The sequence below is a fragment of the Ovis canadensis genome, chromosome 6 (genome assembly GCF_042477335.2).
Source record: "Ovis canadensis isolate MfBH-ARS-UI-01 breed Bighorn chromosome 6, ARS-UI_OviCan_v2, whole genome shotgun sequence".
NCBI lineage: Eukaryota > Metazoa > Chordata > Mammalia > Artiodactyla > Bovidae > Ovis > Ovis canadensis.
This window is the reverse complement of record NC_091250.1, coordinates 81875303-81997198: the sequence shown is the minus strand read 5'-3', so window position 1 is coordinate 81997198 and position 121896 is coordinate 81875303. Positions and strand designations below refer to the sequence as shown.

General features: G+C 37.7%; 1 protein-coding gene across 1 annotated transcript; it reads left to right on the top strand.

The window, feature by feature from the left end:
• Positions 1 to 11649: 11649 nt before the first annotated feature.
• GABRA4 (gamma-aminobutyric acid type A receptor subunit alpha4) lies at positions 11650 to 90172 on the top strand. The gene is made up of 9 exons (XM_069595026.1): positions 11650 to 11864; positions 12251 to 12369; positions 26929 to 26996; positions 27921 to 28141; positions 28301 to 28383; positions 30721 to 30864; positions 32298 to 32450; positions 44425 to 44684; positions 89513 to 90172. The coding sequence occupies exons 1-9, from the start codon at positions 11779 to 11781 to the stop codon at positions 90044 to 90046; spliced, it is 1668 nt and encodes a 555-aa protein (XP_069451127.1). The 5' UTR covers positions 11650 to 11778; the 3' UTR covers positions 90047 to 90172.
• Positions 90173 to 121896: the final 31724 nt, after the last annotated feature.

Here is a 121896-nt window from a genome sequence, read left to right as displayed (position 1 = left end):
TTCGGCACTCAGCCTTTTTTATAGTTCAACTCACAATACATGACTACTGGAAAAACCATAGTTTTGACTAGATGGACTTTGTCAGGAAAATAATGTCTCTGCTTTTTAATATGCTGTCTAGGTTTGTCATAGCAGGCATTTTTAAATTTTATGGCTGCAGTCATCATCTGCAGTGATTTTTGAGCCCCCCAAAATAAAGTCTTTCACTGTTTCCATTGTTTCCCCATCTATTTACCATGAAGTGATGGGACTGTCTGCCATGATATTAGTTTTTTGAATGTTGAGTTTTAAGCCAAATTTTTCACTCTTCTCTTTCATTTCATCAAGAGGCGCTTCAGTTCCTCTTTGCTTTCTGCCATAAGGGTGTTGTCACCTGCATATCTGAAGTTATTGATATTTCTCCCAGCAATCTTGATTCCAGCTTGTGCTTCATCCAGCCCAGCATTTCACATGATATACTCTGCATGTAAATTAAGTAAGCAAGGTGACAATATACAGCCTTGATGTACTCTTTTCCCAATTTGGAACCAGTCCGTTGTTCCATGTGCTTCTTGACCTGCATACATATTTCTCAGGAAGCAAGTAAGTGTTAGTCACTCAGTCCTGTCTGACTCTTTGCAGCCCCATGGACTATAGCCCTCTGGGTTCCTCTGTCCATGGAATTCTCTAGGCAAGAATACTACAGTGGGTTGCCATTCTCTTGTCCAGGGGATCTTCCTGACCCAAGGATTGAACCTGCACCTCCTGCATTGGTAGGCAGATTCTTTACCATCTGAGCTACCAGGGAAGCCCATCTCTTTAAGAATTTTCCAGTTTGTTGTGATACACACAGCTTCAGTGGGCTATAAAATAGGCATGGGATGGCCTGATCATACGTTATGATCATGTTCAACGTGTGTATGTGGATCACTAAGTGACTTCCCAAATTTGTTGCATTAATCCTGTGTTACTCTTGAAACAAGATAATTCAGACTGAGAAAGACAAATACTGTATAATCTCACTTATATGTAAAATTTAAAAATTGAACTCATAGGAGCAAAGTGGGTTAGTAACTGTCTGGGGCTGGGGGTGAGGGAAATGGGAAGGCATTGATCAAAGGGATTTCAAGCTTTCAATTAAAAATATAAGGTTTAAGGATCTAAAGTATAGTGTGATAACTGTAATTAATAATTCTGTATTGTATAAATGAAATATGCTGAGAGTAGATCTTATCACACACACACACACAAAAGGTAACTATGTGAGGTGATGGATGTGTTAACTAACATCATTGTGGTAATCATTTTACAAATATACACATATATCAAATAAAACTACAAAAATAAATTTTATTAAGTAGTTCCACAGACCTTCCCTGGTGGCTCAGAGGTTAAAGCCTGTGCCTGCAATGCGGGAGACCTGGGTTCCATCCCTGGGTCAGGAAGATCCCCTGGAGAAGGAAATGGCAACCCACTCCAGTATTCTTGCCTGGAGAATCCCATGCCTGGAGGGCTACAGTCCACACTGAGCGACTTCACTTCACAAGGAAATAGAATAAAATCTTGACCTTTCCATTTTCTGGTCATGTAACTACAAGCAAAATTTTTTAGCATTTTTAAGCTTTGGTTTCCTTACCTATAAGATGTGGGAAGTAATACCTAACCATAAAAATTTTTTTGAAGATTCAAATGAGGTTAGCTATTAATAACTAATTGATACTATCATGGGCTTCCCAGGTGGCCCCAGTGATAAAGAACTCACCTGCCAATGCAAGAGATATAAGAAACAAAAAAAACTTAGGTTTGATCTCCCTGGGTTGGGAAGATCCCCTGAAGGAGGGCACCTCAACCCACTCCATTCTTGCCAGGAGAATCCCATGGACAGAGAAGCCTGGCCAGCTCTAGTCCATAGGGTTGCAAAGAGTCGGACAGGTTTGAAGCAATTAGTATGCACGCATTCATGCATACTTTCTTCAATGTCCAACTTCATCATGGACAATCACAAAAATATTTAATCAATAGTTTTATAATTTTAATATAATAGCTGACTTTCCAAATTTCACGTATAGAAATTATTCAGATAAGATACACATACTGCTTAAATTATTTTCTCTTTCAAGTAATCACATTGAAACAACTAAATCTGCATTAACTATATGGCAAAGAAAAATAAATATTTTGGGAGAAATAATAAATTAATTTTATGATGTATTTGTTCAAATAGATTCCATTAAGATGCCCCAGATTATGCCATTTTAAAAGTAATAACCATTAAAACAATAGACACAGTTTTGAGATGCCTCAAGAGCAGAGATACAAATCTACAACCAGACAATAACAATAGGCCAGCATGCTGGTCAATTTTGTAAAATCATTGTTTTAATACAAATAAGGAAAGACATGACCAGAGAGCATCAAACAATTCCTCTCGCCTATCCTAAATATTTAGTGCAGAGAAATGCATTAATGTAAAAATAGTCAATAGCTTTTACGTTCTCAGAACTGAAATGTTTCAGCTAGGTGGATATCCATTCCTTCAGAATTTACAGTAATTCACACCATTACCCTCTTCAAATAGTTTAAATTGGTTCAATATTTTACCAGAAATAATTAACAGAAAGAAAGAGAAACAGATTGAAACTTTTCAAATCATTCATTTTATTATTGCTCAAAATTCTGTGTGCCAGTTAAGACCATTGAATAAACTGACAAAGATTAGGCCAAGCACTTTCAGTGTAGACTCAAAGTCTACATAACAGTCTATAGAAACTGGTTGTTGTTTATCAAATGAGGTAGAGATGTTTGTCACACATTACTTACAAATGGATATTCATTTCTTTGGTTGATTTTTCTATTATATATGTCATCTCTTATGTGAAAATATCAGTCCATACTCTAGTTGTTTACAGGCTTTCAGAATCTAATAAAAATTATGAAGAGCACACAGAAAAATGCACATATTTACATGAATACAAAATTTTGTATTAATTTTCTGGACATTTTTTAGGCATCGTAGACATAGGGTCCATCCTAAGACTTTAACAATAAGGTGATACGCATTGTTTGCATCTCTCCATACCAAATGTAAACCTTTATGACACATTTATAATATGTTGCTGGCTTAATGTCATGTTTGGGGGGTAGTGCATTTGAATATAGCAATCAGAGACAGGTTAACGTTAAAGAAGGAAATTATGGGTATAATTTTAATTTCTTCATATTTCTACACAGCTATTTATAGGAAAAATTTATTTAAAGCCTGGATCTTAATAGATAGGAACATTACATCATGTTCATAAAATAGCACATAATATCATGTGCTGTGATGTTTTTAGTTCCCCAGTCATGTCTGACTGAGCATGGACTGTAGCCCTCCAGGCTCCTCTGTCCGTGGGGATTCTCCAGGCAACCATACTGGAGTGGGTTGCCATGCCCCCTCCTCCAGCGGATCTTCTCAACTCAGGAATTAAACCCAGGTCTCATACATTGCAGGCAGATTCTTTACTGTTTGAGCCACCAGGAAAGCCCAAGAATACTGAAGTGGGTAGCGTATCCTTTCTCCAGATAAACTTCCTGACCCAGGAATCAAACCTGGATCTCCTGCATTGCAAGAGGTTTCTTTACCAGCTGAGCTAACAGTTCAGTTCAGTCGCTAAGTTGTGTCCGACTGTTTGCGACCCCATGAATCGCAGCACGCCAGGCCTCCCTGTATATCACCAACTCCCGGAATTCACTCAGACTCATGTCCATCGAGTCCGTGATACCATCCAGCCATCTCATCCTTTGTCGTCCCCTTCTCCTCCTGCACCCAATCCCTCCCAGCATCAGAGTCTTTTCCAAGGAGTTAACTCTTTACATGAGATGGCCAAACTACTGGAGTTTCAGCTTCAGCATCATTTCTTCCAAAGAAATCCCAGGGCTGATCTAACAGGAAAGCCCCAAATAATGGCATATTGAGTGATACTTGCAGGAGTAAATTGTAATTTTTGAATACTGGATTTATTTTAAAGTTCATAGTGACAAGATATATATGGGGACCCAAGGACGAAAGAACAGATAAAACCAAGGAGGGTCTTGGAATGCAGGAACGGAAAAAATAGACCCAATCATCCTTCCCTCCCCCATGTTGTCACTATTAACAGATTTCAGGTTCTCCTGAGCAGTATAACCTGTCTTCCCTCCTACCCCATAGGGAGAAGATATTTTCCTTACTCCTTCCCCATCCTCAACACAGGATATGTGCCTCATCCAATCAACAAGACCCCTATCCCACTTCTTGTACCCTGGGCATAAAAGTGGATTAAGGACCCCTGTTCAACATCGGTTCTTCCCTTGAGCTGGCCTGCTGTTCTAATAGTGTCTCCCACTGTAATAAACTTTATTTCCCTCTCATCCTGTCTATTGTCTAGAAATTCTTTTCCAACTTGCCCCTGGACCACGATAATATATATATATATCTAATGCCAGGCTGGATGAAGCACAAGTTGGAATCAAGATTGCTGGGAGAAGTATCAATAACCTCAGATATCAAATGACAACACCCTTATGGCAGAAGGCAAAGAACTAAAGAGCCTCCTGATGAAAGTGAAATAGGAGAGTGAAAAAGTTGGCATAAAATTCAACATTCAGATAACTAAGATCACGGCATCTGCTCCCATCACTTCATGGGAAATAGATGGGGAAACAGTGGAAACAACGTCAGACTTTATTTTTTGGGGCTCCAAAATCACTGCAGATGGTGACTGCAGCCATGAAATTAAAAGACACTTGCACCTTGGAAGAAAAGCTATGACCAACTTAGACAGCATATTAAAAAACAGAGACATTACCAACAAAACTCCATCTAGTCAAAGATATGGCTTTTCCAGTAGTCATGTATGGGTAGGATAGTTGGACTATAAAAAAAGCTGAGTGCCGAAGAATTGATGTTTTTGAGCTGTGGTGTTGGAGAAGACTCTTGAGAGTCCCTTGGACAGCAAGGAGATTCAACCAGTCCATCCTAAAGGAAATCAGTCCTGGGTATTCATTGGAAGGACTGATGCTGTAGCTGAAGTTTCAGTAATTTGGCCACCTGATGTGAAGAACTGACTCATTGGAAAAGACCCTGATGCTGCTAAAGATTGAAGGTGAGAGGAGAAGGGGATGACAGAGGATGAGATGGTTGGATCGCATCACCGACTCAATGGACATGAGTTTAAGCAGGCTCTGGGAGTTGGTGATGGACAGAGAAGCCTGGCATGCTGCAGTACATGGGGTCGCAGAGAGCCAGACCCAACTGAGCGACTGAATTGATGATACATGCAAGTGTATAGATATATATATATATATATTTCTTAAACATTTAGACTGTAAATCCAACATGTAACTTCTTTAATAATATATGAAAAAGGTGAAATTGAAAGTTGCTTGGTTGTGTCTGACTCCTGAGACTCCATGGACTGTAGCCTGCCAGGCTATTCTGTCCATCGAATTCTCCAGGCAAGAATACTTTAGTGGCTAATCTTCCCCTTCTCCAGGGGATTTCCCCAAATTTGGGATCCAGCTGAGGTCTCCTGCACTGCAGACAGATTCTTCACCATCTAAGCCAACAGGGAAGCCCTTCAGTTCAGCGGATGTTGGCAATTTGATCTCTGGTTCCTCTGCCTTTTCTAAAACCAGCTTGAACATCTGGAAGTTCACCCTTCACGTATTGCTGAAGACTGGCTTGGAGAATTTTGAGCATTACTTGACTAGCGTGTGAGATGAGTGCAATCGTGCAGTAGCTTGAGCATTTTTTGGCATTGCCTTTCTTTGGGATTGGAATGAAAACTGACCTTTTCCAGTCCTGTGGCCACTGCTGAGTTTTCCAAATTTGTTGGCATATTGAATGCAACACGTTCACAACGTCATCTTTCAGGATTTGAAATAGCTCAACTGAAATGCCATCACCTCCATTAGCTTTGTTCGTAGTGATGCTTTCTAAGGCCCACTTGACTTCACATTCCAGGATGTCTGGCTCTAGGTGAGTGATCACACTATCGTGATTATCTTGGTCGTGAAGATCTTTTTTGTACAGTTCTTCTGTGTATTCTTGCCATCTCTTTTTAATGTCTTCTGCTCCTGTTAGGTCCATACCATTTCTGTCCTTTATCGAGCCCATCTTTGCATGTAATGTTCCCTTGGTATCTCTAATTTTCTTGAAGAGATCTCTAGTCTTTCCCATTCTGTTGTTTTCCTCTATTTTTTTGCACTGATTGCTGAGGAAGGCTTTCTTATCTCTCCCTGCTATTCTTTGGAAATCTGCATTCAGATGCTTATATCTTTCCTTTTCTCCTTTGCTTTTCACTTTTCTCCTTTTCACAGCTTTTGTAAGGCCTCTCCAGACAGCCATTTTGCTTTTTTGCATTTCTTTTCCATGGGGATGGTCTTGATCCCTGTCTCCTGTACAATGTCACAAACCTCCGTCCACAGTTCATCAGGCACTCTGTCTGTCAGATCTAGTTCCTTAAATCTATTTCTCACTTCCACTGTATAATCATAAAGGATCTGATTTAGGTCGTACCTGAATGGTCTAGTGGTTTTCCCCACTTTCTTCAATTTAAGTCTGAATTTGGCAATAAGAAGTTCATGATCTGAGCCACAATCAGCTCCTGGTCTTGTTTTTGCTGACTGTATAGAGCTTCTCCATCTTTGGCTGCAAAGAATATAATCAATCTGATTTCTGTATTGACCATCTGGTGATGTCCATGTGTAGAGTCTTCTCTCGTGTTGTTGGAAGAGGGTGTTTGCTATGACCAGTGCATTCTCTTGGCAGATCTCTATTGGCCTTTGCCCTGCTTCATTGTGTTCTCCAAGGCCAAATTTACCTGTTACTCCAGGTGTTTCTTGACTTCCTTGTTTTGCATTCCACTCCCCAATAGTGAAAAGGACACCTTTGGGGAGTGTTAGTTCTAGAAGCTCTTGTAGGTCTTCATAGAACTGTTCAACTTCAGCTTCTTCAGTGTTACTGGTTGGGGCATAGACTTGGATTACTGTGATATTGAATGGTTTGCCTTGGAAATGAACAGAGATCATTCTGTCATTTTTGAGATTTCATCCAAGTACTGCATTTTGGATTCTTTTGTTGACCATGGTGGCTACTCCATTTCTTCTAAGGGATTCCTGCCTGCAGTAGTAGATATAATGGGCATCTGAGTTAAATTCACCCATTCCAGTCCATTTTAGTTTGCTGATTCCTAGAATGTCGACGTTCAGTCTTGCCATCTCCTGTTTGACCACTTCCAGTTTGCCTTGATTCATGGACCTGACATTCCAGGTTCCTATGCAATATTGCTCTTTACAGCATCACACCTTGCTTTTATCACCAGTCACGTCAGGGCGGTGGCCAAGAGGAGCAACCCCAAGTCTAAGGAGCGGTGGCTGCATGAGCTTAGGAGGGCTGAGAGGATCTACTCCACTTTCAAGGTCAGAAGGGGTGGCCATGAGGAGATACCTCTCATCCAAGGTAAGGAGCAGTGGCTGCGCTTTGCTGGAGCAGACTTGAAGAGATACCCCACGTCCAAGGTAAGAGAAACCCAAGTAAGATGGTAGGTGTTGCAAGAGGGCATCAGAGGGCAGACACACTGAAACCATAATCACAGAAAACTAGCCAATCTGATCACACGGACCACAGCCTTGTCTAACTCAATGAAACTAAGCCATGCCGTGTGAGGCCACCCAGGACAGGCGGGTCATGGGGGAGAGGTCTGACAGAATGTGGTCCACTAGAGAAGGGAATGGAAAACCACTTCAGTATTCTTGCCTTGAGAACCCCATGAACAGTATGAAAAGGCAAAATGGTAGGATACTGAAAGGGGAACTCCCCAGGTCGGTAGGTGCCCAATATGCTACTGGAGATCAGTGGAGAAATAACTCCAGAAAGAATGAAGAGATGAAGCCAAAACAAAAACAATACCCAGCTATGGGAAGCCCTTAGATAGCATAAATAAAAGTCTGTGATGTAAGTCTCTACTATTATCTTCAGTTGATTTTAAGTACTGGATGTCAGTTAGCAAAAATAAAATTGGAAATATCTATATGAAGGGAGAAATCTTCTTTTTATTCTTTGTGAGGTTTTAGTTTTACATACTTACTATTTTAAAGATAATTTGTTTTAACAATATGGAACTTCTTTTCCCCAAGGTTATAGTTTTCTATTCTTTATTTTATATATAAGTAAGTAAGTGTTAGTCACTCAGTCATGCCCGACTCTTTGCGACCCCATGGACTGCAGCCCACCAGGCTCCTCTGTCCATGAAATTTTCCAGGCAAGGATACTGGAGTGGGTTGCCATTTCCTTCTCCAGGGGATCTTCCCAACCCAGGGATGGACCCTGGTCTCCTGCACTGCAGGCAGATTCTTTCCCAAGTGAGCTACATGGCAAGGCCTGTAGTTTTGCGTATGCATGCATCTGCTGCTGCTGCTAAGTTGCTTCAGTCATGTCCGACTCTGTGCGACCCCATAGATGGCAGCCCACTAGGCTCCTCTGTCCCTGGGATTCTCCGGGGAGAATCCCTGCATATTTAATGGCAATTGTAAAGAAAAATAGAGAATATTGAATTAGATTTTAGAAAGTGTAAGAAAGCACAAAGATTGGAGAAATAATATAATTTGATATAATAATATAGTTTGATATAATACTAACATAATGTATTAGCATCTTTTATGTAGATAATCTGAGGAGACAAATGTTTTCATGGCTTATTTGGGAAATACACTAGTATTTCCATTTTTTTCCCCTAAGAGCTTGTTTGAACTTGAATTTCATCCAAGTTAATTAAGATGGACTTGGAAACAAGCTATTCATTAATTTAATTGTTCATTCAATAAATATTTCTTGTCCTTGTATTAGGTGTCATGCACTGTAATAAAAAAAAAAAAGTAAACTCAGATAAGAAAAGTTAACCAGCTCAGGACCTCCAGGAGATTACAATCTTTTTTTTTTTTTTTTCTTTAGGGAGATTACAATCTTTAAGAGAAAGATACAGACCGAATTAGAATAAGATATAATAAAAGCCAGTTAGGAAGTAGTACAGAATATAGTGAGAGTGCATACCTCTGGCTCTTGGGCATTTTTGGCAATCATGAAAGTCTTCCTCTTTGTAAGAAAAAATTGAACTAAGAGGCTGAAACAAACAAGCGTGGACTCAAAAATATAAACGCAACCTGAAACTACAGAGGTATTTTATTTGGTGGGAATGTTTAGGACTCTGAGCCTAGGAGACAGCATCTCAGTAGCCCTGAGAAAACTACTCCAAGGGGGCGGAGGGGAAGTCAGTCTACACACTAGTTTGTAACAAAAGGAGCAGTCAGTCTGAACATCAAAGACCAGGTATTAAGGAATTTAGCATTCTACATATAGGAAGATGCAACCCTCTAGGCTCCCTGAATTCATTCCTTTCATATGCATCTCAACTATCTGGAGCCAATCCTGTTTTCCTAGGTCACCTTGCTTCTAGCATTCCCCCAGCTCCTCAGCAATCACCCTGGGGGTGGCAGCATCCAAAGGCTTGAAGCTAGGGGAGCTTGCATTCACATTTGGAGGCCAGAAGTCGCTGATGGCTGTGACATTTCTTGTTGATTAATATGGCAGGAGAAATTTGCATTTTACACACACACAAAAAACCCCCAAACTCCCTTGCTTTGATCGTTTCCATATCAAATAAGTCTACCAGTCCTCAAATTTTGAACAAATCATCAAAGTTCTAAACAGGACATAATTATTGGTGGTTCTAGGGACCTATAAAGAAACTTACTTAGGTCATTGATTCAACATATAAGTATTTCCATAGGAATCACTATTAAGGTGAAAGACACCTTTCCTTCTTGGAATCAATAACTAAAGCTTTTAAAAGTTCTACTGAAAGTGTTTATCTCTGTTCAGTTCAGTTCAGTCGCTCAGTGGTGTCCAACTCTTTGCGACCCCATGAATCGCAGCACACCAGGCCTCCCTGTCCATCACCAACTCCCGGAGTTCACTCAGACTCACCTCCATCGAGCCCGTGATGCCATCCAGCCATCTCATCCTCTGTCGTCCCCGTCTCCTCCTGACCCCAATCCCTGCCAGCATCAGAGTCTTTTCCAATGAGTCAACTCTTCACATGAGGTAGCCAAAGTACTGGAGTTTCAGCTTTAGCATCATTCCTTCCAAAGAAATCCCAGGGCTGATCTCGTTTAGAATGGGCTGGTTGGATCTCCTTGCAGTCCAAAGGACTCTCAGGAGTCTTCTCCAATGCCACAGTTCAAAAGCATCAATTCTTCTGCACTCAGCTTTCTTCATAGTCCAACTCTCACATCCATACATGACCACTGGAAAAACCATAGCCTTGACCAGACGGATATTTGTTGGCAAAGTAATGTCTCTGCTTCTCAATATGCTATCTAGTTTGGTCATAACTTTTCTTCTAAGGAGTAAGCATCTTTAATTTCATGGCTGCAGTCACCATCTGCAGTGATTTTGGAGCCCTCAAAAATAAAGTCTGACACTGTTTCCACTGTTTCCCCATCTATTCCCCATGAAGTGATGGGACCTGATGCCATGATCTTCGTTTTCTGAATGTTGACCTTTAAGCCAACTTTTTCACTCTCCTCTTCACTTTCCTCAAGGATCTCTGTTCAATACAACACTAACGTTATACTGCCTAGTGTTTCCTTTCAAGTCATTAGTGAACTCTGAGGCGTCCCTTTCATTTTCGGCTCTCTCTCTCAGACACACACACACACACACACACACACACACACACACACACACACACACACACTTTTCCTGCTTTCTCCTCTCCCTTTCCCCAGACATTCTTTCCCTGCTCCCTGATGCCTTCTGGATGTGGAGTCAGCCCTGCTGTGAAAGAAAAAGTGTCAAGTGTCTCAAAAAGTCAAAGTGATTTTGACCTGCTGTCCCTTGTTTCCACTTCTCTTCCCTCCGGAGAAAGGATGGAGCAGCAAAGCAGGGGGCATGCGCGTGCCAGGCGGCGGCGGGTAGCATAAAGGAATTTGTTATCTTTGTAGCAACAGCTTGGCAAAGGAGTTGACAACACAATGAGGCTCAAGTCCACCTTCTAACAGTTTGGCGAGAGAGCACCAGTGAGTTGCAATCCCTTTTACTAGGAAGATTTTTCTTTCCTCCGCCGCCCCACAACACCTGAAGGGGAGAGTCCCAGAGGTTGTTTCTGTCCAGACTTGATTTCCTCCCCCTCATCAAGATCTCCCACCCCTTCGCCCAGAAAGCCCATCCATCTCGCCCTTTCTCCATCTCCAACCTTGAAAATGGGTACAGACAGGTCCTCGACAACCTAAAGAGACAAGAGCTTCAGGGGTTAAATCCAAATGCCACCGGAGGGAGAAGCGGAGGCTAAGCTTAGCCGTGGGCGGGGACACACTTGGCGCCGGGGCTCCAGAGCTCGAGAAGAGGCTGCAGCCCCTGTCTCAAGCCCAGGAGTTAAACGTCGGAAAGAACTCGGTTCAGCCTTTCGGTATCAGTACTCCAGGTGTTAACTCTGGCCGCTTCGGGGTGCGGGCAAGAAAGAGTGCGAGCGGTATACACAGCTCTCCATACACTGGAGAGCTCAGCGAGAAAAGGAGGGGGCGAGGAAAGGCAGGATCCGCCTACCCGGCCCGCGTGCACACACGCGCCCACCGCGGCTGGGGCTGGCTGAGCGCGGGCGAGTGTGAGCGCGAGTGTGCGCACGCCGCGGAGAGCCTCTGCCCTCGCCTCGCACCCTGCTCAGGGCATCTGGAGAGCCTGGAAACCTGAACAGGCTTAAAGTATGGCATGTTGCAAAGATGGTTTCTGCCAAGAAGGTACCCGCGATCGCGATGTCCTTCGGGGTCAGTTTCGCCCTCCTGCACTTCCTGTGCCTGGCGGCTTGGTGAGTCCCCCGAGGTGCTGCGGGTTAGGGGAAGATGAAGAAGGGGCCAGTTCTGGTTCTCCTCTGCCCCTCCCAAGGCGAACCAGACCCTCCGGTCTCCGCTGTAATGTCAGGGGCGCGGAGCCCGGCTTTGCTCTGACCGAGTAAACGCCAAGAGCAGCAGGGGCGCGGGGTCCGATAAGAGTGTGGATACTGGGGTCCGTGTGCGCGGGCTGCGCCTCCCCGGGCCATTTCTCTCTCCCTCATCCCTCAGCCCTGACTCCTTTAGTTTGGAGCGAGAGACTCTTTTCCTAGAACATAAACCTGTTTCCACCTGTTCGTTGATCAATTCTTAAAATAACCCCTCCGCCTGTTTTTATTTTTCGTTTGTGTGTGTGCGTTTGCAGTTTAAACGAATCCCCAGGACAGAACCAAAAGGAGGAGAAATTATGCCCAGAAAATTTTACCCGCATCCTGGACAGTTTACTCGATGGTTATGACAACAGGCTGCGTCCTGGATTTGGGGGTATGAACGATTTCAAACGCGCAAGTGTGTCCTGTGTATGTCTCTGCGTCTGCCTGTCTGTCTGTGGGAATATCATTAGGTATGCCTGGAATGCAAAAATGAAAAATCTGTTAGTCTCTCTCTTTCTCCCCCTCCGCCCCCCCCCCCCCCCCCCCCCCGCCGCCTTTCCCTCTCCGTCTCCCTTCTCTCTCTCTCCCGTCGTTTGACAAGACCTCTGACAAGAAGACCGCCCCCACCGGTACTTTCCCATCTCCCTGCCCCCTCAGCAGCTTTGCGTCTCCCCCGCACTAATTACCTCCTGGGACCTGACTGCTGGGCGGGGGAGGGTGAAGGGAAAGAGTCAAAAATGGGAACCTGGGGCTCAACTGGCCCGCTGCTCTGCGCCCTGAGAATGGACTTCTCCCAACTTGGCCACTTTGCTCAGAGCAGGTTGCACTTGGACAGCTGATTCTAAGTCCCCTGTCCTCCCACGTGGTGTTAGTTCCTCAGCCAAAACCTCGACCCTGTTCTACCTAGGACATGAATCTAGGGCACAAAGCTGTCTGCTCTCCTAGAGAACCCAGTCCTTGCGTATTGTTTTCTACCCTGGGATCAAATTTTACTTTATTTGGAGAGGGGGCTGTTTACTTTCCTCCTAAGACTTTGAAGTCAGGGATGTTTCTGCTTTATTTCTTCCTTAAGTAAATATGTATAAAGGGTCTGATAGAGGCACATCCATTCACAGCATCGTTGCTCTTTTTTTCGTATTCATAGTCCCTTTGCTTATGTAATGAGAATCTCAAGCATTGTGCTAGGCACCAGGTTCACAGAAATCTCAAGGTACTATTCTTAACCTCAAATACCCTCTCAGTCCAGTTCAGTGAGAACAGTCTTCACCTAAAGCCTCAGCCCATGTCTCCTGACCACCAAGTTCCTGTTCTTTCCACTACTCTGATCTAGTTACTTCTTGGGAAATGAGTCGAATAAGACTTAGGCTCTACCCTAAAGGATAAGGAACCTTACTGTTTAACCTTACAACAACCCCGAGAGAAAGATATTACCATCTCTGTTTTACAGATGCAGAGTTTGAGGCTTGGGAAGATAACCAACTGGTCCAACTTCACAGTTAATAAATGTCATGGGCAATATTGGAACCCAGATCAAGTTGTGTACTTAAAAGACAAACCCACAAAGATTGGGATGCTATCAGATACTCTGTGATGAATATCATAGTATTAGAAGCTCTGAGGCATTTGTGCTTCCTTTTGAGGGTTTTAGGAGATAAGAATGGGGAGTGTAGAAGGTAAATGGGAGCAGGATGTTCCTGGGAAAAAGAACAGAATTAGATATTATTCCAGAGGTGTTTGGTCCCAGCTTACAAAGAATTGTTGAAAATAAAAGAGAATTGTATGGGTTTTAGGAGTCTAACCAGTCTTGTCCTTCTCTTGTAACAAAGGAGAATGTTTGAAAGAGAAAGTGATTTATACTGAGAAACAGAGCATATAGGCTTCTCTGGTGGCTCAGGTGGTGAAGAATCTGCCTGAATGCAAAGGGCACAGGAGACTCAGATTCGATCCCTGGGTTGGGAAGATCCTCTGGAGAAAGGGAATGGCAACCCACTGCAGAATTCTTGCCTGGAGAATTCCATAGACAGAGGAGCCTGGCAGGCTATAGTCCTTGGGTTCCTTAAGAGTCAAACACGACTGAATGACTAACATAGCATGTTGATGATAGACTGGAATCCAGTCTTCTGGAACCAGGAGCCCACTTTATTCCTTATTCCTGGATTTTGTTGAGAAGGTTACTGGGAGCCATTGAGGGACTTAAATTTTTTTTTTTTTTTTTTTGCATTTTGACAGTGATAAAGATGGGTGAGAGGATGAAAGATCCTCCCAGTTCTTCTCATGTTGCTTCTCTAGGGGTAGGATGCTTAGCCCTGCATTTGCCTTCATGGAAATCTGAAAAAAAGGCTTCCTTACAGAAGTGAATCATTTGTCAATGCACGATCTTTCATAAGTGACTGGGAAATTATCACTTTAGATCAAAAATAACTGTGTGGAGAAGGTTTCGGATGATGTGATGCTATTTAAGGCTATATTATATCAATAAAAGAGGATTTATCTGCCCATAAAGTTTTTAAACTTGACATTTTAAGTAAAGGAAAAAAATAATAGAAGTATCAAATCACATGTAGTTTAAATATTCATTAGTGAATTGATGTCCCTGAACATAAATTAAAGCAAAAAATTATTGAAACTGTATGATTTTATTATTAAATGTGGAAAATTAAAACCACGTCTGCCCAGTTGGTTGTAGTGCAAGTTGTAGTTCAAAAGGAAGAAGGGATCCATTGTAGATGCATCATTTTTTTTACCAACTACCTTCTCCCATGATAGTATATAGACAATAAAATAAATGAAATCCACCTATAGAAGCCGTTGCTGGAGATTGGTTAGCTGCAGGGCTGCTAAAATGTTTCAGGGGCGTTAGTCATCTTGTTTGTCTCTGCCAAGTTATATTCATGGAGGTTATATCCACTTGGAGGTTCTCTTATAGCTTTATGGGAAGGGGTTGAATTCACATTATTTTAAGTGTTAGTAGTTGATTCATTATTAATAATTTACCATGTAGCACAATTTTATGGGTTGTTGCTCATAAATATTTGTGGTAAATGTGATTCATTATTTAGAATGGGTCATTCTCTGTAAATATGTAGTATTCCAGATGTAACAGAGGAACAGTAATTCTCACCTGCAGAAAAATGTGTAATCTGTTTACAGGATGTTATAAATGAACATCACAGAAAATAATAAGAAAATTCATTGTTAGCAGAAACTCTTGAATGCCACAGGTTTGATGCCTTCCTTGACATTTTATATCTTGTGGAAAATTTGGCATTTTTGAAATGAAATGAAAATAATTCAGATTTTGACCATTGTGCTATAAATACAGATTTACTTCCTGGTTCCCTTAATCCTGCATCTGCTCTTTGTAGATCGTTTACTTTATATCTGTTTATACAACTTAGCAGTGTTCCCTTTAAAATAAAGCTAAAAGCAAAGATCTGAATTGAAATGGGAGGGTTTGTGATTGCTCAGTAGGCCAGGCAAGGGTTGAAATAGACTTGGAAATGAAATTACATATTTTTAACTCAGCAGCACAGCTTGCAATGGGGAAGTAAAAGGGACTGAAATGGTTCTTTCTTTTCATCCCTTCAGGATTCCTTCTCCCCTGTCTCTGTTGGAAGAGGAAAGGGGAAAGGTGAGAAGGGAAGGATGGAGGCAGAGTGAGGGCAACTAGACTGGGACATCTGAAAAGGCAGAGTTCTTCCAGCCTGCTACCATCTGGAAGGAGCCTGCACCAGCCTAGAAGCAGCACACAGTAAACCATTCCACAAAGGAGCTAGAGAGCCATCCCCTGGGCTTCTAGCCACTTCACTACTGTTATACACCTTCTTAAAAATGCATAGCTAAGGTACTAACCACCTGGAGATAGCCTAGGAAGCCAGCCCTTATCCACTTCCATTGATACAACCTTTTTGTGCATCTCTACACAAAATCTGGAATAACTGAGGCACATGACCTGGAATCATCCAGAGACGTATAGATAGAGAAAATTGCCTCGGCTCATCTTCCACAATCTCTCTGAAATGGCAGTGGAGCACTAGGGTTTTGCAAGGTTGTTCACCAACACTGTAGGACTTCATGTAAGTAGGGTTTTCTGCAGTTTTGAAAACATTTTCACATACGATTTCTAATAAGATGATCAAAACAATGCAAAAAGATAAGCAGGGCATGCTTCTTTCTTCTCTTAGAGAGGAGGCTGGGAAAATTGCAATGAATTAGCCAAGAATCCTGCATCTTCTAATTGACGAGACAAGATCAGAACTCACACTTGACTCTAAAATCTTAGTCAGGCAGCTTGTCTTTTGCTTCAACCACTTCTAAGACATTTATTGCATCCTTCTGTTGACCAAGAGTCAAATTTTCATGAACATACCTTCTTGTTACTAAGTAGGTCATTACAGTTAGCAAAACGCCATTTCCCCCAGAGGAGTAAAATGAGAACTTTTATTTTAAAGACTTAATAACATTTTTAAATGGAAAAGCAAACATTGGGGGAATATATTGTTGTTGTTCAGTCACTCAGTCGTGTCCAACTCTTTGTGACCCCATGGACTGAAGCACTCCAGGGTTCCCTGTCCTTCACCATCTCCTGGAGCTTGCTCAAAGTCATGTCCATTGGTGATGCCATCCAACCATCTTGTCCTTTGTTTTCCCCTTCTCCTGCCTTCAATCATCCCCAGCATCAAGATCTTTTCTAATGAGTCGGCTCTTTACTTCAGGTGGCCAAAGTATTGGAGCTTCAGCTTCAGCATCAGTCCTTCCAATCAATATTCAGGATTGATATCCTTTAGGATTGATATACACTAGCTAAATTTGGAATAATTTTCCCATAGAAATGCAATATCCATGAAATGTTTTAAAGTGATCTATTGTTGGTCAGTCTCTAAGTCATGTCTGACTCTTTGCAACCCCATATCTCAAGCTAAACATTAAATTGATATATCATGCCAGCTTTATTGGAGAAGGCAATGGCAACCCACTCCAATACTCTTGCCTGGAAAATCCCATGGACGGAGTAGCCTGGTAGGTTGCAGTCCATGGTGTCACTCAGAGTCGGACACAACTGAGTGACTTCACTTTCTCTTTTCACTTTCATGCATTGGAGAAGGAAATGGCAACCCACTCCCCAGTGTTCTTGCCTGGAGAATCCCAGGGACAGGGGAGCCTGGTGGGCTGCCATCTCTGGGGTTGCACAGAGTCAGACACGACTGAAGCGACTTAGCAGCAGCAGCAGCCAGCTTTATTAACTGAATGTTGACAGAGAATATATATTTTAAACTCTATAAATGAACATTTGAAGTCCACAGGGCAACAGAAAAATAAAACTTCATTCTCTTCAAACTTGTCACTTTCATTCATTGGTTAAATCAATAGATAGTGAGAAATTGTTACATGCTAAGAACGATGTAAAGTTGTAAAGATATAATTCTGAATCAGACACAGGCTAAACAGTGTAGAGAGATAAAAATAACAGGGAAACAAATAATTAAAGATAGTGCTATGGAACAATCCAAATGCTAAGATAAAGAATAAATTGGGTGAGAGATCTATTTCAGATATGGTGGATAAGGTAGATGTTTAAGCTGAGAACTTAAAGGTGACAGACATGGGAAGAGTAAGTAAAATTTGTCTCAGGCAGAAAAAAAAAGAACCCAAAAAACAAATGCAAAGCTTCTAAGTTAGATAATAAATTAATGAGATTCAGACAGTGACGGGTGTCCAGTGTGCCTGGAGTCAGAAAGCAAGAGGAAGAATCTCAGAGGCCTAGCTTAGTGTTGTTAGAGGAGGTCAGATTATGCAAAGTCTTTCATAAAGGAATTTTCTTTTATGAACCTGGATGCTATTGGAGTTTTTTAGGTAGAGGGAGTGACATGGTATGACTTAGATTGTAATATGATATCTCTGGCTGCTGCATAATAAAAAGAAAAGCCTAGATACGAAGTTGGGACAATATTAGAAGCAAGGAGACCAATGGGGGAAAAAAAAAAAAAACCTTTTATTCCCTGGTTGTCTCCTTTTAGTTAATGATGGCTTGGAATAAGATGGTGGATGCAACAAAGATGAATATAAATAGATAAAGGTGAGATATATTTTGGAGGTATAATTCAACAAAAAATTGGTGATGGATTCCTATATTGGTGGTAAAGGAGAGGGAGAAATAAGAAATGAGTCCTGGATTTTTTATTTTGAGAAAATGGACAGGGAATAGTGTTATTTAAATTGGAGAGGATTGGAGGAGGAACAGTAAGGGGAGAAGGGTGAAATTTGGAGATCATGTGTGGATATTTGAACTATGCTCCTAAGTAGAAAAGAGCCTAAGTTGTCTTTAGATCCAGTCTTCTGGTGAGAAGGAACTACGGATGCAGACTTGCTGAGAACGGAAATGTCACTGCATGAAGACGACATGGCTGAGAAGTAAGAAGGGGTCAGTGTGATACAAGGATGAGGTTTATAAAGCTTCACAGACTGGTGAGAGCTTTGCTTTTACTCTGAATCATATCAGAAGTAATTGGAAGGATTCCACTAGGGGTGAGACCTGAACTGGCTAATTTTCAAATTCTCACCTTGGTTGCTGGATTGAGAAGAGTAAGTCAGGGTCAAGGGCAGAAATGTTTTTATGACCAAGCAGGCAAAAACTGATGGCCATTTTGACCACGTTGGTGGCAGAGAAGCCTGTAAAATTGTAAGAAATGGTTGGCTTTTGGCTATTTTTCAAAGTTCTGGTCTACTGGTGACACCTAGACTATGAGATGTGAAAAAAAAGGGAGACATCAGATCTGACTCAACAGATCTTAGACTTGAACAGCTAGAAAAATGGAGCTGCCAAAACTGGCTGAAGCAGCTTGGGGATGTAGTTGAACAGTTTGCATGTGGACATGTTACATTTGAGCTGCTCATTGGATGCAAAATGAAGATGGTCTTGGAATGCAGGGATACCAAGGAATTAATGGCAATAGAGAAGAAGTACAAATATTGAGCTCCAAAAATCCCCAGTGTTAAGAGGTAGGGGAAGAGGAGGAAGAATTTCTGTTTCAGGAAGACTGCAAAAGAATGGCCTTTGAGGTCGAAAGAAAATATCCAAAAGAGTGTTTAGATAGGATGTACAGGAAAAAAAAAAAAAAAAGGTATTTCAAAGTGGAGGCAAGATTGATCAATTATGTCTAATGCTTCTGACAGATAAAGAAATATAGGAACATCAAGTGGACCGCTAGATTTAGCAATATCTACATCTCCAGTGATTTTGACAAAGGCAGCTTCAGTGACATGATGAAGGTGAAGGTCTGATTGCATGTGTTCTGGAAAGAATGAGAGGAGTTTCTTTCTGGGCATCTGTACAGGGGAGCAGAGAAATGAGCTGGTAAACGCGAGAAGTAGCATCAAGAGATCTTTTTTTAAAAATGAGAGAAATAAGATTATTTTAAAACTTTGAGGGAACGATGCTGTAGATAGGGAAAAAAAAAACTGACGGTACTGACAAAAAGAATTTTAGTGGATCCTAAACATGAAAACTAGATTGTAATAGATGATGGAGTGAATAAAAAGAAAATTCCAGGCAGTCAGCATAGCCTTCTTTTCCCCTCAAAGTCTGCATATGAAAGAGAAGAGGAAGAGGGAAGGTTATCTTTTCCAAAGAATTAGAAATACCATAAGCTGTTTGTGTACCACTGGAAACAGACAAGGAGAGAATAATTTAATATTAGAGTGGAAGGAAGGGATAACTGAAAGAAAGATGCCCTTGAGACAGCAAGAGACTGTAGAATCCAAATCACAAACTTACTTTCTTATGCTCTTGATTTAACAAAAAAGATGTACTGGTGCTAATATATGCATAGCTTCCTTAGGACAAGAATATGCAAAATGTATTTTTTTGTTTCCTAAGATAGGCACTAAAAATCTGGTTATTACTTGGTGGACATTTAGATGATATTTCACTGAGATGTTCGTTTTCCCTTAGATGAAAAATTGCATCAACTTGCATTTTGTATATCATTAAGCAAATAGCTGCTTTATTGTCTAGGCCTTTTTATGTATTTGTTATAAAAAGCTTCTGCTACACATAATTAGATTCTGGATTAATAATCCTTGGTTCATGACACATTTCCATTATGGGACCACAGATAGCCTTCTTTATATCTATCCATCTATTCATTCATTTGCTCTAATAAAGTAAACACCCACTTAAACAATTAAACAGCACAACCTTGATAACTTACTCTGCTATATGGTCTCCCTCATCCTATTTGCCTGATTTACCCACCCAAAATAACCATGATTCCGAGACCTTTTTAAGTTATTGCATAGCTTTATTTGAATATTGTTTTAGCTCAAATTTACTCTTTTAATAAAGACATTGAAATTTAAAATTTTTCATTTGTTTTGAACATGCTATTATCTTTTGATGCTTTTTCACTTGTGTATTTCTAAAATCTATTCTTACTATCGTGTCTTGCTATAGATCATTCATTTTAACTGCTGTGTGATATTCCCATTGCTTAGGAACTAGCTGATTCATCTGCTGCTCTGTTGGCAGTAGGCATTTTGCTTGTTTCCAAGATTGTGTTTCTGTGAATATTCTGGCCCAAATTCCCTGCTGTAAATGTGCAAGAGTTGCTTTTGCATATATATCCAAGAGTGGATTTTTCTGGATCTTAGTGTAAGTGGGAGTTCAATTTGATGAGATAATGCCAAACTGTTTTCTGTGGTGGTTTTACAAATTCAAACCCATTTACAGTGAATATGAGATTCAGGATCCACAAACCTTTCAACACTTTAGAAAAGAAATGGTATTTTAATGTGAAATGACTTGTATTTTTCTGATTTCTACTCTGATTGAACATCTTTTCAAAATTTTATTGCTCACAAGAATTTTCCTTCTATGAATAGCATTTTCATCTTTTGCTCATATTTTTTGTTGTTTAGGTACTGTTCTTATTTGTTTATTTGATGGCTTTAATATTTAAAAAGTAGAGCTGGATTCATAGAAGATTCACAGCATAAATGAGGCACTAATCTTTAATGTTATCTAAGTAAAGCTCTATACTTGTTTGCTTTCTCAGCAGTATCAAGAGACATCTGTTCCTTCTTTAATATGCAGGAAGGCTAGTTTTTCTATATTTTGTAGGTGACAAGAGAGAATTAGAGATTTCTTTACATATTACACCAAGATTCATTGTTGTTATCATACATCTTAAATATTTTAAGTCTCTTGTTTTGGGGAGACATTAATAGTGTTTTATGAGATGTAGCTGTGTGCACGGATTTAGGTGACTGAAAACCCAGAAAACTTTCAAGTGCATAGCTCAGAAGGCAATATGGAAAACAGGAGTTGACTCTTTTCAGTATCTACAAAACAGCTTAAGTGTTTTTTCCTGGGTGTGACAGCAAGTTGGACACTTTTACTAGAGAAAAAATTAAAAAGTGATATTTTTGTCCAGGTCTCTAAAGCTATAGTAAAGAGTGGGAAATTGTCTAAGACCTTGTTAATTGCTTTCTCACTTTCCAAGCAAGTTAGATTCATTAGTAAGATGGGAGTATTCCTATGAATTTGATCCTGGTGGTCTTGGTTCCTTTCAAAACTGTTGAAGATCCCTTTGTCCTAGGAAATGTCCACTATGTTGGGGGAATTAAAAACTATTTCCTTATTATCAAGGAAGTAAGATTTTAAAATAAAAGATTCCTTTATGTTACACAAATGCATATAAAATTATGAGAAGTCCTTCCAAGATCAAAATTATCTGGTTTCTATGTAATTATACTCTTAGGAAAGTTGATTTGAACATCCTAAACTGCAGTGTTAGAGGAAGCGTCTCTAAGAATTATTTTTAATTGCATAGCGACCGTTGTTTATTGAGAACCGATTTATTGAAAATCTATTACATTTAAGGCCTAAAATTTGTTCAGGAAGAGGATACAAATATAAATAAAACATGAATTCTACTTTAATCAGGAAATATTTTTAGCTTAGCTAATGTAACAAATGAATCCCAAAATTGTTTTCCTTTGGGGAGATTTTAAAGCCACTACTAGGGTGATAACTGGGAACACAATCAAACACAGTTATTCACCACCTAGTATGTGAAAAACACTGTGCTTGTTTGGGATTTCCAAGAGAAGTAAGATTCACCTTTGCTGTTAAGGAGAGAAAAGACTCAGGCTGTAATAAGAAGAGCAAATGCATACAAAGAGCCGCAGGAATATAGTTTAGAAACTACTCATGAAAACAAAACAAGAAGAATAGGCATGTTATGTACTAGATAGAAAATTATATGTATGTTATTAATGGTGGATTTACTATTTAATGACATCATTAACATAGTAAATCTAGAATACGTCTAGTAGATCAACACAGGGAGGTTATAATTCTGGCTCTGGAATATAACATTTAACCTCTGTGAGCTCAGTTTCCATATCCATAAAATTCTCTTAAAATATCATTCCTGGAGAATATTATGAAGATTGAATGAAAGAGCATATGGGAAGAATTTAGTACCCTGCTTGGCACATGCAGGCATGCCTGCTTAGTCGCTCATTTGTGTCCGACTCTTTGTGACCTCATGAACTATAGCCCATTAGGCTCCTCTGTCCATGGGATTCTCCAGGTAACAAATCTGGAGTGGGTTGCCATGCCTTCTTCCAGGGGTATTCCCGACCTGGGGATCAAACCTGTATCTCTTGCATCTCTTGCATTGCAGGTGGATTCTTTACCATTGAGCCACCAGGGTAGCCCACTGGCACATAGTAGGCCTTAAATAAATACTAGTATCTTTGCTTATTGTTCTTCGGGAACAGCCCCATTGCTTGGGAGCCGTTCCACACATACATGCCCCTTGATTCGTCCACTCTCCATCCCCACTGCCAGTCTCCATCCCTACTGCCACATCCCTTGTCCAGGACACTGTCATCTGTCACCTGACTTAGTACAGCAGCCTCTTAGAAGAGATCTCTTCTGCTGGTTGTGTGTGTGTATGTTAGTCCCTCAGGTATGTCCAACTCTTTGTAATCCCATGGACTGTAGCCCTCCAGGCTCCTTTATCCATGAATTTCCCCGACAAGGTTATTAGAGTGGGTTGCCATTCCCTTCTCTAGGGGGATCTTCCCAACCCAAGGATTGAACATGGGTCTCCTGCATTGAAGGTAGATTCTTTACTGCCTGAGCCACCAGGGAAACCTTCTGCTCTTGCTTCCCTATAATTCAGTGTCCATACAAATGCCAGAGTGATTCAGAGCATATATTCTCCTTACATCAAACTTTTCAATGGTCTCTCAGTGATTAAGGAATACAAATCAAACTTCTTACTATAGCCTGTAAAAAGAGGCAGAACTGGACTGCCTATCAGAGGGAGAAATCTTGGGGGAAAAAAACAGGACAAATGATTAACCTCTGTATTCATTTGCTCCGGCTGCCATAACAGAGTGCCATGGACAGAGTGGCTTCAATAACAGCAAATTCATTTTTTTTCACAATTCCAGAAGCTAGAAACCCAAGATCAATGTATCAGCAGGTTGATTCCTTCTAAGCTCTTTCCCCTTGGCTTGTACATGGCTGTCTTCTCTTTGTATCTTCACATAGTTTTTCTTCTGTGTGGTTCTGTGTTCTACTTCCTCTTCTTACAAGGACACCAGTCATATTAAATTCAGGCCCAGCCTAATGACCTCATTTTAAGTTTATTCCCCTTGTAAAGACCCTATCTCAAAATATAATCACATTCTGAAGTTCTAGATGCTCAACATATGATTCTAAGAGAACATAATTCAGCTCATAACAATCTCTTTCCCTGGGATTTCTACAAGTTTAAGACAGTGAACTTAACATATAAATAAGTTGCTTAAAAGATACCACTTTCAGAATATGGATAGCGAAGGAGGTATTCTGTCCGAGTTTTTCCCCTTGAAGTTCTCTTACCTGAAATGCATTTTCTCAGTTTTTCCAGTGTCTTGGGATCATTCTTCAGCTCTGTTTGAAAGTCACTGCTTTGGAGATTGGGACGACATTGTAAATCAGCTATGTGCTGTGTGCTTAGTCGCTCAGTCATGTCTGACTCTTTGTGACTCCTCTGTCCATGGAGATTCTCGAGGGAAGAATACTGGAGTGGGTTGCCATGTCCTCCTCCAGGGGATCCTCCCAACATGGATCGAACTCAGGTCTCCTGCATTGCAGGTGGATTCTTTACCATCTGGGCCACCAGGGAAGCCCACTATACAGGAAATCAACTATACCTTAATAGAAAAATAGAATTTAGAAATTAAAAATAAGTCACTGCATTGAAAAGTGGCTAAAAAATCTACAGTGGCTTTCCCAGACTATTACCAGCCTGTTTTGTTTCTCTTATGAATGATAGCATTCTTTCATTTAATTTATTTCCTTATTATTTATTCTTTGACTCCCCCAGTAGCGTGTTAAGTACCCGAGGCAGGAAACTTCTGATTTACCACTGTAACACCAGAGCCTAGCATAGAATGGGGTACGTCAGGTGGTCACTCAATAAATGTTGAATGAATGGGTGTCCAAATGCAATTTTTTACCAATTATATATTTTTAGGTTCTCATTCAATCTCAAAGACCTTTTCTATCGTGTAAAGTAAATACTCAATAATGTCAAATAATCAAGGTTGTAATTCTGAACATAAAGCATTTTTCAAGAATCATTGAAAAAGTAACAATGTTATGTCAGAATTTGAAAAGATTCATTATCATGGAATCATTATAACTTTAAGAATTAGCATAAACCCACTCACCTTAAAATAAATGTATAAGGAAAAATATGATTGGCTTAATCCCTCCCTTTCCTACCTTTCCTGCATGTCAATAGAACACCTATAGTATTAATGTTTTACAGGACACAGTTAGCTAAATAAATACTGTTCTAGGAAACAGATAAATATTTTCTGTGAACTAAAGTGAATAGCGTCACCTAGGAACTTGTTAGCAATGTAAATTTTCAAGCCCTGCTTTAGACCTACTTTACAGCAAGTCTGAGGTAGGCTCCAGCCATGTGTGCTTTAATAAACCTTCTGGGTGGTTCTGATCCAGTTCAAGTTTGAGAACCAGTTTCCTAAGTTGATCTTCAAAGTAACTGAATTTCTCAAGATTCTCATCAAACAGTCTCATTGTCAAGATCTACTCAGCCTTAATTGTTCTGGGTAACTTACTCTTTGTCCTGACTTGCACTGAAGTAATGTTTTTAACACTTTAGCAATTGTCCTTAAGAAACTAGCGGAGTGATTTCTCTCACTTTTGAATTTTTTTGAATGAAATCTCCATCTACTAGGGTTTGACACACATTCTTTGCTTCCTGGATTACCTGTCTATTCCTGAAGCACTTTGGCTTTCATTAGCTTATTACTATCATATTTTTGTTGTTGCTGTTTTCAATTTCTCAGTCAACTTCTCACACTTATTCTGTTTTTTTTTGTTACTTTTTAAAAAATGAAAAAAATTTTAAACATTTTAGAAAATGTTATTTTTACAAAATGAAAACTCATGGCAGATCAGCGTGATTTATACATTTTCTCTCACTGTACTTCCAAAAGATATATTTTTCTTTGGATACTTATTCAAGAAAGAATTTTCTTTCTCCTTCAGACTACTTTTCTTTCTGTGGTTCAGTTTTCACCATGTAGAGGGAGAAATACTCTCACTTGTTTCATGAAGATAACTTTAGACCTAGAACATAAAGCTTTTCCAATTGCTCTGTGTCCTTTTTGGCATAAATCCAATTGCCTACCCAGTATTCAAGAGAAACAGTCCATCTTGATAACAGATGTTGTTCTTTCCAGTATGGAATAGGTAGCCCCTGGCCATCCAGTGTTATAAACTATCATATAAGAAATGATGTTCAAGAGTGCAGCAATTTAAAATTTTTATTAGTAATTAACATTGCTACTATGTACAATAATAATTACTATCATTATTGAGCATGTTATGTTCTGGAGACTGGAACAAGTGATTTACATGTATTATTTCAGCTAATACCCATTAAAACCCCCTCTGTATCTGATGATATATGACTTGACCAAGATCATGCAATTAGAAACTATTAGAGCCGAATCTGAGCTCCGGAATTTCTCATTTTAAGCAACATGCTAAACCTGGATTGCAGCAGTTTCCTCTGTCTATAATCTGTGTCAACCCTATTGTCATGATGCTCCCATATTTTGCTTCTGCCAAACACACCCATATACTTGTTCCTGAAACAGTCTTATTTAGATGTAGGAAAGAATCTCAATAGCAAAGAAAAGCTAATACTTGATAAATACTTTCATGAAAGTGTAACTGTGTTCAGGGTTTCATAGGAGAAATTTCCTCTGATTCCCATCAATAGTCTTGTCTGATAGGTAAGGTTGCTGTCATTGAGGAGTTAAGTAACATGCCCAAGATCACAGAACAAGTAGAAGCCAGAACATACATGGGTTTGACTTTTAGGAGAGCTTGTTTTTGATCCTAATTACCAGTGGATGATCTTCCTATTGTTAAAAGTCACCTCAATCATTTTTGTGTTTATTTACCAATATCCTCAACTCACTGAAAATGTGTTCCTTATAGCCATTATGGTTTTTCTCTACCTCACTCTTGTGGTTAAGTTCCCTCTTTTTAACAGCTCACTTCTTTACTAAAAGCCAATCAGATGATGGGCTATAAAAAAAATCACAAAGGCTAAAAGCTTTTGTTCCCTGCACTGCCTTGTTGTAACAGTGCCCAGGGGTGATGTATCTTTGAAGAACGAAGAATCGCAGTAAGTAATTGGGGTTTCTTTTTGTCCTGTAAGTAAATATTGCTTTCTAGTTTTGTTGTTCTTTTGTCTACATTTTTTTTGGAGAGATACATAATCTTACTGAAAATATAAGATGCTTGTAAAAACATGATTTATCTGTCTTTACTTTTTAATAATCAAATCCTCCTTACCTATAGGATTGGTAATTATCCTTTCACACTTGTTTAATTCATGCCTACTAGGTCCCGTTACAGAAGTGAAAACTGACATATATGTCACTAGCTTTGGACCTGTTTCTGATGTTGAAATGGTAGGTATTTGGAAAATTAAATGTACTTTTTGAGGTTTGGAGAAAATATGCAGAAAAGAGGGCAATTAACATTTATCTTATAATAGATTACAGAGCTAGAAAGTGAAAGAACAGCCTAAAAAGTTTTAAAATGTGAGACATTTAATTTGCATTTCAGCTGTAATATTTGAGATTTTTTTCTGGTTTGGAGTCATTCTCAACAAAGAAAAGAACGTTCTGTCCCCACAATACAATGTTGTATGTAATATTTTTTCCCTTAGAAAATTATTGCGGAGGAGAAAATTAGAGAGTGTAATTAGTTTTGGTATGAAACTATCTTATAGTCCTAATTGCATTTAGAATTCCTTGTTGGCCCACTTGCTCACCACCCCTCCTCCCACTTTCATAGAACATCAAGCCCTGGTCAGGATAAATTCAGTTTTGCTTTCTAATATTAAATATTTTCAGTTTTCAGGTCAAAGAAATGACCCTAGTGAACGTTAATAAATTCTGTGAATATAAGATTTCTCTTTTACATACTTTACATACTATACTTTGTCTTAAAGAGATGCCTACAATTTTATGATTAATTATGCAATGTTATTTGTTACATGTTAGCTAATTTTGTCACTTGATTTAAAACAAAGTACAACTGTAATTACTGGTGGCTGGCAGTTTTATTAAATTAGAGTAATTTTTCTTAAATGATTAACATGTATGATAATGTATTTATCTAACAAATGTAGAAGATTAACATATCAGATGGACATAACATGTTTTAATTGCTGACACTCCTTTTGCTCCATTGATTAAAAAAAAATTTGCTTCTATTTGTTTTTATCTGGGGTAGTCTTTTCTGAGGGCCAATCTAGAATTTAATGCATTTTTCTGCATATTTATGTGTAATCATCTGTGATTGAATATGTCACAAACTAACTTCCCTAGGAATACACAATGGATGTGTTCTTCAGACAGACATGGATTGACAAAAGACTAAAATATGATGGCCCGATTGAAATTTTGAGATTGAACAATATGATGGTAACAAAAGTATGGACTCCTGATACTTTCTTCAGGAATGGAAAGAAATCTGTCTCACATAATATGACAGCTCCAAATAAACTTTTTAGAATTATGAGAAATGGCACAATTTTATACACAATGAGGTAGTCATTTTTTAAATTTTTTAAACTGCTTTTTCTTTCTTCCCTTCCTTCCTTCCTATCTTTCTTTTTTCCTTTCTTTCTTCCTTCTTCCTCACTGAGGAATCTATAAAAATTTTTTTTAAGTTTTGATTTTATTTAATTGCCTTTTTTTGATCATAGACTCACCATAAGTGCAGAATGTCCCATGAGATTGGTGGACTTTCCCATGGATGGCCATGCCTGCCCTTTGAAATTTGGGAGTTGTAAGTTACAATCAGATTGTGGTTAGGATTTATGATTACCTTATGCAAGCTGATGTTTTTGTATGTTCGTGATTTTCCATAGTCTACCATTTAAATCATTGTCCATGACAATGATTTGTCCAAGGTTTGATTTTTAAGAGACAGTTTATTACCTAATATATTTAAATTAAGAGGTAAAAACAACCCCTTTTCCCTCACCAGAAGCAAACATTATTTCTATTTGCTACCTAGATAGCCTAGGTAGATTGAGTCACAGTTACTAGGTTGGTGATCAGTGGTGAAATTTAGGGACCACTGAACTCCTTGTGTCGGTAGTGTATCAGAGAAAGAGTAAATGATTTTTTTCATTTTTAAAATTGAACAGCTTCGGTTACAAGCAGAAACCTTAATGGCAGACTTGATAAAAGAAAAAGAAGGTTCAGGGCTTCCTGACATGACATGGGTTAGAATAACATAAGCAGCACTATTAGTATAAAAATGGCTGAAGCATGACCGACACAGATTAGGAGGGATGGTCTATATGTAGGCAGAACAAGATAGTATAGTACCTTATGGACTACACTAATTAGTTTGGATATTGTTCTAAGTGCTATTGGATGCCTTTGGAAGGTTTTATTAAGGGTGGTTGAGAAAGGACTTTACCTAGATTAGAGCTATCTTGAGTGAAATTTAAATTATGATAGTACAAATAGTTTTCAATTCTGGCCCCAGTAAGATCACGCTTTCTGTTCATTCTAGGGAGAATGGATTGTAGAAACACAGAAGAGCTGGAGGCTGTGTCTTAATAGATGGTTGGTGGTGACATAGACTAGATTATAGTATCAGAGGAGGTGTAAGACACGTGGATTTGGGATATTTTGTGGTGGTGAAGGCAAAAGGATGAAACGAATGGGTAGGAACAGAATAAGGAATCTCTTTTACCCAAGCTCCCCTCTCAGAGATGTCAGCAAAATGTGCTTGCCTCTTCTCACGTCTGCCTCAAATATTTGACTCAATCAGAATCTACCAAAAATAGATGCTGACTTTTACTATTGCTTCAGATTCTCAGTCACAATGATTGTGAAACTGTTGCCTGCTGTTATTATTGCTTATTGCTTAACTTAATGAGTCTTGGCAGTCACCATTCTTTTTATAACCCTCAGTAATCACAATATTCAAGTCGGGTTAACTTGAAACTAGAGTGAGTCCTTTGCTTTCCAACCAGTGATTTGATGAGAAAAGATAAAAACAGAAAAATACACGGACAGAAAGGATACCTGACTTAAAACATCAGGGACAGGGTCTTAGCATTCTGAGGCTTTAAATGTATGATTTAGTCATGAATATACTTCAGAAGATAAACCTTGAGACCTGATTGCACACCACTAAATGACAACACAAGCCTTATAGCTTGTTTTGCAAAGTCCTTTGTAGAGATAGTCTTCCTAGGTACTAACCTGTTTGCAGAATTAAACATTTTCACTGAGGGCCTACTGTGCTCTAGCCATTTTAGGAATCTTTGCAGAGGGCAGCACACAATTCATCTTGGTTCTTTTGAACTCATTTGTGTGTGAGCCAAGCTATCTGTTCTGGATAGGCTGGTAAGCAAGCAGCTGGTCTCCATGTGCACTGAACACCAAATAATAGAAAATGGGCTTGAATTGCCGCCGGGAGGGATTTGCTGAAGATGGAAGGGGAAATGTTCTGATTGTAAGAGTTTAAAGGTAGAGGAATTGGTTGTGTAAGTATGTTCCCTGGAGAGCTTTACAAACTGCATAGCCAGTTGTTACCCGCAGAATGGTTCCGGAACAGCATGGGTATTGCCCAGAGGCAGAGTCTGGAATAGGTGACCCATGGAGAGCACTTCCAAAGTAGGATTTGCTTTTTGTTTTTGTTGTTGTATTATTATAGGCAGCATCTGGTATGTTTCTAATTGAGAGAGCTGCATGAGGAAGGAAGATGTTCATAATAATCAAGTATTAGAAGTGAGCTAGAAGGGAAAGGAATAGCAGTTGGATAGTACTTTGGGTGGGGGATATTCTGCTTTTCACCTGTTTATCCTATTAGTATGGAAACATATCCAAGGGCACTGATGCATAGATCTCATTTTAGTTGCCTTAGTTTTAGTCTCTTGTCCTGTAAACCTTTGGCATAAAAATGAGAAATATGCCCAGTTGCAAGACTGCTTATTTAATCTCTACAGTTTTCTCAATCTTAAACATGTTTGAATAAATCATAATGATTCTTGTTTTCATTTATTCCATCTTTCTTGAACATGTGTAATATTCTTAATCACTGACTGTCAGTACAGATGGAAAAGGAGCCCTGACTCTGACCACCTTCTCTACTGTCCTCCAGATGCCTATCCGAAGAGTGAGATGATTTATACCTGGACGAAAGGTCCTGAGAAATCAGTAGAAGTTCCAAAGGAGTCTTCCAGCTTAGTTCAGTATGACTTGATTGGGCAAACCGTATCAAGTGAAACTATCAAATCCATCACGGGTGAGACATTCAGTAATTTAAACCAATGTGCAACTTGGTACTAGTTTCTTCATTGAAATATCTTGTGTTTTCAGGGTCCAGATAAAAGTTTCCAGAAATAGAGTTGATGCATAGCTCACAGCTGAGAATTCTCTTTCTTTATGTTTAAATCTTGTTTTAGTTTAAAATAAATTCTGAGTTGGTGAGATGCAAGAAATGAGCTGGTTTTCTTTTTCAGAAAAAAAGTCAATGATCAAATATATCAAAACTATTTTCAACAGAATTCTCAGGTAGGAAATCTGATCATTGATTTTTTGAACACTGAATTTTCTGTTTTTTAGTACTTTCCCCAAATCTATTTTTTTCATCAGAAAAAAAACAATTTTTGTGGTGCTACTTACTTTATCCTTTTTTCAAAAGTAAAGGCAAAATATAAAATTTAATTATAAAATATTATAAAGGCATATATTAAAGCTATCATGTGAGTAGATGGATGATTATTATTGAGGATTCTTAGTCTGTATTTGTTTTGGGGATGTGAATGGAAAGAATCATAGGACTTAGTTTTTGTTATATTCAGTGGAAGAAAAATAGCTGATTATTGCTTGTTCTTAAACTATTCCTTATGTATGTGTATCACCAGGAAAAATATTTTTTGAAAACATTTATTTTCCAGCCTGTAAGTGGTATTAAAAACAAGTTTTGGGAAGATTTGAGTCTTCAGTCTGAGGATAAGGCTACTGCTTCCTGAGTTACTTTCTTAACATGTTACTTTCAGATGTAATATTAAAAATTTTATCAAGAGCTACAAGAAATCTTATGATATATTTACTTACTATCTTTTTTAGGTTTTTGTCTAAATGCTAATAAAACATACCTGAACTCAGGGATGTTATGGATGGGTCTATATTTTATTTATTTTCACATATATCGCATTTAGAAAGAAAATTTTTTCCTGAAACTAAAACAGTAAGGAACCTTTCTCTAAGTGTATATGTATATACAATGTATAGCTGTGTATTACAATTCTTTCTAAAATGTGGCTTTATATTTTCATACAGGTGTGTGTATTTTCATGTTTTTTTCCTAGTGATTTTCCATAAAATTAACTCTAAATTCTGCTCTTAAAAATGTTGAAAATGAAGACTAATTGCTTTTGCAGTGTTAGATCTTTAAAATAGAAAGCACTGTAAGAATTTTTATAAAATTATAGCCCAACTTACTAAATTGCTTAATCACGATATAACAACAGAAATGTTTTTCTATGTAATGATGCTCAGTATTGTTTTCCCCTTGTTGGGAACTTCATATTTCTCAATGCTTGTACTGTCATGCAGAGCAAATACTTTCTTTGCCTAGAATACGGTTTGTTAGTTTGAAATATGATTATAAAACCATTGAATATTTGCTCACAGAACATTAATATAACCATTTTCCTCATGCTTCGTTCACAGGTGAATATATTGTTATGACGGTTTACTTTCACCTCAGACGGAAGATGGGTTATTTTATGATTCAAACATACATCCCATGTATTATGACAGTAATTCTTTCTCAAGTTTCATTCTGGATAAATAAGGAATCAGTTCCAGCTAGGACTGTATTTGGTAATTATAATTCATTTCTTGGTTATTTTTGTCCATATTACATTTTGATTGTGATTCATGGGACTAGCCTTTAGATATTATCTCTGAGAAAATATTAAACAGTAATATATCTGGCTGTGCTAAGTAAAGAATCACATAAGATTTCATTTTCATCAGCTAATACAAAGTAATAAAGCTTGAGAGGATAAGTGCATTCCATTCCTTCCTTTGGGTCCCCATCAGATTTCCTTTATTGTGAACTGGCAGGTGAAGACCAAGTGTAAATCTGGATACAATTTCACTGTGGGTGATATTCTTGGGTGCCTAGTTTAATGCTGTGTAATTGAATTAAAATCATGTCTAGGTGTTAAAATGAAATGCACTGGGAGCTTAAAATAAAAGTCATGGATGAATGAATATGAAAGCCTTAGAAATATTTGCCTTTTAATGAAGAGGAACAAAAGGTTCAAATGCATTGAATTGAAAGTATTATATGCTTAGTTTGTTAACTCGTTGTAGTCTATCTACACAGTATTTTCTGAATATGCCACATTTTTTCTTTTTGTTTATATACTAGCTTCCTATATATCATTCATCATTGTATCAAATCCAGAACACTTGAGTTTTAATTTTTTTTTTGTTAATAAGCCTTTGCATATCAGCCATGCTTTTGGCTGATTGTACAATATTACAATTAGTTATAATGATATTTAATTTAATATCTCTCTATTCTTTTTCTATTGATTGTGAGTGGAAAAGGCATTCAGTTGTAGGACAAAAAAGAAAATGATCAGAATTGCTCTGGAATGGAGATATAGTCCCCATGAGAGATGCCAACTTCCCATTGCTTTTTTCTCTTTGGTAGAAAGTCAGACTGAAGCCATGATATAATACCCCTCATCACACAAAAGCTGAAAGAATGCTGGTAAGGAGTAACTGAAGAGCATGGGAACTTCTTACCCGACCCCGATCCATTGAGATGCTGAGGGCCATCTTAGTGTTCTCAGGTGACCTGAATGTGGGGACATATTCCATGGACACCCCCACCGCTTTAAGCTTAGGTTCACTCAAGAAGGTTTTGGAATCCTACTGGGGAAACTCTTAGAGGAGGGTTAGTGCTCCGGGCAGAGTGTGAACCAAGAAGGCATTGAGCAGGGGTAGTGGGACTGTCTACTTCACAGAGTTGCGAGGGTTCAATTAAAGAATAACTGCACATTGCAAGTGTTGAAAAAGTTCAGCTATTGAAAACAGATGGGAAAATGAAAGAGAGAAAACAACGTAGTGAAGTTTATTTTCCAGTAGGTCAGGTTTTAAAACCCACTTCTGCCACTTATATTCTCCATCCATAAAATTGTGATAACACGTCTCTCCTTCCTAAACTAGTGAAGGTTTAGAATAATGTGTGGTACTCATTACAGGGTATACAGCACAGTAGGCACATATTGTTACTCCCAGATATTCTATTATACAGGGGAGAATAATTTTGCTTTGACTTTGTTGCCTTAATTATTAACTGTTTTTAAAAGAAAACATGCAACTTTCCATTATGTAATGCCAACACTCTGCTAAATTCTTTTTTTTTAATTGAAGTACAGTTGATTTGCAACATTGTGTTCAGTTCAGTTCAGTTGCTCAGTCGTGTCCGACTCTTTGTGACCCCATGAACCACAGCACGCTAGGACTCCCTGTCCATCACCAACTCCCAAAGTCTACCCAAACTCATGTCCATTGAGTCAGTGATGCCACCCAACCATCTCATCCTCTGTCGTCCCCTTCTCCTCTTGCCCTCAATCTTTCACAGCATCAGGGTCTTTTCAAATGAGTCAGCTCTTCGCATGAGGTAGCCAAAGTATAGGAGTTTCAGCTTCAACATCAGCCCTTCCAATGAACACTCAGGACTGATCTTCTTTAGGATGGACTAGTTGGATCTCCTTGCAGTCCAACACCACAGTTCAAAAGCATCAATTCTTTGGTTCTCAGCTTTCCTTATAGTTCAACTCTCACATACATACATGACTACTGGAAAAACCATAGCCTTGACTAAACAGACCTTGGTTGACAAAGTAATGTCTCTGCTTTTTAATATGCTATCTAGGTTGGTCATAACTTTCCTTCCAAGGAGTAAGCGTCTTAATTTCATGGCTGCATCACCATCTGCATCTGTGATTTTGGAGCCCAGAAAAATAAAGTCAGCCACTGTTTCCACTGTTTCCCCATCTATTTGCCATGAAGTGATGGGACCAGATGCCATGATCTTTGTTTTCTGAATGTTGAGATTGAAGCCAACTTTTTAACTCTCCTCTTTCACTTTCATCAAGAGGCTCTTTAGTTCTTCTTTGCTTTCTTCCATAAGGGTGGTGTCATCTGCATATCTGAGGTTATTGATATTTCTCCCAGCAATCTTGATTCCAGCTTGTGCTTCTTCCAGCCCAGCATTTCTTATGATGTACTCTGCATAGAAACTAAATAAGCAGGGTGACTATACAGCCTTGATGTACTCCTTTTCCTATTTGGAACCAGTCTATTGTTCCATGTCCAGTTCTAACTATTGCTTCCTGACCTGCATACAGGTTTCTCAAGAGGCAGGTCAGGTGCTCTGATATTCCCATCTCCTTCAGAATTTTCCGCAGTTTATCGTGATCCACACAGTCAAAAGCTTTGGCATAGTCAGTAAAGCAGAAATAGATGTTTTTCTGGAATGCTCTTGCTTTTTTGATGATCAAGCGGATGTTGGCAATTTGATCTCTGGTTCCTCTGGCATTCCTAAAACCAGCTTGAACATCTGGAATTTCACAGTTCACGTACTGCTGAAGCCTGGCTTGGAGAATTTTGAGCATTACTAGCGTGTGAGATGAGTGCTATTGTGTGGTAGTTTGAGCATTCTTTGGCATTGCCTTTCTTTGGGATTGGAATGAAAACTGACATTTTCCAGTCCTGTGGCCATTGCTGAGTTTTCCAAATTTGCTGACATATTGAGTGTAGCACTTTTTCAAATCTTTTAGAATTTGAAATAGCTCAACTTGAATTTCATCACCTCCACTACCTTTGTTCATAGAGATGCTTTCTAAGGCCCACTTGACTTCACATTCCAGGATGTCTGGCTCTAGGTGAGTGATTGTACCATCATGATTATCTGGGTCATGATCTTTTTGTACAGTTCTTTGTGTGTTCTTGCCACCTCTTCTTATCTTCTGCTTCTGTTAGGTCCATACCATTTCTGTCCTTTATTGAGCCCATCTTTGCATGAAATGTTCCCTTGGTATCTCTGATTTTCTTGGAGAGATCTCTAGTCTTTCCCATCTTGTTGTTTTCCTCTATTTCCTTGCATTGATCTCTGAGGAAGGCTTTCTTATCTCTCCTTGCTATTCTTTGGAAATCTGCATTCAAATGGGTATATCTTTCTTTTTCTCCTTTGCTTTTCTCTTTTCTTCTCTTCACAGCTATTTGTAAGGCCTCTCCAGACAGCCATTTTCCTTTTTTGGATTTCTTTTTCTTGGAGATGGTCTTGATTCCTGTCTCCTGTACAATGTCAAGAACTTCCGTCCATAATTCATCAGGCACTCTGTCAGATATAGTCCCTTAAATCTATTTCTTACTTCCACTGTATAGTCATAAGGGATTTGATTTAGGTCATACCTGAATAGTCTAGTGGTTTTCCCCACTTTCTTCAATTTAAGTCTGAATTTGGCAATAAGGAGTTCATGATCTGAGTCACAATCAGCTCCTGGTCTTGTTTTTGCTGACTGTATACAGCTTCTCCATCTTTGGCTGCAAAGAATATAATCAATCTGACTTCGGCCATCTGGTGATGTCCATGTGTAGAGTCTTCTCTTGTATTGTTGGAAGAGGGTGTTTGCTATGACCAGTACATTCTCTTGGCAGATCTCTATTAGCCTTTGCCCTGCTTCATTGTGTTCTCCAAGGCCAAATTTACCTGTTACTCCAGGTGTTTCTTGACTTCCTTTTTTGCATTCCACTCCCCAATAGTGAAAAGGACATCTTTTGGGAGTGTTAGTTCTAGAAGCTCTTGTAGGTCTTCATAGAACTGTTCAACTTCAGCTTCTTCAGCATTACTGGTTGGGGTATAGACTTGGACTACTATGATATTTAGTGGTTTGCCTTGGAAATGAACAGAGATCATTCTGTCATTTTTGAGATTTCATCCAAGTACTGCATTTCGGACTCTTTTGTTGACCATGATGGCTACTCCATTTCTTCTAAGGGATTTCTGCCCACAGTAGTAGATGTAATGGTCATCTGTGTTAAATTCACCCATTCCAGTCCATCTTAGTTCTCTGATTCCTAAAATGTTGACGTTCACTCTGCTATCTCCTGTTTGACCACTTCCAATTTGCCTTGATTCCTGGAGAAGGCAATGACACCCCACTCCAGTACTCTTGCCTGGAAAATCCCATGGACGGAGAAGCCTGGTAGGCTGCAGTCCATGGGGTCACGAAGAGTCGGACACGACTGAACGACTTCACTTTGACTTTTCACTTTCATGCATTGGAGAAGGAAATGGCAACCCACTCCAGTATTCTTGCCTAGAGAATCCCAGGGATGGGGGAGCCTGGTGGGCTGCTGTCTATGGGATCGCACAGAGTCGGACACAACTGAAGCGACTTAGCAGCAGCAGCAGCATGGACCTAACATTCCAGATTCCTATTCAACATTGCTCTTTACAGCATTATTACAACATTATTAAAACATTGTGTTAGTTTCAGTTATATAGCACAGTTACTCAGATATATATATGTAGCTGCTGCTAAGTCGCTTCAGTCGTGTCTGACTCTGTGTGACCCCATTTACGGCAGCCCACCAGGCTCCCCCATCCCTGGGATTCTCCAGGCAAGAACACTGGAGTGGGTTGCCATTTCCTTCTCCAATGCATGAAAGTGAAAAGTGAACTCACTGAGTCGTGTCCAACTCTCGGCAACCCCATGGACTGCAGCCTACCAGGCTCCTCCGTCTGTGGGAGTTTCTAGGCAAGAGTACTGGAGTGGGGTGCCATTGCTTTCTCTGATATATATGTAGACCTATATATAAATATATATGTACATTTTTTAAGATTCTTTCCCCTTATAGATTATTACAAAATACTGAGTATACAGTAAATCTTTTTTTTTTAATCTGTCTATTTTATGTATGTAGTGTGTATGTTAATCCCAAACTCTTCAAGTTGTTCCTCCCACATCTTCTTTCCCCTTGATAACCATAAGTTTCTTTTCTGTCTATATGCCTGTTTCTGTTTTATAAATAAGTTCATTTTTATCAGTGTTTAGATTCTACATGTAAGTGATATCCTATTAATATATAGTTTTCTTTCTCAGTCTGGTTTACTTCCACTCAGTATGATAATCTCTAGGTCTGTCTGTGTTCCTGACAAAAGATTAATTTGCTAAATGCTTGGTGTTTATTGTCTCATTAAGTGCAGTGATCACTCAGTTAACCTTGGCTGTATATATCATATATAAAGACAGCCTGACTGGGCAGCAAGTTAGGGGCTGAGAACCAGGTCAAAGTCCCTTAACTTTCCCTTGCACAAATAATATTAATGTTTCAGGAACTATCATCATCGAAAATAAAAATCACTTCCACATGTATTATCATCTTTATCCTATGCTCCTAAATAATTTCTGCAACAGAAAATATTGCCCCATTAATGCTGCCTTTGATTAAGAGGCATCCACGTCAAAAAGTGCAGACTCTGGAGCAAGATGGCCTAGGTTGTAACCTAAAGTCTACTATTTATTAGCTGTGAGCCTTCAGTGAGTTATTTCTGCCTGTTTCCTCAAGTGTTACAACAGGGTGAATTGTCACTACTGCATAAGGTTGCTGTGAGGATTCGATGAGTTTATTTGGATACAAAGGCTACCACAGTGAATACTGTTTTTAGTGTCATTGACTATTATGACAGTCCATGCTGCTATCTCTCTCATTTTGAGACTCACTACTTGATACTATCATGTGAATGTTCTCTTTATTTTATAGTTATTGTGATTGGTTGATGAGCTTTGAATGCCTTCTTGGTTGATTACAAACTCATAGCCACTGTTCTGTCTCATTTGTCCCCCAATAATAGAATTTCCAGTGGTATGGTTGGGGGGTGGAGAGCCTTAGTTATAGCTGTGTCCATCCAATATTTCCTATCCAGATGAGCTTGCATAAGGACATTATGTATCATACAGTAAGGATATTGCTGCTGCTGCTGCTAAGTCGCTTCAGTCGTGTGTCCGACTGTGTGAGCCCATAGACGGCAGCTCTGGTAACACTAATAATAATGATAATAAAATTTGCCATGCACTGACAGAGATCATCTTATTTACTCTTCAGAATAACTCAGCAAGTTAGGCATTAGTAATTTTATATGGATAAGGATATAGACACAAAGAGATTAAGAAACTTGTATAAAATCATATATTGAAGTGATAAACCCAAAACAACTTCTGCCTAACTTTGAGAACTCCCTCATGTCCACTCTGCCATTCTGTCCTTATGTGGTGGGGGTGGGGGTCGGGGAGACAGTCTGGGGACCTGGGAGCTTGTGGATGACTTCAGAGCTGCTGAGTGGATGTGTATGGCTATGCGCTCTGCATACTTTGTGGGAACTCTTCCATTTGCTTCTGATTGTGCTCAGGCACCAAGATACTGGTTTGGATTGACCAGGAAAATTATGCCCAATAATGAAGTCTTCTAAGACCTAAGATGTGCCAGAACAGTAACTATTTAATTGTTTGTTGAGATTTTTGATGGTATTTTTTTAAGGAAGTTAAGTTTTAAGTATGTGGGGAGCGGGGAGTGAACAGTCTATTTCATATGAGATTCAAATAAAAAGAAATAATTCTGGGCTAGCATTTATCTGTCCCAATTCTCATTTTTCTCTTTACTCAAGAAAGAATTTGCTGAGTAAGAGATGTCACTCGAGATCACGTAAAAAGAAAAACTAATAAAAATTAGTGTAAATATAAGTAGAGTGTGCCAAATTCTTTGGAAATGTCTATCACTAAAGATGTACGCCTCTTAAGTTTTCTAATTATTCCAGTATAGTAAAACATGAAATGTGTGTAAATGCCAGCTGGCGTATCTACATCATTACTAGTTCATTTTCTAGGAGTAGCTAGCCCAAAATTCACTCCTGTGTATTGTCTTAGCCTACTCTTAAATGTCCTCTTCCAGCTCCTGGGCCAGCCAATATGGTGCATACTCAGCATTCTAAAAACGGGGCCTGGCATCAATATCGGAACTTGTTAAAAAAGTTCCATAGTTATTAAAGCATTTTCAGGGTAGATGTGGTGACCGATGTACTGTCTTCCTAGATGCAGAAGAAGCATGGCTTCTTATCTGAGAGGTTAGCGTCTGTTTGCTGTTTTGCTGGTGTCCATTTAACCAACTACTTCACCTAGACACAGGTGTAAAAAGCCCATTCCTGTCATGCTAGTTCTTTCTTAAAATTGAACTCCAGACAGAGAAACTTTTTAATGTCTAAAGGGATGGTAATTTCAAACACTCAGCCAACTATTTATGCCAGTTACTTTCTTAATTTTGCCAACAGTCATAAAATAGGGACCACAATATCTGAAAGACCTTTGTGCAAACTTTTAAATCAAGTGTACTCTAGACAGTAAAAAAGGAATGCAAAGCAGCCACATAGCCATACATTGTTGGACATATTCATCAACTTGGTGATCTACCCTCCTTAACAATCAGAAAGTCATTTTTGGATTCACAACCCAATAATTGCATTAATATTCTGCTTACTTGTCATTAATGATGAAATTCCTTCTCATACTGCAGGAGAGAAAAAGACCATTACTGCTTATCCTCAGGAGAAATTGTTCTATTACCAAAAAAATGTTCAAAGCAACATAGATAATCTGAAGTTGTTTATATTTGAGTTTCAGATTCCTTTTTGATTACATTATGGTCTCTGTAAAACTTTCTGATTTCTGAGTAGTATTCTTACTTACATGGCACTGTTTATATTTTATTTTCAAGCTCTTCCAGTATAATTTCTATGCTATTAGAGGAAATATACCTAATAAAGTTGTAGAACAGTTTTGAATTCGTAATAGGCCATTTAACTTGCTATGAATAAGAAGAAAACCTTTGATTTATATTTAAATTTTGCAGCTAGAATTTTTCAGAATTAATTTAGGGTTTATTCACTATCTCTCAATGACCATAGGGATGGTGCCATTTTCCGGGTCGCAGAGTTGGACATGACTGAGTGACTGAACTGAACTGAACTGAACTGAAAAACAAAAATAAAATAAAATAGAGTGTTTTGCCTATGTTCTCCTCTAGGAGTTTTATAGTTTCTGATCTTACATTTAGATCTTTAATCCATTTTGAGTTTATTTTTGTGTGCGGTGTTAGAAAGTGATCTAGTTTCATTCTTTTACAAGTGGTTGACCAGTTTTCCCAGCACCACTTGTTAAAGAGATTGTCTTTACTCCATTGTATATTCTTGCCTCCTTTGTCAAAGATAAGGTGTCCATATGTGTGTGGATTTATCTCTGGGCTTTCTATTTTGTTCCATTGATCTATATGTCTGTCTTTGTGCCAGTACCATACTGTCTTGATGACTGTGGCTTTGTAGTAGAGCCTGAAGTCAGGCAAGTTGATTCCTCCAGTTCCATTCTTCTTTCTCAAGATTGCTTTGGCTATTCGAGGTTTTTTGTATTTCCATACAAATCTTGAAATTATTTGTTCTAGTTCTGTGAAAAATGTGGCTGGTAGAACATAGGCAAAACACTCTCAGACATAAATCACAGCAGGATCCTCTATGATCCACCTCCCAGAATGCTGGAAATAAAAGCAAAAATAAACAAATGGGATCTAATTAAAATTAAAAGCTTCTGCACAACAAAGGAAAATATAAGCAAGGTGAAAAGACAGCCTTCTGAATGGGAGAAAATAATAGCTAATGAAGCAACTGACAAACAACTAATCTCAAAAATATACAAGCAACTTCTGCAGCTCAACTCCAGAAAAATAAACGACCCTATCAAAAAATGGGCCAAAGAACTAAATAGACATTTCTCCAAAGAAGACACACGGATGGCTAACAAACACATGAAAAGATGCTCAACATCACTCATTATTAGAGAAATGCAAATCAAAACCACAATGAGGTACCACTTCACACCAGTCAGAATGGCTGCGATCCAAAAATCTGCAAGCAATAAATGCTGGAGAGGGTGTGGAGAAAAGGGAACCCTCCTACACTGTTGGTGGGAATGCAAACTAGTACAGCCACTATGGAGAACAGTGTGGAGATTCCTTAGAAAATTGCAAATAGAACTCCCTTATGACCCAGCAATCCCACTTCTGGGCATACACACCGAGGAAACCAGAATTGAAAGAGACACATGTACCCCAATGTTCATCGCAGCACTGTTTATAATAGCCAGGACATGGAAACAACCTAGATGTCCATCAGCAGATGAATGGATAAGAAAGCTGTGGTACATATACACAATGGAGTATTACTCAGCCGTTAAAAAGAATTCATTTGAATCAGTTCTGATGAGATGGATGAAACTGGAGCCGATTATACAGAGTGAAGTAAGCCAGAAAGAAAAACACCAATACAGTATACTAACACATATATATGGAATTTAGGAAGATGGCAATGACGACCCTGTATGCAAGACAGGGAAAGAGACACAGATGTGTATAACGGACTTTTGGACTCAGAGGGAGAGGGAGAGGGTGGGATGATTTGGGAGAATGACATTCTAACATGTATACTATCATGTGAATTGAATCGCCAGTCTATGTCTGACGCAGGATGCAGCATGCTTGGGGCTGGTGCATGGGGATGACCCAGAAAGATGTTCTGGGGAGGGAGGTGGGAGGGGGGTTCATGTTTGGGAATGCATGTAAGAATTAAAGATTTTAAAATGTAAAAAATAAAAAACTAAAAATTAAAAATAAAATAAAATAAAATAAAATAAAATAGAGCCCTAAAAGTCCTGAGGTCTCTTTCCGAAACAAAGTCTAATAAATTCACAATATTGCATTTTCATAGGCATTTAGGTATTTATATATTTGATTGAATAAACATATTTTAAGTCTGTTTTAAACTTATAAAATGTTAAAGCTATCACAAACATTTCTTTTAAAAGAGAATATAACCAAATTCTCAACTTGTTCCCTCTGTATAGTTTATGGAATATTTTTGAAAGATCCATAGCTCAGAAGCTACACAATTGTTCTAATTTCTCATGTTTTAAAACTGACAATTCAGAAAGGATTAGAAGGAAAATGGATTTGTGAAGAGCTGAAAAATGTATTTTTATTTACTACACATTTATCATGTGCTCGGCGTTATGTGAAATATGGTTAATTCCAAAGCAGTGTTAAATATTTCTGCCCTTAAGGAGTCAATGCTTAATGAAAGTTGTGGAAACAAAGCTCACACAAATGGAACAATTAGGGAACAATACAAGGTAGAATATAATTAAGTGTCGAGTTGAAGAGACAATGTTATTTCTCCCTGCATCAAAATATTTTTATTTCTTCATTATTGCATGGGGCTCACTGTCCCTTCAGTTTAACATGTGACTTTAGGCTAGGGATTGGCATGGATTGGAATAAACAGTTTATGCCTTCATCATTGTTATTGTCTTCCTCATCATCATTCCTAAACATCTGAGTGTATCAATTCAGGAGATTTCCTAGGTATTACATAGAATGATTTAAATGGATATGGTAAATCTCCAAATAAATTTCCAAACTTAACTACTTAACATGGATTAGATCCACAGAGAAACAAAGATGCAGAAAGGGACAACTGTGCAAATATTTAGCATTCTTAAATAATGAATTTCTCTATAGTTTCAGTGGCAAGTGGGGTTTTTCCATTGAGAATGGGGATTAACATTTTTCCAGGCTCTGCAGAAAAGGTTTTTCTGGAGATGATATGCTTCAGACGCTTATTGATGGGAGAGAAATACTGTTATTCTTGTTACCAATATTTTCCTGCCAACCATAAACTGAAGGGCAGTAGATGTCCAATCAAAGGAGATCAGTCCTGAATATTTATTGGAAGTACTGATGTTGAAGCTCCAATACTTTGGCCACCTAATTCAAAGAACTGACTCATTAGAAAAGACCCTTATGCTGGGAAAGATTGAAGGCAGAAAGAGAAGGGGACAACAGAGAATGAGATGGTTGGATGGCATCACCGACTCAATGGACATGAGTTTGAACAAGCTCCAGGAGTTGGTGATGGACAAGGAAGCCTGGCTTGCTGTAGTCCATGGGGTCACAAAGAGTTGGACATCGCTGAGTGACTGAACTGAACTGAGGTGTCCAATATTTTTAAAACCAAATTGTTCTAGAAATCTATTTCTTGGGAGCATTCCTTCTCTTTTATATAAATTGAGCTATTTTATAACCAGTACATTTACTATTTTAATTAAATAGGTAATATTCAGGTAAAGATTTTGAGTGTATATAACTTGTGATTTTTCTGGTAGAGAGTTTCAATAACGTGGACCATGCCTACCCCAGACATAAAATTCTGATACTTTAATTTTCAGTGTTACCATCTTCCCACTCCTGGTTGAGAATCAGTGCTTCAGTGAGTCACACTTCCTGTTAGGTGTTGAGTTTCTCAGGTATATTGGCCTGGGTACTAATATCAACCCAACATATGTTAGTTGCCTTACATACTTTAAGTCTTCATAGTAAGCTCAGTAAGTGGGTATCAAGTGAAACCCAGTGTGTTTTCCTAACTTAATCCAACTCACACTGAGCCAGTGATTGGAGGAGTAAATATTTGAACCACATCTGTCTCTCACTCCAAAGCCTGTGCTAATTTCACTGAACCATTAGGATGGGAATCATATCAAAGATGGTTTGTTTTGAATTATTATAAACTTTGTTACTGCCACCCCACCAAATTTCCAGATCTTTTGGTTTGGTTGTTTTTTCTGCATAGAAGTAACCATAAAGTATTTTGTCTCTTTGCTCTTTTCCTTTGAAGGAATAACCACAGTCCTGACCATGACCACACTGAGCATCAGTGCACGGCATTCCTTACCCAAAGTGTCCTATGCAACTGCCATGGATTGGTTCATAGCTGTCTGCTTTGCTTTTGTATTTTCGGCCCTTATTGAGTTTGCTGCCGTCAACTACTTTACCAATGTTCAAATGGAAAAAGCCAAAAGAAAGACATCAAAAGCCCCCCAGGAAATTTCAGCTGCTCCAGTGCTGAGAGAAAAGCATCTTGAAACAGCTCTGCAGGTATTTGACTTAATATCCTTTAGCTCGAGATTTCAGCATCTTGGTCAAATTTCCATTGCCAGGGGAAAAGCTAGGAAGTTGAAAATCCCAACAACAATTTGTAACTTATTTAAAAATTCAAAAAAAAATGTTAAAGGATAATCATAAATTTCAACTTTGAAACTATAATTAATGGCTTAAAAATTAAACAGCTCTGGATGAGATAGATGTACACAGAGCTGTTCAAATGGAAGTTCAGAGTTTAAAATTTTTTAATTTTTAGGGGGCAAAATCTTATGTATGCACTTAAGAGAAACCTGTGGATACCCTTAAGTAGGTCAGAAAAGCATCTTAGTAGAGTTCATTGAAGAAAATAAAGCAGTGATTCTTTGCATAGCTCTGCATTAGAACTGCCCACATGGGGCTGTGCCCTTGTATGAGAAAAGAAAAGAAAACCAATAAACTAGAAGACTCATAGGTGCAGGTGATATCCGTCCAAGATTGAGAATTCTTGTCCTAAAGAAACAGATCTAAAAGGATATTAAAGTATATAAGAGCTACTGTAATTTACATTGGGCACATAAGTGATTCTGCAAATTAAAAAAAGTTAAAAAGTGACTATTGGATACCAGTTGTACAAAAATAGCAAACCATCATGAAAATGAGAAAGCAAGCAGTCATCACCTCCTCTTTCTCCTCCTCCATCTCTTCTTTCTCCCCCTCCTCCTCTGATACTCCACTATCTCTCTCTCGTTTTCTTTCCTTAATCAAAGAAGTATCTATGGTCAGTTATACACAGCCTTATTGTAGTTGCCACAAATGAGTCTAAAGCTCCTTTTGTCTGCATGTACCCAAATCAAAGTGTATGTAAGTCACCAACTCTATTCTCTATAGGTAATAACTCATTATAACTCAATAACTTAATTATTCGAACATGCATTCATTCTTTTTTTCACTCATTCACCAAATACACATTTAGTATCAACTATGCACCAGACACTGTTTATCTGAGAAACAAGGGCATACAAAGCCCTCTGACAATTACCTTACTCTATGGACTTACATTTAAGTATGTAGGATAGGGGAGACAGAAAATTTACAAAAAGAATGTATATATATATATATAGCAAAACAGGTACATTAGATGGTACATTGCTTTCATAGTGCTGAATCACCAAAGTGGGGAGGATATGTTAGGGCCTTGTGACAATAGTAGAATTCAGTTCTGAGACCAGAAAGTCCTCCCAGAGAAGATGCCAGTAGAACAAATTAGGTTAGCTGTTTACCCTGGTAGGTATGAACTGTTATGGGGCCTTCAGTTTATAGCTCTCCTTCCCAGTGCAGGGATATGGGGACTGGTTCTCTAAGAATGACATATGAGCTGATAGAAAAATTATTGTCCTTCCGTTAAAGTAAGTTTGGATAGCTTACATTTTCTTCTAAAGAAATCAGTTTCATCAAGATTTTCAAAATTATTAGAATGAATTTTGTTTACTATTATCAGATAAAAAACTCATGATCAACAGTTTTATTCCCTTTTCCTTTCCCCATAAGTAATTTTGTGTCTTTTCTGCCTTTTATTGTTTTGCTGTATTGAGGCCTTGGTAGAATAATTCTATCTACTGTTCCTTTAAAAAATTATCCTGTGTTTATTTATTTGCTTTTTATTCTTATTGTTGACTTAAGATTTATTTTAATTTCATCTTTCTGCAGGTTAATTTTGTTACTCTTTTTCTAGCATTTTGAGTTTAGTTCTTAATTTATTTTCCGTTTCTTATTTAATAATAAAGTTTCTTTTATTGCAATGAGATTTCCTTTGCATATAGCTTTGGCCATAATTCATAACTTTAATGGTATATTATCATAATTATTTGCTAAATATTCTGCACTTATGCTGCTATTTTTCTATATAAGCTCATAATTATTTGGAAGATAATATTACAAGTTCCAAATGGGATATTGTTTGTTTATCTAGCTTCGCTGTATTTTTAGTTGAACCACCTTATGTTCAGAAATGTTACCTGTACTAAAGCTTATAAGTGTTTGATGGAAATTAAGGAGTTGACTATTAGTTACTAATTTTACCTAAAACATTACTATGTCACCTCTTAATAACTTTATAAGTCACTTCTTGCTTTCTTGATCTTTCAAATACCAAAAAAGAAAAATTCTCCCCAAATGAGGTTGTGTTAGTTTTGCATTTTAACTAGTTTTGTCTTATGCATCTTGATGCTGTGATACTCAACATGTAAAGATTTATAACAGCTCTATTTTCATTTAACTCTGTGAATCTGATCATAAGATAACCTCTATGGGGAGATTCCATATAATACCCCTTGAATTCTATTTGGTCTGATTTCATTAACTTTTATATTCTTTCTTAATATTAAATTTTGTAATGCATTTTTATTGTTAACTTTTCACATTCTTTATTTTTTCGTACACTTTGAAAGCTATCTGTCCTATGATTATATAACCAGTGTTTAACTTTTAAAACAACGTATTTCAACTTATCATTTTCTAATATTGTAGAAGTTATTAAATATATTGACTTTTCCTTGTAGCTATTAACTCCCCCTGATCCCAGGATTGCTAAAGTCTAAAGAGTCTGCATTTGGAGACACTATATATATATATGTAGTTTTTTTCTGTTTATAATGAGTTGATATGATTCTCTTTTCATTTTTGCAAGGTGATAAGACTCCTTGCATAGTGTTATTGTATGCACTTGAAAGTACTGCTTAACTAGCATCAAACTATTCTGCAGAATTTCCAAAGGTGGGATGAGAACTAATACCTCCTTGAAACATATTTTTTGACTGTAACAGTTGTTATCACTGATGAATGCTAGGTTTGGTGCGTCCAGTTGGCTAAGTCCACTTGGATTCAGTAACTCCTCTCGGCAGCATGGGCCTCATGCTGTGTGCAAATGGCATAATAAGGAATAAGATGATGAAATTTGTTTGTGAAGGGCATCGAGTCATGGTCTTTACAGGTTTGGAAGGAATTTATAATAAATTTCATCAAAATATATGTTTCATGTTCTCTACAGTGTGTAACCATGTATGTATTATAACTTAGATCTCCAGGGCAGTTTCCTTGAAGAATGTGTGTTCTAAGGACAGTAATGAATGAATTCCCATCCATCTTCCAGAGTACATATTGCTGCCAGAACACCCCTGGCTTTGGGGCTTCAGTTGTCATTGAATACTTTCAATATTAAGTTTAGCTTTGAAGGTTGAGAATGCATTAAAATTGAGGAAGGGAAGGAGACAGAGAAAAACTTAGATAAATAAGGAGAAGGAAGCAAGAAGGGGAAAGATGTGTTAAGAGCAAAATTTTAAAATATGTTGCTGGTAGGAAATAGTCTAATCATCTTAGTAAGTTTGAATTTTCAGTATAGATTTTAATCAAATAGTTGAAATTTTGTTATTCTAATGTGTTCCAACTTGTGTAGCTATTTGCTTATTTGAATAATGCTGCCTTTGTTTAAAATGTGTTTAAACTCCTCATTTAAAATTGCCTTCAGTCTGCACAATATTTGATAGTTCACTGGTCCTTTGGGTAAGCTCACTAGTCATTTGATTCATTGTCCCTATATGTGACCTATGGACTGTTAATGGCCTAGCAGAGTTTTATGGTTACCATTTTTATTTCTTGGGAATTGGAAAGCTTATGCTTTATGGAATATTCATGAAGCAAGGAGAAAAGGCCGATTGGCAGACTCTACGAGCAGCTAGGGGCAGCCTGAATATGTTCTTAGGCACCTCAGGAGGGAAAGTGGATGTTTTGCTTCTGTGACATTATTATAATTCTGGCTTTGACTTTGCCCTTCCAGTATTTAAGCTGAGCTCTATTTTTGTGGTTCTATCTTTCCGTACCCCTACTGCTTCTGGATTAATAGGATGGTTTGGAAAATAAGTAACTATAAAATGTGGAGATTTCTTAATAAAATCATATTTTAAAAATTATTTGAAAATATATTCCACAGTTCTTGTTCAGTCAGAAAGTATAGATTAATGTAAGCACATTGTATATTGTGAAAAAAAAACCCCATGATATAATGACTAAAATTCCTCAGACTTTTACATTGTGTCAGGTACTGTGTGATATACTTAACGTGTGCTAATTGATTGCAAGCTCACAATAACTATTTTACAGATGAAGAAAGTGACCCTTGAAGTTGTTAAGTGATGTGTTCAAGATAACACAACTAGAAAATGGTAGACCCAATATTTAGCTTAATTTAGTTGTGTCTGAGTGTAGGGTTTGTTCTCTTAAATTCTGTTTTATAGTATTTAATCTATAATATAGCTATACAGATAGACGTTATAATGTATGTGTGTGTGTGTATATATATATATATATATATAATACAAGTGTATAAAATGATGAGCCTAACACAGAGTCTTTTGTTTGTATTTCTATGGTTAAATAACAACAGCAAAATATTCCAAATGCTTTTAGTAAGAACTTTTACAGACATTGTAGATACATTTTAATTCTAACAACTTATAAAATACATTCTATTTTTGTCCATGTTTTACCAATGAGGATATTGCTAGTTAGGGATCAAGCAATCTGCCCAGAGTTATTTATCTGGTGAGTAGCAGGGCTGGGCTTGCAAACCTCAAACTTCTCATTTCACATCTTAATGACTGATTAGATGCTGGGACAGGGAAATGAAGGATGAGATAGATGGTGGTGGCATCATTCATTAGAACAGAGAGCAGTGAAGCATGTTTAATGAAGAAGATAATTAGTTCAAGTTTAGACAGGTGGACTTTTCCATAGCGGGACATTTTCTCCTATCCCATGATAGGATGGAATGTCAATGGGTACTTTTCTGAATACAAGTGCATACATCTCCACTGTACACCTTTCCTGTCCCATCTACCTAATTGCTTTGTCTGTTTACATTTCACTGTGGCTATTCTTCATGGACTTTTCACTGTTAAAGTGCTCATAGATTCTTACAAGGATATTTGTAAATTAAATAGCTATTTGCTCCGCTTAGAATCTTTAAGAAAAGCATGATATTAAAAGAGTATATAAATAATTCAAGATGCACCTTGAATTTAGTAATTCAAGTGCATTCTTGAAAATCTCCTTCTTTACTATCTATTCTTCAAAGTCAAACTCTAGCCCTATTTCCCAGATGAGGGTCATTTTGACCAACCTTAAGGATTTCAAGAACATGGTGGCAAGAGTCCACATCTACAAAACGTGGGTAATAACAGAATAAGAGAAAAAAGAATAGAAAAATAGGAACTATGTCTTTCTCTGTATGACTTATTTCACTAAGAATACCCTCCAGATCCAGCCATGTTATAGCAAATGGCAACATTCTTTTGATGGTTAAGTAATGTTTCATTGTGTGTGTGTGTGTGTGTGTGTGTGTGTGTGTATATATATACATACATATATATGTGTGTGTGTGTGTGTGTGTGTATATGCTGCTGCTAAGTCGCTCAGTCGTGTCCGACTCTTCGTGACCCCATGGACGGCAGCCTACCAGGCTCCTCCGTTCATGGGATTTTGCAGGCAAGAGTACTGGAGTGGGGTGCCATTGCCTTCTCCAATATATATATATATATATATAAACATACACATATATACTACATCTTTTTAATCCATTAATCTATTGGTGGACACTTAAGTTGCTTCCATATCATGGCAACTGTAAATAGAGCTGCAATGAACATGGGGGTACATATAGTTTTTCAAATTAGTGTTTTTGTTTTCTTTGGAAATATAGTCAAGAGTGGAATTACTGGATCATATGGTAGTTCTATTTTTAGTTTCTTGAGAAACCTTCTTGTTCTCCATAGTGGCTATACCAATTTACATTCCCTCCAATGGTGTACAGGGCCCCTCACTGTACAGGGTCTCCACACCCTCTCCAGCATTTGTTATTTGTGGTCTTTATGATGATAGCCATCTGACAAGTGTGAGGTGCTATCTCAGATGGTTTTGATTTGCATTTCCCTGATGGTCACAATAGCTGTGATCATTATCATTGTTTATTTCCTTGAAGCATCTTTGACATCTAATGCATGCACCACACATAAGTTATCATCTATACTATTCTAAAGTATTTTGAATAAATTATTTCATATGTGGTTACTCTGTTTACCTACATGGATGGTGAACTCCTTAATAAAATTGATTATGGCTTCATTCTATCTTCCCATACAGCACATAGCACAGTGTCTAATAGTCACAGTTGTTTATTATAATCAGCCAACTATAGTAATCAGACAATAGGAAATGTGGTGCCTTTAAAAGCCAATACATTTATCACCAGTTTCCAAAAGCACTTGCATTTTTATGTAAAATTCCTCCTTACTACAGTTAAGTGTGAACTTTAGGTGGATATTAAGTGGTGAGCCATAACCAGGTCACTGTAAGGATCAGAAATAGCAGATAGTCATTCTGAGACATGCATGTCAACAGTTGGACTTAGCTAGTGGACAAAAACAGGGAATTGAGGAGGATGCTTTGAAAACAAAATCAAGCAAAATGAAAAGTCTCTGTAAATCTATAAGCGCAGCCATGCATTATGAGGAGAGTACAGTTTGTTGTCCTTGGATCATTTTTGTCATCTCTTTCACTGAAAGTGAAAGTCACTCAGTCTTATCCGATTCTTTGCGACTCCATGGAGTATACCATCCATGGAATTCTCCAGGCCAGAATGCTGGAGTAGGTAGCCTTTCCCTTCTCCAGGGGATCTTCCCAACCCAGGGATCAAAGCCAGGTCTCCTGCATTGCAGGTGGATTCTTTACCTGCTGAGCCACCAGGGAAGCCCAAGAATATCAGAGTGCATAGCCTATCCCTTCTCCAGAGGACATCCTCAACCCAGGAATTGAACTGGGGTCTCCTGCATCGCAGGTGGATTCTTTACCAGCTGAGCTATCAGGGAAGCCCACACAGATATTGGTTTCTGTGAGCAACACCAGTGTTAAGTATGATAATTTCCCAGCAGTTGGTAATACACAAGCCTCATTGCATTCTAACAGGCTCTATAAACTAGGCCAGTTTCAGATTTTCATCTCAATCATTCTCAAAATTCCTCTTAGAAATGCTGTGCTTTAAATAGTTTAAGCTAACATGCAAAAAAAAAAAAAACACACACACACACCTCGTTTTCTGGTTTATCCTTCTTTCACTTCTTAGCTTAGTTTAAAACCTATTTCTGTGGCAGTTTGAACAATGATGTGAAGAGGTACTGTCATTCCACTTGACATTTCGATTTGTTGGTGACAGTAGTAGTTTAATGACTTCTTTAAGTCTTATATAAACTGTACCTCTCTGAAGCCATACTTTTTTCTGTACTGAATGTTCTGTAGTTAGTAATGCTCTTTAGACAATGAGTAATTGTTTAATTGTACAATTATTAAACTGGATGATTTAAGTGTCATGAGTATCAGAATTATGTTTAATTTCCAATCATGGTTTTCATCTGTTACTTTTATTATGTGTCATGTGCTGACTTATGAGAAATTGTCATTTTGCTAAAGCAAGAGAGCCAAATCTCAGTTAGCAATTTAACAAGTGTTTCCAGAGCAATACTACGCACTAGTCATCATGCAAGGTGCTGGGAACTCAAAGAATAGAAAACCTGGGAGCATAGTCTTGAAATGAAGGAGACAGGATATTATTCTTATAATTGACTATATATATGTAATATATAGAATCTTGGTTTAAGAATAATTCAAGTATGTTTGTAGTAGTTTAAGCTTACTCTCAAATATTCACTGCTACCTTAGACCTATGTGCTGGAATATGGATCTATGAATTCAGTAACCTACTGGGAACCTATTTATTTATGGCTATATTAATGGAACACTTGTTAAGTGTAGTAGTTTGGAAATACTCTGAGGGTAGTGTCGGGGGTGAAATTCAACACTTAACTTCAAATATTTAAATAATGATATGTATGTGAATGTGAATAAATGAATGTGAACATGAATGAATAAATGTGAAAAATGCTTTGAAGGATGTTTGAGAGGGTGATAATTATATCAGAGAGAGTTAAGCTGAGACTTCAAATTAGCCTTTGAAATGCAAAAAATGACAAGGTAAGAGACATTATTCAAAATGACAAAGGGAGGAGAAGTGATCAGTTTTAGTAGCTTATTGAAGTATTACTGTGCATATCTTGGTGATTATTTGTAATAACATCACGTGGGAAGAAAAATGCCAACATTAGCATCATAATTGAAAATTTAGGCTATTTTCTCCTCCAGAATGCCATAATTTCAATGCTACATCAGGAAGGCTAGATATTAATATGTTAGCTAGTATTTAACAAAGTATTAAGGCATCTTGTAAACCTAGTATAATACAGTGTAGGAGTGTGTGTATGTGGTATGGATATAGATTACTAGTAAACTTGTTCATTTATTTTCATGTATTCTATGTTTGCAAATATGACAAAGGAAGAAGCTGGAAGTGTATTTATGTAGTATGTAGAATTTGGGGATTCAGTAAGTAGCTTGTCGCCATCATAATCATCATTGTTATTTTTTAAATTTTTCTTTTTTTTAAATTTTATTTATTTTTGGTGTGTCAGGTTTTCATTGTGGCACATGGGTTCAGTCACCCCTTGGTATGTGGGATCTTTAGTTCCCTGACCAAGGATCAAAGCCACATCCTGTGTATTGGGAAGTGGATTCTTAACCGCTGGACCACCAGGGAAGTCCCCATCATTGTTACTTCTGTGTGCCATATAGGGCTTCCCAGGTGGCCATAGTGGTAAAGAACCCACCTACCAATGCAGGAGACATAAGAGATGCATCCATGGAGTTGCAAAGAGTCGAACACAACTGAAACGACTTAACACACACACACATGTGCCATATATATATATTGTGCTAGTTACTTTACGTGTGTTATCTCTGATTTCCACAAACACCCTAAGATAAGTCGTGTTGTTACATATACAGTTTTATGGTTGAGGACACTGAGCCTTGGTGAAATGTTGGGATGCTTTCTGATGCACTGTGCTGACTCTCAACTAGAGAAAACAGGCAGGTATTGAGGGATTTTTGTCTCTACTCTCAGTTTTCCGGTTTTTCTTTGATCACACAACCTAATATCTGAGTGTACATTTCTCTGTCTGTTACTTGATGATGTTAACCAAGATTATATCCAAGTTCCCTTCTAATTTAAAAACCTGTTACTACAAACTCATCCATATCTATAACTAATGCTGCTAAGTCACTTCAGTCATGTCCGACTCTGTGCGACCCCATAGATGGCAGCCCACCAGGCTCCCCCGTCCCTGGGATTCTCCAGGCAAGAACACTGGAGTGGGTTGCCATTTCCTTCTCCAACGCTGGAAAGTGAAAAGTGAAAGTGAAGTCACTCAGTCGTGTCCGACCCTCAGCGACCCCATGGACTGCAGCCTTCCAGGCTCCTCCGTCCATGGGATTTTCCAGGCAAGAGTACTGGAGTGGGTTGCCATTGCCTTAACTAATGCTAGCTTGCTTTATACTCTTTAACATATGTTTCCTTTCATAAGCATGGCTACAAAGAAGGATGGTTCTTTTTGGGTTCACTGAGTCAGGTCAAACTAAGTATTCAGGTTATTTTATATATTCTTACATAGCAAAAGTCCACACTGTTCCAACAGCAATAAGAACATCAACTGATCCTGTGTTTAGTAGCACCAGAGAGTATTTTAAATATTTTACATATATTCACTTATATAATTGGCATAGCAATCCTGTTCTAGTTTCATCCTCTTTTATAGATGACTAACTGAGACACAGAGAGGTGTAAGTGATTCGTTCAAGCACACACCTCCTAAATAATTGAGCCAGGATTTAAACCCAATAGTCTAGCTCCAAAGTCTAGATTTACAACCTATATTAATTGTTTCCCCTCTCTTATAACCAAATACCACGACTGGTGACTCTTTCCTGTGCTTACCCCCACATCCTCACTCCCCACCCCATTCCTCATTTTTCTGAAGGTTGTTAATGTTTATATTGTTGAAAGTGTAAGCTGGACTATAAAATTCTATCCCATTTATAATGAAGCCCAAGCAGTTCAGGGCTGGCAGTTCAGTTTACATAGAAGCTAAAGTCTTAGAAAATTAGCCACACTCTCCAAATTTCTAGCTTTGCATAAAATATATGTGGCTTTCCTCAGTGCTAAAAATCACCAATTGATTTAGCTCGGTCATTTTGACTATAGGCCAATCCATAGTTTTCCCAATATTTTGACATTTTAAACATCTAAAAAGTGTTAAAAGGTATGTCTTTGAATTTTCAGTTTGAAATAACCTGCCTGATATGTACTACTAGATTCAATTAACAATATTTACTTATAATATATTTCAAAAGAATTCTATTTTAAAGGCGGAGAGGAAAATTTTAAAGGATCTTAAAAGAGTTTTTACACTTATTGAATTTATACTATGTCAGGTGACAGCATAGGTATTCTGTAGGGGCCAAGAGATGAAAAAAATGTGGTGAATTTTGGGAGGGGCTAGTGAGAGAACCTAGCCTGGCAGTGAGGTGTATTTTACTGATGGTCAGCAGATAAAGGAGAGTATCAAGGAAATGAGCCATCTCATTACTCTAAATATCATTAGTTTGGTTTGTGATTTTGATGCCTTAGCTTAAGGATCGCTGTAGAATTGCTCTATAATTAGTAAACTTCTGTCACGTTGTTGATATTTTTATTACTTCTCCATTTACTCCGTTCCTTCTCCAGTACATCTGGCACAGATTTGCTAAGAATCTAGCAGGTGCTCAAGAAACAGCTACTGATTAATTTCACTCCTCATGTAACTGAGATAGGTGCTCAGTTGTCAGGGAGAGCAATACATGAAGGAACCATCCATTTCCCCAGGTGAAATTTTTGCTATCAGTTTTTTTCTTAATGGTGTTTCCCATTATTATTAACTTGGTGAATCTTTTTCTGTGTTACTACGTGAGTGGGCCAACACTTCTTTTTAGGGGGGAACATTGTCAGCTTCAAAAATATGCAGATGCTTGAAACAAATTCCCCTCAATATTTGGCTATATTATCCAGCAAGTTTTCTTCCCTCAGCTACTGAGTAAGAGTATTCATTCCTTCTGGTTTATTTGGCTAAGCTGCCAATTTCCCTTCTGCTATTTTGAGGGGCTAATTTTCCCACAACATAATATACATCGCTAAATCTCCAGCTTTTCTCTCAGCCTCTGATAATTTAGAAGTTTCAAGATGCATCAGTTTGGGTATTACTTGTTTCATTTCATTTAAATAAACCAGAGGATATTATGCATATAAATGTCTTTGGTAGAGGAAAATTGTTAGGTATTTTGGCCAATTAAAGGAGAGGGCATTTTCTATTCAGATTGTGTGGTGTGGTGTGTTTTTCTTAATATTTGCTACTATCTCATCTTCCAGGAGACTCTTACCCTACCTAACTTCTTTGAATAATGTGTTATATTCTTTCCCAATGTCTTTTTTGCTGCTTTTATTAGTGAGCCTGAATTTTCACATTCCTCTTGCTTAATTATTCTGTAGAACTATTCTTTCCCCTTCATTTGCTCTATCTTTAATTTTTTAGTTTTATTTTAGTTTTTAATTTTTACTGAATTATAGCTGATTTACCATGCTGTGTTAGTTTCAGGTATACAGCAGAGTTAATCAGATATATCCATATATATATATATATATATATATATATATATATATATATCCTCTTTTTTAGATTCTTTTCCCATATAGGCCATTACAGAGTATTGAGTAGAGCTCTCTGTGCTATACAGTAGGTTCTTATTAGTTATCTATTTTATATACAGTAGTGTATATATATCAATTCCAAACTCTCCATTTATCCCTTCCCCTGCTTCTCCCTTGGTAACCTAAGTTTGTTTGGTACATCTGTGATTTTACTTCTGTTCTGTAAATAAGTTCATCTATACACTTTTTTTTTTTAGATTCCACATATAAGCAATATATATATTTGTCTTCTGTGTCTGATTTACTTCACTCAGTATAATAGTCTTTAGGTTCTTCCATGAAGTAAATTGAATTATTTTGTTCTTTTTTATGACTTGAGTAATTTTAAAAAATCTAATGTTTTCATGTAGACAACTAACTTGGGCATTTCTTTATCCCCTCCAGTCTCATGACTCCCTAACAATGTGGTCCAGTGAATTTGGCTTCTTTCTCAAACTCTCTCCCTCTTTTGGGAGTAGTTTGGCTGAAGCCAACTTTTTGACTTACTAATTGTTTGGCTAATTGAAAACAGTTGTGTATTCCGTAGTCAGAGAAAAATCTGCCTATAAGGAATTCAAAAAGAATGTTCAGTTTGGTTCGGTTCAGTTCAGTCGCTCAGTCGTGTCCAGCTCTTTGCGACCCCATGAATCACAGCATGCCAGGCTTCCCTGTCCATCACCAACTCCCAGAGTTCACCCAAACTCTTGTCCATCGAGTCAGTGATGCCATCCAGCCATCTCATCCTCTGTTGTCCCCTTCTCTTCCTGCCCGCAATCCCTCCCAGCAACAGGGTCTTTTCCAATGAGTCAACTCTTCGCATGAGGTGGCCAAAGTACTGGAGTTTCATCTTCAGCATCAGTCCTTCCAATGAACACCCAGGACTGATCTCCTTTAGAATGGATTGGTTGGATCTCCTTGCAGTCCAAGGAACTCTCAAGATACTTCTCCAACACCATAGTTCAAAAGCATCAATTCTTCGGCTCTCAGCTTTCTTCATAGTCCAAATCTCACATCCATATGTGACTACTGGAAAAACCATAGCCTTGACTAGATGGACCTTTGTTGGCAAAGTAATGTCTCTGCTTTTTAATATGCTATCTAAATTGGTCATAACTTTCCTTCCAAGGAGTAAGCATCTTTTAAATTCATGGCTGCAATCACCATCTGCAGTGATTTTGGAGCCCCCCCAAAATCAAGTCTGACACTGTTTCCACTGTTTCCCCATCTATTTCCCATGAAGTGATGGAACCAGATGCCATTACCTTAGTTTTCTGAATGTTGAGCTTTAAGCCAATTTTTTCACTCTCCTCTTTCACTTTCATCAAGAAGGTTCAGTTCAATTCAGTTCAGTCACTCAGTCGTGTCTGACTCTTTGCGACTCCATGAATCGCAGCACGCCAGGCCTCCCTGTCCATCACCAACTCCGGAGTTCACCCAAACTCATGTTCATCGAGTCAGTGATGCCATCCAGCCATCTCATCCTCTGTTGTCCCCTTCTCCTCCTGTCCCCAATCCCTCCCAGCATCAGAGTCTTTTCCAATGAGTCAACTCTTCGCATGAGGTGGCCAAAGTACTGGAACTTCAGCTTTAGCATCATTCCTTCCAAAGAATTCCCAGGGCTGATCGCCTTCAGAATGGACTGGTTGGATCTCCTTGCAGTCCAAGGGACTCTCAAGAGTCTTCTCCAACACCACAGTTCAAAAGCATCAGTTCTTTGGCACTCAGCTTTCTTCATAGTCCAATTCTCACATCCATACATGACCAATGGAAAAATCATAGCCTTGACTAGATGGACCTTTGTTGGCAAAGTAATGTCTCTGCTCTTCAAGAAGGTTAGGGGTTTGTAAATGAGGATGGGGGTTAGTTTCTCTGAGAGTGCTTCTATCTTTGCCTCCCTAAAAAGTTTTTACTGAGTCCAGGCAGTTCAGTATGGATATCAAGGGATCACTTGAAAGTAGAAAATCTCGTAGCATGAAAATATTAGACAAAGGGAAGAGGGAGGGAATACTCCACCGTTTAGGACATCTGCATTTCCTCTTTGGCCAGTTTGTTGGCATATGTGGGAGCCTCGTTCTGTTCAATTCTTTGAGATCCCATGGACTGTAGACCTCCAGGCTCCTCTGTCCATGGAATTTTCCATGGAATAACACTGGAGGGGATTGTCATTTCCTACTCCAGGGGATCTTCCCCACAAAGGGATTGAGCCCACATCTGTTGCACTGGCAGGCAGATTCTTTACTACAAGTGCCACCTGGGGAGCCCACAGTTTGTTGGCACCTGAGGATTAACATTCCTAAAGAGGACTTAGCCAAAGGTGGTGAGACCTCTGTAGCCAAGGAGCAGAAATTCAACTCTTCATATATAAAACAAGTGTGTTATCCTTTCCAGCTTATCAAACTGTGGACATTTGTGTACATCTGGGATTAGTGTATTAAACAGATTTTCTTTTAAAGAAGCAATTTGAAGAATACAAATCATAAGACAAATGCTTAGCAGAGGGCCTGACACCCAGTAAATGACCCTCCAACATTTGTATACTGAGTTAATGAATGAAAGAATGAATGCAATATAGTCTCTATGAAATATTGTTACTACTAGTAATGATAGGAAAGAGAAGTCCTAGATGATAACAATAATAGAGAAAAATCCCATAAACCCATCCCAGCATTGCTTTTTTTATTTTTTGAGGTTCACACAGAGCTTTGGGATTACTGAAGGAAATCTGGATATCACTTGACCTCAAACTACCTGGTTTCTTTGGAACTCTACCCTGGGAGGAGCTGCTTATCCCTGCCTTTTAATTGTCCATGCATTTGATTCTTAGTTTTGTTGTTGGGTTTTCTTTGTGTCCTAATGTAGATGGGCTACTAGAGGGTAAATGAGAATCCTGCTCAACTCTGCTGTTTAGGCTGTATTAGGCATGTTCTCTGGTTGCCTATGGAAAAAGGGATTAATCAATACTCTCCTGAGAACTGATTTAAATGGAGAAGTTCTGGGAAGAGCATCTTGCTTGGAAACTGATAAAAAGAAGCCTCTGTGGAGCTTGGAAGGTACTTCCCTGGAAAGTGAGCAAGGGTCTAACAACCATTTAGAAACTTGCTAGCTATAGTCTCAAGAGCTGATCCTTAACTAAAGCAGCATTAACAGCAGCAATGAGTTGACAGCTGGGCACTTGACCTTCCCTGGCTGTCTCTTCCGTGAAGCAATAAGCCTGTGGTTTGTTTTGAGAAAAGCCAGGTTTTATTTGTTTGAACCATGTAAAAGCACCATTTTTGCTTGGTTTAAAATGATTTTTAGTACTGAGCGATGTTGAGTATCTTTTCATGTGTTCATTGACCATCTGTATGTCCTTTTTGGAGAAATGTCTTTTTAGGTCTTCCTCCCACTTTGTGATTGGGTTGTTTGCTTTTCTAGTATTGAGCTGCTTGAGCTGCTAGTATATTTTGAAGATTAATCCTTTGTCAGTTCTTTAATTTGCAATCATTTTCTCCCATTCTGAGGGTTGTCTTTTCATTTTGTTTATAGTTTCCTTTGCTGTGCAAAAGCCTTTAAATTTAATTAGGTCCCACTTGTTTAGTTTTTTTTTAAATTTCCATTCTCTAGGAGTTGGATCAAAGAGGATATTTCTGTGATTTATGTCAAAGAATGTTCTATGTTTTCCTCTAAGAATTTTATAGTTTCTGGTCGTACATTTAGGTCTTTGATCCATTTTGAGTTTATTTTTGTGTATGGTGTTAAGAAATGTTCTAATTTCATTCTTTTTAAAAAATATTTATTTTTTAATTGAAGGATAATTGTTTTACAGAATTTTGCTGTTTTCTGTCAAACATCAACATGAATCAGCCATAGGTGTACATATGTTCCCCCGCTCCCTGTGTTGAACCTCTCTCCCATCTCCCTCCCCATCCTACCCCTCTAGGTTGATACAGAGCCCCTCTTTGAGTTTCCTGAGCCATACAGCAATTCCCATTGGCTATCTATTTTACATGTGGTAATGTAAGTTTCCATGTTACTCTCTCCATACATCTCACCCTCTCCTCCCCTCTCCCTGTGTCCATAAGTCTGTTCTCTATGTCTGTTTCTCCATTGCTGCCTTGCAAATAAATTTCATTGTACCATCTTTCTAGATTCCATATATATGTATTAGTATACAAAATATATCTTTCTCTTTCTGACTTACTTCACTCTGTATAATATGTTTTAGGTTCATCCACCTCATTAGAACTGACTCAAATGCATTCCTTTTTATGGCTGAGTTATATTCCACTGTGTATATGTACCACAACTTCTTTATCCATTCATCTATTGATGGGCATCCAAGTTGCTTCCATGTTCTAGCTATTATAAAGAGTGTTGCAATGAACATTGGGATACATGTGTTTTTTCAATTTTGGGTTCCTCAAGGTATATGCCTAGGAGTGAGATTGCTGGGTCATATGGTGGTTTTATTCCTAGTTTTTTAAGGAATCTCAATACCATCTTCCATAGTGGCTGTGTCAATTTACATTCCCACCAACAGTGCAAGAGCATTTCCTTTTCTCCACACCCTCTCCAGCATTTATTGCTTGTAGACTTTTTAATGATAGCCATTCTGACTGGTATGAGATGATATCTCATTGTTGTTTTGATTTGCATTTCTCTAATAATGAGCGATGTTGAGTATTCTGTATCTTCTTTGGAGAGATCTCTGTTTAGGTCTTTTCCCCAGTTTTTGATGGGTTGTTTGTGTTTCTGGCATTGAGTCGTATGAGCTGCTTGTATATTTTGGAAATTAATCCTTTGTCAGTTGTTTCATTTGCTATTATTTTCTCCCACTCTGAGGGTTGTCTTTTCACCTTGCTTGTAGGTGTGCAAGGTTTTTAAAAGCTTAAAAGCTGTACAAAAGCTTTTAAGTTTAATTAGGTCCCACTTGTTTACTTTTGTTTTTATTTCCATTACTCTAGGAGATGGGTGATAGAGGATCTTGCTTAGATTTTTGTCTTCAAGTGTTCTGCCTCTGTTTTCCTCGAAGAGTTTTATAGCTTCTGGTGTTACATTCAGATCTTTAATCCATTTTGAGTTTATCTTTCTGTATGGTGTTAAGAAGTGTTCTGACTTCATTCTTTTACACGTAGCTGTCCAGTTTTCCCAGCGCCACTTATTGAAGAGGTTATCTTTTCTCCATTGCATATTTGTGCCTCCTTTGTCAAAGATAAGGTACCCATAGGTGTATGGGTTTATCTCTGGGCTTTTTGACTTGTTCCATTGATCTATAGTTCTGTTTTTGTGCCAGTAGCATACTGTCTTGATTGCTATAGCTTTCAAAATGACATTAAGATTCACCTCATACCAGTCAGAATAGTCATCATCAAAAATAATCTACAAACAATAAATGCTAGAGAGTGTGTGGAGAAAAGCGGGTCCTCTTGGTGGGAATGGAACAGTATGGAGAATCTTTTAAAAACTAGGAATAAAACTGCCATGTGACCCAGCAATTTCACTATCAGCATATACCCTGGGAAAACCATACTTGAGATAAGAGACAGGTACCCAGTGTTCGTAGCAGCACTATTTACAATAGCTAGGACATCTAGGAAGCCACCTAGATGTCCATTGATGGATGATGAATGGATAAAGAAGCTATGGATCCATGCATACAATGGGATATTACTCATAGCCATAAAAAGGGACACATTTGGGTCAGTTCTCATGAGTGGATGAACCTAGAGCTTGTTATACAGAGTGAAGTAAGTGAGAAAGAGAAACAAATTTCCTATATTGCTGCATATATATGGAATCTAGGAAAATGGCACTGATGAACCTATTTGCAGGGTACAAATAGAGATGCAGACACAGAGAACAAACTTTGGAGGCAGCTGGGGAAGGAAAGGGTGGGACTAATTAAGAGAGTAGTATTGAAACATATATATTACCATATGTGGAGTGGATAGCTGATGGGAGGATGCTGTGTAGTACAGGAAGCTCAACCTGGGGCTCAGTGATAACTTAGAGGGGTAAGATTGGTTGAGGGGTTGGGGGAAGCTCAAGAGGGAGGGGATGTATGTATACTTATGGATGGTTCACATTGTTGTATAGAGGACGCCAACACAATATTGTAAAGCAATTATCCTTCAATTAAAAAGAAATAAAAAACAAAACAGAACGATTTTTAGCAAGTCAAAAATGATCTTTTGAAGTGAAGATGAGGCCATGATCTGACTTTTAATTTCCTTTACCAGCTGTCTCTTTCTGACAGCAAAACAGGTAATTTTTAAGAAATTGTGCTGTTGATTAGCATTTTAAAATTTATTAGTTTATTTTCAAGACAAAGCTTGAGTTTGGAGCTGAGGATGTCAAAACCTTGGAGCTGTATTCGGTGTGCCTAGGGCTGATGGGGACACATCCTCTGTGAGCATCTTAATGCTCTCAGTAGGATTGTTTTGTTGGTTTGTTTATTTGATTTTGACTTGAAGCTGTTCAGGCTTGTGCAGAGGAGGAGCTTCAACAGTCACTTTCCCCTGTGCTGAACTCACTCTGGCTGCTTCTGCAAGCAAGAAACCACTTTGCTAAAGCCTTAGCTGATCCTGAAAAATGTTAACATGCTTTCTGCTTAATATTTGCCAACGGGCTGATCTAAAAATGGCACCAAGGAGGTTACCTATTATCCACAGAACAAGAATACATTTCAGGACTTAAATAGATTATGGTCAATGGAGACTTGATCTGCTGACAGGAAGTTATATTAGTATCCCTGAGCAATTCATAAAAATAGGAAGAGATTTTTAGGTGGTGAATCTTGTTGTTGTTGTTGTTTTTTTTAATTAAACAGACTCTTTCCTTTAGTAGCTTTCAATATTTAAGTTTTTTCTTATTTTTTCAGTTTTTTTATTGAATTGCATTCATCCTTCAAACTCCATAAATCATTCATTGTTGCACATGTGTGATGGGTTTGTACTATAGCCACATTTATTTGATCAAATTCATTATTACATATACTTTAAAGATGTGTACAGAAGCACCAAATTTGATAAAATTTGGGATGATTTAAAAATAACTTTTTAAGTGAAACTTGCAATTCTTTCCTGTGTGACCTTTAAGTTCCTGTGTGACAGGTTGAAATTTTTGATTATTTTTTGCAGTTAACCTATGATGGATAGATTGTCTTTGCTTTATCTGGTCCCATCACTTCATGGGGAGATGAGGAAACAGTGGAAACAGTGTCAGACTTTATTGTTTTGCAGTCCAAAATCACTGCAGATGGTGACTGCAGCCATGAAATTAAAAGACGCTTCCTCCTTGGAAGAAAAGTTATGACCAACCTAGATAGCATATTCAAAAGCAGAAACATTACTTTGCTAACAAAGGTCCATCTAGTCAAGGCTATGGTTTTTCCAGTAGTCATGTATGGATATGAGAGTTGGACTGTGAAGAAGGCTGAGCACCAAAGAATTGATGCTTTTGAACTGTGGTGTTGGAGAAGACTCTTGAGAGTCCCTTGGACTGCAAGGAGATCCAACCAGTCCATTCTGAAGGAGATCAGCCCTGGGATTTCTTTGGAGGGAATGATGCTGAAGCTGAAGCTCCAGTACTTTGGCCACCTCATGAGAAGAGTTGACTCATGGCTGGGAGGGATTGGTGGCAGGAGAAGAAGGGGACAACAGAGGATGAGATGGCTGGATGGCATCACTGACTCAATGGACGTGAATCTGAGTGAACTCTGGGAGTTGGTTATGGTCAGGGAGGCCTGGCATGCTGCGATTCATGGGGTCACAAAGAGTCGGACACGACTGAGCGACTGAACTGAACTGAACTGAGCCCAAGTTTATACCTTTTAACCTACCAGCTAACATTTGTTTAGGACAGAAGTATCCTGGCTTTTGTCCAATAGAGTGGATAGTTACCCTAATGATAGAGCAAATATAAAAAGCAGTCTTACTCTAGCATTGAAGACTTGTAAAGTATTTCAGTTAAATGTTTCCAAGCGGCAATCTTAGTATATATGATATATGTTAACTAAGTATTTTGTTGTTGTTCAGTCGCTAAGTCATATCTGACTCTTTGTGACCCCATGGACTGCAGCAAACCAGGCTTACCTGTCCTTCACTGTCTCCCGAAGTTTGCTCAAATTCATATCCACTGAATCAGTGATACCATCCCACCATCTTGTCCTCTGTCACCCTCTTTTCCTTTTGCCTTCAATCTTTCCCAGTATCAGGGTCTTTTTCAATGAGTCAGCTCTTCACATCAGGTGGCCAAAGTATTGGAGCTTCAGCTTCAGCCTCAATTGTTCCAATGAATATTCAGGATTAATTTCCTTTAGGATTGACTGATTTGATCTTGCAGTATAACAAGTATAATAGGCATGCTAAAATGGAGTTAAAGGTTAAAGTTACAACCCGTAAGGAATTTCAGAATCTGATGAGACAGTTTGAGATAATCATTGGCTACAGTTAACTTCTTGGTTACTATCCAGTCATTCTAAAGCCATTAAGTGGAACTAGCTACTCACAGTATTAGAAATTATAGCATCTAAGTGACGTAAATTCTTAGTTCTATGTTCCAAGAACTAAGAATTAAGAAAACAGAGGAAAAAAGTCTCAAATCTTTGTTGTTGGTGCAAGGTGGCTAACAATTGTTCTAAAAGGTACTGTGGCTTTATTCTCAGGGATTTTGTTATCAGTGTATATTCTTTGTTTTAGGGGAAAAAAAGATGGAGAAAGATGTAAATTTTGGAGCTGAAATATGTGGGGTGAAACCAGAAGTATGAAAGTTAGAAGAGAAATACTGAATAAAATATCTTCTCTTCTGTGTCGCTTGCTGGGCTCTGCAGCCCATATATTACCTAAAGTGAAAGTGAAGTCGCTCAGTTGTGTCCGCCTCTTTGCTACCCCATGAACTGTAGCCTATCAGGCTTCTCTGTCCATGGGATTTTCCAGGCAAGGGTACTGGAGTGGGTTGCCATTTCCTTCTCCAGGGCATCTTCTTAACCCAGGGATTGAACCCAGATCTCCTGCATTACAGACAGATGCTTTACCCTCTGAGCACTTCAATTTTTAGTTTGTTTTTTTTTTTTTTTCCCCCTTGAAGCACTAACTGAGGAAATCCTAAAGTTTCAGCATATGTGTTGACCTGAATGAGAATGGAATGCTGGACTTGTACTGGGAGGAGAGAGATACAGATCCAGTTGTCATGTTCTGGATAGAACACTGCTGTTATTTGGGATTCTGGGATTCTGTCAGATAGACCTGAGTTTGCACTGAGTAGTATAGCCTGATTAGTTATAGAGCTGCTCATTTTATCAATAAATGTATTAAATATGAACATTGTATATTTTTTTTCAGCCAATCTATAAGCACAGTAAAGCAAGCACAATCATACACTCTCAGCAAGACAAGCAATGATACAGAATTTGTTGTTGTTTTTTCACTAGCTTGCCATATTGTACTTCTCCAATTTGAATGCTTTGTGCAATCTGGTTATTGTGTTTACTCCATGGTGTTCATTCTTGGTGTCATTAATATCCTACTTTCTGGCTGAGGTTCTCTTTATTTATGATAATTGTTATATTTCTAAAGGATAAACACATGTGAATAGTTTAATGGTTCAAGTGCAAATTGGTGTTGAATGGCAGTCTTATGGCTGTTTCAGATCAGCTGGATATGTTCATGGCCTAAACCCAGCTAGGTTCACTATTAGAGTAATGTTAAAGAGTGCTGAAAAGATAAAGACATTAGCTAGAAGCCTCTTGATATATTGATGGTAGATGATAGATTAAGATGACAAGAATAAATGACCAAGTGGACTGTGTTATCCTTTGTAACAATTCGTTTGGTGATACCATTTCCGTGTATGCACTCCCAAGCTCAGCAGTGCATGCATACTCTGTTGCTCAGTGGTGTCTGATCCTTTGCATTCCCATGAAGCATAACCCATCAGGCTCCTTTGCCCATGACATTTTCCAGGCATGAATACTGGAGTAGGTTGTCATGCCCTCCTCCAGGGGATCTTCCTGGCCTAGGGATGGAACTTGTATCTCTTGTGTCTCCTGCATTGGCAGGAGGATTCTTTACCATTGTGCCACCAGGGCAGCCCTATGCCAAGCAGGTATACCTGTAATTCATGTAGTAAACTCACATCTATTCAGATACCAAAAAGCCCAAAAAGCTAAATTAGGTAAAAGCAATGTTTTGGTAATGTCGTAGAGTATTAACATATATAAATATGCCACAATATAATTCTAGTGCAGTTAGTGTTTATATCCAAATGCTTTGAAAGTTGACAATGCATGAGCAAAAAGACTCTCTGTTAAGAACAAAAAAATTAATCAGAAACTCATTCCAAAGTTTAATTTCAATGTTCAGCTTTTTTTTCCCCCATAGTTCATCAAGATGGCATTAAAAGTTCTTCCATTCCTCTTTTTAGACTGATCATTTTAACTGTTCCATCCTTAATTACTCCACCAGGCAGACAAAAAGAGCCTGTGAAGCCTCACTCCCAGGCCTTTTGAGACATTAATGAATATTGCAAAAATTGTGTTGGGCCAGAAATCATTTTTCAAGATGGTTGTAATGAGAAACCCATTCCCCACCCCTACTACTGGCCATCCATCCCACATGCATTTCTTACAATGTATGGTGGACTCTTTGTTCCCTCACCCTTAAAACCTGGGTCGTCTGTGGCCACAGTAGAAGTGGTGCTTTATGGCTCTGAGGCTGGCTGTCTTGGGACTGCTTTCTTGGATCCAGCGAACATGCTATGCTCTAAGGAAATCCAGGCCACATGCAGAGAGCACAGGTAGGGCCTGCCAGCTGACCGTCCCAGCATCAGTGGTCAGACATGTGAGGAAGGAGACTCCAGTACCTGCTGCTTTGACTGAAACCGGTGAGTGGTGCTGAATGACGGAGAGCAGCCTGAGTCCAGCCAACCTCCAAACCTGTAAAAGACGGTGTTAAGATGATTGCCGTTGTTTAAAGAAAGACATGGTCATTTGGAGTAATTTGGTATGCAGCACTAGATGGCTAAAAAACACATGCTTTTAAGTCAGACCTACTCAAGTTTGAATATTGACCCTACTTCCTGCTAGTGAGATGCGTCAGCCAAGATCTCAAGTTTTTCTAATTCTTTTTGTTCCTGTTACAGATGTTTAATCTGGAATACTGCAGGTGTTCAATGAACATGAGTTTCCTCCCCACCTCCGCCTTCTGGTTTTTCTCCCTTCCTTCCCTTCCTTCTTCCTTCCCTCCCTCTCTCCCTCCTTCCCTTCCTTCTTTCTTCTCTTCCATCTTTTCCTTTTTGCTTGCTTACTCCTTTCCTTCCCTTCCTTCCCATGTAAATTTAACGGAGTGCAGCTGCTTTGGTGGTAGGCCATTTTAGATTGGAATATCTTAGTGCCAGGTGTGGATTTAATTGGACCCTAACTTAAAACGCAAGCAGACAGAATTCAGGATTCTTTTTTTTTTTTTTTGGTGAAAACTGCTGAATCACTGGTTCCAAAATTAGCAGAAAATATGCTCAGACCTTCCACAGACAGTGTGTGTGTATGATCAAGTGTCTTGGGGGAGTGGGGTAAACACATTTTTTAAAAAAGAAATGTTTCCATCAGTTCACAGTGAACATTATCTGAATTCAGTTCAGGCAAAGAATATCTTAAAAAGCTAGATAAAGGAAATGAAGGCATGAGCAACATGTTATTTGTAGGAATGACATACATTATCTCCTTGGCAACTGCAGGGTGGCATGCAATTTGGCACTCTATGTTGTGTCATCTTGGATGCCTGGAAGTCACTGTTTCCTATGGAAACAAAGGAAAGAACAACATGAGAAAAAGAGTTCTGATTTTAGTATGCTGAGAAAGTATTTTAAAATTGAGGGACCAGCAGGCTTCCACAGCAGAACCAGACCTCAAAATGGCATTAAATTTTCATTTATTAATTCCTTGGTGCTTTAGAATATGAGTGAGATCCAAATTTGTTTTGACCGCACTGAACTTTTTATTCATGCTTTGTGATCAAATGATGACTCCAAACATTTGTGTGGAACTTTCTATGCCCTGATGTGTAGTAAGTCTTTCATAAACATTAGGATGTCAGCATTATTCATGTTCATTTATCTATTCATTCAATAAATATTTGTGGAGTGTCTAATTTGTGCCAGGCATTGTGCTGGGTACTGAGGCTCCATAAACTCCTTGTCTTACGTTTTATGACATTATTCTGCCATATTCATGGGATATTGTGGTAGTTCTTTGTTTGAAGTGACTCAATAATTTAGCCAGCATTCATTTAGCCTCAGCCTGGAGAGCGTATTATTACATAGGCGCTAGGAGATAGCAGAAATGAACCACATGGCCTCACACTATTGATGGGATCTCATCATGGCTCTTCTTTGGTCAGTGATTCCGGGGAAGTTTTCTAGGTGCAGTCAGCTTGTTTTCATCACCAACTTCAAAGTGAATGGCTCCAAAATATTTATGGTAGTGACTCATGCTCAATATAATTTCATTTGGTAGGTAATTTGATGAAATTGAATGTCTTAAATGAAGGAAATTCAGATTGCAAGATAGCTAGCTAGAGTCGTAGTTTCCACCTTGATGAAATTCAAAGAGGTATCAACATTATAGAATGCTACAGGGGCAGCCAACATAGTTGTAGTAGACTGCTTGATCACTGCAGGAGAATGATGCACCGGGGACATGAGGTTAAAGCCTGACGTCGATGCGACCAGGATCACCAAGGTGCTCCTAGGAATCTGTCCACAATGGTGCTGGAGAGAAGGACTGTGGAACAGATACCTGGATTCCAGAGTCAGTTCTTTCCAAGGATGACCGTGCTTTTCATTAATCTATTCAGTATCTCCAGAACATGGCCTTTCCTGCTAATTCTATATTCACTCCCTACCTCATCACAGCAGAAGGTGAGGCATTTATTCACATTTCTGAGATCTATTAAAGAATGACTATGAAATAGGACAGCTAATGTCCACCAAAGAATCTCACAAGAAAAGCCTTCTAGGATGACTATACAAAATAGTGATTTCAGGTGTTCTTTTAGCTCTAAGGAGTTGAAGCCATATGGCTGATTTTATAATTTCAGCATTAAAATTAAAAACCAGATTTCACTTCCTGGATTCTTCTTCCCTAGGGTCTTATTTTACTATGTCCCTCTCTAAGAGCAATATTTTAGCTTAGAATTTTCTTGGATTTGTGGATATATTCATGGAAGATTTAAATAGCATTGCAGCTGTACAGAAAAGCTGTTCTCGTGTGTGCTTTGAAAATCAGCTTTTCAATAACTGATAGCTTTAGAACCATGATTGAGAGGAAAAATCCAGTCCTTGTTAAACAAGCTATTTCAGCTACTGGATGCATGCTTCAAACCGTTTGAAGAAAGAGAGGCTCACATACCTCATCACTTTGCTCCCAGAGAGGCAGGTTGGTGCCCATGGCCCTCATGCATTTTCTGTGTGGCAACAGAAGGCAAGAAGAAGGTGGGGCTGGATCTGGGAGACGACTCTGCTCCTCCATAGCAATCACTCAGCCATACTTTTAAACAGGCAAATTCATGAAATGGGAGAGGAAAAGCATTTAATTCTGGTTATCAGTTAATATTCCAGGATTGACTCATTAAGCAGTCCATTAACTACTGTAGTGGTCCAGGAAGTATAATCTGGATAGAATAAATGACTGTCATCTGGTTTTCAAGTGGATTTAAATGGGCTGCTTTTGGCTATATAGCATTGCCAACTACTTATCTCTCAAGACATATTGTGTGAGACTCATTTTTGCTGTTTTGAGTGTACAGGAGGGAATGATTGTGTTGTTGATTTATTTCAATACAGCTTATTCATTATTTATCATTTCTTCATTGGACTTATTTTATTGAATATTCATAGTGCTTGGTACTGTGCTAGTCACTGGGGGGGTGGGGGGGGAGAAAATGATAAGACAGTATTGCAACCCCAAAGAAACAGTAGAGATGGGCTCTCATACAGCATGCTGCATTGCTAGGCTGGGAAGAAGCATCAAATGCTGTGTGAAGATGTCACAGCCCAGATGAGCCATCTCTGTGGTGGGAGATTCTGAAGAAGGTGGTAGGGCTGTCAGGTTAAATTTCTCAGAGGAAGCAATGACTAAGAATGATATCAGAAAATACAGAATGGAGGCAAAGGAGATGAGGAAGCAGAGTGAGAAGAAAACATGCCAAGACCCAGAAGCAAGACAATACAGCTCATCCTTGTAGAACTAAATGAAGACACCCTGGCTAGAACCCAGGTGTTTTAATTGGGTTTCCCCCAAAGCAGACTCTGTTTCAAGAATTTGTGTGCAAGCAATTCATATTTGAGGTGATCCCAAGAAGCACTGCAAGGAAAGTGAGATGGCAAGGAAGACAATCCAATAAAGTATGACTAATGAACAGATTTACCACTGTGTGTTCATCACACCAGAGGCTCTCCCAGAATATGTGTGGAACACACCTCAGAATTGTCCTGTTGGGTGGCAGAGAAGTTGAGGTACTTATTTATCAGCTCTTGCCTCTTGTTCATTAAGTTTATTCAGGAGATGTTAACTTTCTTCTATTTCTGGTCAAACTCTCTCTCCCATTCCAGTCAAGCTCCTGTAAATAGAGCATTACTTAGAGCAGAAGAAGGTAGTCAGGCATCAGTGATGTCTGGGTAAACCAAACGAATACAGACCAGGCACTCATAGCCTGTGCTACACCAGGATTCCTGGAATGGGTCCGGAGGAGGGTTTGGGAATAAATGGGGAGATGTACCTGGACTTGGAGGCAGGACCAGGTCAGGGAGAATGTTATGTTATATAAGTGTGCGTGTTTCAGAAAAACAATAGGTTCATAAGGATATTAGTTCTGAGAACTTTAATAGCCTGTGTGAGCTAGTGAGAGATGTAGCCATTCTGTGGCTTTGAAGAAGAACAGGCAGATTGGAAAAATCCCGAGAAAGTTGGATGGAAAGGAATAACACAGAGAGAGGCAAAAATCAAAGTTTTGTGGCTTGCAAAGTAAACTGGATTGTGAGCTAGTCTCTAAGATCTAGCATAGAGTAGGAAGGTTGTGTTTGTTTGGATAAATATACTGAACTCATTGGATATGAATAAATTTGTGCCTAGGTTTGACTTTGGTCAAGAGGGTTTCTTAAGGGTAAGAATTTAGGGCTTTTCTCCAACTATCATATCACCAGAGTCAGAACAGTGCCTGATGTATAAGTAGGCACTTAAATATTTGTTGACTAATGCCTCTTGTGTTCCATAAGCCTCTTATCCTTCTCCATCAGAGGGCAGACAGACTGAAAACCACAAACACAGAAAACAATCCAATCTGATCACATGGACCACAGTTTTTTCTAACTCAATGAAACTGTGAGCCATGCCGTGTAGGGCCACCCAAGACAGACGGATCATGGCAGAGAGTTCTGACAAAGTGTGGTCCACTGGAGAAGGGAATGGCAAACCACTTCAAGTATTCTTGCCTTGAGAACTCCATGAACAGTATGAAAAGGCAAAAAGATATGACACTGAAAGATGAACTCCCCAGGTCAGTAGGTGCCCAAAATGCCACTGGAGATCAGTGGGGAAATAACTCCAGAAAGAATGAAGGGATGGAGCCAAAGCAAAAACAATACCCAGCTGTGGATGTGGCTGGTGATAGAAGCAAAGTCTGATGCTGTAAAGGAGCAATATTGCATAGGAAACTGGAATGTTAGGTCCATGAATCAAGGCAAATTGAAAGTGGTCAAACGGGACGGCAAGAGTGAACGTCAACATTTTAGGAATCAGAAAACAAACATGGACTGGAATGGATGAATTTAACTCAGATGACCATTATATCTACCACTGTGGGCAAGAATCCCTTAGAAGAAATGGAGTAGCCACCATGGTCAACAAAAGAGTCTCATATGCAGTACTTGGATGCAATCTCAAAAATGACAGAATGATCTCTGTTCATTTCCAAGGCAAACAATTCAATATCACGGTAATCCAAGTCTATGCCTCGACCAGTAACACTGAAGAAGCTGAAGTTGAATGGCTCTATGAAGACCTACAAGACCTAGAACTAACACCCCAAAAAGATGTCCTTTTCATGTTAGGGGGCAGGAATGCAAAAGTAGGAAGTCAAGAAACACCTGGAGTAACAGGCAAATTTGGCCATGGAGTACAGAATGAAGCAGGGCAAAGGCTAGTAGAGTTCTGCCAAGAGAATGCACTGATCATAGAAACACCCTCTTCCAACAATACAAGAGAAGACTCTACACATGGACATCACCAGATGGTCAATAAAGAAATCAGATTGATTATATTCTTTGCAGCCAAAGATGGAGAAGCTCTATATAGTCAGCAAAAACAAGACTGGGAGCTGACTGTGGCTCAGATCATGAATTCCTTATTGCCAAATTCAGACTTAAATTGGAGAAAGTGGAGAAAACCATTAGACCATTCATTTATGGCCTAAATCAAATCCCTTACGATTATACAGTGGAAGTGAGAAATAGATTCAAGGGATTAGATCTGATAGACAGAGTGCCTGATAAACTATGGATGGAGGTTTGTGACACTGTACAGGAGACAGGGATCAAGATCATCCCAAGGAAAAAAAAAAGCAAAAAGGCAAAATGGCTGTCTGAGGAGGCCTTACAAATAGCTGTGAAAAGAAGAGAAGCAAAATGCAAAAGGGAAAAGGAAAGATATACCCATTTTAATGCAGATAAAAAAGACTTCCTCAGTGATCAGTGCAAAGAAATAGAGGAAAACAATAGAATGGGAAAGACTAGAGATCTCTTCAAGAATATTAGACATACCAAGGGAACATTTCATGCAAATATGGGCTCAATAAAGGACAGAAATGGTATGGACCTAACAGAAGCAGAAGATATTAAGAAGAGGTGGCAAGAATACACAGAAGAACTGTACAAAAAAGATCTTCACGACCCAGATAATCATGATGGTATGATTACTCACCTAGAGCCAGACATCCTGGAATGTGAGGTCAAGCGGGCCTTGGGAAGGATCACTATGAACAAAGCTAGTGCAGGTGATGAAATTCCAGTTGAGCTATTTCGAATCCTGAAAATGATGCTGTGAAAGTGCTGCACTCAATATGCCAGCAAATTTGGAAAACTCAGCAGTGGCCACAGGACTGGAAAAGGTCAGTTTTCATTCCAATCCTAAAAAAAGGCAATGCCAAAGAATGCTCAAACTACTGCACAACTGCACTCATCTCACATGCTAGTAAAGTAATGCTCAAAATTCTCCAAGCCAGACTTTAGTTGTATGTGATCTGTGAACTTCCAGATATTCAAGCTGGTTTTAGAAAAGGCAAAATAACCAGAAATCAAATTGCCAACATCTGCTGGATCATCAAAAAAGCAAGAGAGTTCCAGAAAAACATTTATTTCTGCTTTATTGACTATGCCAAAGCCTTTGACTGTGTGGATCACAATAAACTTTGGAAAATTCTGAAAGAGATGGGAATATCAGACCACCTGACCTGCCTCTTGAGAAATCTGTATGCAGGTCAGGAAGCAACAGTTAGAACTGGACATGAAACAACAGACTGGTTCCAAATATGAAAAGGAGTACATCAAGGCTGTATATTGTCTCCTTGCTTATTTAGTTTCTATGCAGAGTACATCATGAGAAACACTGGGCTGGATGAAGCACAAGCTGGAATCAAGATTGCCAAGAGAAATATCAAACACCCCAGATATGCAGATGACACCACCTTTATGGTAGAAAGCGAAGAAGAACTAAAGAGCCTCTTGATAAAAATGAAAGGAGAGTGAAAAAGTTGGCTTAAAACTCAACATTCAGAAAACTAAGATCATAGCATCCGGTCTCATCATTTCATGGCAAATAGATGGGGGAACAATGGAAATAGAACAGACTTTATTTTGGGGGGCTCCAAAATTGCTGCAGATGGTTACTGCAGCCATGAAATTAAGATACACTTGCTCCTTGGAATAAAAGTTATGACAACATAGATGGCATATTAAAAAGCAGAGACATCACTTTGTCAACAAAGGTCCATCTAGTCAAGGCCATGTTTTTTCCAGTAGTCATGTATGGATGTGAGAGTTGGACTTAAAAAAAGCTGAGCACCAAATAACTGATGCTTTTGAACTGTGGTGTTGGAGAAGACTCTTGAGAGTCCTTGGACAGTGAAGAGGTCCAACCAGTCCATCTTAAAGGAAGTCAGTCCTGAATATTCATTGGAAGGACTGATGCTGAAGCTGAAACTCCAATACTTTGGCCACCTGATGTGAAGAAATGACTCATTTGAAAGGACCCTGATGCTGGGAAAGATTGAAGGTGGGAGGAGAAGGGGACCACAGAGGATGAGAAGGTTGGATGGCATCACTCACTCAATAGACATGAGTTTTGTAAACTCCAGGAGTTGGTTATGGACAGGGAGGCCTGGCGTGCTGCAGTCCGTGGGGTCGCAAAAAGTTGGGCATGACTGAGTGACTGAACTGAACTGAATTGAGTGAACACATGAATGAATAAATAAAAACTTTGTTATGCTCCTGGTTCCTGTCTGTTGTATAGATGGGTCTTCAAGTTGGAGAAAAATTTGAGAAGTAAACATTGATTTTATGATACAGATATAAAGATGGTAATCTAAGCCCCTGGACAAGTTTATTCATTTACCTAAAGACTGAAAGAACTGAAATGTCTGAGGGTTGAGCCCTGTGGAAATGTAACATTTTAGGATTCGGTAGAGGAAGTGTATTCCACACTGAAGAGAGTAAGTAAATGTAACATGCCTGGATTGTGGAATTTATTGGACCCATTTAACGGAGGAAGAAATAATCAGCAGTGTTAGATGTTGCCAAGACAGTATGTAAGATGCAGATTTTTTAAAGTTTTTATTGGATTAAAACACAAAAAGTTGCAAGGGAAAGATGGGAAGGGAAATAAATAAACAGTGGGTTGAAGACTAAATGACCAGGGAGAGGTGGAAACATTAAGTGTAGACTATGTTTCCCTAAACTGGCAATGATAGAGTGGAAGCTGGAAGGGATCAAAGGTTAAGGAGTTGTGGGACTTGATATTTTCATCCCCTTCTTTGTAACACGAGAGAAATTTTAGTATGTTCTATGTTGAGAAAGTGCAAATATTTTTTAATTGCTAGCATGATTAAGTCAAACAATATTCCCAGGATTGTTGATTTTATGCTCTCCTCAAACATCCATCAGCCCAGAAGGAAACCTTTTAAATGGGAGTCCTTACTTATCTCTTCCTGCAACTGTCAGATGAAGGCAAGTTGGGTTTTAGCTGATTCTTAGCATTGCTCCAAGGAATGGAGGCGATTGTCTTCACCGAGGAATAGGAAATAACATGACTTTTGAAAAGAACACCCAATGTAATGTTCCCATATATTTCCAACATTTTCTGAGGTAGATATTTACAGTATTCATTCAACATTTAGTTCTATTGAAAAAAATACAATGAATATCTGAGTATAGAAACAATGGAAACTTCTATTATAATAATTTATCTCACAGGGACTGTCTACATTTTTTGTTCTAGAATATGAACAGCAATATCAAAATGATATTTCACAAGTATTGATCACTTACCTACTTCAGATAAAGTGTTAAGCACTTTATGAATACTACTCCTTCAATAACTCTAAGAAGTTATCATTATTATCTTCATTTTACCCAGCAAAAATATGTAGCACAGAGAGGCTAAATAATTTCCCCAAGGTAACACAGCTAGTATTTAGCAGAGTCCAAAACTTGAATCTACCTGAGTTTAGAACCTACAGTTCTGACATTGGTTTTTAACTTTCAATATACTGCCAACAAAGATAAAAATGAAGGTAGATATTTGGCAGCTTTCAGTTTTAGAATTTATTTTATAGATGTCTGTAGAGGGCAGGGGCTTCCCTGGAGGCTCAGTGGTAAAGAATGCCTGCCAATGCAGGTGATGTGGGTTCCAACTCTGGGTCAGGAAGATCCCTTGGAGAAGTATACAGCAACTGACTCTAGTATTCTTGCCTGGGAAATCCCATGGACAGAGGAATCTGGTGGGCTACAGTCCATGGGGACCCAAAAGAGTTGGACACGTCTTAGCAATGAAGCAATAACAACTAAAGGGCACATTTCCCTTGCTGCATACCAGATATTTGTGTCTTTTAGTTTCTGGCCTGCTAGACTGAAGTGGTTGTGTTAGTGATATACATTAATGTGCTGATGAGCCATTTACCATAAATTGCAACTCAGCTACTGGTTTAATTCCTGCTAAATTTGCAATCTGCCTTTACTGAAGTGCAAAATTGGCTTTCTTGTCATAAAGTGGTAGAACATGCAAAAGAGTCTAATACCTTATCTTCTAGCTCAAGTAAGATTATCTAGGCTCAGAGAAAGTTTTAAAATTTTCACTTTGGATGAACATCTGTTTCAACATGAGAGCTTTATTAAACATCAAATGGTCTTGCTAATGACTCATTGAAAACTACAGGTAATAGCATGGCACTTCCTCCTCAGGACAAGTCACATTATTTCCTGGAGAAAGTCAAAATGGCGTCAGCGATTTGTGGGGTTATCTGTTTGACAACTGGTGTTGTGAGGAATATCAATTTGTTCTGCTGACTGAATATGCTGTTTTACTATAGATGGAGATTTGTAATGAATTGTGTTAAAAAGGTAATTCAACATATGCTTTATGACCAATTGACTGTGCTTCCATTCGTAAAGTCTAGGGAATGGGATTGATGTTTAAAATACAAGAGCATCTGCAATAGGTACTTAATGAGTCCTTTTCCGCTACATACACGTGTGCACACATTTACTTTATATATAATTTGGCACATGCGTTGTTGAACTTCATTTACCTTAATTATTTGCAGATAATTACATGTTCTCTTCCCTGGTGGCTCAGACGGCAGAGATTTTTCTTGCAACGTGGGAGACCTGGGTTTGGGAAGATCCCCTGGAGGAGGGCATGGCAATCCACTCCAGTATTCTTGCCTAGAGAATCCCATGGACAGAGGAGCCTGGCAGGCTACAGTCCATGGGATCACAAAGAGTTGGACACGACTGAGCAACTAAGCACAGTTTGAAGAATCATTTTCAAGTCAGAAACTAGAACTAGTGTTTATGTTGATATCTTCCCTGGATTACAATTAAAGTTAAATTGCATTATCCTATGAACCTGAGGGGGAGATGTTTTAGTTTTTCCATAATTTTGAGTAGCAATTTTACAAGCATCTTTCAAAAATTATATATTCAAACTGAAGGTAAAGTCTGTGGAAAGAAGTTGGAACACAGCTTCCTTTTTGCAGAAGAACTTCATAAAAATGGTTCATCATACAGAAGATGTGTATTTTGAATGATGGTGATCGTTCATTTTTCACACAACCCAAAGGGAAGTTTTCTTCAATTAAAAAGAAATTTTTCACTGCTAGTTTACCTTTGTGGTTAAGATAGAATTTTCTTTTTTTTTTTTTAAACCATAGCTTTGATAGGCAGATCTTTATTGATAAAGTAATATCTCTGCTTTTTTTTTTTAGTTTTTTATTTTTAAAATTTTAAAATCTTTAATTCTTACATGCGTTCCCAAACATGAACCCCCCTCCCACCTCCCTCCCCACAACATCTCTCTGGGTCTAGCCAGGACATGGAAACAACCTAGATGTCCATCAGCAGATGAATGGATAAGAAAGCTGTGGTACATATACACAATGGAGTATTACTCAGCCATTAAAAAGAATTCATTTGAATCAGTTCTGATGAGATGGATGAAACTGGAGCCGATTATACAGAGCGAAGTAAGCCAGAAAGAAAAACACCAATACAGTATACTAACACATATATATGGAATTTAGGAAGATGGCAATGACGACCCTGTATGCAAGACAGGAAAAAAGACACAGATGTGTATAAAGATAGAATTTTCTATACAGTAAATCATCTAAATGTGGACGTATTTGTAAATATTTATTTAGGTCTGACTGTAAAGGTCTGTCTAGTCAAGGCTGTGGTTTTTCCTGTGGTCATGTATGGATGTGAGAGTTGGACTGTGAAGAAGGCTGAGCACCAAAGAATTGATGCTTTTGAACTGTGGTGTTGGAGAAGACTCTTGAGAGTCCCTTGGACTGCAAGGAGATCCAACCAGTCCATTCTAAAGGAGATCAGCCCCGTGATTTCTTTGGAAGGAATGATGCTAAAGCTGAAGCTCCAGTACTTTGGCCACCTTATGCAAAGAGTTGACTCATTGCAAAAGACTCTGATGCTGGGAGGGATTGGGGGCAGGAGGAGAAGGGGACAACAGAGGATGAGATGGCTGGAAGGCATCACCAACTCGATGGACGTGAGTCTGAGTGAACTCCGCGAGTTGGTGATGGACAGGGAGGCCTGGTGTGCTGCGATTCATAAGGTCACAAAGAGTCGGACGCGACTGAACTGAACTGTAGACTGTAGAAGGTATATGGGAAACAAATATCTGTAATATCTGTAAGCATATTATGACAACTAAGCACCAAAGAAGTAGGGCAAATATTAGGAAGAACAGAAATATTCATAAGAATTTTACAATTTTTACACATACTGGAAAGGAAGGATTAATCAGAGGAAGATTTTTTAATGGGATAATGTGGGTCAAACATTAGTACAGTAGTTACCTTATAATAGAAACTGGATTAATGTAACTAAAATCCAAATCTGAAAAACCAAGCTGTTTATAAATGTTGCTTAACCTGGTTTGGATTGTGTGCGCATATTTCAGGTAAGTTATGCTTTCTTTCAACTCCATTCGGGTAGCTTTCTAACATGACAACTTAACATATACGCTGTAAGCAACTTCCTGAAGTGGCTAAAATTGTTGGTTTGGAATGCAAATTATGACTGTAGCTCATTTTGACTGTCTGGTCTTAGAAGTAACCAACTTTCCAAGGCTTCAGTGTCCTTATTGGGAAAATAAGAATATTAATACTATTACTTGGGTGGTTGTAGATAATGTGTTAGGTTATTAGTGTAGGGCTTGGTCCATAGTAAGTGCTCAATACATGGTAGAGATGTTGATAAAGATTCAAGACTTCTGTTTGGCAAGTGCTAATATCAGACATTAATTATTTACAGTAGCCCGTGAATGTGAAGCATTGCTTTAACAGTCTATTTCAAGAAAATACAAGGGTAAAAAAGAAAAGGAAGATTTTAGAACATCCTCAAGGGGTTTCAAATTTTAATTGACAAAGAAGGTTGTTGGCCTTTATCCTTACACCATAGAGAGAAATCTTTGAAAGTTGTCCCCCTGCCAGCAGACACTTTGTTCCTTCCTCTAGCAGCCCTCTTCCCTATGGTTAATACTTGTGCGTGTGCACGTGTTCAGTCTTGTCCAACTCTTTGCGACCCCATGGACTGTAGCCCGCCAGGCTCCTCTGTCCATGGGATTTCCCAGGCAAGAATACTGGAGTGGGTTGCCATTTCCTTTTCTAGGAGATTTTCCCAACCCAGGGGTTGAGCTTGCGTCTCCTGCATTGACAGGTGGATTGTTTACCAAAGTTTACCAAGTCTTAACTGCCATCTAGGAATATGATTAAGACTTACTCATCCCTAAATTTCAGCTTATGTGTTACTTTCACAAAAAGACTTTCCCAGCAGTCAGGGTATGTCATGTACTCCCTAATTAAAAAAAATTTTTTTTGATAGCATTTATTGCTTATTATAACTTCTTAATAATTCCTGGTAGAAGTTGTAAGGCCTGTGCCTTTTCACCTCTGTACCCGCCATGCCCAACAAGATACTTGAAAAATTAGACACTCAATACATATTGTTCAATGAATGAATGAATTGGGTAAATCAGTGCCTTTAATAAGTCCTTCATTGCTTTTCAACTTAAATGTGGATATTCTATTACTCATTTCCAACAAGAAAGGAAGCATGCAACCTGAGCCCTTTTTCCTAAAAATAAATCTGTTAAAGTCATCATGAACGTTTAGATGCAGTGGGTAAACATTATCTAATGTTCCAAAGAAAGTCGGCTTGCTTTAGGTAAGGCTCTTGGCTCATCAAAGGTTTCCTTAATGCAAAATAGCTGTGATTTTACTAAATGACTTGGCTGCTAATTCTTCAGCTTTAGAACTTTCTCCCCAAGCAGAAGTATTTGCAGATCTAGTCCTGATAAATTATTTCTTTTTAGACATTGCCCCTGTTGCATTTGCTGATGCAGATGAAATTGTGACTCAGACTGCTTGCTATGCCAGCCTCCTATAGGGTTGGCAGGGATCTGAATTTTTCTGCATGGCTATTTATTATAGCACAATTTCATTTTGATCAAATCATATGAAGTCTATATTAAGAAAAGCACTGTCCAAATGTTTTCTAAGTTCAAATACAATTTTCTGAATATTTTCAAGCTGAAAAAAATCATTTTCATAAGATGATGTGGTTTATTTAAAAAATGAATTTGTTTGGACACCCAAGTTAGAAATTAAAGAACATGGTAAGATTTCTTTTGCAATATTTTATCAGGTATCTACATATATTACCTTTACTTTTAAGGATTAAAAATGCCCTTAATATAAAATATTAGCAAAAGTTATAAATTATTTTAATGACATTTTTCAATATTTAAACACATGTATGTTTTAGAATCCATGATACATGTACATACATTTTCACATGAAAATCATAATCTGAAAGGAAAACAACAATATTTAAGGAAAAATATTGAGTAGTTAAAGAAGGACCTGGAGCTAAGTCCAAATTAGAAGCTTAAATGAAAACCCTGGTTGACTCAAGCCTCTGATTAGGATTAAGGAAAACTGAAAGGAACTCAAGAGATATTGTGGAGAACTCATATCTAAGCAACTTCGATGGTTTAGAAAGATGATGTAGATGCCTCCCTGGTGGATATATGGAAGTGTTTTCATTCGTTAAGGACAAAATTAAAAATGTTACAAAGAAATCAATGCTTAATTCCTGTTAAAAGCATCTCAATTTCTCTGCATATCTTAACTCAAGTTAGGATTTGGGGGGTTATCAAAAGAGGATACTCACTCAGTGGTGAAGAGAGAACAGACTAGAAACAAAATACCTGAGAAGAGAGAATTGTTTAGGTTTTGTTTATTTTTTTCCTATGAGAAAGTGAACATTCATTATTTTAAAATATTAAGATGTATGTCTTATATTTATTAAAATTAGATGATTGTCTTAGATTCCTGAGGTTGCCATAGCCAAATAACAAGATCAGTTGGCTTAAATAACAGAAATTTATTTTCATATTTCTAAGGACTAAATAATCCAAGATCAAGGTTCTGGCCATTCAGGTTTCTGATGAGAGCTCTTTTTCTGTTTGCAGATGACTGCCTTCCTGCTGTGTCCTCATATGACACAGAGAAAGGGTTTTCTGGTGTCTCTTTCTCTTTCGTAAGGACATTAGTTCTATCTGATCAGGGCTTTGTTCTTATGACCTCATTTAATATCACATCTTTAAAGATCCTATCTCCAGTATAGGACCTTGAGGAGTTAGGACTCCAACATATCAATTTTGAGGGGCCATAATTCAGTCCATAGCAATGATTAAAACTTTTTAATATTTCACTCTTTACCTTTTTGAACATTTGTTGCCTTCTGCTATCCCCAGTTTGGTGTCTTTCATTGTCTCATTTCTTCTATTTTAAACGCGGAAAAAAGTCCTTCGGCTACTGTCATTGAAATTTTAAAAAAATAAAAAGGGTGATACTATAATGCCAGACCAGTATTTCCACAGATAAAACTCTTTTTAATATCCCATTATATTGAGAAAGTGGGCCAGCCAAACTGAGTTGCCAAAGTTCTAATTGTGAGCCAACATTCTGGGTATGTCTTTTCATAGCGTAAGTGTGAATATCATCCTATAGATTGGATTATAACAGTTCCTCCAGTCTTTTTCCCTGGTTACCAGTTTCTAGACTTTACTGGTAGTTGGAATGTTCCAGAAAGAGATCAGTGAACTGATAGGTTAATACATGAGATGCTTTTAAAAAATATATAATTCACATCTTTTCTGGACATTGAAATACTTGTGGCTATAGTTTTTCTTACATATAGCTTTGACAAATGGCTGCTGTTGTTGTTGTTCAGTCACTAAATCATTTTCGACTCTTTGCAACCCCAAGGACTATAGCATGCCAGGCTTCCCTGTCCCTCACCATCTCCCAGAGTTTGCTCAAACTCATGTCCATCGAGTCGGTGATGCCATTCAACCAACTCATCCTCTGGCTCCCATTTCCTCCTACCTTCAATCTTTCCCAGCATGAGGGTCTTTTCCAATGAGCTGGCTCTTTGCATCAGGTGGCTAAAGTATTGGAGCTTCATCTTCCACATCAGTCCTTCCAATGAATATTCACGGTTGATTTCCTTAGGATTGGTTGTGTAAGCGTGAGTCACTCAGTCGTGTCCAGCTCTGGACTCCATGGACTGTAGGCCACCAGGGTCCTCTGTCCATGGGATTTCCCAGGCAAGAATACTGGAGTGGGTTGCCATTCCCTTCTCCAGGGGAATCTTCCTGACTCAGGGGTCAAACCCAGGTCTCCTGTGTTACAGTCAGATTCTTTACTGTCTGAGCCACCAGGGAAGCCCAGGATTGATTGTGGTAGTTGGTTAATTAAAAGTATGTTAGCTAAGTGTCAGGTGCAGAAGAATCACTCAGTAAAAATTAACCATTATTGCTGCTGTTGCTGTTTTCCTAGATGAGCTTTTTATATTTGTCTTATACCATAGGATTTACTCTAGTGTTAATTCTTACCTTTATTATGTCTAAAATGTGTCTTAATTTCATTATTGCATTTTATATTTCCTTGTATTTATTCTTATTTTTTGCCAGCAACATCCTTTTCGTGGCTGACTTCATCACAGACTGTCTTCAGCTCCCTCTACCTTTCTGATTATTCAAAGCAGGCACATTATTTTTATAGAAACATAGAAAAAATATCCTAAAATCTTGCTGTCTGTAATGATTTGTTCATGAATGACGTATCTTTTTATTTCAGGGACAGGATCTTGTTATCTGTCTTCTGGATTATTTCTATACAATATCCTTTGATGCCTACTAGGTACTGGGTGCCTTGCATGCATTATCTTATTTATTCCTTATGAGGAAGTACCGTTATTACTCCTGTTTTAATAAGAACTTTGAGGTTTCAAGAGATTTAGTAAGTTGTCAAATATCCCACAGCTGATAAATGGCAAATTCAGTATTCGAGTCCAGGACAGTCTGATCTGATGGCTCACAATTCAGTTTAGCCAGCGTTTCCCATTTTCTGATCCCTGATGACTGGCAGTAGCATAACTAATAAATAACATGCCCTCTAAATAGGGCCTAATGCTGAGTTCTTATCTAGATCCCAGGTTATTCCTATGAACAGTTGGAGTGATTTTAATGCTGTTTTCATCATTGAGCAAGAGAAGATCTATCCTGTTCAGTGTCTGCATTTGGAAAAAGTGAGCAGATGATTCTTTGCCCTCTACCCTCTCCACTTTTATGTTGGCAGTATTGATGAACACATCTCCTGGAGCAATTCCAGGTAGCATTCTGGTCAAGTCCAAGACTACCTGATCAAGCAGAGAACTTCTGCTCTGATTGGTGAAGTGTCTGACTAAGAAATTTCCTCTCCTACAGCCATCTATTTAACCTACCAAGTCTTGGCAAATAAAAAGAAGCACTAGAAATCACTGTGAAATAAAACTGACCAAAGATCACTTATCTTCAAGAAACCCTACTTCTTTCAACTTCTAAATATGTTAGACAAAATGAATGAATTCTGTAAGACTGTGTTCTCTGGTAATTCCAAATTGAAGGCATAAATTTCTTATCCCAGTGCCTGATATTGAAAGTAATATTTCTACAGCTTATGGAAATGCAAACACTGAATTAAAAGCTAACATTGGGAGGAAATGAAATACAATAAATAGAGAACTCGGCATTTTCATTTCTACATTTTGTTGTTCAGTGCATGTTGGAATCCCCTGGTAACAACTGATGAAATATTTAGCATGCTTATTTGTAGGGAATGTTTTTTATTTCTATTTGGTAACATTTTTAAAAAAACACTACTGAAGGTCTTCCATGAATCATTACCTTGGGATTTAGTTTTTCATCTGCTCTTACCATCATTGTTTATTTTCTTATTAAATAAGATGTGTGTCTAACCCCTGAAGGCCTGTCAGAACAGGCCTTGAATAAATGTCTTTGCATTATTGGATTTTTTTTTTTTTGGTATGTGACTCATTGATATTCTAGAAGATAAACCTGTTCATTATTAGCCTTGTTTGTTTTTAATTTAGAAGGGTTAAATTACATTTTATTAAACTTCATTAGCTTTTCAAATAAGCAAGATGAATGTGGCTTGCGTTCTGCACAGTCACTTTATCTCATTGCTGCTAGAGTAATAAGTTGAGATGAATTTTCTCTCTGTAGTTGATAATACTTCTTTAGAAATCGTGTCAGATCACAGTCATGATTGACGAATTGCTTGGATTTGCTCTTCTTTGCCTGTTGCTGCTTTAATTTGTTGGTAATGTTTAAATCTGCCACCTCACATCTCTATCCGACAGTTTCCCTTGCTTCAGGCTATTGTGACTAATGACAAAATGATCTCAAACTAAATCATTTTTTAAAATTCAAATGAAGCTTAGGTGCTTTTCTTGTTTGTAACCACTGTACATCTGCTGAATACTGATAGAGATACTCAACCCTGTGTATGAAACATAACCTCACTCTGACTGACACATTAGCGGCTCCAATACTTGAAGGCTGTGTGGATATTATTCCTAGCGAGTCCTGTGCCAGTTAGGTCAGCAGATTTCTCAATCCTTTTAGAGTTTGTCATCAGGGAAAATGACAACTACTTTTTACATCGAGGACCTTGAGACCTCAATGCAAAATAACTTCAGTATCATTTGACTGCCTGGCAAAGAGCAAAGATTTAAGCCTTGAATCAGTCTAGTTCTTCTCTGCTTTTGTAGGTTATGATATTTAGAGTATTGAGATTTCTTAGGCATTCTTAGTCAGACCTGGGTTCAAGTCCAGATAATTTATACACCTTAGGTGTTATCCACAATATTATGGACATATGTCCATAAACAAAGAGATAGTCATCTGAAGGTCAGATAGAAAGTTTCTGAAACTTGCTCTTTAATCTGAAATAGAATCTTAACTGTATTATGTCCATTTCAGTGAAATTTATTAAAAAATGAAATAGATGCCTGCTATGTGCATTAGCCTACTATGATTAATAAGATAGCTTTCTATCCTAGAAGTTCACTAACACTGTAAAACTGGGAATAAAAAGACTTGATTATTTTTTTCAGATGATAATCCTGGTGGCATACTTCATACTGCTTCCTCTACTTTCATAAAGTCTCATGCTTCATTGATTCTTTTTTCTAATCACAGACTGATCCTGCCTCTTTGACTTGAAGTCACTGTTTTCTCCAGACATGTTCTTCAAGTCTGTGCTTATATTACTTTGATATTTAAAATTTGCCTAGTAGTGGATAGTGTCAATATAATTTTCAAAACGTCAAAAACATGAGTCATACAAATATGGAATGAATCTATGTCAAGGTTTTGTCTAATTCATTAATTAATGAGGATACTACTTATTAGTAAAATTGGCTCAAAATCTTTTTTGGGGGAATGCCTATAAGTAACCATTATTATTGTTATTTGAATAGAAGAATGAGACTGCTAGATTAGATACAGAAGTAGTTAATATCCTTCAGGGAGTCAAAATCATAACCTTTGGTGCTCCTTTCTACTGAACAGTAATCTATAAATTTATATGTAACTCACAGTGTTTGGGGTCAAATCCAATATTAAATAGAAAAATCAAACTCAAGTATACTCTCCAAGAGACTTGATAATCCTTGGATGGACTTTTTAAACCATGCTCCACAATGACATTGCAGGGACATGCTGTATTCCTTTCTGATTTCCAAGTCTTGAATAATTTTTAAACAATATACTTGACTGTTACAAATACTTGACTAACTCCTATAGGTGTAGTTTATGAAGCTCTTTAATGTCTCCCCCATATTTGAGTATCCAGAGGCTGTACAACATGGCAGAACACTCAGTCACTCACTCTGTGACTTTCATCCATGTAACCCCGCTGCTGTGAGCTGCATGCATGCTCGGTTGTGTCCCATGGACTGGGGCCCGCCAAGCAATTCTGTGTATGGGATTTCCCAGCAGTAATACTGGAGTGGGTTACCATTTACTCCCCCAGGGATCTTCCCAACCCAGGAATTGAATCCACATCTCTTCCATCTCCTGCATTGGCAGGCAGGTTCTTTACAACAAGTGCCACGTGGGAAGCAATCAGCTATATTAGAACATAACTCACAGTTGGTATTTCAGAATATTTCAGAAGGATTCTAATCTGGAAGAAAGGAAGACAGGGTCCTACAAATGTTCTTGTGCTTCCTTCTGAGGCACAGTTAAGTCACTTATAGTTTCGTCTTTTAAGGTCTCACTTTTAAAATTCATTAGGTAGGATTGGAACAGTCTGTGGAGCTAACTATTCCATACTACCGAGGCAAGGCTCTTCTGAGGACTCCACCAAAAGCTACATAAATGGTGAGATTTTCCACTATGTCTGGAGGGAGCATGTGCTATTCCTGGCTTGGTATGTGCTGCGCACTGTTTTTTCTAATCCTGTCAGGTGGTTCTTTTTGCCTTGGGTAGTTAACTCATACTCAGAGTGGATCTGTGCATAGCAGAATTCTCACTGGGGACTCCTCAGGACTTTTGGCTTTTTTTTTTTTTTCCCAGTATCAAATTCTCTGCTAGTTTTTCCTGTGAATTCTAGCCACCTTGATTTCATCACGTTCTCAGCCTCATCTCCTCAATTTAGGGGGTCTGTCAGATTGCTTGTGTATTCTCCTTTCCTCCACCACAGTATGCACACTGAGTTTTGTTTTTTCTCTCTCAGTGATTGTGTCCTGTGCTCTCTAATGCTCAATCTCTTAAAAAACAGTTGTTTTACAAATGTTTTCCTTTTTTTTTTTTTTTTGGTCATTTCCTATGAAATAGTAAATTCAGTTCCTGTTGCTCCATTTTGGCCAGAAGCAGAAATCTCCAATTCTTAGAATTTAGTCTGAGGGAAAACAGGAGTTTCTAAAGATTATGGGCAACCCAACTTTTGGTGGAAGAAGGCAATATGCAAATATCAAGCTGTATTTGAAAAGATGTATTTCTCTCTTGCTTCTCTAATCAGCCCTTTATTACTTTCTTCCCTTCTTTTCTTAGTATATTTAATATTTTGCCACAGCTTGACCCTTCATTCTGTTTTACTTTTTCTTATATTTTTGATTGCATCATGTGTGTGGGAGTGCATATTATCTTCCCAATGATAGTGTAAACTCTTTAAATGATGTGGCTATACCTTATCATTCTTTATATTTTTCATCTTGAATGTAACATCTTAAAATTAATTCTGTAAAGAGGGATTAAAAATCTGAGGATTAATATACAGGTGATGTTTATAATGTATTTTGTATAGGAAAAGTACAAGGCAAATAATGATACCTTTAGCTTTTAGGTTGATGTTAATTTTGGTTTCACTTGTTTCCACTCAAATTATGTGACATATGTGAGACTCCAGTTTCTCATGAGTTCAGCTGCAACCAGTTTAGAAGAGTACTCCAGGCTGACATGAAAAGTACTTCCTAAGCCTTTTCAGATCCTGCTTTGGCTCTGCATGTTGCAAGCCTTTTTCTTCTCTCTCTACTCAGGGAACTTGAGGCCATAATTCACAAGTCTATGAGATATGTATGGACTGAATCCTTTCAACTTGTTCAATAAGTGTAGTATTGGAAAAATATTTTACGTGTAAAATAAATATTTCTCTGTAAAGGGAGCTCACAAGTAATTTTGTATAATATTATCCATAAAGTTCCTTGCAAGTTGGCTCCTTCTAATCATCCACTTGTGAGCTTTTCTTCATCATGTCTCTCTCTTCTCTGTACTTCTCCATCTCCTTACCCACCATTTATTTCATAAAATGGTGGGAAAAGAGGATGGAAAAAGCGATTACAATATACCCTTAGTATAACTTAGAATAAACATAATTAAAGAGGAAAGATTGTTGCAAAAAGTCACAGTATCTTCTAAAGATAGACATGATTATTTTGGGAATTGTTTGAGCAATTGCTTTCCTTCATTAGTATGGACAATCTATAGTTGGCTCTATGGTTATTTATCATGCCTGTCAAAATATAAGAATTTTAATGCTTACCATCTGTATTCAGATACAGTCTTGTTCTATACATAAAATCATTTATGGAAAATGGTGAATTCCATTTTGATTTAAATACTATTGGTAAATAGTTTAAACTCAGATATTTATGCAATGATATTGTGATGATATTTATAATACAAGTTTATTTAAAAATGATTTTCCTTTCTATTCACATTATTAATTGTGGTAAAAAACTAAAATGCATTAGGACTTCTGCTGCTGCTGCTGCTGCTGCTGCTGCTGCTGCTAAGTCGCTTCAGTTGTGTCCGACTCTGTGTGACCCCATAGACGGCAGCCCACCAGGCACCCCCGTCCCTGGGATTCTCCAGGCAAGAACACTGGAGTGGGTTGCCATTAGGACTTCTAGATTTTATATAATAATGTCAATGTAAGATTATGAAAATAATTCCCAGAGATTTAGAAATTAAGGTTTTGGAGTTTCTGTCTTTTTAAAGGAATATTATACACATTTAGATGGCTATTGTTTTTATTCTGTGCACAAAAATAGATATCATTCTTGTTTATAAAGCAAATATTTACTAAACTCATTGAAATGTATATAGCATATCAGTAAAACTGGAGAAAGATATTGTACAGTTATCATCATGAACCCTTAAAGTAAAATCAAGTATAACTCTAGTTCAAAGTTCTAAAAGCCTAATCTTTCCATAGATTTAAATTCTAATTATTCATAAGTATGGAAAATATTTTGAAATAAAAGATGCTTCATTCAGAGTTTCAAATATATATGTGTCCTTTTTAAGTTAGATATTCTTAAGCTTTCACAAGAAGCTGAATGACTGTAGCACATTAATAAAGGAGCTAATTTGTAAGTATTTGATCCATTTAAATTTTGTATAATTGCATAAAATTATGTAACCAATATAATTTTTAATATACCTTTTCAGAACACAAATGCCAATTTGAGCATGAGAAAAAGAGCCAACGCCTTGGTTCACTCTGAATCTGATGTTGGCAGCAGAACTGATGTGGGAAACCATTCTAGCAAGTCTTCCACGGTTGTTCAAGGATCTTCTGAAGCCACACCACAGTCTTACTTAGCTTCCAGTCCAAACCCATTTAGCCGTGCAAACGCAGCTGAAACTATATCTGCCGCAAGAGCAATTCCATCTGCTCTTCCTTCTACTCCTAGTAGAACTGGGTATGTGCCCCGACAAGTCCCAGTTGGATCTGCTTCTACCCAGCATGTGTTTGGATCAAGACTGCAGCGAATTAAGACCACAGTTAATAGCATAGGGACTTCTGGGAAATTGTCAGCCACTACTCCTCCCTCTGCTCCACCACCTTCTGGATCTGGCACAAGTAAAATAGACAAATATGCCCGCATTCTCTTTCCAGTAACATTTGGGGCATTTAATATGGTCTATTGGGTTGTTTACTTATCTAAGGACACTATGGAGAAATCAGAAAGTCTAATGTAATTTTGTTGCTATAGTAGTTTCCTAAAAGATGATAAACTTAACACAGAATGTCTTTTTAAATGTTTTTAAAGATAAACAATTGTTCTTTACTAAAATAAAAATTCCATGTAATTTTTCCATTTAAAAAATTCAGCCAGTCATTGGGAGAGTTAATTAATTCCTTAGTGAAGGGAAAGTGAGCTATCTTTCATTTCAGAAAGATGATTTAAATAGAATCAATTCAACATTCAAATTAGATGGAATACAGACTATCCTGAAAAGTTGGGACAAGCGAAACAGGGCTATTAGAGATCCATGGTGCATATTTATGCATTGAATTTTGAAAACAGTCTATGATATTTTCTAATACACACTATGAATATCAACCAACCACCCTAAATTTCGCAGTGGCACTGCTCTTAATCAGAATCTTTGGATATGATATGCCACAGTAACTTTTGGAGATCCTCTTAGTATCTTCAAGAAAAGGACTTTTCCTCTTATATGAAGCATTTTTAAAAGGAAAATGGAACACAACAAATACTGATCAATAGAGTGAAACTTCTGCTGCAACAAAGACAGAGACCAGGAGAAATGTGTTCCTGCCATGTGTTGGCCAAATAACAGTTGACTAGAAAATTTGTACTTTGAGCCAAAGTTTAACTTACTGTATGAATTCCTTTTGATAATAGTTCATTCAGTTATATATCCTTTCAACATATAGTTATTCAGAGCCTACCATGTTCCAGGCACTATGTTAGACACTGTCTCTCTAGAAAAGCTCTTTCACCTTTACCTGCACTTTTACTCAAATAGGAGAGTGAGTGCATGCTAATGAACCACCAACTAGCAGAAGACATTGCATTCTTTAGTGTAGGAGGTTTATTTAGAGTCTGATGACATAATATTTGTTTCTGCTATATTGATAGAGGATAACAAGTGTATTATTCACATAGCCACTTTTGAGATTAGTACACATTAACGCAACTTCAGCAAGTGACTTCAGTGTATAACGAAAATGTGGTAAAGATTGTTCTCTTAGTGAAAAGCACTGTGTACCTCAAAGTAGTAATCTGGGCACTATAAGACCTTATAGATTACTTGTCTCAAACTTGATCAGAATCACATATAGAATTTGAATAGATTCAGAATAGAATTTGATTAGAATCACAGAATCATCAGAATCAGGAATTCAATACAAAGCCTTTTAGATATTCTTCCCAACATAGAGCTATATCAGCTGGTGAAATACTAAGCTTCTAGGGAGTTTGTGTGTCCATAGTTCATATTTCTGGGCAGTTTTATGTTTATTTTGGGGGGAGTTTTTATACAGTTTCATAATGAAGGTGAGTATTTTAAAATTATAAGAACAGTAAAAGAATGGAGTAAAGGAAAAAAAAAATCATGACTGGTGGTAGGATGCTACTGAAGCTGTTATGTGGTTTATCAGGACTTTCATGTGCTGATTTTTCTTTTTTTTATTAGGTAGGCTTAACAGCTTAATTAATTTTCTTTCAGCAGTCCTATGCCTCTAAATCTAGGCCTAGTTTTTTTGGTTGTGTTACTTCCAAGATTTTTCTTCTGTACTTCTCTCTTCCTGATCTGGGGTATGTGAATGAATGTGTTCTGGATGTTTGGGGAATATTTTGATAGAAATGGCCACCTTGTCAACAGTATTTCTTATTTTTTTAGAAAAAATATATATTAATTTGCATTAGTTTTTTAGTTGTTGAATTGCCTTGAAATGGTTGTATATGAGACCTATAAAACGTGCAAATACTAAATTTTAATTTGAATCATATCTAAGAATTCCTTCTTGGCTATGTCTCTAGCTGTTTCTTAGAATCATCAATAATTTTAAGGCTGAAGAATATTTTAGAAATCATCCAATCCAAACTCCTCATTTACAAATTGATGCCAATAGTATGAAGCCCAGTAAAATTTGTATATGTGTATATATTTAATAAAGAATACTTATAACAAAAAAGCTGATAATAAATTATTTCATGAATGTGAACAGATTTATAGCCTTCAGGATGATGTTTGAAATTGTGGTCAGAAGCTATGATTGTTTCTTTATTCCAACAAAATGACCTTATTTCTTTGGTAAGGAAAATGCTCCTTGCTTGTCTGTTGGCCTATTCTTAAGAATAGTTCATTGGCTTTCTTTTTTTTAAAGAAATTCTTCTCCTATAAATTCTTGCAGATTTTTTAGGGAATAAAAAGAAATGATTTTAGATTTGTAGATCAGTGATACAGATGGATTCATAATTTTGCCTTTACCTTTGTATGTGAAGAAGATTTTAAAATAATTCAGGTAGCCAAGCAAAGAGAAAGGACAAAACTAACCAAGGATTCTTAGTTGTTAAATGGAAGAATAAATTGATCAGAATGTTTAATCATTCTTGTGAAAAGGAATTATTTCTATTGCCCACATGTTAGTAGTAAAAATATACGGTTTGTTTTCCTTAACTCAATTCCATCAAATTAATTCAAAGCTAACTTTTTAAAATGATCTTTTCTATCTTTTCAATAACTCAGAGCTGCATTAATGGAACACTTTTGTGAAGAACCAGTCACTTTTTACCATGAGAAATATCACAAGAGTTATTAGGAGAGCCCAAATCCTGGCAGTTTGTGCAAAAGAATGGCTATTAATGGTACCTTTTTATGTCTCTATCTTTTTTTTTTTTTTTGGCTGCATCTTAGTTGCAGCACTCAGGATCCTCATTGCATTGTGCAGGAACTTTTGTTGCAATGCATAGACTATACATTTGTAGCAAACAGGCTTCAATGCACTGCAGGCTGTGGGATCTTAGTTCCCTGACCAGGAATCAAACCCACGTCCTCTGCATTGCAAGGAAGATTCTTAACCACTGGACCAGCAAGGAAGTACTTGTCTCTATCACTTGCAGATAAAATTCAGAATTGTTTCCTTCAGTACCAGGATCTATATTCACTGCTGCTACGTAATTACCTCCAACTTCCAGGTATGACTAGGGATGATAATATACTTACATGATTAATCCACAGTTGAAAAGGGCTTGCATTTTGTGTATATACAGAGTATTTGAATAATGTATACTTTAAATTGAACCTCACAAACCTTGAATTTGAGTTGGCAGAGAGTAGAATCATCCTCTTTTACAAATGGACATGAATCATAGAGAAGTTAGTGACCAAAATAAAAGCAAAGAGCTGGAAAGAACTTTGAAAGGTCATTTTTCCATCATTTAAAATCAAAATTAATGCAAAAATTGATGATGAACAAAATGCCTAAATTTTAAATAAATATGGGATTGGTATTAATAATTTATCCTTTTGCATCAGCATCTAATATTGCTTGGCATGGCACTGGTATAGACGGTGAGGAAAGAATGCATGTAATTGTATGACTGTTGATGGGGAGAAAAAAAGAGTGATGGCAGGGAAGGCTTCACAGAGATCTTAAACTGAATTTTGTAGAATAATTGGGAGTTCTTATCCCCTGCCTACTCCCACAAACAACAAAAGCATATTTTCACCACCCTCTGAAGCATGAAGAGATACAGATTTTGAACTTCAAGAGGAAACTCTTCACGGTATTGGGAAGCAAGGTAAACATGAGGAAGTGAGAGTTGCTGATGTTGGAAAGACCTGCTGGGACAGAGAGAATTTTGTGTAAATTACTAAAGAGAATAGATATGATCCTGGATTAGTGGCAGTTTAATGAAAATATTGCAGGATAATAAGATGAAAACGAACATGCTATTGCTTCTGTTTCAGAGAAATTATCTGATTGCTGTAAGAGCTATGAAATAGACGGCCATAAATCTAGAATTAGTAACAGAATGGTGATATCTCATTTTTCTTTTCTCTCAATCTTTGTCTTCTAATTCTGTTTTTTTTACCCCAATGAGTTCATTGTCATTCATAAAAATATGTGATTAAAAAAAATAAATATAGGTATCACAGAAAATTATGAACCCTCTCAAAATCCTACTGCAGAGAAATTGTTAATATTTCATGAATATTGTGCCAGATACTTTTGTACAAGTGTTTGTATTGAAAAATAGATTGACTGATTAAAAGACAGAATTCTGTAAATTTGAGCCAAATGTTCCACAAATGAATGCTCTTAAATAATTTTAAAAATATTCCATTTATCTTTATCTCAACTTAAGATAGAAATACAAGGACAAAACTGAAGAAATTATTGAAGTTTAGATAGTCAAAGCAAAAGATTTGAAAGATACTATATCTTTTTACTCCAGATTTCAGAATTTATTTCAGGATTTTTTCCCCTATTATGTATCTAAATCGCATTTTTTCAAAGTGTTCGTTTCTCTGAAAGTATTTAGTTTTGTTTGTGTTTGTTTTTTAACCCTCTGTTTTAGTTTTCAACTTCATAATAGTTTTGGTTTTCTTCTTTTCCCTTCCTTTCCCACTCTGTGTCAATTCATTTTTACATTTCTCTCTTCTTATTTTTATAGTCTCTGTTAATTTTTTCTTTTTTTTGAGCCTCTGACTGTCTTAATGAGATCATGTCTATAATTTATTTGAGGCTATAGAGAATTATTTATATAAACTTTTCCTTCATTTCCACCCCAAAAATGTTTTCTCTAGTATGAACTTTATCTGCATTTTCATTGTGCTTTTGTTCTTTGCCTTCTGGGCTGATTTCTGTTAATCACTGGATGAAGTCAGGTATTTACCAAACTATAGAGTGGGAAGTGGCAAGAGAATGAATCAGATTAGCCCACAGCAGCTTTTTAAATCTCAGGTTTCAAGCCCATCTCCCGAGATTTGTGTTATCTTCTGCCTAGAGACCATATTATTTCTCTGCTGTTGACATTTGGGTGGTCAGTGTGACTCATAGTGTAGAACTCTCAGTTTTACTTTCTCCGTGTTGTTAGTATTTTAGTTGTTATTGCTGCTTTCCCAGGCTTCTATCAGAGTCTAGAGCAATTTTGTCTTTACCCCCATATTCTACCATCTGGGAATAAACAACTGGAAACTCATGAAGACAGGATTGTTTTTCTCTTACCTTTTCACACTCCGTATTATGGTGACTTCAGTCTTTGGAGGACAGTGTAGGACTGTAACATTCAGTGAAATCCACATCCTGTCAAGATATGTGTGCTAGTCAATATTCTTTCTCCTGTGAGTACAAATGTCTCTCCACTTGAAAGCTATTTATTATAGTTTATGGTCAATTACTTGTATTTATAGATGTGTTTTTCATCCCGATTTTTAATTATTATATTTTTGGAAGGATTTCTTAGGAGCAAAGTGCATTATAAATGTCTGTATTTCGCCCGTTTAAATTGAATCCATCTATCATTTTTATTTCCATTAGATCAAGGTTGACCAGATTATCTTTTGCTGATATCATTTACTGACAACCAGAGCTACCTGGTTTTCCCTTCTGCTTATCAGGTGTCATTGGAATCAGGTATTCAACCTAGATTAAATCTGTTATGACAGTGTTGATAGAAAACACTTCCCTTTGGGGGAAGGAAAAAAACTATAATACTAGAAAATAAATATTATTGCAGTTAACCGTTGACTGACATAGTCTTTCTCAGCCACCTATATTTGTGAACAGTAGTCTGCATTACAGCTTTGCAGGTGTTTGCTGATATAATGGAACATGTTTATTGTCATTTTACTGATTCCATATACTGTTTTCCAGTTTAATATACAATAAACCACAGCTTTCATTTTTTAACATACATATAAATTAGTATTGGTCGATGAGGTAAGGGTCTATGATTTTAAGGAAGGATCTATGATTTTAAATTGAATTAAAATCCAAACTGTTCATGCCAAACTGTACTCTGTATTATAAGACATTGAATGGCCATAGTAAATAAGAAGCTAAATTTTCCACTGGTTTATCCTTAATGATGAAAACCTCTTAACAATTAACTGAAGAAAAAATTAAGTATTCTGTCTGGTTTTTCAATTGGAATGTTGGACAAATTGAGGAATAAAAGCTTATCTGCTTGTCCTCTGAATGATTTTGTTTCCTTAATTGTACAATTGAAAATATTCCTTATCATGAAAGTAAAGAACAGTAATAATACATATTTTATTTGTATCATAAAAAACTAAATTTGTCCTCCTTTGAGCTTTATTATTCTTTTTAAATCAGAATAGCAGATAGTTAAGTGTGGTATTTAAGACAGCTCAAAATTCTATAATAGATACACATGTTTTGATTTCATGGGGATGCAGTTTTCTTACAAAGTACCCAGTTCTGGAGCTTATAGCAACCACATTTGCCCCTGTGAAACTGATGATTTTATTCCTGTAAGCATATTATATATTTCAATGAGTACAATACAAGGAAGAGCACATAGTCATTATGATTTTGCTTGGGCAGATTTCTTTTGAAAAAGGGATATCAAATATTGGTTTAGTATTTTAAGTAATTCATCAGGAGATGAGTTTTTAAAACTCTCTTTAAGCAAACTTCCCTTGCTTCTCAGTTTAACTTGTTACTAGTAGTACTTTTTTTTTTTTTTTTTTTTTTAAATTTATTTATTTTTTATTTTTAGTTTTTTATTTTTTACATTTTAAAATCTTTAATTCTTACATGCATTCCCAAACATGAACCCCCCTCCCACCTCCCTCCCCATAACATCTTTCTGGGTCATCCCCATGCACCAGCCCCAAGCATGCTGCATCCTGCGTCAGACATAGACTGGCGATTCAATTCACATGATAGTATACATGTTAGAATGTCATTCTCCCAAATCATCCCACCCTCTCCCTCTCCCTCTGAGTCCAAAAGTCCGTTATACACATCTGTGTCTCTTTCCCTGTCTTGCATACAGGGTCGTCATTGCCATCTTCCTAAATTCCATATATATGTGTTAGTATACTGTATTGGTGTTTTTCTTTCTGGCTTACTTCACTCTGTATAATCGGCTCCAGGTTCATCCATCTCATCAGTACTTTTTCCTTTGCTTCTTAAAAACAATATACTTGAGCATGGCATGGAGAATAATGCAGTTTTCAATTTCCACTGGAGAGTGAGTATTTAAAATATTAAGGATTAAAATTTCCATAAAATTTGATCACAGATACTTATATCTTAAGAGACATATTTTGGAGTTGAACTCTGGAATCATTAAAATACAAACATTGTATCTCTCTAATGCAGTTTTCTATTTAAAACAGTAAATATAAATAGCTTTGGAATATTTGGGGGGTGCTTAAGAACCTTTCTTCTGTTTGTAAATATGTTTTCTTTAAATTGGTCAGTATTGTTAGTGACAAGATATGTCACTTTTGAAGCCCTGCCCGTATCATGAGTATTTCTAGTTTTTCCTACTTTTAATTCCCTGCATAACCCATACCATCATCTAGGTTGTAGTTTTGCCAAGCTCTCATAATTGGGGAGTTTCTTTGTGGGTGATGTGGTTGAAGATAATTTATAAGGCCCATGAGATCTGATATAGCACAATAAAAGCCTGTAACTAGCTGGTTTTGATTAAAGAGGTATCAAATTTTCTGATAAGTCAAAATAAAGTATAGCTAACCATGGTTTAATCCTAACTTGTGAAAACAAAATAAAATTCTGAGAAACTAAACAATGCTAACTTATAAAAATATGTGTGTTTATGTTTTTAAATATCTAGCTTAGAATAATAGTGTAATTATTTTGATGAGATGAAGCACTTTGAACGTTCTGATGGTCTTTAACGAAATTTTTTAAAAATATAATGTATTTTGAAGCACTTTTTATGTAACCCTTCTTGCTCTAAAGCAACTGTTTTCTGAAGAAAAATTCAGCTTTCTGAATTATACCGTTTAAAAGGAGAACACACCTGAGAGATAAAAAATTGACCACAGATTTTCTGTGATGTACATGTACATGTGCATATCTGAATGCATACTAATAAATTACATAGTATTTTTGTTTTGGTTGTTCACTTTTCAGTTCAGTTCAGTTCAGTTGCTCAGTCGTGTCCGACTCTTTGCGACCCCATGAATTACAGCATGCCGGGCCTCCCTGTCCATCACCAACTCCCGGAGTTCACTCAAACTCATGTCCATCGAGTTGCTGATGCCATCCAGCCATCTCATCCTCTGTCGTCCCCTTCTCCTCCTGCCCCCAATCCCTCCCAGCATCAGGGTCTTTTCCAATGAGTCAACACTTCACATGAGGTACTGGAGTTTCAGCTTTAGCATCAGTCCTTCCAGTGAACAGCCAGGACTGATCTTTAAGATGGACTGGTTGGACCTCCTTCACTTTTACAAGATATTAATTTAGTCCCCTCATACTTAACTGTATTTATTCAATTAAACATGATTCTTGTTGTGGACTGAATATTTGTGTCTCCCAAGATGCATATGTTGAACCTTGACCTTCCATGTGATGGTGTTAGGAGATGGGGTTATGAAGAGAGAATTTGGCTTAGATGAGGTTGTAAGAGTGGAACCCTTATGAATGGGATTAGTGCCCTTGTAAGAGTCAGATGAGTTTGCTTCCTCTCTCTGCTGTTACAGGAAGATACATTAAGAATTTGGCAGTCTGTTGGACTATGTGGGCACCTGATCATGGACTTCCAGCCTCTGTAAGTGTGAGGACTACGTCTCTGCTGTTTAAGTTACCCAGTCTATCATGTATTAGTCCTTCAATCATGTCCAACTCTTGCGACCCCCATGGACTACAGCCCGCCAGACTCCTCTGTCCATGGAACTCTCCAGGCAAGAATTCTGGCTGCTGCTGCTAAGTCACTTCAGTCGTGTCCGACTCTGTGTGATCCCATAGACGGCAGCCAACCAGGCTCCCCTGTCCCTGGGATTCTCCAGGCAAGAATTCTTCAGTGGGTAGCTATTCATCTCTCCAGGGGATCCAGGGATGAAACCCAGGTCTCCTGCATTGTATACAGATTCTTTACACAGTCTATGTTATTCTATTATGGCTGTCTAATCTGTCTAAGGCAATTCCTTACTCTTGGGAGAATATTTCTATTAAATTTTTAATATTTAGATATGTGTGAGTGAATGTTCAGTCTCTCCTTCATGTCAGACTCTTTGCAACCCCATGGACTGTAACCCTCTAGGCTCCTCTGTCCATGGGATTTTCCAGGCAAGAATACTGGAGTGGGTTGCCATTTCCTTCTCCAGGGTAGCTTCCCCACCCAGGGATGGAGCACACACATGTTTCCTGCATCTACTGCATTGGCAGGTGGATCCTTCACTACTGAGCCACCTGAGAAGCCCAATATTTAAATATGTAGCCCCTTTATTTAAGTGATTTGTGTTCTGCTTTAAAAATAAAATTGAAAGTTGTATTATCACCAGATCTGATTTCCAATTGAAATGAATGTTCATTAGAAAATACCTGCCTTTTATAGTTAATATTGATCATAGAGAAGTACAGCTAATGTAAAAAAAAGTCAAAGTCAAAATCAAACAAACAAAGCTATTCTGAAACACAAGGTGAAATGCCACATATAAAGTTTATGACTTTTCAATTGTTATGGCATCAATTGTTTAAATTATACTAATTTTGTTTGTTTGAATCTTCTATGAATAATTTCTACATAGCTTACATTTAAAGGTTAATTTTCTTTCTGACTAATTGGAAGCAGAAGCTCAGTGCTGGCCACGTGGATATGAAAATACACCCTGGGGCAATTCAGTAATTGTGAGCTTGTTTACAATATTACCTAATCTGTATTATCATTCTCTGTGCATTTTGAAAATTAATCTCTCTCCTGAGGAAAATTATATTAAATTCTTGCTATTATATTCTCATATGTTTTTTTGATGTCAAATATGCATCCATCATGTGAGTTCTTAAATGTTATCCCTCTCATTTTATTCCAGAGGATGTAAAATAATGTCATTCATTTAATGTTGCTTTGGATTATGTTCTCATTTAAAAACTCTTCAGGGTAACATTCATCAACTTTGTATTCTAAGCAAATGAATTCAGGAATCTGTATCATTAGCATTAAGATAAATGCTAATCACTGGTATCATTTATTAAGTAAGACCCTTATGTCTGCTTTTGAAATAATAATATTGTTAAAATGCCCACATGCATCTATCAGCTGAAAACTAAACAGACTGATACATAGGTACTTTTAATAGAAGGAAATACCTGAATTGGCATTTACTCCAACATTCTGATACATTTCCATTTCTTCCTTCAGTCTCCTACATTTTGCCTCCTTGCTCATTACTGTAAACTTATGGTACCCAAACTCCTTCCCTTGAGTTTATGGTGTCCCTACTAGTGTCATAGAGAGAAGAGATTTTAAAAAATATCTTTTTCTCCTGAATGCAAAATGGAAAGAGTATAGGCATCATTCTATTTTTGTGTCCATAATTGTTTACGAATACATCATATAATACTCCCCCATAAATGAGAACAATACATTCTTACTCAGAAGTAAAACTTGGTTTAATGTTTCTTTTAGCAGAAAGGCAAATGTGAGGGGGAAAGCTATTGCTTTTTATTTTGGAAAAAGTTGCATTGTGAATAGAATAATACCTTCTGGCCACTCTAAGAATAAACCATAGAATTGAAAATGCCCTGTAGAGACTTGTGCTAACTGAATTATTCAAATACATCCTTTAAAGAGCAGATCTAAAATGCTGGCATTCATCATAAAAGTTGAGTGATACGTAATCCATTTTTCATTACACAATTACTCCTTGCATTTCTGCCTCACTGATGGCCTTATTTAAGCTCCTTGATCTTGATGTCTGTATAGTCTATAATGTTTGTATAGTCTCACCCTTCTACATGCTGATGTCAGAATATTTCAGCTCATTTTACACTTACCTCTGGCTTCCCTGGTAGCTCAGCTGGTAAAGAATCCGCCTGCAATATGGGAGACCTGGGTTCAGTTCCTGGGTTGGGAAGATTCCTTGGAGAAGGAAAAGGCTACTCGCTTCAGTATTCTGCCCTGGAGAATTCCATGGACTGTAAAGTCTATGGGGTTGCAAAGAGTCAGACACGACTGAGCGACTTTCACTTCACTTCACTTTAAGTTTCTATTGGTTGGCTCATCACCTATGTGATAAAATATTAATCCTGACCATGACATTCAGGTTCCAGTTCTGATGTCGCATTTATCCTCTCCTTCCACCTATTCTACCATCCAGCCACCCAGGACAACATGGAATTCTCTGGACATATATGCACTGGTGTCTTTTCAATCTAAATCCTTTGTTTTGATTGCCTTTCTTATGCTCTTGTCTTGTTGATGCTCTCTTATAAGTAATAGCTCTAACATCAAAAAATAGATGTAGGAAACACAAAGAAGTCCATTTCTCATTCTCATTAGTAGAATTAATTCATGGCACTTCCCCATATTTCCTACATCTATTTTTGTAGTAACTTTCATATGGAATTATGATTATTTGATAATATTTGCTTTTAATTTGTGTTTAATTTATAAAGTAACTATATTTAGATAATGGTGCGAAGGGGCTCGGCTCCTTGATCACAAGTTCAATCTGATCTCATCAGTGTAACAGGATTAAAATTAATGCGTATATTGCCTTATGGACTTCCCATGTGGCACTAGTGGTAAAGAACCGACTGGCCAATGTAGGAGGCATAAGAGATGCAGGTTCAATCCCTGGGTTGGGAAGGTCCCATGGAGGAGGGCACAGCAATCCACTCCAGTATTCTTGCCTGGAGAATCCATGTAAAAAGGAGCCTGCAAAGAGTCCATGGGGTAGCCAAGAGTCAGACAAGACTGAAGCAACTTAGCATGCACACACGCTTATTGCCTTATAACAAACAGGATCATAGCATACTGCTTGGTAATTCATAGGGTTTTGTTTTTTTTTTCTTTTAACTTATTTTTTAATTGAGGGATAATTGCTTTACAGAATTTTGTTGTTTTCTGTTAAATCGCAACATGAATCAGCCATAGGCATACTTATATCCCCTCCCTCTTGAACCTCCCTCCTATCTCCCTCCCCATCCCACCCCTCTAGGTTGATATGGAGCCCCTCTGAGTTTCTTGATCCATACAGCAAATTCCCATTGGCTATCTATTTTACATATGGTAATGTAAGTTTCCATGTTACTCTTTCCATACATTTCACCCTCTCCTCCCCTCTCCCCATGTCCATAAATTTATTCTCAATGTCTGTTTCTCCATTGCTTCGCTGTAAATAAATTCTTTAGTACCATTTTCTAGATTCCATATATGTGTGTTAGAATACGATATTTATCTTTCTCTTTCGACTCACTTCACTCTGTATAATAGGTTCTAGTTTTATCCACCTCATTAGAACTGACTCAGATGTGTTCCTTTTTATGGTTGAGTTATATTCCATTGTGTGTATGCACCACAACTTCTTTATCCATTCATCTGTCAATGGGCATCTAGGTTGCTTCCATGTTCTAGCTATTGGAAATAGTGCTGCAGTGAACAATGAGATACATGTGTCTTTTTCAATTTTGGTTTCCTCAGGGTATATGCCTAGAAGTGGGATTGCTGGGTCATATGGTGGTTTTATTCCTAGTTTTTTAAGGAATCTCAATACCATCTTCCATAGTTGGTGTATCAGTTTACATTCCCACCAACAGTGCAAGAGCGTTCCCTTTTCTCCACACCCTCTCCAGCATTTATTGTTTGTAGACTTTTTGATGATGGCTATTCTGACTGGTGTGAGGTCATATCTCGTTTTGATTTGCATTTCTCTAATAATGAGCGATGTTGAACATCTTTTCATGTGTTTGTTAGCCATCTGTATGTCTTCTTTGGAGAAATGTCTTTTTCCAAGTTTTTGATGGGTTGTTTGTGTTTCTGGCATTGAGTTGTATGAACTGCTTATATATTTTGGAAATTAATCCTTTGTCAGTTGTTTCATTTGCTATTATTTTCTCCCATTCTGAGGGTTGTCTTTTCACCTTACTTGTAGGTGTGCAAGGTTTTTAAAAGCTTAAAAGCTGTGCAAAAGCTTTTAAGTTTAATTAGGTCCCACTTGTTTACTTTTGTTTTTATTTCTGTTACTCTAGGAGGTGGGTCATGGAGGATCTTGCTTCAATTTATGTCTTCAAGTATTCTGCCTCTGTTTTCCTCTAAGCGTTTTATAGTTCCTGGTCTTACATTTAGGTCTTTAATCCACTTTTGAGTTTATCTTTCTGTATGGTGTTAGGAAGTGTTCTAATTTCATCCTTTACCATGTAGCTGTCCAGTTTTCCCAGCACCATTTACTGAAGAGGTTGTCTTTGCCCCATTGTATAGTCTTGCCTCCTTTGTCAAAAACAAGGTACCGATAGATGCATGGGTTTATTTCTGGGCTCTCTGTCTTGTTTCATTGGTCTATATTTGAGTTTTTGTGCCAGTACCATACTGTCTTGATGACTGTAGCTTTGTAGTATAATCTGAAGTCACAAAAGTTGATTCCTCCAGCTGCATTCTTCTTTCTCAAGACTGTTTGGCTATTTGGGGTCATTTGTGTTTCCATATGACTTGTGAAATTTTTTGTTGTAGTTCTGTGAAAATTGCCATTGGTAATTTGATAGGGATCCCATTGAATCTGTGTATTATAGTCATTTTCACAATATTGATTCATCCTACCCAGAAACACGGAATATTTCTCCTTCTGTTTATGTAGTCTTTGATTCTTTCATTAGTGTCATATAATTTTCTGTGTACAGTTCCTTTGTCTTCTTAGGTAAGTTTCTTCCTATACATTTAATTTTTTTTTTTTTGAAATGGTGAATGGGATTGATTCCTTGACTTCTCTTTCTGATTTTTCATTGTTAGTATACAGAAATGCAGATGATTTCTGTGTATTGATTTTGTATCATGCAACTTTTGCTAAATTCACCAATTAGCTCTAGTAATTTTCTGATACTATCTTTAGGGTCATCTATGTACAGAATCATGTCATCTACAAACAGTGAGAGATTTACTTCTTTTCTGATCTGGATTCCTTTTAATTCTTTTTATTCTGATTGCCAAAGCTAGGACTTTCAGAACTATGTTGAATAATAGTGATGAAAGTGGACACCCTTCTCTGGTTCTTGATTTAGGGGGAATGCTTTCAGTGTTTCACCACTGAGAATAATGTTTGCTGTAGGCTTATCATTTATGAGACTTCCTTGGTGGCTCAGATGGTAAAGCGTCTGCCTACAATATGGGAGACCCAGGTTCAAACCCTGGGTTGGGAAGATCTCCTGGAGAAGGAAATGGTAACCCATTCCAGCATTCTTGCCTGGAAAATCCCATGGATGGAGGAGCCTGGTAGGCTACAGTCCATGGGGTCACAAAGAGTCAGACACGACTGAACAACTTCACTTTCTTTCTTTCTATCATATATGGTCTTTACTATGTTGAAGTAGGTTCCTTCTATGCCCATCTTTTGAATAGTTTTAGTCATAAATGGGTGCTGATTTTGTCAAAGGCTTTTTCTGCATCTATTGAGATGCTCATATGGTTTTTATCTTTCAATATGTTAATATGGTATATCACATTGATTGATTTGCATATATTGAAGAATCCTTGCATTGCTGGAACAAACCCAGTTTGGTCATGGTGTTGGAGCTTTTTGACGTGTTGCTGAATTTAGTTTGTTAAAATTTTGTTGAGGATTTTTGCATCTATGTTCCTCAGTGATATTGGCCTATAGTTTTCTTTTTCTGCGTTGTCTTTGTCTGGTTTGGGGATCAGGGTGATGGTGATCCTGTAGAAAGAGTTTGTTTGGAAGTGTTCCTTCCTCTGCAATTTTTGAGAGTTTTAGATGAATAGGCATTTGCTCTTCTCTACATGTTTGATAGAATTGTCCTGTGAAGCCATCTGGTCCTGGGCTTTTGTTTTTTGGGACAGTTTTGATCACAGCTTCAATTTCAGTGCTTGCAATTGGGTTGTTCATGATTTCTATATCTTCCTGGCTCAGTCTTGCAACACTGAACTCTTCTAAGAATCTGTCCATTTCTTCCAGGTTATCCATTTTATTGCCATATAGCTGTTCATGATATTCTCTTATAATCTTTCATATTTCTGTACTGTCTGTTGTAAACTCTCCTTTTTCATTTCTAATTTTATTGATTTGATTCTTCTCTCTTTTTCCTTGATTAGTCTGGCCAAAGGTTTGTCAATTTTGTTTATCTTCTTGAAGAACCAGTTTTTAGTTTTATTAATCTTTACTTTTGTTTCATTTCTTTTTCAGATGTTTAGGCTCAGATCTTTATGATTTCTTTATTTTTACTAATTTCAGGTTTTTTTTTTTGTTGTTGTTCTTCTTTTTCCAGTTGTTTTAGGTATAAAGTTAGGTTGTCTATTTGATGTTTTTCTTGTTTCTTTAGGTAGGATTGTATTGCTATAAGCTTCCCTCTTAGAACTGCTTTTGCTGCATCCCATAGATTTCGAGTTGTTGTGTTTTCATTGTCATTTGTTTCTAGAAATTTTTTTATTTCCCTTTCGATTTCTTCAGTAACCTTTTAGTTATTTTAAAATATATTGTTTAATCTCATGTGTTTGTGTTTCTTATAGTTTTTTCTTATAATTGATATCTAGTCTCACAGCATTTTGGTCATGTTGCATGTTGTAATGCATGTTATGATTTCAATTTTCTTAAATTTACTGATGTTTGATTTGTGACCCAAGATGTGGTCTATCTTGGAGAATATTCCATGTGCACTTGAGAAGGTGTATTCTTCCGCTGTGAATGGAATCTCCTGAAGATATCAGTGAGATGCATCTCATCTAATGTGTCATTTAAGACTTGTGTTTCCTTATTAATTTTCTGTTTTGATGATCTGTCCATTGGTGTGAGTGGGGTGTTAAATTCTCCTACTATTATTGTGTTCCTGTCAATTTCTCCTTCTATGTCTGTTAGTTTTTTGTCTTATGGATTGAGCTGCTCCTATGTTGGGTGCGTAGATATTTACAATTGTTATGTCTTCCTCTTGGACTGATCCCTTGATCCTTATGTAGTGTCCTTCCTTAGCTCTTGTAATCTTCTTTAAGGTCTATTTTGTCTGATATGAGGATTGCTACTCCAGCTTTCTTTTGCTTCCCATTTGCATGGAATATATTTTTCCATCCTCTCACTTTCAGTCTGTATGTGTCTTGAGGTCTGAAGTGGGGTTTCTTGTAGACAGTGTATATATGGGTCTTGTTTTTGTATCCATTCAGCCAGTCTGTGTCTTTTGGTTGGAGCATTTAATCCATTTACATTTAAAGTAATTATTGATATATATGTTCCTATTGTCATTTTCTTAATTGGGGTTGATTTGTAGATCTTTTTTCTTCTCTTATATTTCTTGGCTATATAAGTCCCTTTAACATTTGTTGTAAAGTTGATTTGGTGGTACTGAATTCTCTTAACTTCTGCTTGTTTGATAAGCTTTTGATTTCTCCATCAATTTTGAATGAGATCTTTGCCAGGTACAGTAATCTTGGTTGTAGATTTTCCCCCTTTGGTACTTTAAATATATCCTGCCATTCCCTTCTGGCCTGCAATTTCTGCTGAAAGATCAGCTGTTAAGCATATGGGATTTCCCTTGTATGTTACTTGTTGCTTTTCCCTTGCTGCTTTTAATATTCTTTCTTTGTGTTTAGTCTTTGTTAGTTTGATTAGTATATGTCTTGGTGTGTTTCTCCTTGGGTTTATCCTTTATGGGACTCTTTGTGCCTGTTGGACTTGATTGACTATTTCCTTTTCCATGTTGGGGAAATTTACAACTATAATCTCTTTTAAAATTTTCTCATACCCTTTCTTTTTCTCTTCTTCCTCTGAGACCTCTATAATTCGAATGTTGCTGCATTTGATATTGTCCCAGAGGTCTCTGAGACTATCCTCAGTTCCTTTCATTCTTTTATTTTATTCTGCTCTTCAGAAGTTATTTCCACCAGTTTATCTTCCAGCTCACTGATTTGTTCCACTGCTTCTGATATTCTGCTATTGATTCCTTCTAGAGTATTTTTAATTTCAATAGTTGTCTTGTTTGTCTCTGTATGTTTATTCTTTAATTCTTTTAGGTCTTTGTTAACGGATTCTTGCATTTAATCCATTTTGTTTTCAATTTTTTAATCATTTTTACTATCATTATTCTGAATTCTTTTTCAGGGAGTTTGCCTATTTCCTCTTCATTTATTTGGACTTCTGTGTTTCTAGTTTGTTTCTTTATTTGTATAGTATTTCTCTGCCTTTTCATTATTTTTTAAAACTTATTGTGTTTGACGTCTCTTTATCTGAAGCTTCAAAGTTCAAGTCTTTCTTCCTTTTGGTTTCTGCCCTCCTAAGGTTTGTCCAGTGATTTGTGTAAGGTTCACATGGGGTGAATTTGTGCTGAGTTTTTGTTTGTTTTTCTTCTGATGGGCAAGACTGAGGGAGGTGGTAATCTTGTCTGCTGGTGATTGGATTTGTATTTTTGTTTTGTTTGTTGTTTAGATGAGGAGTCCTGCACAGGGTGCTACTGTTGGTTGGGTGATGCCTGGTCTTGTATTGAAGTAGTTTCCTTTGTGTGAGTTCTCACTATATGGGCTTCCCTGGTAGCTCAGAGGTTAAGGCATCTGCCTGTAATGTGGGAGACCCAGGTTCGATCCCTGGGTTGGGAAGATTCCCCTGGAGAAGGAAATGGCAACCCACTCCAGTATTCTTGCCTGGAGAATCCCATGGACAGAGGAGCCTGGTGGGCTACAGTCCACGGGGTCTCAAAGAGTCCGACTCAACTGAGCGACTTCACTTTCACTTTCAGGGTTAGTTATGGAGAAGGCAATGGCAGCCCACTCCAGTACTCTTGCCTGGAAAATCCCATGGATGGAGGAGCCTGGTAGGCTGCAGTCCATGGGATCACGAAGAGTCGGACACGACTGAGCAACTTCACTTTCACTTTTCACTTTTCACTTTCATGCATTGGAGAAGGAAATGGCAACACCCTCCAGTGTTCTTGCCTGGAGAATCCCAGGGATGGGGGAGCCTGGTGGGCTGCCGTCTATGGGGTCACACAGAGTCGGACACCACTGAAGTGACTTAGCAGCAGCAGCAGCAGCAGCAGCAGCAGGGTTAGTTCTCTGGTAGTCTAGGGTCTTGGAATCAGTGCTCCCACTCCAAAGGCTCAGGGCTTGATTCAAGATAGACCATATTCTGGGCCATAAAACACACCTCGCTCTCAAGTCTTTGAGGCTGCAGTTGCCATAGCACTCAAACAACTTAAAAGATGAAAGGAGCTTTTCTCTGGTGTCTGCCAAACTCCTCAAACTTCAGAGGCTGAAGTCATTCTAAACCCTTGGGATTTGCCAACGCTCCTCTCAGCAACTGATAGCTTTTTTCATTCAATAATTTTAAATAGTTGATTGCCAAAGAAGACAGTAAGCCAACAATAGATTTCACTTTTTATATTAGTTCAGATCAGTTCAGTTCAGTCCAGTTCAGTTCAGTCGCTCAGTCGTGTCCGACTCTTTGTGACCCCATGAATCACAGCACACCAGGTCTCCCTGTCCATCACCAACTCCCGGAGTTCACTCAGACTCACGTCCATTGAGTCCGTGATGCCATCCAGCCATCTCATCCTCTGTCATTCCCTTTTCCTCCTGCCCCCAATCCCTCCCAGCATCAGAGTCTTTTCCAATGAGTCAACTCTTCACATGAGGTGGCCAAAGTACTGGAGTTTCAGCTCTAGCATCATGCCTTCCAAAGAAATCCCAGGGCCGATCTCCTTCAGAATGGATTGGTTGGATCTCCTTGCAGTCCAAGGGACTCTCAAGAGTCTTCTCCAACACCACAGTTCAAAAGCATCAATTCTTTGGTGCTCAGCCTTCTTCACAGTCCAACTCTCACATCCATACGTGACCACAGGAAAAACCATAGCCTTGACACTTTTTATATGCATAATGATAAAGTATTGAATTATCTAAAAAAGTAGGATAAAACAAATTCCTTCATATAATTCCAGCTTAAGGTTGTGTACTGTGATGAAAACACCCTTTTTTAATGTCGAAAACTTCTCCCCCAGTTTTATTGAGATATAATTGATGTACAGGACTGTATAAATTTAAGGTGTACAGTATAATGATTTGACTTACATACACCATTAAATGATTACCACAAAAATTTTAGTGAGTTGCCATTATCTCATAAAGACACAAATCTGAAGAAATAGAAAAGGTATTTTTACTTGTGATGAGAACACTTAACAACATCGATCTACAACAAATAGCAGTGTTGTTCAGTCTCTCAGTCATGTCCGACTTTTGCCATCCCATTGACTGCAGCATGCTAGTCTTCCCTGTCCTTCACCATCTCCCAGAGCTTGCTCAAACTCATGTCCTTTGAGTCGGTGATGCCATGTAACCATCTCGTCCACTGTCATCCCCTTCTCCTCCTGCCTTCTATCTCTCCCACCATCAGGGTCTTTTCTAATTAGTTGGTTCTTTGCATCAGGTGGCCAAAGTATTGGAGCTTCAGCTAAAGCATCAGTTCTTCCAATGAATATTCAAGATTGATTTCCTTTAGGGTTGACTGGTTTGATCTCCTTGCAGTCCAAGGGAGTCTCAAGAGTCTTCTCCAATGTCACAGTTCAAAGGCATCAATTCTTCAGCACTCAGCCTTCTGTATGGTCCAACTTTCACATCCATACATGACTACTGAAAAAACCATAGCTTTGTCTAAACAGACCTTTGTTGGCAAAGTAATGTCTATGCTTTTAAATATGCTGTCTAGGTTTGTCATAGCTTTTCTTCCAAGGAGCAAACATCTTTTAATTTCATGGCTGCAGTCACCATCTGCATTGATTTTGGAGCCCAGGAAAATAAAGTCTGTCACTGTTTCCATTGTTCCCCATCTATTTGCCATGAAGTGATGGGACTGGATGCCATGATCTTAGTTTTTTGAATGGTGAGTTTTAAGCCAGGTTTTTCACTCTCCTTTTTCACTTTCATTAAGAGTCTCTTTAATTTTTCTTCACCTTCTGCCATAAGGATGGTGTCATCTGCATATGAGGTTATTGATATTTCTCCCAGCAATCTTGATTCCAGCTTGGGCTTCATCCATCCTGCATTTTGCATGATGTACTATGCATATAATTTAAATAAGCAGGGTGACAATATACAGCCTTGACGTACCCCTTTCTCAATTTGGAACCAGTCTGTTGTTCCATGTCTAGTTCTAACTGTTGCTTCTTGACCTGCATACAGGTTTCTCAGGGGAAGGTAAGGTGGTCTGGTATTCCCATCTCTTTAAGAATTTTCTTTAAATATAATGAATTAACAGGAGTGTTAATTATATTTATTATGTTCTACATTATATCCCTAGTAGTTATTTATTTTATTTATATTGTAATGTACCTAGTTTGTACCTTTTGAATGCTTTCATCCAATTCTCACTCCACCACACTCTCCTCTCCTGGTGACCACAAATGTGCCCTCTTTTTCTGCCTTCTTTTGATGTTGTTTCTCAGTCTTGTTTTGAAGTATAATTGACCTGAAACATGTTAATTTCTATTATACAACATAGTGATTTGATATTTCTATACATTTCAAAATAATCACCATGAAAAGTGTGGTTATGTCACCATATAAAGTTATTACAAAGTTATTGACTCTATTTCCCATACTGCGTATTTTATAACCTGACTCATTTATTTTGCAACTGGAAATTTGTACCTTTCTCCTCATGTTTCTCTCCTCTGACAGTCACCTTTTTTTTCCTCTGTATGTACAACTTTTTTTCCCTTTTATGTTTTTTCATTTGCTTTGTCATTCAGAATCTACATATAAATTAAATCATATAGTATTTGTCTTTCTCTGTCTGAGTTACTTCACTTATCATAATATCTTCTGGATCCATACATGTTGTCACCAAATGCAAGATTTCATTCTTTTTTAAGGTTTATGGCTGAGTTATATTCCATTGTGTGTGGATTGATATATATATCTCTATATAACTACATATCTCATGTCTTCTAAATCCATTTGTTTGTTGATAAGCATTTAGGCTGCTTCCGTATCTTGGCTATTATAAACTGTAGTATAATGAACAGAGGAGTGTGTATGTCTTTCCTAATTTTTGTCTTCATGTCTTTGGATAAATACCCATGTGTGGAATTGCTGGGTCATATGGTCATTCTATTTTTACTTTTTTGAGGAGTCTCCATACTGTTTTCCATGGTGGCTGCACCAATATATGTTCCTACCAACAGAGCAAGAGGACTCCCTTTTCTCTACATCTTGGTCAACACTTTTTATTTGTTTCTTTATTTGTTTGTTTGTTTGTTTTACAATAGTCAATCTAAGAGGTATGAGGTGGTATCTCATTGCAGTTTTGATTTGGATTTCCCTGGTGATTAGTAATGTTGAGCATCTTTTCATGTGCCTGTTGGGCATGTGTATATCTTGTTTGAAACAATGTTCAGATCCTCTGCCCATTTTTAATTGAATTATTTGCTTTCTTGATGTTAATTTGTAGTAGTTCTTTGTATATTTTGGATATTAACCACTTATTAGATATATTACATGCATTTATATTTCCTTCCATTCAGTAAGTGGCCTTATTCTTGGTTACTTTCACTGTGCTAAACTTTTTTCTGTGATTTAGTCACATTTGTTTCTCTTTTCGTTTGTTTCCCTTGCCTGAGGATACAAAAAAGCCCCTAAAAACCTATTACTAAGACTGATGTCATAGATCTGACTGTCTATATTTTCTTCCAAATGTTTCATGGTTTCAGGCCTTACATTTAAGTCTTTAATCCTGTTTGAATTTATTTTTGTGCATAATGTAAGAGAGTAGTCCACTTTGGACAGATACATACAAAAGAGTATAAACAACCATTTTTAATGCTCTTAACTAAAGGTATTATCACGACTTTATAATTATCAATGTAATTCTGACATGTAGTTGATAGAAACTGGGCTGAGATTCAGACCTATATATTTCAAAATTGTTGTTGGGTTGTATATTTTTGTTAAATAATAAATACAGCTTTACTGTTCTTGACTGTTGTTTTCTCCACTTGCCACTTTAAAATAATAGGTATAGAAAATACAAAGGATCAGCTTCACACTCATTTCTTGGTTGTAAACTTTTAATGGGATTTCCTGCGGCACAGGGGCAAAGAATCCGCCTGCAATGCATGAGACCAGGGTGTATATCTGAGTGGGGAAGATTCCCTGGAGAAGGAAATGGCCATCCACTCCAGTATACTTGTCTGGGAAATCCCATGGACAGAGGGGCCTGGCAGCCTACAGTCCACGGAGTCACAAAGAGTTGGATATGACTGAGCAACTGAGCATGCACACACATAAATGTTCTATTAACTAATAGTAGAATAGGTTGATTCCACTGGTTTTAGAAGTAGAACACTGACATACATTGTCGTTCTATGAAAACCTTACTTTAGTGCACTACTTATTGAGTGTACCAAATTCCTTCCTATAATGAGAATAGGATGGGAAAAGTGGTATCAAAGAGATAAGAGAGTAAAAAATTTTAGAAACACTGGTAAGAAGCATCTGAAAGAAGTTCAACAATAGTTTTTAAAATTGGCCAGGAGCAGAATGAAATACCTTACAAAGCAGGGATGCCATTTCTACTACTTTTGGATCAGTTTTCAAATCTTACAAAATTAAAAGTTAACCTTGGGCCACAGCAATAAGCTGGAGAAGATAAAATGAGAAGAGTCTTTTTCAGTAAATATAACATGATGTATATTCAAGCTTGCTGATGTTCTTATTTCTGAACTGTTTGCACAGAGACATAGATGTTTAGTAGTGTGGAAAAATCAAATTGTTGCTGATGTAGCTACCTGTATTGGGTGGTGTTGGCTTTGTGGATATAAATGGAAAACTAATTCAATCGTTTCTCCAACCTGTTTCCTGATTGGCAAGAAATTACTTTGTAAGAACACAAATTGATTTTTATATTATTATGTAATAACAATTTAAAGATAGAAAACTGGGCTTCCCCTGTGGCTCAGTGGTAAAGAATCCGACTACAATGCAGGAGTCACAAGAGACACAGGTTTGATCCTTGGGTTGGGTAGATCCCTTGGAGAAGGAAATGGCAACTTGCTCCATTATTCTTGCCAGGATAATCCCAGGGACAGGAGCCTGGCAGGCTCTAGTCCATGGTGTCACAAAAAGTCAGACGTGACTGAGCACACACAAAGATAGAAAAGAAGCTGGAAATAAAGACAGAGTAAGGGCAGAGAAGAAAATAAAATGAAATGTTTGTTTCCCAGTCATGTCTGACTCTTTGTGACCCCATGAGCTGTAGCATGCCAGGCTGATCCAGTATTTAACTTTCAATGTGTTAATATTACTTTTAAGTCTACATGACATATGGATGGATGGGCACTTATATACCATGATTTTTATTCACTTACTTTACTCATTTGAGGAAAGAAACGTGTCTGGTACTATGTAAGTAATAGAAACATTTGTGTACAATATAAATATATTTTTGTATCAATACTATTGATTTTACTTCTAAATTTAAGATTTACAGTGTCTTCAGAGTTTATATATGTCTTGTCATCTGATATGATGAAGCTGAAAATATTTTCAATTAAGTCAATGCTTGCTGGTACAAATTATTAAGCAGGGACACACATATACATACAAACACAATATTGTAAATGAGAGACAACAAACTAAGATATTTAAGGTGACAATCTACTACTTAGAAGCAGGTTAATATAGTGCTAGTTCAGGGGCTCTAGGTTCGTAGATCACTTAGTAGTGTGTGACATTAGACATATTATTTAATCTCATTGCTGTTTAGTTTCCTCGTCAGTCAAATAAGAATAATCACCTGAAGAGTGATTTTGATGTGAATCAACTCACGTTGATTCATATGAATATGTTTTGAAAAATACCTGGCTCATAGTTAAATGCTCAATAAATGATGGGTTTTATTCTCAGTTATCAATTCAGCCTAACAAATTTCCTTGACATTTGGTGGCTTAAAAACATCAACTTATTATTTTCCTTTGTTGTTCTTTTGGCTCAACTGAGTGGTTCTCACTTGCAGTCTCAGATACAGTTGCAGTCAAACAGCAGGTGAAGATGGGGCCATAGGAAAGTTTTTATACTCACAGACCTAATGCCTTGGACTGAGGCCCACAATTATGGTGGTTATTTGAGGATTCCTCTCTGTATGTAGCCATTTTGCATGACAAGGTAGTTTCATAAATCAGACTTTATATAGGGCAGCTAGCTTTCCCTGGAGCAAGCATTCCAAGAGATAAGAAGTAGAAGCAGCAAGTCTATCAATGTCCATCCACAAACTGGCACAAATATGGTGCTTGTGCCATATTCTCTAGGTCAAAATGGAGTCCTTTCAGATTCACGAAGAGGGGCCTCAAACCTTACCTCTCAGTGGGAGGTGTGTCAAAGGATTACAGCCATCTTTGATCTGTCACATATATTAACATTATTCAGTGACCTATTTAATGAATACCAACATTTCATGACTTCTTGGCAGTTGATGACCTCTGTGGAATTTAGATACATTTGCCCTAGATTCTTAATATTACAATGTTAAAAAAAATGGTATTTGAACAATTAGCATTATATTCACTGGAGAATTCCAACCTATGAAAAAGACAACCCCAGCTTTATCCCCCATTGGCTTGCATCATTTGGAGTGCTGTTGTGTATACCACCATTACCTAATAGTTAAAGATCAATTCAGAGAGGACATGGAGGAAGAAACATTTGTTCTTCCATAAAATCCATCGAGGATACATATCTCTGTTTTAAACCATGAAACAAGATTGTGAGAGAATTGGGTCACATATGTTGCTCTCAACAGGGTATAAAAATTAGAGGTCATTCAGGTTCCAGGGAAAAGAATTACTGGGGCAGGGTGGCTTCTTCCTAAACCTTAGCTAAAAATGGCAGCACAGATAAGTAAAGGGACTTCAAAGTTTGGGATTGTGACAGTGGAGATATGTTTTTCTGCTCCTGTTGCACCAGCCCCTTAACCATCCCTTTATTTAGCTAATTGACTCCAGACCTTAGTGAACTGGCACTTGAGCCAGTTCAAATGGCAATTTGAAACAAAGAAATTTTAAAATTAGTTTCGGAGGTTCAGTTCAGTTCAGTTCAGTCACTCAGTCATGTCAGACCCTTTGCGACCCCATGGACTGCAGCAGCCAGGCTACCTGTTCATCACCAACTCCCGGAGCATACTCAAACTCATGTCCATCAAATTAGTGACGCCATCCAACCATCTCATCCTCTGTGGTCCACTTCTCCTCCTGCCTTCTATGTCTCCTAGCATCAGGGTCTTTTCCAATGAGTCAGTTCTTCCCCTCAGGTATTGGAGTATTGGAGTTTCAGCTTCAGCATCAGTCCTTCCAGTGAACATTCAGGAATGATTTCCTTTAGGATTGACTGGTTAGATCTCCTTGCAGTCCAAGGGACTCATAAGATTCTTTTCCAACACCGCAGTTCAAAAGCTTCAATTCTTCGGTGCTCAGCTTTCTTTATGGTCCAACTCTCACATCCATACATGACTACTGGAAAAACCATAGCTTTGACTAGATGGACCTTTGTTATCAAAATAATGTCTCTACTTTTTATATGCTAAGTTGTCATAGCTTTTCTTCCAAGGAGCAAGCATCTTTTAATTTCATGGCTGCAGTCACCATCTGCAGTGATTTTGGAACCCAAGAAAATAAAGTCTGTCACTGTTTCCATTGTTTCCCCATCTATTTGCCATGAAGTGATGGGACCGGATGCCATGCAATGATCTTTTTTTGAATGTAGAGATTTAAGCTTTTTCACTCTCTTCTTTCACTTTTATCAAAAGGTTCTTTAGTTCCTCTTTGCTTTCTGCCAGAAGGGTGGTGTCATCTGCATATGAGGTTACTGATATTTCTTCCTGCAATCTTGATTCCAGGTTGTGCTTCATCCAGCCCAGCATTTTGCATAATGTCCTCTGCATATAAGTTACATAACAAGATGACAATATACAGCCTTGATGTACTCCTTTCCCTGTTTGGAACCAGTCTGTTGTTCCATGTTTTGAGGTTCAGTATCACAAATTTAGACAGGCGGTTCAAATGACCTAAATAAATGGAGATGTCATTTCTGTCAAATATCCTGCACAGTATTAGCTATAAAGAAAATAAAAATAAAAACTTGCCAAGAAATATAGTCTCTCAAGCATTCATGTGGTACTAATGTAGTTGGATATTTATTTTTAACTTGAATCACTTCTTGACCAAGATATATTATTTTATGACATCTCCTACTAAATTCCATTATTTTTTTCATTAAAAAAAAAACTTTTGAAATCATATACTTGCAGTAGAGTGGTTGTAGAATCACGCACAGCAATCAAAAATCAATTTCCAAGTAAATTAATTTATTCACTTGAATTTCTTAAACACCTTGAAGTGAATGCATATAATAAAAATGAACACTTAAAATCTGTTATGTCCTATCCCTTTCCTCATATTCCACAGTCATTCCCATATCCCTGCCTCCAAAAGTCTTCATAAATGCCTCCTTAAACTACCGCACAATTGCACTCATCTCACATGCTAGTAAAGTAATGCTCAAAATTCTCCAAGCCAGACTTCAGCAATACGTGAACCGTGAACTCCCTGATGTTCAAGCTGGTTTTAGAAAAGGCAGAGGAACCAGAGATCAAATTGCCAACATCCGCTGGATCATAGAAAAAGCAAGAGAGTTCCAGAAACACATCTATTTCTGCTTTATTGACTATGCCAAAGCCTTTGACTCTGTGGATCACAATAAACTGTGGAAAATTCTGAAAGAGATGGGAATGCCAGACCACCTGCCCTGCCTCTTGAGAAATCTGTATGCAGGTCAGGAAGCAACAGTTAGAACTGGACATGGAACAACAGACTGGTTCCAAATAGGAAAAGGAGTATGTCAAGGCTGTATATTGTCACCCTGCTTATTTAACTTCTATGCAGAGTACATCATGAGACACGCTGGGCTGGAAGAAGCATAAGCTGGAATCAACATTGCCAGAAGAAATATCAATAACCTCAGATATGCAGATAACACCACCCTTATGGCAGAAAGTGAAGAGGAGCTAAAAAGCTTCTTGATGAAAGTGAGAGTGAAAAAGTTGGCTTAAAGCTCAACATTCAGAAAACGAAGATCATGGCATCTGGTCCCATCACTTCATGGGAAATAGATGGGGAAACAGTAGAAACAGTGTCAGACTTTATTTTGGGGGGCTCCAAAATCACTGCAGATGGTGATTGCAGCCATGAAATTAAAAGACACTTACTCCTTGGAAGAAAAGTTATGACCAACCTAGATAGTATATCCAAAAGCAGAGACATTACTTTGCCGAGTAAGGTCCATCTAGTAAAGGCTATGGTTTTTCCAGTGGTCATGTATGGATATGAGAGTTGGACTGTGAAGAAGGCTGAGTGCTGAAGAATTGATGCTTTTGAACTGTGGTGTTGGAGAAGACTCTTGAGAGTCCCTTGGACTGCAAGGAGATCCAACCAATCCATTCTGAAGGAGATCAACCCTGGGATTTCTTTGGAAGGAATGATGCTAAAGCTGAAGGTCCAGTACTTTGGCCACCTCATGTGAAGGGTGGACGCATTGGAAAAGACTCTGATGCTGGGAGGGATTCAGGGCGGGAGAAGGGGACGACTCAGGATGAGATGGCTGGATGGCATCATGGACTCGATGGACGTGAGTCTGAGTGAACTCTGGGAGATGGTGATGGACAGGGAGGCCTGGTGTGCTGTGATTCATGGGGTCCCAAAGAGTCGAACACAACTGAGCGACTGAACTGAACTGAACTGAAGGACCTTTATCATTCACCTCTCATTTTTTACAGCTTTCTGCCTAACTCTCTAGTTTGCTTCTTCTTTGTATTGCATTGTTCTTTAAAACAAAGCATCAGACTTTACTTTCACCACCAGACACATGCACAACTGGTCATCATTTCTGCCTTCGCTCAGCCTCTTCACACTTTCTGGAGCTATTTCTCTGCTCTTCCCCAGTAGCATATTGGACACCTACTGACCTGGGGGCCTTATCTTCCAGTGTCATATATTTTTGTCTCTTCTTACTGTTTATGGTGTTCTCAAGGTAAGAATACTGAAGTGATTTACCACTCCCTTCTCCAGTGGACTACGTTTTGTCCTTGAATATTCATTGGAAGGACTGATGCTGAAGCTGAAGCTTCAATACTTTGGCCACCTGACGTGAAGAGCCAACTCATTGGAAAAGACCCTGAAGCTGGGAAAGACTGAGGGCATGAGGAGAAGGAGCAACAAAAGATAAGATGGTTGGATGGCATCATCGCTTCAGTGGACATGAGTTTGAGAAAACTCTGGGAGATATTGAAGGACAGGGAAGTATGGTGTACTGCAATCCCTTGGGTCACAAAGAGTTGGACATGACTGAGTGACTGAACAACAACAACAACATATTCCACTATGAACAAAATAACCAATCAGGCAATTGACAAAATTTTCTTTAGAGAATTCTGATCATTCCTTCTCGCCAACTTGGATTCTGAATGGATCTACATTTAGAAGCAGGAGTACTATGATCAGTTTTCAGAGACAGAGAAAAGAAAAATGTAGGAAAAGAAGAGAGGTAATACAAGGTGCCAATTTTCACTTCTGAAGTTAAGCTCTATGATGGAACAACAACAACAAAAATCTACATGGTTAGAAATAACTATAAAGGGAGGAAAGTACACAAAATATATGTAGTTGAGTTGGAGAAGATCTTTTCAAAGGGGATTGCTTCCACACCTTTTCTGAAGACTTTCTGAAAGTGTCAGGCTCACAGAAGTGTGACACACAAAAGACTGTATATCCCATTTCTTGGCATCTTGTCCAAAATAGTATTTATCCCAGATTTTTAATTTTTGATTAAAAATTAGTCTTTATGTTTGTACTAAAAAAAGTCAGCTATTTGTTAGATCTTAGCCTTATTCTTCTGACTTCTACCATGGTCTCATTTAGAAATGTGAAACATGTATAACAAACCTTATGCATGATCAAACCTCAGAAACAACCAACAGTAGATTGTCTCTGGTTCTTGTCTTTCCAGACCCAATATAACCAACATCTTTCCATTAAGAATATAAGGTAAGATACTAACAAAGCAACATGATCTGGGACACTAGCAGCTCAGGGCAGCTAAAAGAACTAACTTCTGCTGGTCTTGGGTCATGGTGAGCAAGCTTTCTGATGCTGTCCTCCTTATTGTCCTGTTGGGTACCATCCTGCTGTGACCTGGTTCAACAGGCCTTTGAGAGACAGAGGTCCTCCCTTAGATGCCAAAGGATGTCCTCAGTGAAACATTGCAGATAAGGTACACAAAACAAGCCTGGGCAACTGAGGCTAACTTATACTACTCTTGAGCTCATGTATAATCAGCTGAATTTTCTTGTTACAGTTGTTTTGTCATTTACTATATATTATAACAAAGTACTTTATTATTTAGTAAAATTTTAACTTGCAATAAGCCTTTTCATAAACAATGAGACTTAAAAAAAGAAAGTGCATATTAAATGAGATTTTAAATATTAAATTTGTTTTTAAGAAAGTTCATAAATATTAAGTACACAAAAAAGTTGTCATCATTTATCATCCATAATGAGAACATTAGTGATATCACTACCAAAGCCAGAAGTGATAGATTTGCAAAGAATCATCAGCATTTACTTCAAAGGTTAGTAGTTATTTTAAGAAGACTGTACTGGAAGATAAGAAATTAACCCACACATGGCTACAGAAGGTGCATGTACACACTTCATTGTGAAATAGATATTTTCCTTTAGAGCAAATGACTATTTATCTAGTTATTTTTTATTATACTTTTAATCCCAAAATTTTAGTGCATGAAGTTTGATATAGTGGTTATTACATAAGGCCGGTTTTGTATTATATTGCTATCTGGTGCTTTAAGTAGAAAACAAGTAAATTCCCATGCTTTTTCTTTACTATTCAGCTTGTGGAATCACATTAAAACCTGACAATTCATTCCTCAGAAGTAAAACATCTGCTATTTTTGTGAATGTTATCTTATATTAAGTTAAAAGGATTATATTTAAAATAAAATTATCTGCAGTGATATGAATTTAAAACGGGCAGGTCATAAGATCATAGTAAAAGGTAAAAATTCTTACTGAGAAATATATGCAATGACTATATCCTCAGGATTGGCGGTGGTATGTACATAATTCATAAATGCATCTGAACTGCAATTGACTTGTAAGCTGTTAATTGTCAAACTTCACAAATATTGTTAGGTACAGATATACCTTAGTTTTCTTTGTGTGTGTGTGCTTCATGTCATTGTGTTTTGTAGATGCTGAGTTTTTTACAAATTGGAGGTTTGTGACAACTCTCCTTTGGGTAAATCTGTTAGAGACATTTTTCCAACAACATTTGATCACCTCGTGTTTCTGTGTCACATTTCAGGAATTCTTGGAATACGTCAAACTTCTTCATTTTATTATATTTGCTATAGTGATCTGGATTAGTGATCTTTGATGTTACTACTATAACTTGCTGAAGGCTCAGATGATGGCTAGCATATTTTAGCAATAAAATATTTCTTAATTAAGATATATCTTTAAATTTTAATTACAGTATATACATTGTCTTTTTTAGATATAATGCTATGGTACATTTAATAGACTACAACATACTTAAACATAAATTTTATATGTGCTGTGAAGACAAAATGTGTGTAACTTGATTTATTTGGTATTTGCTTTGTTCTGGTGGTCTTGAGCTGAATTTACAATATCTCTGAGATATGTTTGTATATAGTTGACTGACCTTCAGTATCTGCAGATTCCACATCTGCATTTTTCACATCCACAGATTCAACCAACCAAACATTGAAAATATTTGAAAAAAAATTTCAGAAATTTATGAAAAGCAAAACTAAAATTTGCGGTACACAGGTAACTATATAGCATTTACATTGCTTCAAACATTGTAAGTAATCTAGAGGTGATTTAAAGTAAATGGGAGAATGTACATAGGTTATATGCATATACCATGGGATTTTATATGAGGAACTAGAGCATCCATGAATTACTACTGTATATAACAGTTTGATGAATTAAACTACAAAACATTTTGTGATAAAACCAGAATTGGTTACCCCCAAAAAAGAAAAAAAACCCAACAACACTCAAACATAATAGCATATGTTTTCTCTCTTTAGTTTCTCCTTAATAAGATTTTATGAATAGTTAATTCTTTAAAAATACATTTTAAAATAAATTTAATTATCTAAAAAGCTACTCAATTTTTTATAAACCAAAGTTAAAAAATTTTGTTGCATTGTTTAAAATTCATTTGGAAATTTTAAACAGTTCAAAAGGTGTGCTAATGGAATTCAGATTTTGAAGATATTACAGTTATTGAAAAAGAGCTTGTGACACAAGAAAGACATTTATATTTACCTCTCCAAAATAAATAACCTAATCAAGTTCACATGAATTTTAAATGATGCACAATATAAGATTTAATTTTGACATTCTATAATTATTTCTTGAGATATTTTAACTCATATGAAGAATCTTTTGATGGAGTGCTTATTAAAACAGGATAAATTTGCATTCTTAGAGAAAGTAAATGAAAGTTAAGAGGCTCTCCAATTTGCAGCATCTAAGTTTGGCAAAACCTTCAAAAAGATCACAAATAATGGAAAACTTATTTTATGAAACTTGCGTCATACAAATGTTTGCTGAAGATTGTTACTTTGAGTAGAGACAAAAAAGACAGTACATGGGAAAATATTTGGACTGAAAATTATATATTTTAAGAAAAACTGGAAATGAGATTTTCTGTTTAGCATAATTTCTCTGAGTTTATTTTCTAAATTTAAAATATTATCTACAGTGAGGAGTGAATTAAAGATGTCAAAATTTCCCATATATCAATCATAACATACATATTTGACAAGACTGTA

Excerpts from the sequence above, each read along its gene's own strand:
- GABRA4 (XM_069595026.1), top strand. The coding sequence starts at position 11,779 with ATGGTTTCTGCCAAGAAGGTACCCGCGATCGCGATGTCCTTCGGGGTC. Across the intron at positions 28,142-28,300 it reads ACAATTTTATACACAATGAG|ACTCACCATAAGTGCAGAAT; the intron begins GTAGTCATTTTT and ends TTTTGATCATAG. Across the intron at positions 28,384-30,720 it reads CCCTTTGAAATTTGGGAGTT|ATGCCTATCCGAAGAGTGAG; the intron begins GTAAGTTACAAT and ends ACTGTCCTCCAG.